This window comes from Hemiscyllium ocellatum, chromosome 3, assembly GCF_020745735.1.
Source record: "Hemiscyllium ocellatum isolate sHemOce1 chromosome 3, sHemOce1.pat.X.cur, whole genome shotgun sequence".
Classification (NCBI taxonomy): Eukaryota; Metazoa; Chordata; class Chondrichthyes; order Orectolobiformes; family Hemiscylliidae; genus Hemiscyllium; species Hemiscyllium ocellatum.
The window spans coordinates 103,067,889-103,182,453 of record NC_083403.1 but is presented as its reverse complement, the minus strand read 5'-3'; the positions used below and the strand labels follow the sequence as shown (position 1 = coordinate 103,182,453).

Below are 114,565 nucleotides of genomic sequence, written 5' to 3'. Positions count from 1 at the left end.
TCCCTGCAACCTGTTTTCCTCACTGACAATTGACAAATGCCGACAAAGTAAATCAAATATATTTACATGATGGACAAGCTTGAGACAATAGCATTTGACCGGTATTAGTTGTCAATCTGGAAATCCTTCCATATGTATTTGGTAGGCAGTAACAGCAGTAGAGTCTTCTGGTCAACCAAACCATGTGGTAGCTGTAGCTCAACAATTACATGTTAGCCATGTTAAAAACACTCGATATGCAGTCTCTTGTCAAAAGCTGTACACTGTGACAAGCATGCTTCACATTTCAAGGAACTGCTGATGTTGACTATTTAACCCTGATTCGGGTTGGAGTGACTCTGAGGAGTCCTGTCATTCTGTAAAATGGCATGCTGCCCATTGGCCATGAAACAGATGATTAACCAGTCTGTCATTACAACCAATACATCTGGGACTTGCTGAATGCATCTGTACATAGCCAATTGACAACAGCTAATGATGTCCCCGTAACTATCTGATTATGCTTCCTAACATATAAAGGCAGGACCAGTAAGTATGCTGCCTTCCCAGCAGGTGAGTGCCAGCTTAAATTCTCTCTACTCTTGCCCATTTCCTTCAACATAAAGAAAATCATAGATAGGAAAATCATTTGAACAGTCTTTTGAACATGTAGTTGAGTGAAGTTAGGAGTATCACTGTAGAGCTTTATCCTGGAGAATGGTAGCAAAATATCAGTCTAGAAAAGAGGGAGAGCAGTCCATCCACACTGTTGTTCCTGGAATCAAATAGCACAAAATCTTTGAGACTTACCCAAGGAGAGAGTTGGTGAAACTGCCAAGATGACTCCAGGAGTATTGTTCCTTCACACCAGCATTGACTACATATATAAAGAGATCAGCTGCTACATGGGATGGGGAATGGGGACAGTTGTGGAAGAAATAGAAATTTTTTTTTCAGAACCATTTGGAGTAAAGTTTTAATTTCAGCAGGCAGTCTGTGATGTGCTTCACCCACTTTCCCTTTACTGATTAGGAACAATAAATAATCAAATAATATTGTCTTCTCATTATCTTTTCACTACAATGGACATATTTTAAAATATTATGATTTTAGAGTTACATCTCTAAAGATAAATAGTCTGCACCTCTCCTGTGCAAAGCATGAGATAGTTATTTCAACATTTACCAGTACAGAGATTAATCCAGTTTAACTTAACAAATTCAATTCAGTTTTTGCTACTCTTGACTGACATACCTACAATCATCTTTATTCATTTATCTAATTACAGAAGGAGTATTCCTTCTTTTGTCTTGGAATTAGCCGGTAAAAGTATTTTTGTATATTTTCCTAATCAACCTGTTTAGAGATATTATTATACACCTCTAGAGTAGGTGAGACTTGAACCCAGACCTCTTAGTTCAGAGGAATGGACACTGCCATTGCATCACAAGAGCCCCTCATAAGTATTTTCATTGTGATCTAAAGTAGCTGAATGGGTTAATGAGGGACTGCAAAAGAGCAAATTGACTTATGCTGCTGTTGAGCATTTTCTCACGGCTGACTGAAAAACACAGTAACCGAACACCTTAGCCTATACCTTTCCCCTCTTGATCCAAGAATGATCAAAGGGACCTTTAGCTAATTAAAAATTCAAGTATTGATATATTTTAGCACCTAAGTTAACGCACTTGTTTCTTTTTCAGTTGAATACGTAAAATATTTACAATGTAGGAAAAGATTTTATGGAAAACAGTATGCAGGAAAACACTTGCAAATCTATATGATGTAAACTAAATGTTGAAGTATGTGAATTTAATAGGTCTGTTTTGTGATCGTGTCTGTTTTGCTAATCTTTTATGCTTTGAAAGGTCAATTGATGGTGGTGGCAGACACACAAAGTGTTTAAAGTGCTGTGGAAGACTGTTGCTTTGCATGTATAGTTGAACGAAATTTGCCAATGTTTCCTTGATTATGCACTTTGGCATTATTTAATTTAGTGATGTTTGAAACTTAGAGAAATGTTCCAGATGACAATTTTAAATTTACATAATTATCAGACCTTCACATAATATTAATAAGTACTGGTAATAGCCAATGACATCACAGCATTATCATTATCAGTCTTATTTCACAATAGGTCTGCAGAGGGGCAGAACCTCACCATCTCCTACAGAAGATCAGCGGAGAACCTGGAGAAAGAGCAAATAGGCAGATGCAAAGGTTGAGGCAGGAGATGTGTGATGTGTGATGTGACTTTGTGATCTTTGTGATGTATACTGCTCCTTGGCCAGCTCCCCCAATAACACACACACACACACACACACACACACACACACACACACACACACACACCCCTTGGAAATTTGACTCCCTGGGAGATGCCTAAGTCTTCGGACTTGATAAGCAGTCAACTGCTTTACCTTTCAAGTATTGTATGTGTTTAGAGGATCCTATACTTGGAGGGATCTTTAAGTATGGGAAATGTCATACCATTGGTGTACAATGCTAATTCTAATCCCAGTGAGGTCAAACAGCAGAATTCTTCTGATATGAGTTGATTGGCTATTTTATTGAAAAATATGGAAATACTGCACTTTATTCTTTGTGATGCCAATGTGGGTGTTAGCATGAATGAGGGTGTTAGCATGCACAATGAGCTACCTCTACAAAGTTGTCAGTTCAATACCAGTGTGAGGGGATAACCCAGGCTGACATTCCAGTCTAACACAGTTGGAGGTGCCATATTTTTGATGAAATTATGACCCCGTAGTAGGGAAGTTCACACGACTCATTCAACGTGAAACCACTAAAAGAACAGAATGACTGGTCAATCATTGATTTCATCGCATTTTTGTGGAATCTTGCTGTGCGAAGTGGCTACTGTTTACCAGTCTTTGTAATTCAATTATAATTAAATGTTATGATTTGGGGATAAGATGTTGTATAAATGCAAATCTTCTTATTCAACAGACTAAAACTGATCCCAAGGAGTAGCCTGAACAGTAAGCACAATGGCATTTCAGATCGAAAGCAGACTATGATTTGTAATGGCACTGAACTTAGTCTTACTGCAAAGCATAACTTATCTTGTTGGAGTCCACTGATATCTTCTTAGGGTATAGAATTGCTTTAAGAATGGCCTCAAGCTCCTGATCTGTATTATTGTTATGTTGTTTTGTTTGATAGGAACAGTCCCTTCTATTGTTCTGCATTAAAGGGGTAGTTTTTCTTATTCAGCCTGAAACACATTATTCTGCTGATCTCCAGGATACTTTGAGGATCGAACAGAAAGATGGATGGTCACTTGGCTCAAGTAGTGGGGGTTCAAGAACATTCTAGAATTGAGTAGGAACTATTTAATCATACTTCTCAGCAAGAAGGATTATTGGGTCAATTTCTGTATTTAGAATCAGCTAGACTTCTGACAGCATAATTATTGAACAGGAGCATTCTGAGATCAGGATTCTCCCCCAGATATTGGTTGTGCTCCAGACATTTCACAAGCCCTCCACTGTTAAGTCCTATAACATGAAATGGGGGAATATCTATACAGTCATATTATTCGCACGAAGTTCCCCTCCCTTCCCAATACTGTTCCCCTCTCTTTCACCTTAAATTATCATTTTAATATATTGTGCTATTACGTTTTCTTCAAATTCACTGGTCACTCACAGTTGGAGCAGATGACTTATGGGTAGGAACACGTACCTCACAAGATGCTCTACAAATGTAGCTGTATGCATTTGGACTGAGCAGGTATGAACCCCTGGGCTGATTTATCCCATTACCTGCAGTCATTCCTCTTTTCCTTAATGGTCTGTAGGGGTAATCTTCTTCAGACAATTGTTTTCATTGTTGAATGGAGGAACATTCCAGTGTTCCAAAATTTCTTAAGTTAATGGTGTATAGTTATTACGTCCTTTCAATTCAGGAGGGGAACAGTGACGCCTTGATGGTGACCATTATAATGTTTTAGAGATATTGTACCTGTAAAATCATTTTTACAGTTCACAATGGCATCCGCAGTATGAGAAAGCCATTCCATTCTACAAAAGCTGGAGGCCAAAGTGGAAGTATATAGCACTTTTCATAACCTGTAAACTTCCTAAAGCACTTCAAGCAATTATTTTTGAATTACTTTCACTGTTGTAATGAAGAAAGTATGGTAGCTAATTTACACACAGCAAGCTCTCACAATCAGCAATGAAATAAATTACCAGATCATCTGTTTTAGGCATGGATTGAAGTATGAATATTTGCCAAGATAAAGTTGAAAAACAGCTTAATGCAGCTGATTACAACATCCTAGTTTTTATAAATAAGGATTGTAGGGTAATAAAAGCAAAGGGTAGTATTAAGCTTATATAAATCACTGCTTTAGGCCACTGCTGGAATATTGCATCCAGTTTTGGTGCCTTTAAAGATTTACCAGGGATGAGAGGTATTGGGTAGGAGGAATGCATGAGATTTTATTTTTATTAGAAGAGGTAAAGTTAAGAGGAGACCTGAGAGAAATTTAGAATTAAGAAAGTTATACTAAAGTTCACAGTAAAAATGATTTCTATGGTCTGAGGAAACCAGAGGCTAAAAAAAATGATTAATTAAACATAGGGAAATTATTGGAGAAATTTCTTATGTAGAAAGTTGTTAGAACAAGGGATGTCCTGTCAGAATTGATGGTGGAAGTAAAAACCAGAAAAATTTTAATGGGAATGGATCAAAATTTAAAAATAACATTTGAAAGGTGATATAAGGGAGAAGGAATTGGCACTGAAATGATGGGAAGAATGGCTATTTCTAAATTTTGTTGTTCTACAATTCCATAATTTGAACAATTAAATTCCCGTAAAGTCCCTAACTCTTTTACACTATTTCTCTGACATGTTGACCACACCTTGGGAATGTATTGAATTTGAGAATATTGTCTACATAAAATTCATAGTGATGAATTGATGTGAAATGAATCAGTTAAACACTAAGGTAATTCTCTCCAGTTGTTGTTTGAATCTTTCCTTTCAAAGATTTTTTTCTTAAGCTTTTTTTATAAAATAAATCTTGTGGCATGGTTAAAATGTGATTTCCAATTGGCTGAAACAAAGTATTAGTTATGAGAACAGTTGTGATGGGCTAGCAATCCAAAGCATTTGATAATGGCTCCTCATGAGGAACTTTACCACTCATAAAACAAATCTCTCTCAGAGAATCTGAATGCAAAATAATGCTGACATCACAAGATGGTAGTTTTAAAATTTCATTCTTCACACAGTGAGTTCATTACCTGTAAACCTATGGTATTTTAATACAATTTTCTGAAAGCAGGGGCGCTAACTGTTTACTGATGAGTACAAAAAATTAGATTTTTAAACAGGTAAAATTGTCAAGTTTTTAATATTGCAAGTTATTTTGTAACAATCTGTTTTGAATGTATTGTTATAAATTTTGAGTGGAGCAATTTATGTATTTACAGACTATTTGTAATCAGTATTGTTTTAACAAACACACTATGCAGCAGAATAAACAACACTAACAGGTACAGTGGCGTTGTTTACAAGCTGAACCACTGCCAGCCTTTATATTGGTGATAAGTACACACTTCTCTGAATATGTTTACTATATAATGTAGTTTGATAAATTCAACTTATAAACATTGTAATACAAACACTTTTTAACAGTGATGCAGTTTTAAACAAATACATCTGGGATCTTCAATTTTTTAAAGTTTTAATTAGTTTGATTCTTTCCAATCACAGTTTTGGCAATGGCTCAACAATGAATAGAAGAGGGTACCTCAACAATTTTATTCAAATACATTCTCATTTGAATGAAATATTAGAAACTATTTTAACAAATTTGATTCTGAACTTTCATCACTTGTGATTTTCCCTTTTTCTTGATGTGCACTTTAATCATTTGATAGTTGGCTGACTAGTTGTTGTTACTTGTTAAAATTTCAGATTTTAGTAAGGAAAATGTTTAATTTAATATTCACATGTATTGATTACTAATGTATGTTTGGTGAGATGTTGCCATTTTTAAACTAGGTTTGATAGCAACCGAATAATGCTTTAGGAAAGTATCTATTCATTCGTAGTTTTAACAGTATTAGATCAGATTGTGGAAATGCTGGCAGTTTGTTTCTCTGGTCATCCTTATTGGCCTTGAGTAAAAGAGAACTACAAGTGTTGAAACTACATTTAGAAATGTTGGTAAAAGAGACCCTCCAAAGCACTGCATTCTGTAAAATAAAATAGGATGCAATGAAGTCCCATTTTAGAATTTCTCCCAAATGAACATGGCAATTTATCTGCTTGATGCAGAACTCCCACAGAGACTTTGCTGAAACTCTGACCATATGGTTCTTTTGGAGTAATTCCAAATGTTCCTCATGAAATAACATATGTAAGAACAAATATATTACCATGTAAATGTGGTGACCTTGAAGATTCTTTAAAAGGTGCAAATCTCACTCCTCTTAAAAGTATTAGATTATGTTTTTAACTCACATGTTTGGTATTCGTTATCTATAATTCCATGCCCTATACAGCACAGCTACTTCATGTCATTTACTTCTCAGAATTACATTTATTTGATGCTTTGAATCTGCCCATTTTGACAAATTTAACACTTTTCTCTCAAATCGGGAGCTGATAAGCACAGTGGCTGTGTGAAATTCATCTACCAGTACAGAACCGTGCTTCTCACAATCAACTGTACGGATATGCTATTTTCACATTTCGTTTATTGAAATGGTCAGTAAGTTAAGCACACTCACATTCAACTTACTTTTAACCCATTTCTGAAGTGGAATGTTTTTTAAATAACATACTCATGAAAACAATTAGTTTTATGCAGATTTAAATTTCAACTCTGTCTTGGAAACCAGAGTTTCAAGTTACAGAATTAATTTGCTGTCGTTGATGAAAAAGCCCTTTGTGCAAATAACACCTGAGCAGAGTACTAAATTCATGAAATACTCCTGCCCTGGCACAAATGGAAATTCCTAAAACTGAGAGCACGACATTTGTTTTATGTTTTAAAAAGAAAAAACTGTTCTGTACTGAGTTTTGTGTTTTATCCTCATTGACTTGGGGATTATCCAGGTCATTTTAAAGTTAAAATCCGAGGAGCTGTCTCCATTAAGGATTCCAACTATGTTAAAATCTCCTTAAATGTCAATCCAGTCATCAGGAACTTCAGCGGCTGGTCCGCTGATTCAATTCTTTGTGACCAATGGATATTTCCTCAGAATGCAAACTTTTTTTAGATGTGTGCTGGATAATTTTGGTAATTTTGTGTTTTATACTTAACATTCTGTTAGTGTCTACTCAAAGCTCTTAAACTTGGTATTGCATAAGTAGTGAATGTCTGTCCTGTATATTTATAAGTTGCATGTTCATAAATTGTGATGTATCAAAAATGATGTGATGTGTGGTCAATGTAAATGTCATTTGAATAAATCTGGTTGTTACAATTCACATTACAAAATTTATTTGAGATTATTTACTGCACTATAATGTCCATTAGTTAGCAGAAAGTGTTTGAAGAAGCAGACTCCAAAACCTCAAACAATCACCTGAAGAAACTATGCCCCCTTATTGGCAAAAGACAAATTTTAAGCTTATAAGGTTCCTGGTGATCTCACTTCAATTGGATGATGTGATTAATTTGTATTGTGAATAGGATTTCCTTAGATAATTGGTTCCTCATTCACCTATATTATAATTCTTTTCAATTTTTATGCTGATTCTAAAAACAAAGCTCATTCATACTAGTCTGGGCTGAAAGAGGCTTGATCATATTTACTAGAGGTGAAACAAAAATGAAAAATCAAAAATGTAGCAACTTTGGTATTTAATCACAAATTCATTGAATAGGTATGCCCTGCAATTAAAGTGCAAGAAAAATACAGACCTGGGGAAAGTCCTGCAAATAAAACTAGAGTTCCAGGTTAAACCCTCAGGGGATCAAATCCCACCACATCTGCAGGTAGGATTTAAATTCAATTAATAAATCTAGAATATGTTACTAATGATCATGTCTGCAGTTAGCATGTTTAATTGCTAATCCAATCAGATGGTGTCTAACTGCTGCTCCAGCTGATCCATGCAATGAAGAATTTACAGGAACTAAGGGATGTGATGGATGGCAGTTATAGGAAGGGAGAAAAACTGCAGATACAGTCAGGTAGATGGGTTACCACTAGGAAAGGTAGGAGAGGGAGGCAGGTAGTGCAGGAGGCTCCTGTGGCTATCTCCATCTCAAACAAGTATGACATTGGCTAGGCCACTTTTTAAATACTGTGTGCAATTCTGGTCTCCCTCCGATAGGAATGATGTTGTGAAACTTGGAAGGGTTCAGTAAACATTTACAAGGATGTTGCCAGGGTTGGAGAGTTTGAGCTCTAGGGAGAAGCAGAATAGGCTCAGACTGTTTTCCCTGGAGCGTCAGAGGCTGAGGGGTGACCTTCTAGAGGTTTATAAAATCATGAGGGGCATGGATAGGATAAATAGACCAGGGCTTTTCCCTGGGGTTGGGGGGGAACGAGAGGGGAGAAGAGAAAGAGAAGGGGAGGAGGGAGTCCAGAACTAGAGGGCATATGTCTGGAGTGAGGGGGAAAAGATTTAGAAGGGACGGAAGAGACAACTTTTTCATGTAAAGGGTGGTGCATAGATGGAATGAGCTGCCAGAGGAAGTGTGCAGACTGGTACAATTACAACATTTAAAAGGCATCTGGATGGGTACACAAATAGGAAGAGTTGAGAGAGATATGGGCCAAGTACTGGAAAACAGAGACTAGACTAATTTAGGATATCTAGGTCAGCATGAACGAGTTGAACCCTAGGGTGTTTCCATGCTGTAAATCTCTATGCCTGTATAAATCATGTTTCAGTAATGTTAATCATACAACTATCAATTATTGTAAAACTCATCTAGTTTACGAACATCCTTTAAAGGAAGAAAATCTGCCATTCCTACCTGGTCTGGCCTACAAGTGACTCCGAGAACCATAGCAATGTGGTTGACATTTAACAGCTCTATGAAATGGCCATGCAAGCCACTATGTTAAAAGGTAATTAGAAATGTAATTAAATTAAGGTAATTAAGTGGCAACTGAAAAATGCGTTGCTGGAAAAGCTCAGCAGGTCAGGCAGCATCGAAGGATCAGGAGAATGGACGTTTCGGGCATAAGCCCTTCTTCAGGAAACATTCCTGAAGAAGGGCTTATGCCCGAAACATCGATTCTCTGTTCCTTGGATGCTGCCTGACCTGCTGTGCTTTTCCAGCAACACATTTTTCAGCTCTGATCTCCAGCATCTGCAGTCCTCACTTTCTCCTAATTAAATGACAACACATGCTAACTTTTCTAATGATGTCCCTAACTCATGGAAGAATAAAAACTGAACACATCTTAATATTGCATTCTTATAAACATTTATTTTATGACAAAAATGTTATAAATTGTAGAGTTTAAACATGTTTTGACTTGGCTTCATTTTTGATTCTCTTGATGTCACGGTCACTGAGGATCAGTGCTCCATTTTTAAATCTTCCCACCTGCCCAGTCGGGACTATTTCAGACTTCTTGTTCCTCCTGTAGAAATGAAATCTTGGTTAATTCTGGAGGGGTTAATGTCTTAACACAAAATGATACTTAGATCTAGCCAAGATTACTGATAAATTGTCCCATGGTTGATTATATTGAATTAATAGCAACATTCATTTATAAAGTAACAACGTTTAAAAGCATCCTAAGACACTTCACAAAAGTGCAAGGAAAAACAAAATAGGCACAGAGCCAAAAAGGAGTGATTAGTTTGGTCAACATGCTGGATTTTTTTTTGAGGACAAAGAGATGGAGATACTGAGTTTTAGGAACAAAATAGGAAGCTGAAGCACTGTTACCAGTGGTCAAGAACAGAGGTTTTATTGGGTACAGGTAGTTCTTCTATAACACGATGGTTAGAAAAATTGCACTTTTGAAACGGTATCCCCAACTTGAGTTAGTAGAACACGCATTATAACAAAAGAACCTGTATAGCAATGAAGCATACTTCAAAGAATGAGGAAGGGCAGATAGAAGGAAGATCCCAGGAACCAACGTAAGTCAATAAGAACAAAAGGTAATGAGTGAACAAGTCTGAGCACAGAAGAGCTATGGATGAGCTTATGTTTATAGAATAGGAGGCCGGTCAAAACACCAACAGATTAGTGATCAGTTAAAGTTTCAAACAGGCTGAGCAGAAGCATTAGCAAAATATAAATAGGCATTCAAAGTTATTAATAACTTGTACTTCTTGTGCCTTTTCATGACTTCAGGACACCTCAAAAGTGTTTACAATCATTAACTGTAATCACTGTGGGTAGGATGTGCACCAGTCAATTTTTACATAGGAGGATCCAACTAACCACATGTAGATGAACAGCCAGCACAGACACATTTCCACTATCCATTGACATCTGAGACAGTGGTACAGTGATGTTACTGTACGAATTAATGCCACTGCTCCAAAGGCCTGGACTACTACTCCAGCAACCTAAGTTCAAATCCTACCTTGGAAACTGGGAATTAAATTCAATTAATTAATAAATCTGAAATAAAAAGCCAATTTAAGTAATGACTGTAAAATCCCATCTAGCTCACAATTGCCCTGAACCAGTTAGGCCACATGTGACTCCATCCCACAGCAATGTGGTTGACTCTTAATTGCTCTCCAAAAATGCTAAGAAAAGCACTTGGTTCTATCAACGCAATGTTGAAAAAGTTAAAGAAGTTCAAATATATGGATCAGCCACATGGGAAGTGACAAAGTCACACCTTGCAAAGTCTCCTTTACTAACATTCGGAGACCTGTACTAAAATTGGAAGAACAGTCTCACAGACTTGTTAACAACAGACTTAAGGCTATACTTACTGGATCAAACCTATTAGGTGTCCTGAAGTCATGAAAAGGCACAATATAAGTACAAGTTATTAATAACTTTGAATGCCTATTTATATTTTGCTAATGCTTCTGCTCCCATAGAGGTGTACAGTCTACTGTACACAGCTGAGATGAAGTGACTGTTACAGAGTTCCATGGACTCTGAACCTCTCAGAATTTCATGGTATCATATTGAACATGAGCAAGAGGCCTCTAGCTGATTACTACTTACCCCTGACCCTCAGCTAATGAAACTGTAGTCCATGTTGAAAGCAACTACATGAGGCACTGAAGTTAGTGGACACAGTATATAGTCTGGGTGTGACTTCAATGTCCACCGAGAGGCTTATCAGCATCACTACTAGTTGAGTTCACGGAGTCCTGAAGGACTTATGCTGCTAAATTGCGCATTCTGGATCAGTGGTGCTGGAAGGGCACAGCAGTTCAGGCAACATCAAACGAGCAGCGAAATTGACGTTTCGGGCAAAAGCCCTTCATCAGGAATAAAGGCAGTGAGCCTGAAGCATGGAGAGATAAGCTAGGGGAGGGTGGGGGTGGGGAAAGAGTAGCATATAGTACAATGGGTGAGTGGGGGAGGGGATGAAGGTGATAGGTCAGAGAGGAGAGGGTGGAGTGGATAGGTGGAAAAGGAGCTAAGCAGGTCGGACAAGTCCGGACAAGTCATGGGGACAGTGCTGAGCTGGAAGTTTGGAACTCGAGTGAGATGGGGGAAAAGGGAAATGAGGAAGCTGTTGAAGTCCACATTGATGCCCTGGGGTTGAAGTGTTCGGAGGCGGAAGATGAGGTGTTCTTCTTCCAGGCCCCTCTTTCCACCATATCTCTTGCAAAAATGCCATCCCGTATTCCCAATTCCTCCGCCTCTGCCGTATCTGCTCCCAGGAGGACCAGTTCCACCATATGACCAGATGGCCTCCTTCTGTAGAGACCACAATTTCCCTTCCCACATGGTTAAAGATGCCCTTCAACGCATCTCGTCCACATCCCGCACCTCCGCCCTCAGACCCCACCCCTCCAACCATAACAAGGACAGAACGTCCCTGGTGCTCACCTTCCACCCTACAAACCTTCGCATAAACCAAATCATCTGCCGACATTTCTGCCACCTCCAAAAAGACCCCACCACCAGGGATATATTTCCCTCCCCACCCCTTTCTGCCTTCCGCAAAGACCATTCCCTCCGTGACTACCTGGTCAGGTCCATGCACCCCTACAACCCACCCTCCCATCCTGGCACTTTCCCCTGCCACCACAGAAACTGTAAAATCTGCACCCACACCTCCTCCCTCATCTCTATCCAAGGCCCTAAAGGAGTCTTCCACATCCATCAAAGTTTTACCTGCACATCCACTAATATAATTTATTGTATCCGTTGCTCCCGATGCGGTCTCCTCTACATTGGGGAGACTGGGCGCCTCCTAGCAGAGCGCTTTAGGGAACATCTCCGAGACACCTGCACCAATCAACCACACCGCCCCGTGGCCCAACATTTCAACTCCCCCTCCCACTCTGCCGAGGACATGGAGGTCCTGGGCCTCCTTCACCGCCGCTCCCTCACCACCAGACGCCTGGAAGAACAACGCCTCATCTTCCGCCTCGGAACACTTCAACCCCAGGGCATCAATGTGGACTTCAACAGCTTCCTCATTTCCCCTTCCCCCATCTCACTAGAGTTCCAAACTTCCAGCTCAGCACTGTCCCCATGACTTGTCTGACCTGCCTAGCTCCTTTTCCACCTATCCACTCCACCCTCTCCTCTCTGACCTATCACCCATTGTACTATATGCTACTCTCTCCCCACCCCCACCCTCCCCCTCCCCTAGCTTATCTCTCCACGCTTCAGGCTCACAGCCTTTATTCCTGATGAAGGGTTTTTGCCCGAAATGTCGATTTCGCTGCTCGTTGGATGCTGCCTGAACTGCTGTGCTCTTCCAGCACCACTGATCCAGAATCTGGTTTCCAGCATCTGCCGTCATTGTTTTTACCTTGCTAAATTGCGCATGAAGGGGACAAAAGAACCAATGAATGGTAAACTTTCCAACATCCTTACCAACTCTCCTGTTAATGTTGGATCTGTCCATAGTAGCATTGGTAGCAATGACTACCGCAGTCCTCATGGAGAGGAAGTTCCATCTTAAATACGGAGGACGAGTCCATTGTTTTGTGCGCCACTGTCATGTGCCAAATGGAATACATTTGGAACAAATTTAACAACTCAAAACTGGGTAACGTGAGGCAATGTAGGTCCACAAATATCTAACTTCAATGATGTGGAATCTAGCACATAACGGCAAAAGGACTCTGCCTCAGCTTTCCTCAGCATTAAGTTCCAAGGACACAACCTTATGAGCAGATATTCCTCCTCATTCAAGTCTTAAATTGGCACCTCAACTCTGAAACTATGCCCTCTAGTCCTAGACTTTCACATGAGTGGAAACATCCTCACAGCATTTATCATGTCAAGTCCCTTAAGAATCCTATATGCCTCAAATGAGATCACCTCTCATTTTTATAAATTTCACTGAGTCCCAAACTGTTTAACCTTTGCTCATAAGACAATCCCTCCATACCATGGATCATACAAGTGAATCTTCTCTTAACTGCTTCTATTGAAATTATAGATTTTCTTAAATAAGAGGACAAAAATAATCCTCCAGATGTGGTCTCACTAAAACTTTGTACAGTTACAGTAAGATATGACAAGCCAGGAAATGGGAATCCTGTGCCTTCTCCCAAACTTACAGTAAGACTTCCTGACTCATATTCCAAACCACTTGAAATAAGGGCCCTCCTTATGACCTGTTGCACCAGTGAGCTAGCTTTCTGTGTTTGTACAAAAGTACTCTTGTCCCTTGAGGGCAAAGCGAGCTGCTTGATCAGCTCCCCAGCCTGAACAGTGCACCAGTTCAGGAGGGGTTCATTGACAGTAGTGCTTTCCAGCAATTTGCAAGACTCCTTCCGCAGTACCTTCCAGATTTGTGTCATCACCTGGAAAAAGGGCAACAGATGCAAGGGAGCACCACTACCTGCAGGTTCCCCTCCAAATTACAAACCATCCTGACTTGAAACTATATCACCATTTCTTCACTATCATGGAGTCAAAATCCTGGTATTGCCTTCCTAATAAAATGGTGGGCATACCATGGACCGCAGCAGCTAAATCCATCTTCTTCATGGCATTTATGGATGGGAAACAAATGCAGGATTTGTCAGTGATGCTCAAATCCCACAAACAAATTTTAAAAAGACACAGGGGTTATAGGATTGAAATGAAGATAAGGGTAACCTGGATGCTAAGATTGCAAATGATCTGGTTCGGCCACTGACTATGATTGGGAAGTGGGGATGGTGGTTGTCGTCAATCTTACAATGCTTTTGATCATCTAAATATTTAGCTGGTTTATCAAAATAAGTCAATTAATAGTATCATCATTTAGCATTAGGGTAAAGGAGAGAAGTTGAGTTATCAGTAATTTAGTCAGAATTGAAGGAACAAGAAAGGAATCTCTTGGATAAAATCAGGAGGACTTTAAGAGGATGTGGGTCAATGTGGGAGAGAATGGGAGAGACAGAGGGACACTGACAAGCATTATATTTTGGAAGAAAACCATGCAACCAAAGTAACCGTATTAAACAACAGAATTAAAATTTCACCCTCCAGTACCCACAAAACACAGCTAGCTCACCTTTCTTCTTTCTTTCTCCTTGAAAATATAGATTTTGCATTCTAAAGTGGAAAAGGAAAGATTTAGAAACACTAATGAATAAATATGTTACTAGATGCTTCTTAACCAAGTCATGCAAATCAAATAATGCTTACTTTTTTTTTAAATTTAGTGTCACAAGCTAAATGACAGTATCTGACCCATGATTAGCATCAAGACACTCAGCTGAAAACATGTCCTTAGTTAAAACAGCACGAAGCATTACCATATTTTTTGCTGTGGCTTTATCTTTCATCATTTCCTGGTATTTTTTGTAATTTATATATTCACGTTTTGGGGGCTGAAAGAGAAGCAAAACTGTTAAAAGGTTGTAAACTGGAGGCTATGATTTTCAAATTCAAACAATTACAATATTTATAAAGTATACATTTGCATGTGTAGAATTTACATGGTGCTGTGAAAGAAATTTTGACATGGGGGAATTATGTGAATCTTCTATACCGGAATAAAAGTGAATTTATTATACCTAGGTCTCAATTACAGCACACCTGAGAAAATTTACTTCCTTCAAATTGCCGTTACTATGTGATACTACTGTTTAGTTTGTAATTCATCTGCCAAAGGGGCTACAGCTTTTTCTGAACAGGTCCCCGGTGAGGAAAAAGCCCCGAGGAGGAAATTAGGTCAAGTAGCCTCAGAAATAGGCAGGAACATCAGATTAAAAGGCACACATTAGTTCTTTCCTGCTTTGATTAAAATCATAAAAACCCAAAAAGCAGATAAATAGATTAAATACAAAAACCAAGAACTCCAAGGCAGTGACTGCATATTGAGGGAAAGAAACATAGAAAATAGTTGCAGGACTAGGCCATTTAGCATTTCATGCCTGCACCACCATTCAATATCATGGTTGATCATGCAATTTCAATATCCTATTCGTGCTTTCCCTCCAAACCTCTTGATTCCTTTCGCCGCAAAGGCAATGTCCAGTTCCCTCTTGAATATATTTAGCGAATTGGCCTCAACAGTTTTCTGAGTGACAGAATTCCGCAGGTGCACAACTCTAAAGAAATTCTGAATGAAGCAAGTGTCAATATTTAAAACTCCAGATCACTGAAAGAAAAATCCATTCACACAGTATAAGCGACGTAACATACTCGAGCACCTAGCATAATAGCTCGTTCTCGTTCAAGCATTCTTTGCTCTTCTTTTCTGTAACCTGTGATACCAAATCTGTGCACTTCTAGCCGGGCCTGTGAAGCAAAAGACATCAAAATTAAATTAAGTGTGGTCCTTCCTACTGAAAGTCAGCGACTCGTACTAATGTACTGCTATGCTGTATGATCAGGGTGGGTGCATATTCAAATTTACCCTTTTACTGCCCACAAACATTCTACAGAGGTAGGCTAATTGCAGCAACTCTCTATGGTTAAGATCAGTAAATCTATCACAGGACTGGAACCGAACCGGCAACTTTGAATCACCTATAAGGGAGACTTTACAAAGCCAGCTTTCAGCCTTTCATCTCTCTTTTACTCAACAGAAAAGAAGTACGCCATTAATCCTTTAAGACAGGCTTGTGTCAGTCCAAGGGCTACCCACTTAGTTCCACACCCCTGTTCTTTCCCCACGGCCCTGCAATAAAATTCCCTTTTAAAGTTATTATTGAATCTGCTTACACTTTCTTTTCAGGCAGTGAATTCTAGACAACAACTCATTGTGTAAGTGTAAATTCCCTTCATTTCACTTTTGTTGCTTTTGCCAATTATTTACAATACCATGGTCAGAACACAGAGCTCATGATGGCAGACAATTCATTTATACCACTCAGCCTACCCAAAGGTTAGCAATATTGGTGTTGCCATCCAATATCTGTGAACAATCTGTGACATACAAAAATTGGGGTACATAAGAGAGGTTTCACTGGACTTCTGAAGAGAAGATGAGTCATAGACGTGTACAGTATGGAAACAAACAACTCGCCCATGCTGACCAGATATCCTATCCTAACCTAATCTAACCATTTGCCAGCACTTGACCCCTATCCCTCCAAATTCTTCCTATTCATCTACCCATCCAGATGCCTCTTAAGTGCTGCAGTTGTACCAGCCTCCACCACTTCCTCTGGTAGCTCATTCCATACATGCACCACCCTCTGCGTGAAAAAGTTGCCCTTTAGGTCCCTTTTACAGCTTTCCCCTCACCCTAAATCTATGCCCTCTAGTTCTGGATTCCCCCATCCCAGGGAAAAGATTTTGTCCATTTATCCTATCCATGACCCTCATGATTTTATAAGCCTCTATAAGGTCACCCCTCAGCCTCTGATGCTCCAGTGACATCAGCCCCAGCCTATTTAGCCTCCACCTTTGGCTCAAATCCTCCAACCCTGGCAACATCCTTGTAAGTCTTCTCTGAACCCTTTGAAGTTTCACAACATCCTTCCAATAGGAAGGAGACCAGAATTGCACGCAATATTCCAAAAGTGGCCTATTCCAATGTCCTGTACAGCTGTAACATGACCTCCCACCTCCTGTACTCAATACTCTGGTATGCTCTCCTTTATTGGTCAAATGCCTCCTTCACTATCCTATCTACCTGCGACTGTACTTTCAAGGAACTACAAATCTGCACTCCAAGGTCTCTTTGTTCAGCAACACTCCCTAGGACCTTACCATTAAGTGCATATATACACACAAGTGATGCAAGACTTACTCTCTCTAAATTAAATGCTTGTTTCGTGTTGCTCTGCTCATCAGCCTCCTCCATCTGAAAATTTAAAACAAAAAATTTAAAGTGCACTGAAACAGAACTGTGTAATAGTAGTCAAAACAAAAACTTAAAGTGGCAGAGATAGGAAGCAAAGGAAAATGTGAGGATGATGAGGACAGGGGATGAGGGGTGAGTGAGTGAAAGTGGGAGAGCACATTAGCAGAGGTATTTAGTGGGCCCAGAAATTTAGTCAGTCAATCTCAACTATTCTAGTCTTGAGGGGAACTACCATCCAACATGGTTGGATAAGTAATTAAAGATGACTAAGTTAGAGAAGAGGCAAACATGGTCCATGTAACCACTGCTTTGCTAATGGAAGAGACGGCCAGTAGGTGATAAATTTATTTTCCCTCATTTTTAATCAGTTGGGAAACCTTAAACATTTAAAACACAAGGAATTTTATTGGATTGGTCTGAAATAATGCATAACTGGCTGCAATACAAGGTTTGTACCTGGATACAGGTTTAGTTGTCTCAGTGCATGGTGCCAAGTGGCCAGGGTGCAGATCATGCTACAATCAGGAACTCAACCTGAAAATGAAAAACTCAAGAATACTGTGTCTAAGTTCTCAGGTTGACACGCCAGCTTGCTCAGAAGATATGTAAAAAATCTTACATTCCTTCAGATCCATCCTACAAACCAGGAGCGAAGGCAAAGGAACCTCTTTTGTACTGGTGTAGATCTACCATTTAAAGCAGATAGAAATAGGACCAGGGCAGACATGAAACAACCAGCTTGAGAAAGAAAATAATCATACAGGAACAGATTAACAACACACACTTTTGAAACTTGATTATCAAAGCTTAAAATGAAATTAAGTTAGATCAGAAATGGAGAGGTTCGCCGTGTATGGGACATGTTATCAGAATTAAACAGATTCAGAAGCTTACTTTGTCATTCTTCATAACTGGTGGAACCTTCTTCCTCTTGTGAGGGCCAGTAAAAGTTATAACTTCTACTGGCCTCTTTTCACCAGTAGTGAGAATGCCACTGTTGGGGATCTTTTCTTCCTTTGTTTCTTCCTTCATCTCACAGTTACTTACAGAATTGAGAAGCTCTGCATGCAACTTGATGAGACACTTTGGAGTCCTGCAGAGTGAGCTTGCTGCTTTCTTTGCAAGTGAGTCACTAGTTTTAGGTACTGTGGTGCTGCAAGGCACAGATTGATCCCCTGAGCAAAGCGTTTGCTCTTTCATCTTATTTTGCATACATTTTCTTCCTTTTAGTGCCACTTTTCCTCTTTTGTTCTTTATTTCATTCTCCGCAGCTTCTCCTATAGTTAATTTAAAACATACAGTCACATACTAGAAACAAAACAGCTGCGTGATTTCTTGCATACACAGTGACTAAGTTTCACAAGTCATGAAGTACTGACAATGACATACTTTAGTAATTGGCTGTAGAACAACGGTAGAGTACACACACACACAAAAGGTGAAATTCTCCACCAGAGACTTGATTACATAATCCAGATGACAACACTGGTATTGACAGAATGCTGCACCATCAGGGTGCCAATTTTCACAGTAGATGCTAAACTGAGGTCCCTTCTGTTGTCACCAGTGGATGTACAGGACTCCTTGCCAATTCAGTTGATGGGAGGGGCAGGCACAACTATGGAGTTTTCAGTCACCACAGCACATTTGACCATTTGAGTTCAATCCATACCACCTCTCTTTAAAGCAATGCAATCGATTCCATTATCCTGTCATATCATCTACAGCCCTGCAAGCTTATTTCTCTCAATTTCAAAAGCATCAACTCTTCCTTACCTTCATCAGCAGTTCCAGGTTATTAACATAGAATAAATAGGCCAAGTCTTTTCCCTGGGGTCGGGGAGTCCAGAACTAGACGGCATATGTTGAGGTGAGAGGGGAAATATATAAAAGAGACCTAAGGGACAAGTTTTTCACAGAGGGTGGTATATGTATGGAATGAGCTGCCAGAGGAAGTGGTGGAGGCTGGTACAATTGCAACATTTAAGAGGCATTTGGAGGAGTATATGAATAGGAAGGGTTGAGGGATGTGGGCCGGGTGCTGGCAGGTGGGACTAGATTGGGTTGAGATATCTGGTCGGCATGGACGGGTTGGACCGAAGGGTCTGTTTCCAAGCTGTACATCTCCATGACATCATCCATTCCTTCCACAATCAACAAATCAAAGCACTTCCTTTTCTCCATGATCAAAAGCTGTCAATTTCTTGTACAAACCCATAACACAAGTTTAAAGTTTGGGCTTATTCTTCATTTCTTTCCCACGTTTTGGTTTATTCTTCATTTCTTTCCCACGTTTATTCCTTAGTCTTAACTTTCCTTGACAGGGAGGTGAAGAGCCTTATTTTACTGCCAAGGAGGTTTGATACATTTCAAAAGAGCATTTCAGAGTCAGCCACATTGTTGTGGATCTGGAGTCACATGTGGGCTGGACCAGGTGAGGACAGCCGAGCTTTTTATGACAATGGTACACAGTCACCATTATCGAGACCAGAACTTTATTCCAATTTTAATGAATTTAATTTAAATTCCACCAGCTATCCTGTTGGGATTTGAAAGTGTTCCCTTGAGAAGTTGCAGGAACTCAGAATTACGAGTGATATTACCATTACGCAACACAAATTGAGCTTCACCAACCTAACGTTTGGTTAAAATCCCTCACTCTGGGGCCATTCGAGGGAAACTCCCCTTGACCACATTTTTCCTGAAGTGGAGCAGGGAGAGGAAGTGGGGGGGGAGGTGGGGCGAATAAGTTGTCCTCTCCTTTACCTCCTCTGCTTTCTATCGTACACCGCGAAAGTGTACAATGACTTACCACATTGGTAAAGCTGGCTCAGATAATCATCCAGCAACAGACTCTCAGTCATGGCCATAGCAACGTCCCATCACCCCTCCGCCCGGAAGTGACGCTCGCCCGGAAAGCAATGCCACGTCCAACACCGTTACGTCAGGAGTCGTAGATGTTTCGCGTGAATGGGGACCCGGTTTGTATGGGGTGAGGGGCGGGGCCAGCATATGGGGCGGGGCCGGAGTACGATGAGGGGACGGAGCTGATGTGAGGGGTGGAACTGCCGTTTGCTAAAGGGGGTGGTGCCGGAGTGGAATGAGGGGGCGGAGCTAATGTGAAGGGATGGGACTGTCGTTGGCCAAGGGGGCGGTGCCGGAGTGGAATGAGGGGGCGGAGCTGCTGTGAGGGGGTGGGACTGCCTTGGCCGAGTGGGCGGTGCCGGAGTGGAATTAGGGGGCGGAGCTGATGTGAATGGGGGGGACTGCTGTTGGCCGAGTGGGCGGTGCCGGAGTGGGTTGAGGGGGCGGAGCTGATGTGAGGGGTGGGACTGCCGTTGGCCGAGGGGGCGGTGCCGTATTGGGATAAGGGGGCGGAGCTGATGTGAGGGGGTGGGACTGCCGTTAGCCGAGGGGGCGGTACCGTATTGGTGTAAGGGGCGGAGCTGATGTGAGGGGTGGGACTCCCGTTGGCCGAGGGGGCGGTGCCGTATTGGGATAAGGGGGCGGAGGCAATGGGAGGGGTGGGACTGCCGTTGGCCGAGGGGGCGGTACCGTATTGGTGTAAGGGGCGGAGCTGATGTGAGGGGTGGGACTCCCGTTGGCCGAGGGGGCGGTGCCGTATTGGGATAAGGGGGCGGAGGCAATGGGAGGGGTGGGACTGCCGTTGGCCGAGGGGGCGGTACCATATTGGTGTAAGGGGCGGAGCTGATGTGAGGGGTGGGACTGCCGTCGGTCGAGGGGGCGGTGCTGGGCGCAATGAGCGGGTGGGTGGTGCGGTGGCAAAGGGCGGGGCGAGGGCTGGGGCTGGGCGCGGTGTGGGGGCGGGGCTGGATTGGAGCCCGGCTGTTGGCTGAGGGGCCGGGCTGTGTGCTGCGCGCGCTGACACGGTTGGGTTGTGTCGTGTCGGTTTGGTTCGTGCCGGGGCCTGGCATCGCATGGCGCTGCGGAATGGTCTGGGGCCTTGGCAGGGTGCCTGCTATCCCCTCAGCCTTGCTTCCTAATTGGGAAGGCAGGCGGGTGCGAGTGGTATTATGAGAGGCAGATGTCTCACTTGGTCACAGTCAGCATGGCGAGTCCGGCTGTGGAGTCTCTGTACCCGGTGAGTGGGTGCGGGTGTGGGTGGTTTTCACGACCGTCATGGCCAGGGTTCTGACGTTGACTGAGTTATTGCTATAAATCGCTGGGCGGTGTGAGGCCCGCTCGCTGCACCGTGTGAAGGAAGGATTGGCCCAAGATATGCGGGTAAAGCATCAGCCTCTGGGCCTTGACTTCTGGAAGATCGAGGTTAGGAAGCTGTCTTCCCATAACCTTTGATTCCATTAGCCACATCGACTATATCTACCTCCTTGAAAATATACAATTTTTTTTGGCCTCGACCACTTTCTGTAGTATTGAATTCCACTGGCTCACCACACTCTAGGTGAAGAACTTTCTATTCATCTTGGTCCTAAATGATTTACCCTTTAACCTAAAACTATAACGTCTGGTTCTGGACTCCCCTTCCATTGGGAACAACTTTTCTGCATTTAACCTGTTTAGTCTTAGTAGAATTTATAGGTTTCTATGGGATAACCCCTTTATTATTCTGAACTCCAGTGAATACAATCCTAACTGACTCAGTTACTCCTCATATGTCAGTCATGGACAAAATCTTAACTCTGCTTTCACTCCACAGATACTGTCAGACTTGCTGAGTTACTCCAACAATTTCTGTTTCTGATTTCCAGCATCTATAGTTTTGTTTTCATAATATTCCAGTTATGGTATAATTGCATCCTTCTTCCTGTACTCAAATCCTCTGACTGAGGGTCAACATTCAGTTTGCTCCTTTACTGTCTGCTGCACCTGAATGCTTACTTTCAGTGGCTAGTGTATGAGTTCACCCTGCTCTCGTTGAATGTTCCCTTCACTTAATTTACAGGCATTTAAATAACAATCTGCCTTCCTACTTTTGCTACTAAAGTGGATAATCGCACATTTATCCACATTATACTCATTTGTAATGCATTTGCCCACTCACTCAGCCTGTCCAAATGTCACTGCAACACCTCTACATCCTCTTCGCAGCTCACCCTTCCACCTGGTTTCATTATTTAGAACACTGCTGTGCAGTAATTATGGAATGTTTGTTTTATGAAAATGTAATCTCTTAAGAATTTGATTCTCGTGATTGGATGTACATATATTAATTGAAAATCATATTTTTGCATTATAGAAGAAGGACATGATACTGAATAAAAGAGATGGATTTGAAGACTTGATGGAAGAACGCAGACACAGCAGTGACCTCCGATATGCCATGCGATGCTACACTCCAGTAGTTTACAAGGATCTTGTGCCCCGTACCCCTAGTGCTCTCAGGAGCATTGTATTGAAGTCTGACCAAGTGCAATATGTTATCAGACAGGTAAGGTTCACCACATTTAAAATTGTCAAATATTAATTAAGGTTGCAATAGCATATGTGATAGGATCTTTCAAAATCCAGCTGAGATTTTGATTTATATTAAGTTGATCTGTGTTGATAATTCATGGCTTAGGTTCTGGACTTCTTTGAGAATGGTGAGAAAAGCAGTGTTGCTTTCATAAGAGACATGTAGAGAAAAATAAACAGTGACCCAAATGATTTTACACATAAAATCTTACAGAACTGAAGGAGGCCGTTTAGCCCATTATCGAGAGTGTAGGGTTGATAAAGCACAGCAGATTAGGCAGCATCCAAGGAGTAGGAGAATCGACACTTCGGGCATAAGCCCTTCGTCAGGCTTGATTCCTGAAATGCCGATTCTCCTGCTCCTCGGATGCTGCCGGACCTGCTGTGCTTTTCCAGCACTACACTCTTGACTCTGATCTCCAGCATCTGTAGTCCTCACTTTCTCCCCGTTCGGCCCATTAGGCCTTTCTCAATTCCATATAAGAGTTATCCAATTAGAACCAGCACCACCAGATCAGAACATAAAGGAAGTTTCCCAACAGTTTGCTGACCTCTGTTAATATTTGTGGAGTCTGTCTCGAACCTGCTGCAGTGCTCCAGCAATGCTCACAGCAAGGTAGAAGAACCGAATCTCATCTTTTGCTTGGAAACCTTGCAGCCTTTATTACTCAGTATTGAGTTCAGTAATTTTAGGGCCTGAACACCACCTCCCATGTCATTTACCTACCTCCTCACCAGGACGATTAGCTGTTTCAGCACATCCAGTCCATTTTCAATTACTCGTTAACCTTTTATCAGCTTCTCTCCTTCCCTGCCTTACTATCAGCCATCCCTTTGTCCGCCTGACTGTCTTTCTGTCTCTCTGGGCTCCATCTCCACCTATCAATTCACTCCTTTTCTTGCACCACCCCCACCCCCCCATCATTATCAGAATTAATACCTTTTCTTAAGCACTGTCAGTTCTGAAGAATGGTCCCTGGACTTAAAACATTAAGTCTGCTTTCTCTCCACAAATGCTGCCAGACCTGCTGAGTTTCTTCAGCAATTTGTTTTTATTTCCTTACTTCAGCAAGCACAGTTCATTCTTTTATTTATTTGAGGAAATATTTACCTCCCATTTTCATATGTTTTAAGATTTCCAGTACTACATCTTTTGCTGCAGTATAAACATAATATCAACAGACATGGTCCTGGTTTCTATTCTCTCTTTTTATGCTTTTCAATCTCGTTTCTCACATGATATTTGAAATAGAGTGCATTTTTACACGTTTCAAATTGGTGTGAATCAGGGCACAATTCCTTTTGAGAACTCTCTTGATTGCAATTTTTTCTTTCTCAGTAGCTCCTTAGTTAGGTGACGCAGTCACGTAGTAACATTACCGACTATATTTATGTTGACATTTAGGATACTTGGATTCACGCAGAAGCAGAATAATAAAAAGTCATTAATATACTCGATAATTCAACCCCATTAAACTTGAACCACAACTCAAGGCAAATATTAATTTTCTCAAAACCACAGTATTTAAATTGGGACAAGCCACAGGCATCAAATTAACATAATCTCTTTTCAATAAAACTGACACATGCTTCTACAAAAAAAAGGCCATCACCTTAAACACACCTTCAACAAAGTGATGAGGTCACTTTGTCTTTAATTATACATTTGTTATATTTTATCAGTTATCAAAAGAAACTGGTGAATCTCTGGATATCATTAGCGATGAAGCAGCTGACATTTTGGAGAAGATGGGCCATGATCTTCGGCTAAGTGTAGTCCGGTTCTTTGCATTTACCCTGAGCAAAATATTTAAAGCCCTATTCCAGAAAGTGCGTGTGAACGAAGAAGGAATCCAGAAGGTTAGTTTCCATCAATGTTCTTTAGCAATGATATTTATTAGTGTGCACAAAAAGGTTAACTCACAGTATGAACAAGTGCAGGGAGAGAAGCTGATTGGTGAGCAGGATTGGCGAGTATTTCTAGTCTTTAAAGTAAAAATAAGGTATTCAGTTTATGTTTAGGTCTCCACTGAGTTCCCTTCTCTCTTCAAAAATAGTTGCTTAAGTATAACATTGATATTGGCAATAGATTTTGTTTCTATAACATAAAAATTAAATATGGTAAACTGTAAAAAGCAAGGAATCTAGAGTAATTTAATTTATAAATGATATAAAATACAATAGTGATTGCAGGATGGGCAGTGTGTTGCTGTTGGAACATGTAGAAGCTGCTAAACACCTGTGTTTTCAAAGCAAATACATCTGCAGTAAGTGTTTGCAACTCGAGAAACTTCAGATCTGGCTTGAAAAGCTGTAAACTGACCTGAAGACATTGCGTCACACCAGAAAAGGGGGAAGTTACCTGGGCATTTTGCTCCAGAGGACAGTAACACCCCTCAAACTAGGTAATTCAAAATTAGTCTATGAACAGTGACAGGAAGGTGTGACTGCAGGTGAGGCTGCTATGAGGACCCAGGAATTGGAACTGAGGAACCTCGACCCTTGCAGTTGTCCAACAGTATCGAGGTTCTTGCAAACTGTTCAGATGAGTATGGGTACTGCAAGGAGAGAATGAGTGAACTGACCACTGCACTGTGGTACAGGGATCCAGTCAAGTTGGAGAGGAAAATAGGAATGCTATGGTGATACGTAACAGTATAATTTGAAGGAAAGAGACTGTTATTTGCAGCGGTAAGGGGGAGTCCTATTGACAATGAAAGGACTAGAGAGCGCATTGTGCTGAAAGATTTTGAACAGTGAGGAGCTAACTTTTAAAAAAAAACAGAACTTTTAAGGTAATAATAAGGTAATCTTTGGATTACTGTCTGAGTCATGGGTGAATTTGCATTGGGTAAATAAAATCAAAGTTAAATGTGTGGCTCAAAAATTGGTGTGGGTTGGAATAGGTTTAAGTTTGTGGGGCACTGGCACCTGTACTGGGGTAGAAAGGAACTGCTCTGGTGGACAAGCTTCATGTAAACCATGTTGGAACCAGTATCCTAGCGAGTCAAATCACCAGGACTGTAGAGAGGGCATTAAGCTTTTTTTTGAGAGGGGTAATGGGAGAAGAGAAACAAAGCTTAGAACACAGGAGGATATTTCAGGACAGGTGTTTCGCTAACTGCACTCGGAAACAGGAAAGGACAGAGTCAATAACATTAAAAAAAAACAGGAAAAATGGTGAAAGGGGAAAGAAATGGTAAAAAGGCAAAATTAATATTACATGAATTCACATCGCACGTAGACCAAATTAAATGCTTTAACAGCACAACTACAAATTATTGTTACGATCTTTCACCATTTCAGAATCATGGTTACAATAAGATCAAAGCTGGGAGCTAAATATTCATGGGTTTGAGACATTTTGAAAGGAAAGGACATTGTTCGTACAGGCTGAAATAAATACAAAAGCAAGAAATGATCTTGGGTTGGAAGATGTAGAATCCAGTTGCGCAAATGGACTTCAGTAAGGCGTTCGACAAGGTTCCCCATGGGAGACTGATTAGCATGGTTAGATCTCATGGAATGCAGGGAGAACTAGCCATTTGGATACAGAACTGGCTCAAAGGTAGAAGACAGAGGGTGGTGGTGGAGGGTTGTTTGTCAGACTGGAGGCCTGTGACCAGTGGAGTGCCACAAGGATCGGTGCTGGGTCCTCTACTTTTTGTCATTTACATAAATGATTTGGATGCGAGCATAAGAGGTACAGTTAGTAAGTTTGCAGATGACACCAAAATTGGAGGTGTTGTGGACAGTGAAGAGGGTTATCTCAGATTACAACAGGATCTGGACCAGATGGGCCAATGGGCTGAGAATGGCAAATGGAGTTTAATTAGATAAATGAGAGGTGCTGCATTTTGAGAAAGCAAATCTTAGCAGGACTTATACACTTAATGGTAAGGTCCTAGGGAGTGTTGCTGAACAAAGAGATCTTGGAGTGCAGGTTGATAGCTCCTTGAAGGTGGAGTCGCAGGTAGATAGGATAGTGAGGAAGGCGTTTGGTATGCTTTTCTTTATTGGTCAGAGTATTGAGTACAGGAGTTGGGAGGTCATGTTGCAGCTGTATATGACATTGGTTAGGCCACTGTTGGAATATTGTGTGCAATTCTGGTCTCCTTCCTATCGGAAAGATGTTGTGAAACTTGAAAGGGTTCAGAAAAGATTTACAAGGATATTGCCAGGATTGGAGAATCTGAGCTATAGGGAGAGGCTGAACAGGCTGGGGCTGTTTTCCCTGGAGCGTCGGAAGCTGAGGTTTACAAAATTATGGAGGGGGATGGAAAGGATAAATAGGCAAAGTCTTTTCCCTGGGGTCGGGGAGTCCAGAACTAGAGGGCATAGGTTTAGGGTGAGAGGGAAAAGATATAAAAGAGACCTAAGGGGCAACTTTTTCAAACAAAGGGTGGTACATGTATGGAATGAACTGCCAGTGGAAGTTGGTACAATTTCAACATTTAAGAGGCATTTGGATGGGTATATGAATAGGAAGGGTTTGGAGGGATATGGGCCGGGTGCTGGCAGGTGGGACTAGATTGGGTTGGGATATTTGGTCGGCATGGACAAGTTGGACCAAAGAGTCTGTTTCCACGCTGTACATCTGACTTTAAATAAAAGGATGACAACAGTGTGACTAGTCTATATACCCCCTAACAATAGCTGTACAATGGATAGAGAATAAATCAAATGGCAATGCTATGTAAAAAGGCCACTACATTAATTGTGGCTACACCTTAATCTTCATAGATTGGAATAGTCAGATTGGCAAAGGTTGCCACAAGAAAAATTTCACAATGTATTTGTGACAGTTTCTTAAAATAATATGTTGTGAATCCAAGCCGGGATCCAGCTATTTTGGACCTAGTGATTTGTAATGAGGCAATTTACTAAATTATGTCAGAGTAAAAGATTCCCCCATGAAACAGTTCAATTTGAGAAGGGCGAATATGGGTCAGGAACAACTGGGAAATTAGTTTAGCAACAAAGATGGTTGAGAAACACCATTTGAGAAACAGGATATTTATGAAAATAGTTCATGACTCACAGCAAAGATATATCCCAGTGAGAAAGAAGGATTCATAGAACCATTAAATTGTACATTACAGAAGAGGCCCTCCAGCCCATCAGTCTAATGATAAAAAATACACTTCAGCTTACAGTAGCCCCACTTTTTTGCACTAGGCCCATAGCCTTAAATGTATGACACTTTAGTTGTTCATCCAAGTATTTCTTAGAGGTTGAGATTTCCCACAGCAACTACCTGCTCAAGCAATGCATGCGAGAACCTCATTGCCCTCTGGGTGAAAAAGATTTTACTCAAATCCTCTGTAAACATCCTGCCTTTCACTTTAAATGTGTGTCTCCTTATCCTTGACCTTTGACTAAGGGGGAACAGCTGCTTTCTGTTCGCCTTGCCTGTGGCCTTCATAATTTTATACACATCTGTCAGGTTCCCATCCAAACTTTTCTGCTCCAAAGGAAACAACCCAAGTTAATCCAGCTTCTATTATAGAGAGATACAGCATGGAAACAGAGCCTGCAGTCCAACCAATCCATGCCAACCGTAATCCCAAACTAAACTAGTCCCACCTGCCTATGCTTGGCCCATATCCCTCAAATTTCTTATTCATTAATTTATCCAAATATCTTTAAACGTTTTGAAAGTATCTGCATCCACCACTTAGTCAGGAAATACATTCCATATAGGTACTCCTGTGTTTTTTTAAAAAAAGTTGTCCCTCATGTCTTTTTTAAATCTTTCTGCTCGTTTTAAAAATATGCTGCCTGGTCATGAAATCCCCCATTGTAGGGAAAAGACAACTGCCATTCTACATAAATACCTTATTTAGAACAAAGAAAATTTACAGCCCAGGAACAGGCCCTTCGGCCCTCCAAGCCTGAGCCAATCCAAATGTTCTGTCTAAACCTGTCGGTCAATTCCTAGCATCTGTATCCCTCTACTCCCCACATACTCATGTATTTATCCAGACACATCTTAAATGAATCTAACGTGCCTGCCTCTACCACCTCTGCTGGCAACATGTTCCAAATGCCCACCACCCTCTGTGTGAAGTACTTGCTGTGCGTATACACCTTAAACTTTTCACCTCTCACCTTTAAAGCGTGACCTTGCATTATTGAATCCTTCACCCTGGGAAAAAGCTTGTCTCTATCCACCCTGACTATACCCTTCATGATTTTATAAACCTCAATCAAGTCCTTTCTCAATATCCTTTTTCTAATGAAAATAAACCTAACCTACTCAACCTTTCTTCATAGCTAGCACCTTCCATACCAGGCAACATCCTCGTAAACCTTCTCTGCACCTTCTCCAAAGCATCCACATTCTTTTGGTAATGTGGCGACCAGAACTGTACACAGTACTCTAAATGTGGCCGAACCAATGTCTTGTACAATGTTAACATGACTTGCTAGCTCTTATACTCAATACCCCGTCCAATGAAGGCAAGCATACTATATGCCTTCTTGACCACTCTATCCACCTGTGCAGCAACCTTCTGGGTATAATGGACCTGAACTCCCAGATCTCTCTGCCCATCAACTTTTCCCAAGGCTCTTCCATTCATTGTATAATTCGCTCTAGAATTAGTCTTGCATCACCTCACATTTGTCTTGATTGGAAACCATCTGCCACTTTTCCGCCCAACTTTCCAGTCTATCTATATCTTCCTGTATTCTCTGACAGTCCCTTATGCTTTCTGCTACTCCACCAATCTTCGTGTCATCTGCAAACTTGCTGATCATACCAACAGTGCCTTTTTCCAGATCATTTATGTATTTTACAAACAACAGTGGCCCCAACACTGACCCCTGTGGAACACCATTGGTCACCTTACTCCATTTCAAGAAACTCCTTTCAACTACTACTCTCTGCCCCCTGTTGCTCAACCAGTTCTTTATCCACCTAGTTGGAACACCCTGCACACCATATGACTTCACTTTCTCTATTAGTCTACCATGGGGAACCTTCTCAAACACCTTACTAAAGTCCAGGTATATGACATCAACAGCCCTTCCTTCATCTATCGACTTGGTCACTTCCTCGAAGAACTCTATTAAGTTGGTAAGGCACAATCTCCCACACACAAAACCATGTTGCCTATCACTGATAAGCCCATTCTTTTCTAAATATAAATAGATCCTATCTTCTCCAACAACTTTCCCACCATCGACACCAGGCTCACTGGTCTGTAGTTACCCAGAATATCCCTACTACCCTTCTTGTACAGGGGATCAACATGAGCAACCCTCCAGTTCTCCGGCACCTCACCTGTATTTAAGCTTGCCACAAAGATATCTGTCAGGGCTCCAGCTATTTCCTTTCGCCTCCCTCAGCAACCTGGGATAGATCCCATCCGGTCCTGAGGATTTGTCCACTTAATAACCTCTAGCCGACCCAACACATCTTCCCTACTTATGCCAACGTGATCCAGAGTAATCAAACTTCTATCTCTTATCTCAACATTCATTATGTTCCTCTCCTCAGTGAACACTGATGCAAAGCAACCATTCAGGATCTCACCCATTCTCTCCGGTTTGACACAACCTTCCTTCATTATCCTTTAGTAGACCAATCCTTTCTCTAGTTTAGTACTCTTCCCTTAGGACCACTCTCTTCTTTATCTACGAGTATTCTACAACTTACGGAATTGTGGTCATTGTTCCCAAAGAAATCCCCCACCACAACTTCTACCACCTGTCCGGGCTTGTTCACCAGTACCAGATCCAATATGGCTCCTTCCCTTGTCGGACTATTGACATACTGCTCTAGAAAACTCTCCTGGATGCTTCTTACAAATTCTACCCCATCCAGACCTCTGACATTAAATGTATCCCAGTCAATGTTGGGAAAATTAAAATCTCCCATCACCACTACCCTATTGCCTCTACATCTTACCACAATCTGTTTACCTATTTGTTCTTCTACTCAGGCACACTGTTGGGAGGCCTGTAATACAGCCTCAACAGTGTGACTGCATCCTTCTTATTTCTCAGCTCCACCCATAATGCCTCACTACCCAAGACCTCCGTAGTGTGCTCCTTTAGCACAGCCACGATATTGTCCTTGACCAGCAATGCAACTCGATCCTCCCCTTTTACTTCCCTCTCTGTCTGTTTTGAAACGTCTATATCCTGGAACATTTAATTGCCAATCGTCATGCCCTGCCTTCAACCAAGTCTCATACTCCCAGGCACCAATCCAAGTCCTAAGTTCATCTGCCTTACACACTATACTCCTTGTAGTAAAGTAGATGCATTTCATGCCACCAGTTTTTTTGCGCTCATCTGCTCTCTGCCTACTCTTCCCTTTATTAATGCTATCTTCATAATTCTTACAGTCTCAAGTCTCCACCTCACTGCCTACTTGTTTTCTCTGCTGGTTCCCAGCCCCCTGCCACATTAGTTTAAAACCTCCCCAACAGCAGTAGCTAAAACTCCCCCAAGGAAATTGGTTCTGGTCTGGTTCAGATGTAGACTATCCATTTTGTAATAGTCCCACCTTCCCCAGAACCAGTCCCAATGTCTAACAAATCTGAACCCCTCCCTCCTACACCGTCTCTCAAGCCACGTGTTCATCCTGCCTATTTTTTCATTTCAACGCTGGCTAGCACGTGGCACTGGTAGTAATCCCGAGATCACTACCTTTGAGGTCCTTCTCTTTAATTTCTCTCCTAGCTCCCTGAATTCTTCTTTCAGGACCTCATGATTTATATCTGTCATGATTTTATAAACTTCTATAATGTCACCCCTCAACCTCCTGCGCTCCAGTGTAAAAATGTCCCAGCCTATCTAGCCTCTCCTTATAACTCAACCCCTCCATTCTGGGTAAATCTCTTCTGAACCCTCTCCAGCTTAATAATATACTTCCTATAACAGGGCAACCAGAACTTGATACAGTAAATATAGTAAAATAAACTAATAAATAATAACAAACAAAATACAGTACTCCATACTGTTCATTGAAGAAATGCTGCATCTCAGGTAACATGCTGGTAAATCTCCTCTGCAGTCACATCCTTCCTAAAGTGTGGTGATGAGAACTGCAATCAGTACTCCACCTGAGTCCTAACCAAAGTTCTACAGCTGCAACATAACCTCCCTGCTCCTACAATCTGTGCATTGACTGATAAATGCAAGCATTCTATATATTGTCTTAACTACCCTATTAACTTGTCTAGCCATCTTCAGAAATCTGTTGTTAGGCACCCAAGAGCTGTTTGTTCCTCTGAGCTTCTAGTGTTTTGCCATTCTTTGAGTACTCCTTGTTCTTCCTCAGTACACTACCTCACATTTGAGGGTTAATTTCCATCTGCCACTGATCTACCAATCTGACCAGCCTGCCTGTATCTCCCTGTAACATCAGATCACCCTCCTCACTGTCAATCACCTGGCCAATCTTTGTGTCATCCAGAACCTAAATATCCTCTCATTAACACCCCCTCCTTCTCATCTACATCATTTTTGAATACCACAAACAATAAAGGATGCCTGTTGTAGCTACTGAAAGTTCCAGAGGATTACAAACCAGCCAATGCAACAACTTTTATTTAGAAAGGAAAAGAGACAAAATAACAAGTAACTATAGGTCAGTTATCTTAATATCTGCTATTGGGAAAATGTTAGAGACTATTATAAAGGATATAATAACAGCATTTGAAATACATAGTATGGTCAAGCAGTGTTAGTAGGGCTTCATAAAGGGGAGATCATGTCAGACAAATATATTGTTGTTTGAGAAGGTAACAAGCAGGATAGTTGAAGGGGAAGCAGTTGATGTAATATGTTTGAAAGTTGAGAAGGTGCTGGATATGTTAGGCTACTTAAAAAGATAAGAGTCCATGGTAGTCTATTTGCATGGATATGGCTTGACTAACTCAGAAGACAGAGTTTGGATAAAGGGGGCATTCTCAGGATGACAACCTGTAACTAGAGGAGTGCCATAGTGAATAGTGTTGGGGCCACAGTTATTTACAACATGTATAAATAACTTGGATGAGGAAAGTGAGCTATCTAAGGCCAACTTTGGGGACAACACAAAATAGGTCAGAAGAGAAGTGGTGAGGCTGATTCAAAGAACCTGCAGAGGGAGAAAGACAGGTAAACAAGTGGACAAAACTTGGCAGATGGAATACAATGTAGGAAAATGTGAGATTATCCACTTTGGCAGGAAGAATAAAGGTGCTGAATTTTATTTAAGTGGAGAATGACTGTAGAGGGATACAGTATAGAGGGATTTGAGGGTCCTCATACACAAATCACAAAAAGCCAGCATAAAAGTTCAACAGGTAATAGGAATGGCAAGTGGAATATCAAAGGAAATAGTGTATAAAAATAGGGAAATCTTGCTGAAACGATACAAGGTACTAGGCAAAAGTTCCTGATGAAGGGCTTTTGCCTGAAATGTCAATTTTCCTGCTCCTCGGATGCTGCTTGACCTGCTGTGCTTTTCCAGCACCACTCTAATATAAGGTACGAGTCAGTCTACAGCTAGATTACAGGAACATTTTATGCTCCTCCTCTAAGGAAAGCTATACTGACAATGGAGGTAGTCGAGAGAAGGTTCACTAGACTAATCGTATGTATGGAGGGACTGTTTTATGAGAAGAAGTTGGGTAAATGGGAATGCAATCTTTGGAGTTTTGAAGAATGAGGAAAAATATGAGATTCGTAAGAGACTTGACAAGGTGGAAAGGTTGTTTCCTGTTGTCAAAGAGTCTAGACCAGGGGATGTAATCACAGAGTAACTGGTCATCCCATTTAAAACAGGGTTGAGGAGGAATTTCTTCTGAGGCTAGTGAATCTGTGGAATTCTTTACTGCAGAATGCTTTAGAGGCAGGGTTGTTAAGTCTATTCAAGATTGAAATAGATTTGTAATCAGGAACAAAATCAGGGCTATAGGGCAAAGGCAGGAAAGTGGAGTTGAGGATCATTGAATCTCATTGAATGGTAGAGCAGCCTGTCTAGGCAAATTGGCTTACTCCTACTATTATGTCTTATTATAGACTAAATTGTTGTTGCACTTTGGAGCTTTATTTTAAAATTTCTCTGAATGCCTGATGTTTCTTTTCCTGTCTAGTTTCCTGCTTAAGGTGGTTGCTTGAGTTAGGTATATTTTTATTAGTGCTGTGTTACTTATGTGGATTTTCACCCAACATTGGGAACTGTGATCCTCCTGCTGATCATCTAGAATTCACTCCCTAACGTTGTCTCTCTTGTTGTTGTCTAAATGTCACCTTTCACGGAACAATTGGTCATCCCTTGTTTAGTTTTCTTTGTTTGTCTTTGTTCCATATTTTTTCTATAAAGAAGGACTGTGGCTATATTGATGAAAATCATCATCTCTCTCCTGCACTCTAAATGTTGCCTCCTGTCTCTGGCTTCCTGCTCAAGTGAGCCCTGTCTTTCCGATCCTGAAGTAAGGGTCAACTCCCCACTATTGCTATATAGATAAACCCTCTGACCTGAGGACCAACCTTCCTTTACTATGTTGCTAGTGCATGTGGTCCACAACTTCAATAGTGAATGCTATAGAGTGGCAGTATAAACAGCACTTGCTTACAAAGTTTGTCATGCTAGTTACCTTCCATTGAGTGATGTACAGCTTGCTTTGCTTACTTTTGTATGAACAAACATTTATCTTTAAAATTAAATTCACCTATATTAAATAAACCTGTAAATGCGTTCTTTTATTTCAGCTACATCAGGCTATACAAGAATATCCAGTCGTTCTTCTGCCAAGCCATCGCAGCTACATAGACTTCCTCATGTTGTCGTATATCATGTACAGTTATGACCTCTGCTTGCCAGTCATTGCTGCTGGAATGGGTAACTAACAGTTTTAATTCAGAAGCTAGGCATAATTAATTTAATTCCTGTTTACATAGTGGAATATAATTCGACTTAAAATCTACTTTTATTCTGATCTTAACTTTTACTTGAGCAATAATTTTGCTTCTTCCACAGATTTTATGGGAATGAAAATAGTTGGAGAGATGCTGCGAATGTCAGGTGCCTTTTTCATTCGCCGGTCATTTGGAGGAGACAAATTGTACTGGGCAGTTTTTTCTGAATATGTGAAAACTATTTTGCGGGTCAGTATTCTGTATATCGGTGCATTAAATGGATGAATTGGTATTCTGTTAGATGTGTTGACATTGTTAACATCTTGGCAAAAGTGAGGACTGCAGATGCTGGAAACCAGAGTTTAGATCAGAGTGGTGCTGGAAAAACACAGCAGGTCAGGTAGCATTCGAAGAGCGGGTCTTGTTGAAACGGTTTTGAAGTTTATACCTAACTAACAACATTGCTGCTGAAGACTATTCAGTGATCATATCCTCCTGTATTAACTTAAAACACTCATTAAAATGCAATAGAAGGCCACCTGGCCCAATTTGTGTGTGCTAGAGCAATCTGAAATGATTTCCACTGCCCGCTGTCCACATTTCATTGCAACTTGATTTCACATTTTAACCACTTTTGCCATAAAAGAAACAATGGCTTCTGCTTCATGTACGCTCTGTGGCTAAACAGTTTATGCTACAATATCCTTCTATGCAAATAGATTTTCCAAACAGTTTAGAAACATTTTAAATTGATTATTTCTCTTGAATGAGTCGTTCCTGACCAAGTAATCTTCTTAGTAATCACATCAAAAACATTTAGAATTAAAAAAACCTATTATTTCTTAATTTCAATTGAACAACCTAAATATAATCATAAACAGTGCAGTAGTCTTCTTACTGTGCAGAATGAACAGAGCATTGTATTGTGTTATGTACTTTTGCTATGCATCAGTGACTGAAATAACTGGAAATTCATAAACACTAACCTGAAATAATCATTGAGAAAATTACTTTACTCACAGCTTGTATTACATTTAGATATCTTTGGTTCTTTACCTATTATAGATTAAAAAGAAAAGGAAGAGGGACAGTGGGATCAAATCATGGTTGACAAGAAGAATCTTGAGTGTTTTGATGGCAGTGAGGCAAATGGCAAGGTGAAGAGGGGCTGGAGCTACAGTCCGTGAGGAAACCACTGGGAAGGTCAGCATTAAAAGAGTTAGTGAAGTGTAGTCAGGAGATGTAAAGGTATATATTAAGATTATTGCTGCTGTCCAATGGGGTGTTGCTTACAGTGTCCTGGTGCTGTATGCAGGCCAAAAACCTGATTGTAATCTTTCATACACGAAGTAGCGCGGATGTAAATGAAGGAATTATGCATACCAGGATTCAGGAAGATAAGGAATATTGAAGTTAGTGAATAGTTGGAAACGGTATTTGAGGAGGACCTGGTAGCAGTTTTCCAATTTACAGTGGTAATGTTAATGAATAGAAACAAGTAGCTGATGTCAGTGATCAGAGCACAGCAAAGGGAGACATTGATTGATCAGGAGCTGGAGTTTGGTGGGTTCAGGGGGAGGTGGGATAAGAACCATGGTACAGAGGAGATTGAGTGCCTGAAGAAAGCAGAGGCAGTTTAAATGTTAGGTTTCTTATATTTAACATCTGAGCAGAAGATGGAGGGTGCCTTTGGAAGGATTCAGAGGAGACTGTTTCTCATGGTGAAGGGAGTTTAGAGTTTTTCATTTTCTGCAAAGTTGTCCCTGAGCCATACAAGGACCTGGGTACAGAAATGAATGATTTATGAATAACAGATGACTAAATTATTATCAGTTATATCATTCCAATAAATGTTAAAACCCAACTTTTCTACTCATGTGTATTCAACAGAAGAGGAGGCATTGTCTAAAAAATAGGCCCAGAATATTTAGGACAGTTATTAAGAAGCACTTCAACACTCAAAAAGGTTGTAAAGGTTTGGAACTCTCTTCTGCAAACAGCAGTTGATGTTAGATCAGTTGTTAGTTTTAAATCAGAGATAGATTTCCTGTTATTATGGTCTTGTAGGTATGGTGCCATCTTACTGTTCTGAAAAGCTCATGCTTCAGGGTAAAGGAACATTTTAACTGCTTCTAAAAAGTAGTTTATTGTGAGGTGGATAATTAAGCTGAATGAATAACGTGCATGTTTCTCACTATCACTAGAAAATTCTTCAATTTGCATGTATCCAATATAACACATGTTGTTTATTTAGCTCTGCCATTTAAAGCAAGCTCATTAATAGAACTGATGCAACTTGGCAATTTAACCAAGTAAGCCTTCACTCAGCAATCTGAATTACCATTATAAAACCTCGCTGAATGAGAGCACTAGTCTTAGAATCATCACAAGACTGTTTGTGAAAGTGCAGAATTGCTGAAATAGTCCTGCAGTGTTCATTGCCTAGTTTATAGTGTGAAAATTCTAGGTGTTACAAACATCTGGTCCGTATTGCCTTGTTAACCTCTGCTTAATGTGTTAGAGAGGAAAGGTCTGTGAAGTCTTTTTTCCCCATCAGCAATGTTAGTTGATAAGTGATCATTATTTTTATATACCAGTGAAAGCTTGTGTGTTAACTAAAAACTCATTTTACAGAATGGTGACGCTCCAGTTGAATTTTTTGTGGAAGGGACCAGAAGCCGTACTGGAAAATCTCTGACTCCCAAATTAGGTGAGCTTGAGAGTATGTTTTTGAGGGGTTCAGAAGCTCCTTTGTCACTAAAATTCTCTGATCATGAAATCCTAAACCATTCAAGTCCAAAATGTTGTGTGTATAGTTTAGTTCTTTTTAACATCTGTTGTCTTTGTGTAGCTAACAGGAAAGGCCTATGACCACCTGCAACCATCTTCCACTTCAAGGTCTCTGGTACCATGTGCGCCTGCTGTAATTCACAGTCCAAAATCACAGATGGCTAGTCATCCACAACACAAAATCTATAAATTAATGTGAATCAAGACCATAAATGTGAATTCCACTTTGTCGATGGCCATAGTGGACTTTGAATTCATGACCTTTGCGTTACAAGTCCCAATCTAGCACCATTATGTTAATGTATCCTTATAAAAACAAAGGGATGTAACACAAACATTGCTTGCTAACAGACCCTCAGACACAACACAAAGTTGCCCAGGAATAAAGCAAAACTCACCAAACTATGGTTAACAGACACTTTCTGTTATATGATCATCCGATGAGATTCTCGTTTCACACAACACATCAGCCAGTCACAGTCCTGGCTGCATAGGCTTTTATCCCCTGAGACCTGGAAATCATGTTACATCATTACAACAACATTGGAAATTAGCAAGTTTTGAGAAGATTTGTAGCTCAGGTTGAGGTTTTAGATGTAGGTTTGCTCGCTGAGCTGGAAGGTTCTTTTCAAGACTTTTCGTCATCCTACTAGGTAACATCTTCAGTGGGCCCCAGGTGATGCACTGCTGAAAATTCCTACTTTCTCTTTATATGTTTGGGTTTCTTTGGGTTGGTGATGTTATTCCCTGTGGTGAAGTCACTTCCTGTTCCTTTTCTCAGGGGGTGGTAGATGGGGTCTAACTCAATGTGTTTGTTGACAGAATGCCATGCTTCTAGGAATTCTCATGCCTGTCTTTGTTTGGCTTGTCCTAGGATGGCTGTATTGTCCTAGTCGAAGTGGTGTCCTTCCTCATCCGTATGTGAGGATATTAGTGAGAGAGGGTCATTTTTTTTGTGGCTAGTTGGTGTTGTTGTATCCTGGTGGCTAGTTTTCTGCCTGTTTGTCCAGTGTAGCGTTTGTTACAGTCCTTGCACGGTATTTTGTAAATGACATTAGTTTTGCTTGTTGTCTGTATAGGGTTTTCAAGTTCATTAGTTGCTGTAGTCCCACCAACACACTAAAACAGGAAATTGTTCTGTATATCAGACACAATCGGGTGCACCTTACACAACTTTCATAATTAGCTTTTGGACTCTCTGTAGACTATGAATCAGTACACTTGGAGTAGTTTCATCTGAGAAGTAAGAGGAAGTTATGAAACTTTCAGTAAAGCATCACCACCTCACATATTCCTGCCACAATTCAACAGGAGGAGAGGTAGACAGATACGATGAGGGGAAAAAAGGAAAGTGAGATTGCTGTTGGAATAGAAAGAGAAGCAAAATGTAATGTATATTTGTCACTTAAAACTCAGTGTTCATGTTATAGCACAGAATCTTGCCAGAGACCAAACCAGTGCAGAAGTCTTAGACTGCAAGCATATGGCATAGACTTTTCACCTTTTGTAGCTAGAGCAAGATAAAAGAATTGAAACAAGAACTATTATGTAAAATAATTTCTTACTATCTTAAGCATATTATTGCCAACTACCAGAAATGTCACCTGAAACATTAATTGTCAAACTGTGCTGCAAACAGGTAAATCTGTAATCACATCATCCAAATATAGGAAGAGTTGGTAAACTCCCATCTAGTACATAAGTATGTTTGCACCACTGCACAGGTCGCACTTGGGTTCCAGCCTTGTATAGCTTTATTTAAACTACTGTCGCCTGTCCGGATTGAATTGTCTTGTCCAATTATTTTGAAGAGGCTGGTTGATAAAACTAAGTATTAGGATAACCGGGATGAAACACGAAATGCAGAAAATTAATGATCTCTAGTTATATGAAGTAATTTGACCAATAGAATTAGAAACTCTGCACTGAGGTATCCAAACTACAACCTGTGTACCCACAAACCAAGTCTAATCTGTCAAGCTCTGAGGCTTATTTTCTTAGTTTGTGTCCTAGGCCCATTGATTGAAGCTGCCCACATTCCTTTGGCTCCAGAAATGTCATTAATTTCTCAGTTAAAAATCACATGACACAAGGTTATAGTCCAACAGGTTTATTTGGAAGCACTAGTTTTCGAGGTGCTTGCTGCCTTTTCATCAGTTGAGAAATTTTAATTTCTCAGATATGGTCAAGAGGTCAACAATTTCTACTGCAATTTCTTACAAACCTCCCAGTACTCAGTGATATGTAGCCAAGTGAACTGACCAAAACAAGTGTTTAGATATTCATGCTGAGTGGCTTATGGAACTGACTAAGGTAGAAATGGCTCCTAATTTTCTGCATGACACAAATACTGTTGCAATGATGGTAATGGAATGTTTTCTTTGTGTTCTATAGAATCACTCCTCATACTGAGAGATTTGGTTTTGGATCAATATTTATCACAACTAACTCCCCGAACCTAAGAAAATGAATCGATGTACCTATTAAATCAAACTGAAAAAGATAATGTTCTCTGAGCATGATCTTGCAATCTCCCAAATAAGAAACTGTGATCATATAGCATCTTGCACAGTTTCAGAATGTCCCAAAACAGTTGGAGTGTGATAATTGCTAGGAAACATGATTGTCAGTTCATGCACTGCAAGATTCTGGAAACAGCACAGAGATGATGACTAGATCATCTGGTTTAGAGATGTTGGTTATGAGGTAAATGTTAGTCAGGACACCAGGGATGAACTCCCCTATTCCTCTATAAAGATCTGTGGGAACTGTTGTCTAGCTTTTGAGGCCAGACAGAATCTCGTCTTAGTATCTTGTGAAAAAAGGACAGCACCTCACTGCAGTATTTCCTCTATGTGCAACCTGTGATCTGTGTCCAAATCTCTGGATTATTACTCGAATTTAGCACCTCCTGACTCAGGTGCTGAGAGTGCTTCCACTGGTGACACTTGCATGAAGGATTTTAAAATATTCTAAATACTTCCCAAAGTAAAGAACCAGTTTGTTTGAAACAAATTTTCAATACTATTGGTAATGCAATTGTGATTTCCTCAAAACTACGCCAGCTACACTGCAATTAAATCCAGCAGTTTTCAATCTGCAATGATGCTGCCAATCTGAGTGATCTTGATTTTTTAGCAATCAGTTTAGAATTCTGTGGATATCACAAACTGCAGTTTTAGTACAACCACTGCAGGGTTATCTTTTAAAATGTCTGTTCTTCAACAGTAAAAGTTCACCATCGTGATGCTGAAACATGGAATTCTGTACATTGCAAACAGCCAATGTTTCTGGTTTCGTCCTGATTCTTTAATACCACAGCTTTATGAAACAACGGCATTGTTTTATGACACACCCTATTGCAGAAGATAAATTGTCCATATATATGCAAATACTTTATGCTTTGGTTAATATTGCTGTCTTGTTTATATAGATTTGTAAAATGTTCTTTTTCATAGGACTTCTGAACATTGCTATTGAACCTTTTCTGATGGGGGAAGTTTTCGACATGTACTTAGTTCCCATAAGTATAAGTTATGAGCGAATCCTGGAGGAATCCCTGTATGCACACGAGCTTCTAGGAGTACCAAAGCCAAAGGAATCGACTTCTGTGTGTATTGGTTTCTTGTTGTATTGTCGCATTTTTAAATTATTCTAATAACAACGAGATTACAAATAAGTGATCAAATTGGTTTTCTGTTTTAGGGTTTGTTGAAAGCCAGGAAGATTCTGAATGAAAACTTTGGAAGCATACATGTTTACTTTGGGCAGCCTGTGTCGGTGAGATCACTAGCAACTGGGACAGTTAAGAGATCTCAGTACAACTTGGTCCCTAGGTCAGTCACTAATACTTAGTAGGAGAAGAATAGTTAAAATGATGCCTTGTGATTTGTCCTTGTAGAATAAATAACTTATTTGTTGATAAATGTGAGCCAGACTGGAGATGAGCCTAAAAATTATGGAACAGTTGGCCTAATGTATAGTGGAGAAAAGACTGCAAAATGTTAAAAGGATAATTAGACAGCATAGATTATAAGTAATTAGAATTAACTATGATAACATAAGGACAGAGCAAGAGTAGGCAATTCAGCTACTTGAACCTGCTCTACCATTTACTACAATCATAGCTGATCTCATTTTGGTCTCAACTCCACTTTCCAGTCCACTCCCCATAACCCTTTAACCCATTACTACTAAAAACGAATCTGTCTATCTCTTCAAATTTACTCCATGTACTGGCATCTATCATACTCTGGGGTAGTGAATTCCACAGATTCACAACCTTTGAGAGAAATAGTTCCACCTCATCTGTTTTAAATTTGCCACTCGTAGGATCATACAGCACAGAAACAGACCTTTCAATCCAATCAGTCCATGCTAACCATAATCTCAAACTAAATTAGTTCCACTTGCCTGCGCTTGACCCATACCCCAAAACATTTATTATTCATTTATTTATCTAAATTATTTTAAAAGTTGTAACTGTATCTGCATCCACCACTTTCTCTGGAAGTTAGTTCCTCACATGAACCACTCCTTAGCCTAAAACTGTGACCCATGACTCTCTCTGTTAGAGTAAGCAGCTGCCTTATGTCTACTTTGTCAATCCCCTTCAACATCTGAATACCTAAAACAGATCTCCTCTCATTCTTATAAACACTAGCAAGAATGAAACGAAGGTAACAATTCCCTCTTTGTTCCTACTCCACCCCAAAAAGTAAAGCCCAGGTGTAGTATGGGTAATGGGATCCCTGCTGGTTTAACACTGGAAAAAAGTCAGAGTAAATAGGATCTATTTGTTTAATATAATTAATGATAGAACATGGTAAATAACATATTCAGTGAAATTTATAACCTCTCAGCATTTGTGTGAACATAGCACATGTGTGCACTCATTTCTTTAGAGAATGTTTGTCTACTAAGTGTTTCTGTTTGATTCTTTTTTTTTGTAGACTCTGGTTAATTAGTGTTAGAGAAAAGAAATGGGAACTTGTATGAGAAAAGTGAATTAGTGTCATGTTGTGGCTGGACAGGGCATTGGTGAGACCACTTTTAGAATACTGCATACAATTCTGTTTGCCCTTCTATAGGAAGGACATTGTTAAATTTGGGAGGGTGCCGAAAACAAGGATGTTGCCAAGTCTGGAGGGTTTGAGTTATAGGAAGATGCTGAATAGGCTGGGGTTTTTTTCTCTGTAGCGTCAGAGGCTGAGGGGTGACTTTATAAGGGCTAATAAAATCATGAAGGGCACAGATAGGGTGAACAGACAAAGTCTTTTGCCTAGGTTGGGGGAATCCAAAACTAGAGGATAAAGATTTAAGGGGGGAGTGGGAGATTTACAAAGGACCTGAGGGGTACCTTTTTCACGCAGAGATTTGTGCATGTATGGAATGAGCTGTCAGAGGAGGTATTGGAGATGAGTACAACTTCAATACTTAAAAGACATCTGGATGGATATATGAATAAGAAGGGTTTAGAGGGATATGGACCATATGCTGGCAAATGGGACTAGGTCATATTGGAATGTCTGGTCGCCACTAATGAGTTGGACCAAAGTGTTGGTTTCTATCCTGAATGACTCTGACTGTATGAGAAGTTCAGTAACAAAAGGCTGTTTGACACTAGCAAGTAAAACCTTTGACTGTGTGGTAATTTTGAAATTTATACAGGCATATACCTCGAAAACCATCTGGAGATGTACATAGGTTTCTCGATGCTGTAGGCCACAGAATGGTGATATTGCAGCAGAAAAACATGGTCATCAGTTCCTGGGCACTAATGGCTACAGTGATCATTCAAAACCTGCCCAGCATTGCTCTGTCAGACCTTACCAGACAGACACTGTGGCTCAAAGCAATTGCAGAAACATTTGGTGCATTTGTTGATTGGCCTGGTAAGTAATAAAAATTTATTTTAGAACTATCTATTCTTAAGATACCATAAAGGTCTATCCATTTCTAACCTCTGCCTGATTCACCAAGTGGTTTGCAACAACTTTCAAATGCTTGTAAAAGAATCACTTTGCAAATACATTTCCAAAAAAAATTAGTAACTTTTGATTTGGGTTTTAGATGTGCAACTTCACCCCTTTATTCCTTCAATGCAATGACTGCAGCCTTCTAATACTTCACCCAAACAACGATCTGTAGAGTCTGGAAAATAGCTATTCAGTCATGTTATATTATGACCAAACCCTGGTCACGTCTTCACAAAAATCCACATTTACACTTTCCAAATGAACTGCTAACGGTGATAAAGGAGCAGAAGAAATCATTGACCACATCTGCAAACCCCTCCTGCCAGGCACCACACTTACTCTCCTTTCTTTGAATTTCCTTGGGGTGTTTCCCTAGTTTGGAAATACTGTGAAAGTGGGAGAAAGTGAGGACTGCAGATGCTAGAGATCAGAGCTGAAAATGTGTTGCTGGAAAAGCACAGCAGCCAAGGAGCAGGAGAATCGACGTTTCGGGCATGAGCCCTTCCTCAGGATACTGTGAAAGTGCCTATTATTGTTAGCTCTGTTGGCTGGATGGTTAGTTTGTGATCAGAGTGACGCCGATGGCACAGGTTCAATTTCTGTATCAGCTGAGATTACCATGAAGGTCCTGCCTTCTCAACCTTACCCCTTGCCTGAGGCAGTGACCCCAAGGTTAAGGTCACCACCAGTTATGTCTCTCTAATGAGAGAGCAGCCGTATGATCCTTTGGGACTATGGAAACTTTACTTTTACTTCAATATATTAGTTGGGTAATATATTGGCTTGTAGAAAGTGAGGACTGCAGATGCTGGAGATCAGAGTCTTGAAACGTCAATTCTCCTGCTCCTCAAATGCTGCCTGATCTGCTGTGTTTTTCCAGCACCACACACTCGAATATATTGACTTGCACAAGGCAATGGATTACCAACTAAATTATTTAGCTATATCCATCACAAATAAAATTATCGAAGTAATTTTAACACAGTACAAATTCTTTGGTTTTACAAATCCTCAGCACCTTTAGTTGCTCCTTAGTTCAAGAATGATATCTGCTTACGGTAATGGGTTTCTGCTTTGGGCCTTCAGGTAATTGATCAGGCTGATTCCAGACCTACAGATCATTGGGCAGATAAGTCAAGACTTTCCTAAGGTCATTAGTACAATCTGGAGCCCAGGATTTGGCTCTATTTATTTCTGTCATTGCTATCCCTTATCATAAAGATGTTTGAGACTTGAAGCATGAAGTTGATCAATATGTTGTCATTTTGAATGTTGGTCACAGGCTCATCCCAGCCATTAATGTTAGTGCTGCTACACTTCAAGGAGAGAGTCAGCATATCCTTGTAGCATCTTTGCCCTTCCCTGAGAAGCTGGCCGCTTGAGAGTTGAGAAAACAGGACCTGGCAAGGGAGAGATGCTTTTCTGCCATCCTGCCACAATGTCCAGTCCACTGCAGTTGATTTTGCAGGAATTTTCCCTGAGTGATTATACAGTTGACTTCAAATAGAACACTGGTTTGTTCAATCATTCTCTCTCTGAATCTGGAGAAAGTAGTGGAGAATCTGTTGCTGAAATTTCTCTAGTGCTATTATTTGATGCTGATACACAGTCTAGTATCATTGCCTCAGATTAAAATTAACAACTAATCAAGCATCAATTGTTTATGGACGTGAGTTCTAAATCTCTACCACCCTTTGTGTGTAGAAATACTTTCTAACATTTCTTAACTGTATGGCCCTAAATTTTTAGACTATGCCCTGTAATTCTAGAATGCCCAACCCGTGGAAATAGTTTCTTTATCTACCCTATTTTACTGTATTAATATCTCAAAGGTTTCTATCATAGAAATGTAGAACATGGCAACAGGCGTAGGTCATTCGACCTCTTAAGCCTGCTCTGCCATTCAATATGACCATGGTTGACCATGGAGCTCAATACCCTAATCCTGCCTTCCCCCATCCCTTGATTCCTTCAGCTACAAGAGCTATACCTACCTCCTCCTTGAAAACACACAATGTTTTGGTTTCAATCACTTCTTGTGATAGTTAATTCCGCAGGCTCTCCACTCTTTTTAGATGAAGAGATTCCACCTTGTCTCAGTCCTAAAAGGTTTACCTCCTTACCATGAACGAATTTTTAAAAAACCTTGGTTCTGGACTCCCTTGCCATGGGAAACATCCTTCCTGCATCTAACCTATTTAGTCCTATTAGAATGTTATAAATATCTATGAGATCCCCTCATTCTTCTAAACTGCAGTGAATACAATCCTAAACGACTTAATCTTTCCTCATACCTCAGCCTTACCATCCCAGGAATCAATTTGATAAGCCTTCACTGCACGGCTTCTAAAGCAAGAGCATCCTTCCTCAGATAAGGAGACTAAAATTGCATACAATATTCCAGGTGGACTCACCAGCACCCTGTATAATTACAGCAAGACATCCTGTTCCTTGAATCATCTCGCCGAGAAGGTCAACATTTAGTTTGCTGCCTTTCTGCCTGCTGGCACCTGCATGTTTACTTTCAGTGACTGGTGCACAAGGATACCCTAGCCTCATTGACCATTCCCCTCTCAATTTTCAGGCATTCAAATAATCTGCCTTCCTATTTTTGCTACCAAAGTGGATAAACACATTATACTGCATCTGCCATGCATTTTTCAACTCACTCAGCTTGTCCAAATCACACTGCAACATCTCTGCATCCTCCTCACAGCACACCCTTCCACCAGCTTTGTGTCATCTGCAAATTGAGAGATTACATTTAGTTCCCTCATCTAAATTATTAACATATGTTGTGAATAGCTGGGGTCCTAGTACTGATCCGTATAGTACCTATTAGTCACTGCCTGTCATTCAAAAAAAGGTCTGTGTATTCCTGCTCTTTCCTGTCTGCTAACCAGTTGTCTATCCATTTCAATACTGTACTCTTAATTCCACATACTTGAATTTAACACGTTAATCTCTAAAGAGAGACTTTGTCAAAAGATCACCCCTTAATTTCTAAACTCTACACAAAATAGGTCTAATTTCTAATATCTCACCTCATAACTCAACCCCTCAAGTCTAGGTCCATTATTGTAAACCCATGTTGTATTCCTTTTAAGGCCAGTATATCCTTCCTAAGATGTATACACATCTGCTCACAGTACTCCAAATGGGATTTAACAGAGATTTTGTGTAGCTCCAGTGGAGTTTGCGCATTCTCCATGTGTCTATATGGGTTTCCTCTTGGTGCTCTGGTTTCCTCCCACAGTCCAAAGATGTGCAAGTCAGATGAGTTAGCCACGCTAAACAGCCTATAGTGTTAGGTGCATTAGTCAGAGGGAAATGGGTCTGGGTGAGTTACTCTTCAGAGGGTCGGAAGGGCCGAAGGGCCTGTTTCCACACTGTAGAGCATCTAATCTAATCATTTATGCACCTGAATTCCAGCCCTCTTTGGACACCCACTATATTTAACTCCACATTGTCTAGAAAATATGCTGACTTGAACAATGACAATCTAGAGGGTGCTTTGATCTGAGATGCTTCCACTTGGTTTTGTATTTGTACTTCTGGAAGACATTGTTTGTTATAATGAAACCATGCTGAGCACATTTGTCAGCAGAAGGTCTCGGGCAACTGTCTCTGTGTGGAGTTTGCACGTTCTGCGTATGTCCGCGTGGTTTCCTGTGGGTGCTCCGGTTTCCTCCCACAGTCCAAAGATGTGCAGGTTAGGTGAATTGGCTATGCTAAATTTCCTATAGTGCTCAGGAATGTGTAGGTTAGGTGTATTAATCAGGGGTAAATATAAGGTAGGGGGCGTGGGTCTGAGTGGGTTACTTGGAGTGTCGGTATGGCCTTGTTGGGCTGAAGGGCCTGCTTCCACACTGTAGGGATTTTCTTAAAGAAAGAATGCTATTTGTATTGATTTTTCTCATACTGTTTTACCCAACCAGCTCCTCCAGACAGAGAAACAGTTAACCCTGCTCTTAAAGAACAATGATCTTTTCATTTTTTTAGGATGCAGTAAAGATTTCATCAGGGTTAGAATAGAACCCTGCAGATCATAGCTCACTAACAACATTACAGAAATAACATTTACATCATGGTCATATTTGACTTTTAACTCTTGATTGTCTGATTGACAAAAGTAGCCTTGTTCAGTTTAAACAGCAACGTGATCAGTAGAATTATATATTTTCTGATCATATTTAGTAGTTGCCTTTCGTATAAAGATATACAACCTTGCATCAAGGATAGGCTTAACTGCTGTATTTTTTGCCAGTTCCGTGCTGGTTCCTCCAGGTGTATCTTCAGGAAGTTATCAGCAGTCATCTTCCTTGATCTTTGTTTATTTATGCTTAATTATACTAATATGCTGTAGATAGCTTGACATTGTATATGCTCAAGCTATAAACCATGTGAAAGCCAGCACGGTCTGAATCAGCTGATAGGTGTCTTTTTAAAAAGTGTTTTTATGGGGGATTCGGCAAGATGGCGGCGATTCTGTAGAACTGCTGTGGATAGCTCTGCCTAACAGCCAAGGCACACTGGTGTTTTTTTCCAACTTACGTGGTGGAATTATTAGGTTAAAACCTTACAGAACACATATTTTGTTAATATTTGGGAATGGGAAGGATGCCAAAGAGAAAAGGAGCGAGCAAACAGCAGCAGGAACACCTACCACACCAGAGACTGCAGCAAGAGCAGCCTCTCCTGTCAGACTCTCAGGAATTGGCTGCAGCGATGGAGAGACTGACCTTGAAAGTTGGGGCTGCAATTGAGGAGATCCGTGGGGAGATTCGTGCTCAGGTTCAACCTATTGCATCCATGCTGCAGAAGCATGAGCAGGAGATCCAGGGCCTCGGGGAGCAGCTGCAAGAGGTGGAGGGTCAAACTAAGGCCTTGGAAGCTGTGATGGAGTCCTAATCCAGTCGGATCCAGGTACGGGCCTTGCGAGACCATATCGATGACCTCAGAAATCGAGGTCGGAGGATAAATCTCCGAATTGTCGGGCTCCCTGAACATGAGGAAGGTGAGCAGCCAGTCAGCTTCTTTGAAGTTTTTGGGCCTTCACATCGAGTCCAGCAGGCTGCAGATTGAAAGGGCTTATCACGTGACAGTGCACAGGTCAGGGCCGGTGCAGCGCCCCCGTCCAGTCCTAGTGCACTTCCACTCATATAAGGACAAGGAAAAAGTCACAAAAGCTTCCAGATCCCTGGGAAAAGATCTGCGGGCACTGCTGTTCAAGGGGTCAAAAATCATGTTTTTCCAGGATTTCTCTGCAGCTTTAATTCGAAAGAGGAACTCCTTCGATGAAGTTAAAAAGAGGTTGAGGAACCTGGACATCCAGTACTCCATGAGATACCCCGCAGTGCTTCGTTTCAGCCACAAGGACTCAGTTTATATATTTGACTCGGCGGATAAAGCTAAAAACTTTGTAGACACTTTAAAATAGACAGATTGGCCTGAAGAATACGATTAGTGTTTGTTCTTTTTTCCTTCTTTCCCACGTTTTCTGTTCCTTTTTTTATTGCTTTCATTCTCCCTAGTAATTTCTTTTTTTTTGGAAAGGGGGGGAAACGCCTTGGAATAAGATGTTCCTTTTTTTTAATAACTGGATTTTCTAATGGGAAATTTTGTGGGTGTTCTCTGTTGTGTCTTTTTTTTGTTTATTCTGTTTCTCTTTTAGTCACAAGTAGGGGTGACATGAAGCCAGGGATGGGTGGAGTTCTCATCCTGTCTCTTTTCTTTTGATTTAAGGATCATCTCCTTGCTCTTTTTTTCTGGCCTAAGGTTGGGGCACAGACCAGGTTTGAAGGAGCTGTGAAGGAGGGGATGGGTAGGGTGAGTGTCTCCTATGGGCAGGGGGAAGATATTCAAGGTTTTATAGTTGGTTTTCTTTGTTGTTTTTGATAGTAATAGTTGTTAATAGTTATGATAGAGTAGTTTTTGTACATATAGTTCTTTAACTCTGAGTCTTAATTTACTTGTGCTCGGCGCTTTGTAAGCAGGGATCCCCCTCCAGGGGGTTCAAGTGTCTCTGAAATGGGATATAGCTAAATGTCTTATTAACTGGTGCACCTGGAATATTAAGGGAAATCATTCGCCTGTTAAAAAGAAAAAAGTGCTTTCTAGTCTTAAGAGGGAAAGGGTTAATATCACTTTGTTGCAGGATACCCATCTTGATGATGGGGAACACTTGAAATTACAACAGGGGAGTTATGACTGGGTATTCTTTTCATCCTTTACTACTAAAAGTAGGGGAGTGGCAGTACTTATTCAGAAAAATCTTCCGTTCACATTATTAGAGCAGGTGAAAGGTGAGCAGGGACGGTTTGTGATACTTAAAGCCCTGATACATGGGGAGGAATACGGCATTTTAAATGTCTACTGTCTTCCGTTGCATCCCCTCAAATTTTTGATTAGTGCTTTCTCCAAGTCGAGTGCTTTTGGAACACAGCACATTATTATAGGGGGGGATTTTAATTGTCTTTTGGATCTGACAGTGGATAGGATGCCTTATGGGCCCCCGACTATTTCTTCACAGGTCAAGCAGGTGGTTGACTTATGTGAGAGGTTGGGATTGGTGGATATTTGGAGATGTCTTCACCCTACCGGCAGGGACTTCACCTCTTTTTCAAACCCACATAAATGTCACACGTGGATTGACCTCTTTCTGGCTCCCTCGGCCCTCCTGGATCCAGTTATGGGTTGTAGAATTGGGAATATAGCTGTTTCCAATCACGCGGCGGTATATTTGGAGGTTAAGGCCAAGAGTGAAGGGCTAGGTTTGCGGCACTGGCATTTGGACCCTTTTCTTCTTAAGGATTCCAAATTTGTGGAATACTTTTTGAAGGAGTTTCAGGAATTCTTGACTATCAACTCAGGTATGGCTAGTAGTCCGCCCATGCTATGGGAGACTGCTAAGGCCTTTGCTAGGGGATTAGCTATTTCCTTTTCAGCTAGCCAGAAATGACAGAAGGAGGAACAGCAGCGTCTACTTGAGATGCGGTTGAAAGCCGCCAAGGCGGCACATTTTGCATGGCCTTTGGTGACTAAGCTACTGCGGATCACGGCCCTCCAGGCTGCCTTGAATTCAATACTGACACAAAACGCAAAGAAAGAACTTGCCATTGGTAGACAAAGGCTGTTCGAATATGGGGATAGGCCAGGGAAGTATTTAGCGTACCTGACCAGGAAAAAGCAGTTCCTCAATCCGTTACTGCAATCAGAGACAGCGCCGGGGTCCTTACATACGATGCTAAAAAGATTAATGAGGCTTTTTGGAGCTTTTACTCTAAATTGTATCGGTCTGCAGATTGCAAGGACAGAAGGGCTAAAATGGAGACCTCTTTAAGAATTTTGGACACCCCAGGGGTAACCATGGAACAGGCCTCTCTCCTTAATACCCCCTTGAAGTTCAGGAAATACAGGAGGCAGCTAGGCAACTTCAGAGTGGTAAAAACAATGACTGCAGATGCTGGAAACCAGATTCTGGATTAGTGGTGCTGGAAGAGCACAGCAGTTCAGGCAGCATCCGAGGAGCAGTAAAATCAACGTTTTGGGCAAAAGCCCTTCATCAGGAATAAAGGCAGAGAGCCTGAAGCGTGGAGAGATGAGCTAGAGGAGGCCGGGGGTGGGGAGAAAGTAGCATAGAGTACAATAGGTGAGTGGGGGAGGGGATGAAGGTGGTAGGTCAGGGAGGAAGGTGGAGTGGATAGGTGGAAAAGAAGATAGGCAGGTAGGACAAGTCATGGGGACAGTGCTGAGCTGGAAGTTTGGAGCTAGAGTGAGGTGGGGAAAGGGAAATGAGGAAACTGTTGAAGTCCACATTGATGCCCTGGGGTTGAAGTGTTCCGAGGCGGAAGATGAGGCGTTCTTCCTCCAGGCGTCAGGTGATGAGAGAGCGGCGGTGAAGGAGGCCCAGGACCTCCATGTCCTCGGCAGAGTGGGGTGGGGAGTTGAAATGTTGGGCCACAGAGCGGTGTGGTTGATTGGTGCGGGTGTCCCGGAGATCTCCTTAAAACGCTCTGCTAGGAGGCATCCAGTCTCCCCAATGTCGAGGAGACCGCATCGGGAGCAACAGATACAATAAATGATATTAGTGGATGTGCAGGTAAAACTTTGATGGATGTGGAAGGCTCCTTTAGGGCCTTGGATGGAGGTGAGGGAGGTGGTGTGGGCGCAGGTTTTACAATTCCTGCGGTGGCAGGGGAAGGTGCCAGGGTGGGAGGATGGGTTGTAGGGGGGCGTGGATCTGACCAGGTAGTCACTGAGGGAACGGTCTTTGCGGAAAGGGGTGGGGAGGGAAATATATCCCTGGTGGTGGGGTCTTTTTGGAGGTGGCAGAAATGTCAGCGGATGATTTGGTTTATGCGAAGGTTGGTAGGGTGGAAGGTGAGCTCCAGGGACGTTCTGTCCTTGTTACGGTTGGTGGGGTGGAGTCTGAGGGCGGAGGTGCGGGATGTGGACGAGATGCGTTGGAGGGCATCTTTAACCACGTGGGAAGGGAAATTGCCGTCTCTAAAGAAGGAGGCCATCTGGTGTGTCCTCCTGGGAGCAGATACGGCAGAGGCGGAGAAATTGGGAATACGGAATGGCATTGGGAAAGCGCCTGGCCCTGATGGTCTCCCGGGTGAGTTTTATAAAGAGTTTATAGGGATTCTATCAGGGCCGATGTTGGAGATGTCCAATCACTCCTATATATGAATACCTACCACCATCTTTGAGAGGAGCTAATATTTCCTTAATTTTCCTGAGGATTGTGCCTCATACTGGCCCATCTCTGTATTAAGTTCAGATTTCAAGATTCTATCTAAGATCCTGGCACTGAGATTGGAAAAGGTGTTGCCCCATATTATTAAAGAGGACCAGGCAGGCTTTATAAGGAGCCATGGGTCCTCTAATAATATTAGAAGGTGGCTGAATATGGTCCAGGTCTGTCAGCAAAGATGGATTCAGGGGTTGGTGATTTCCTTAGATGCAGAGAAAGCATTTGACTGGGTGGAATGGCCATATCTTTTTTATGGGAGAAAGTGAGGGCTGGAGATCAGAGCTGAAAATGTGTTGCTGGAAAAGCGCAGCAGATCAGGCAGCATCCAAGGAGCAAGAGAATCGATGTTTCGGGCATGAGCCCTGAAATGTCGATTCTCCTGCTCCTTGGATGCTACCTGACCTACTGCGCTTTTCTAGCAACACATATCTATTTTATGTCTGAGAACAGTTTTGGTTGGGCGTGGTCTTTGCGAGGTGGGTGGAGGATTTATATCGCCACCCTCTGGGCGCGTTCATCGCCAATGGGGTGAAATCTGGGAATTTTAGGATTGGTCGGGGTAGTCGGCAAGGCTACCCCTTCTCACCGTTGTTGTTTACGGTAGTGATAGAGCCGCTGGCAGTGGCCATTCATCAGAACGTCCACATAACCGCTCTGGAACTGGGATCGAGGGCACACAAGATTACACCGTCTGCGAATAATGTCCTTCTGTTTTTATCGAACCCAATGGCCTCCGTACCCCGTTTTACATAATGTATCAATTCATTTGGGGCTATTTCAGGATATAAGGTTAACTTTGCAAAATCGGAGGCTATGCCTTTGGGGTACCTTAAGGATGTGCCAGAAGTTGAAGGTGGCCCAAGTTCCCTTTTAAGTGGTCACGGGCAGGGTTCCGATACCAAGGCATTTTTATTACCCCAAGTTTGATCTGTTATTTCAGACTAACTTTGCTCACTTGCTCGACAATATTAGGCGAGATCTCCAGAGATAGTAGGCTCTTCCAATTTCATGTCTGGGCCAAATATCTCTCATTAAGATGAATGTTCTTCCTCGTTTGCTTTATCCCATGCGTATGCTCCCTATAACGTTTCCCAGGTCAACGCTGTGGAAGCTTATGGGATGGTTCCTTTGTCAGGCATCATGGGCAGCCCCTCATCAAACTTACTAAATTGCAGTTGCCTCAAGGAGGGGGAGGAGTTGATTTCCCAGACATCTGGAGGTGTCAACTGAGTTCCCTGCTGTCCTTTGTCTATGATTAGGTAGGCAACGATCCAAATTCAATACGACCGGATATTGAGGCCTCCCAGGTAAAGTGCCCTCTTATTAACCTGTTGTTCATGGATAAGATGACAGTTATGGACCACTGCCGGAACCCCATTGTCATTAGTACAGTCAATGCATGGAGGGCGATGTGTCAGAGTGAGGGTTGTTTATCCAAGACTTCGCCACTTACTTCTATAGTTGGCATACCAGGGTTCCGACTAGGGATGATGGACTCAGGGTTCAAACTGTGGGCAGCGAGAGGAGTTTCTAGTTTGGGTAACTTGTTTGATGGGGAGGTTATGATGTCTTTTGAGGAACTGAGTCGCAAATACGGGTTGCCCAGCAGAGATCTTTTCCATTTTTTTCAGGTTAGGGATTTCATCCAGAAGAAGACTACTCTTCTCACTAAGCCCTATAAGCCCCATACAGAGAGGATATTGCTACGTTCCACAAGCACCCTTTCGGTTAGTGCCATCAATCGCCTGCTGGACAGCAGGGTCTGGCTGGATATTAACTGGTTATGTAAGGTCTAGGGGCAAGAGCTAGAAATGGAGATCTCTTCTGAGACATGGGAGAACATATGGGAGAATGCTCAAAAGATCTCAATCTGTAATAGGACATGAACTACGCAGTTAAAAGTCTGCACAGGGGTCGTCTGGCACCAGACCGTCTGGTGAAGTTTAAAAAAGGGTCATCTTCAGTGTGCCTCAAATGTAAAAAAAAAAGTGTAGGTACACTTACCCATTGCTTCTGGACATGCCACAGGCTCCGTGTTTATTGGAGCACTGTGGCGGGAGAGATAGGGAGTGTATTGAGGACTGAAGTTAAAGTAGACTGCATATCCCACCTCTTAAGTCTACCGAATTTACCATCTGTAGACGCGCATGGGAAGAAACTATTTAATATTCTTGCATACTGTGCACATGTTCTGGTGTCTGAGAACCTGCCGGCCTTGCTGGGATGGCAGAAATTAATTATGGTGCACATTCCCTTAGACTTTTTTACAAACATGATGCACCACACAACAGACCATTTTTGTAAGACATGGCAGCCCTACTTGAGTTATTTGGATATAGATTTGCCAGTTATCTTGACTAGGGTATTTGTTTAACCAGGATGGTTAAGTTTGTCAAGTCCTGGGCCCTGGAGGGGGTCTCCTGAGTTAATACGGGTACATGTAGAATGCTCCAGTTCCTTTGTTTGGGAGCTCTTCTGTTCTGTATTTTGTGGGGGTTTTTTTTGCTTTTCTTTCTTTTTTTGATCTGTTAGTTATTTACTTATTTATTGGTGTTGCTTTGCACAGTGTTAGGGTTTGTTTTGTATTATAGGGTAGGTTAGTAGTTAGCAGACAGTAGTTGTATTGTAATTTGTTTTTTTTCTTTTTATTATACTGATATTTGTTATTGATTGTATTTTTCAATAATTTTATATGTTTGTAAAGTTAAAAAAATTCCTAATAAATATCTTTACAAAAAAAAGTGTTTATATTTGAAATAATAATCCTTACTGGCTTTTCGAGGCCACTGCTTCAATGCACCTGAGTAAATTTAACACTTTGGTATATCAAGACTTAGTGTTTGCATTCTGCAATTCAGTTTTGCTGTGACAATTGGATACCTTGTGGTCTAAGGTGAGATGTGAAAATAGAACATAGAACAGTATATTGCAATATATGCCCTTCGGCCCACAATGTTGTGCCGGACATTTTATCTTAATCTAAGATCAACCTAACCTACACACCCTTCAATTTACTGCCATCCATGTGCCTGTCCAATAGTCACTTAAATTTCCCTAATGTCTCTGACTCGACTACCACTGTTGGCAGTGCATTCCACGCATCCACCACTCTGTGTAAAGAACCTACCTCTGACATATACCCTATACCTTCTTCCAATTATCTTAAAAGTATGACCCCTCTTGACAGCCATTTCTGCCCTGGGGAAAAGTCTCTGACTAGCTACTTTACCGATGCCTCTCATTACCTTGAACACCTCTATCAAGTCACCTCTCTTCCTTCTTCTCTCCAGTGTGAAAAGCCATAGCTCACTCAACCTCTCTTCATAAGACAAGCCCTCCAGTTCAGGCAACATCCTGGTAAATCTCTTCTGCACACACTCTCTAAAGCATCTACATCCTTCCTATAATGATGCGACTAAAACTGGACACAATATTCCAAGTGTTTTATAGAGTTGCAGCAAAACCTCACAGCTCTTAAACTCAATGCCCCTGTTAATGAAAGCCAAAACACTATATGCCTTCTCAACAACCCAATCAACTTGGGTGGCAACTTTGAGGGATCTATATAAGTGGACCCCAAGATCCCACTGTTGCTCCACACTGCCAAGAATCCTGTCTTTAACTCTGTATTCAGCATTCAAATTCGACCTTTCAAAATGAATCACTTCGCATTTATTCAGATTGAACTCCATCTGCCACTTCTCAGCCCAGCTGCGCAACCTGACAATGTTTTGTTGTAGCCCACAAAAGCCCTCAACGCTATCCACAATACTACCAACCTTTGTGTCATTGGCAAACTTACTAACCTACTCTTCCACTTCTTCATTCAAGTCATCTATAAAAACTACGAAGAGCAGAGGCCCAAGAGCAAATCCCACTACGGGACACCACTGATAACCGACTGCCAGACAAAATGCTTTCCATCCTCTACCACTTGCTGTCTTGTTTTGGCTAGCCACTTCTGTATCCAGACAGCCAAATTTCCCCATATCCCATACCTCCTAACTTTCTGAATGAATTTACTGTGGGGAACCTTATCTAACGTCTTACTGAAATCTATATATGCAACATCCACTGCTCAGTCTTTGTCAACTTCTCTCTTCACATCCTCAAAGAACTCAAGGTTTGTGAGGCATGACCTGCCCCCTCAAAGCTATGCTGACGATCTTTAATCAAACTGTTTTTTTCCAAATAGTCATAAATCATATCTCTCAGAATCCTTTTCAGTACCTTGCTTACTACAAACGTAACGCTGACCGGTCTGTAATTCCCACGACTTTCCCTATTCCCTTACTTGAACAGAAGAACAACATTCACCTCCCAATCATCTAGTACTTCTCTCAGGGAGAGTGAGGATGCAAAGATCATTGCCAGCGGCATAGCAATCTCATTCCTTGCTCCCCGTAGTAACCTTGGATATATGTTGTTTGCCCCTGAGGACTTATCTATCTTGATGATTTCCAGAATTTCCAGCACATCCACTCTCTTAATATCAATCTCTTCAAGTTTATTAATCTGGTCCACGGTGTTCTCACTATCAACAGGTCCCTCTCTAGTGAACACTGAAGCAAAAAAAACTCATTTAGGGCCTCCCCTACCTCTTCAGACTCCAGACATAAGTTCCCTCCACTATCCCTGATCAGTCCTACCTTCTCTCTGATCATTCTCTTATGCCACATGTAAGTGTGGGTACAGATATTTACGTAGGAAACTAATGGGATCAGAACTTCTAATAACTACACCTCCATATGTACCACTAATCTTCAATTGTGGAGAATGAGTGAAATCTGAAACGCACTTATTTCTTTTTAGGTGAAAAATTAAAACATTAAACTTTTCAGTCTTTATAGTTTAAAGTTCCCTGTTCAAAACTATGTATAATGTGTTTCCCAGCAGATCTACAGTATCTGCATTTGCGAAATGAATACTATATTGATATTCATTTGTTATTTTCATATATTGGATACCATTTCATCATGAATCCAAATTTTTAAAAAATCTACATTTGCAGTGTGCAAAATTTCACTGATCTCTATGTTGTGTTCCAGGGAATGTAACATCTGACAAAGTGATTCGCTCAAGTCTTGCCCTACGCCACAACATTGTGAAGACAGTCAAAGACCAGGTTGTGCTCTGTCAAGAAGGGACACCAACTAAATTCACAGTAGAAAATATTTTCAAGTACACCATTTCCGTGCTGATGTGCGCATCCTATAGAAATCAGATACTACATGTTTTTGTGCGTCCTGCCTTGGTAGCAATTGCATTTCAAAATGCACAAAGTTGCAGGAAAGGTAAATACTTTTCAAAAATATTCATTATATGATATCTCAAATTGAATGGCACATTGTTATCCTTACATCTTTGGAATCAGGATTTAAGATCCATATTGAGCAGATGGAATGAAGGCCCCATGTAACTGTTGGTTGTGAAGATTTAATGCAAAATAAACTTAATCTAAATTTCTTTTGTGGGTACACAGCACAAATGTCATCATTGTGACAGTGATTCCCAAGATGGGTTGTGAGGGATTTGGGAAATCCAACACAATGGTAGGAAGGTTGGTAAGGTCACATTTGTTGGGGCAGGGTATGATAGTAGGAATAGTGCTGGGGGAAAAAATACATTATTTTTATTTAACTAGTGTCAAAAGTAGTTGATGCTGAGAGGTTCAATACTTTTACTTATTTTGCTGAAGGAAAAATAGTTTACAGAATGAAACTGATTGAAAAAGTAGATTAATGCTTGTATTAGTATGCTCTGACATTATGCTGCTTTTCAAAGTTCTAAATGTCTCCTGTTTGTGCCTTCCCATTGCAGATTTGAATATCCTTCCTTTCCCTTGATTGGCTTTGTTCTATCACCTGACCTCACATAGTAGTTCCTCATCATTTTCTAGTTCACCAGTTTTTTTAATGTAGATATTTTTATTGAAAATTTAACATTTTTAAACGTTTACAAAAGAAAACTAAAAAAAACCCAAGTATAAACATTGATATACAGTTAAATCTTAAATAAATGATAACCAAAATCTATCAAACAAGAAAAAAGAAATACCAAGAGAGAAAAAAAACAAACTCAACTAACTACTCATCTAGCTTACATCTAACCAGAGTGTATGATTAAAATTCTTACATTATTCAAGAGAAAAAAACCCAATGGATAACACATAAATTGAGCAGTGATATACATGCTCGGAATGTGTTAACATCAGATCACAACAAAACCCGTATTCTTGCGGGATTCTTCTCCCAAGGGACCCCGGACCAGCCAGGTTCACCCTCTCAATTAAATAAAGGTCCTTGTAGGATGACCGGGATATTTGTATTTGTGTAATTCAAGAGGGGCTGCCATATTTTATGGAGTAATTTGGTTTTCCTCCTGGTGCACCATATTTGTAAGGAAGTGAGGGGAGTATATTCCATAATTATTCTGTGCCAACTTGAAAGTCCATGAGGGCCCTCAGCCACCCAGTTTACCAAAGTGTTTTCCTTTCATAGAAAGAGACAATGGAAAATAATCTCTTCCCTGTCGTAATTTCAGGTGTCCTTTATCCAATAAATGTGTCTCCTATAGGAGAGCTATATCGATCCTTTCTTTCTTGAGATTTGATAATATTCTCCTCCTTTTGATTGGTGAATTATTCCCCATGACATTCCAGGTGCTTCATTTAATTGACCGATCATCCATAATCACCGGGCAAATCCGAAACCCCCCGGGAGAAGAAACCCTATCCAAAACATCCCAAGCATAGAGCATATAAAATTCACAAAAATAAAAGCTCTTTAGTACCTTCAGATCAATATAATAAAAAACTATTTCTAAATTTAAAAAAAAGTATATAAACTGAGATCTTCCCCCTTATTCCCAGGGGGCATCACTTCCTTTCCAAAAAACCCATCATATCCTCTCCCAACCAGTGCCCCACCCTTGACCCAGGCACCCCATGGTAGGATAAAGAAAATTCAACTATACTACCGAACTAGAACTAACAGTGAGTACCCTATCCTTATCCCCCCCCCACCCACACCAACACCTGGATATATTTGGTAATGTTAATACCATATATGAACATATATGACTATAAAATTACAGTCTCGGCAAATAATAATTAAATATAGTATTACAAAATAACAGGGGAAAACAACCCCGCTCCCAAGGACAAAGATAAAATAGGATAAGATAGCCACCTTCCCCCCATCTACATTAACTAGACCCCTGGTCTATGTGTATAAAAAAGGGGAAAGAAAATCGCTAAGTAAAGAATGAATAAATAAACCCTTCTTCCCACCCCCCCGGCGATAATATTAAACAGTAAGGTAATGAAAGGAAAAAAGAGAAAGGTAAACTGGGGTGGGGGTAGGGCAAAGCAGCATCAATTAACTCTTCTAATTTATCTAAGAGAGTCCAAAAGTTCCCTGGTCTTCTCCGGTGATCCGAAGTTATACATGGACCCTTCATGGCTGAAGCGTAGTATAGCTGGGAAGTGCAAGGAGTATTGAATGTTTAAATTCCTTAAACACTTTTTCGCTTCATCAAACACCTTCTTCTTTCAGACCAGAGCTAGGGAAAAGTCCTGAAATAACATACTCTTGGATCCTTTATAAGTCATGACTTGGGGATCTTTCCCAAGATTTCTGGAGGCTTTCAAGAGCATCTGCCTCCCCTTATAGCTCTGCAGCCGGAACAGGGCCGGGCGGGGGCGCTGGTTCGAGCCGGGCCCAGGCCCGTGTATTGCAACCCGGTAGGCCCATTCCACCCTTGCCTGGCCTGATCCAGCCTCCGGATTTAAAAGCCTTCTTTCCGTTCGGAAAGGACCAGCAAACAACTATTTTTTTGACGACCTCGATTCTCGAGGTCGTCAATGTGACTCTCTAAGGTCCAGACTTGCTGCTCGAGAGTCCAGATCCAATCCACGGCCGCTTCTGCAATGGCCTCGGAGGTCGCAGCCTTTAGCTCCGCCCCTCCAACTCGGGTCTCAATTTCTTCAGTGTCTCGGCCATGCTTTTGTAGCGTGGCCGGGAGTGAATTCCATCAACTTCGGGACTCTTCAATGCATCGAGTTTGGAGATTATTTCCGCGAGGCTCACCACCGTAGGTAAGTCCCCCGAGCGGCTGCAGGCGCCTCTGCTGCAGCTCAGGAGGGTGGGGGAGGCGCTCCTGCCTGCTGAGAGCTGCGGGCTCCTTTCCACCTAGTCATTTTTACTGGAGATTGAACTGTTTAAATTTAGTACTAAACCACTAATTACATTAAGTAAAACTATTTTAAATGATTTGGTGAGTGTGGTGGAAGTGGGTGGCTCACTTTGCTTAGGTCTTGGGAGGAGCACTATAGACTCAGACTTGCTGAGTCGCCGCCATCTTGGATCTCCATGAGTTCACCAGTTTTAACATTGGCAGTGAACTTTGTTGGCACGTTAGTTGAAATAACTCCACAGAGATCAGTATCCCGTCATTAAGCCACCCTTTATTTACGTGTGAAGAGTCCTTGACACTGATCCAGGTCCCTCAGTGCCAGCTCTCAGAATGAACAGAACCTCTGACACTCTTGTTTACATCTGTCAGCCAGTGCTCCTTGATTGGGGCTATTAATCTGGCCCAAACAGGGAACTCATTCTATGAGGTCCATCTGGTTGACCTCGTTACAGTCACTACAGCCGTTCCCTATCAGTCAAGGACATTGGCCAGTTCTTTTTTTCTGTAGCTCTTCCTGGGGTGTTTTAGCACCAGGGCATGTTCTTCTAACTCTGTCTCTGAGATAGGCGATGTGCAATGCACTGTAGTTCACCTCTTGTACCTGGAGCGTCTTGGAAGAAATTCACTCCCCTCTTCGGGTGGCAATGGTGTCAAAGCCATGACATCCACCATGTCCATCTGAGATTCTGAGGAATCTTCAATGTGTGATGAAGAGGGAGAACCCATGGGTTTCAGTCAGAAAGGCAGTTGAGGAGCTGGGCTCATTGTGTTCCCGCACTGTTTGAGAGTTTGCAGCTTTCATGTGGTATACCTGCTTGTTCAGGACCATAACATCTATCTGAACTTTAAATGGACCTGACCTTGCATTGGCCATGCCTGGCTTAGTGAAGTCTTTCATCCATCATTGGCATTCCTGATGCTGTTTCACCCTCACCCCCTCAGGTCTGGGAGGATCAGATTTTACCTGGTGTGGAGTCTTCTCCCCATTAGCAACTCTGCTGGAGCTATCCCTGTAGTTACGTGAGGAACATAGAACATAGAAAAATACAGCGCAGTACAGGCCCTTTGGCCCTCGATGTTGCGCCGATCCAAGCCCACCTAACCTACACTAGCCCACTATCCTCCATATGTCTGTCCAATGCCTGTTTAAATGCCCATAAAGAGGGAGAGTCCACCACTGCTACTGGCAGTGATCCAATAATCAAATAGGAACTGGGACAGTTTGGTATCAAATGAAGCTGTAGGCTGTTTCTTTAATTCTGCCTTCAATGTTTGGACTGGTCTTTTTGCCAGACCATTGGACAATGCATAGTATCGAGCTGTCCTTATATGACAAATACAATTTAACTTTAGAAAGTGTCCAAATTCCCTACTGGTAAACAGTGTCTTGTTATCTGTGACCGACATTTCTGGGGGTCTGTGTATTGTAAATGAAGTAGTTTTTCTACTGTTGTCCCTTTGTTTGACGAATGAACTCAATGCACCTCCAGCCATTTTGAATTGCCAAATAAAACCAATGGCATCTCAGAGTTAGAGGAGACTTAGGGACAGAATATTCCTTAACTAAGTCCATACATTCTTGAAAGATTTTAGTCCCTTGGGAAATGGGCTTCTAATAAGTGAACAAGTTGCGGGTCCACAAGTAGTCAGAAGAATTACTCGCTGCTTTTCATCTGCCCCAGTGTAATTTGAGTGGAAAAAAAGTAACATATTCTTTCCACATACTGGACCCAGTCTTTTACGGCAAGATCAAATGAGTGAAGCTTCCCAAATAATGGCATGATGCCAGAAATGCTTACTCTGACTCAAAGATGACTGTTGCGAGCAAATTTCTTCAAAAGAGTGCTTTTCTCTCATCACCACTGAATAACCCCTTGGAGGCCAGTATCCCTTCACCAAGTCATCCTTTATTTACATGCGAGTCCTTGACTCTGAGTCAGCTCTCAGAGTGAGAAAGCAGAACCTCTGACACTCCTGTTTTTTTTTGCATTCCACTTTTTATTTTATTCAACAATACAGTTTACAAACACAAACTTAACATTAACTAGGCAAAAATGAGGACTACAGGTGCTGGAGATTAGAGTCGAGAGTGTAATGCTGGAAAAGCACAGCAGGTCAGGCAGCATCCGAGGAGCAGGCAAGGGAGAGGAGCAGCAAAGCCAGACTCAAAAACCCACCAGTTTTCAGGGAAATGAGGACAAATCCCAACACTCCTGTTTATATCTGTCAGCCAGTGCTCCCTGATTAGATCAGATTAATAGCTCCAATGAGATCCACCTGTTTTACCAATGACTACATTGGGCTTGATTTGTGCTTTCAAAGTAGTTACTGATTGTTCAGCTCCAGTCAGCCCCTTACTATCCAATTCTTATCCATGTCCACAGAATCATATAGTACAGAGAAGGTGCTTTGGCCCATCTAGTCTGCAGTCCCAAAAGATTATTCTATATCTACACTAGTCCCCCTTTTTCGCACTTGGTCCATTGACTTGAATATTATGACATTTCAAGTGCTCATCCAAGTATGGATTAAAAGATTTGAGTTTCCCCACCCAACTACTCTCCCAACCAGAGGATTCTAGATTCCCACCACCCTCCACTTCAGCTGAATTTCAGTGACATTGAGCAGCATAGATGTGAGGGCACAGGCTGATTAGTCTAAGCAAGCACCATGCTGTCAAGGAGGATATAAAAACCTGTGAAGCAGGCACAGAAGTACATCATTCAGTCCCTTGAGCCTGCTGTGTCGTTCAATAGATTTCTAACCCCTCACAATCCACTCCACCCCATTACTCTTGTCTCTGTTACTCTCAGTTTCTCTTTTACTCTCGTCTGTGTTGCTCTCTCTCTCTCGTTTACTCTTTTGTCTCTCTGTTTATCTCTCTCAATATTACTCTTGTCTCTTAGTGATAGTATGAGAAAAGCTAATGAAATTAGAGGTGGATAAATCCTCTGGCGCAAATGGCTTGAATCCTACGATTCTAAAAGAGGTAATAGCTGAGATAGCAGATACATTGGTTGTAATTTTCCAAAAATCCTTTGATGCTGGAGAAATAACAGAGAAATGGAAGCCTGTTAAGTTGATAAGCCTATTCAAAAAGGGAAGGAGGCAAAAAGCAGGTAATTATAGGCCAATTAGCCTAACATTTAATGTTGGAAAATGTGTTGGAATGAATTACTAAGGAACTAATAGCAAAACATTGGAAAATCATAACCTAATCTAGCAGAATCAACATGGCTTTGTGAAAAGGGAAATCATGCCTGACTCATTTAGTTTTTCAAGGAAGTCTTAACCAGAGTGATAGAGTGAAAGCGGGGACAACAAGTGTCATAGAGTCATGGAGTTATAGAGATGTACAGCATGGAAACAGACTCTTTGGTCCAAACCGTCCATGCCGACCAGATATCCCAACCCAATCTAGTCCCACCTGCCAGCACCTGGCCCATACCCCTCCAAACCCTTCCTATTCATATACCCATCCAAATGCCTTTTAAATGTTGCAATTGAACCAGCCTCCACCACTTCCTTTGGCACGTAGCACCCTCTGCATGAAAATGTTGCCCCTTTGGTCTCTTTTATATCTTTCCCCTCTCACCCTAAACTTATGCCCTCTAGTTCTGGACTCCTCCACCCCAGGGAAAAGACTTTGTCTGTTTATCCTATCCATGCCCCCCATGATTTTATAAACCTCTGTAAGGTCACCCCTCAGCCTCCGATGCTCCAGGGAAAACAGCTCCAACCTGTTCAGCCTCTCCCTGTAGCTCAGATCCTCCAATCCTGGCAACATCCTTGTAAATCTTTTCTGAACCCTTTCAAGTTTCACAACATCTTTTCTGATAGGAAGGAGACCAGAATTGCACACAATATTCCAACAGTGGCCTAACCAATGACCTCCAAAAATGCATTACCTCACTCTTCCAGATAGAATTTCATTTGTCATTTTTCTGTCTACCTGACCAGTCTATTAATATCTATGATGGTCTAACTATTCCTTCCTCACTGTTAACCACGTGACCAATGCTTGTGTTATCTAAAGACACTCTAATCGTACCCTCTGCAGTTGTATCGAAAGAATTAGATTAGTACATTGGTGAGACAGGATCTTTGATCAGAAATCAAGATGTAGAATCAGTTTGGGTGGAGCTAGAAATCAATTAAAGGCAGCAAGCATTTGAAAAAGTTGCTTATATGTCAGAAAAGCAATGGTGGGAATATGTAATATGGTGTAAATCAGAACAGCGTGATACAGTAATAGTGGAGGACTTCAATCTACATATAGACTGGGTAATTCTAATAATGTAGAGGTCAACATGCTGGAATCTATTCAAGATGGATTTTTAACAATAGTAGGTTGATGAACCAACCAAAGTATGGGACATTTTAGATTTAGTGTTGTGCTAATGGGCCAGTGTACAGAATTTCACATCAAGTTTGGAAGTGGTGTAGTTCACTTAGTCCTGAAACTAAGAACTTCAATTTAAACAAACAAAACCACAAACATGTGAGGGACAAGTGGCTATGATAGATTGAGAAACAACATTAAAGGGTCTGATAGTAATCAGGAAATAGCATTTTAAAAATTAATATATGATATGCAACAAAGTGTACATTTTACTTGAAACAAAAATACCTATCTTGAAAGGTGATCCATCCATAGCTAACAAGATGGTTAGAATTGTATTCGATCAGAGGAAGAGGCTTATTCAGTTTTTTAAAAATTAAGCCGAAGAATGGGAACATTTTAGAATTTAACAAGGGTAGACCAAGAAACTGATGAAAGAGAAAGCAGAATATGGAAGTAAACTACTGAGAAACATAAATCTGGAATGTTAGAGTTTTGATAGTTCTGTGAAAAGGGGATTAGGAAAGGCAAACAAGGGCCTATTATGGGCAGAGAGCAGAGAATTTAATATGCATAATTAGCAAATGACAGAAACTAAATAATTACTCCTTCATAGAGAAGGGCAGAGAAAATTCTCAGAAAATTCCCTAGAGTCAAGGGATGACTGAGAATGAGGGACTGAAAGAAAGTTGTATTTGTTAAAAGGAATTAGAGTCATAGAGATGTACAGCATGGAAACAGACCCATCGGTCCAACCCATCCATGCCGACCAGATATCCCAACCCAATCTAGTCCCACCTGCCAGCACCCAGCCCATTGGAGGAATTAGTAGAATTGAAACTAGATAGATCCCAATGTGATAATCTACATTCCAGAATGTTGAAAATATGACTAAAAATAGTGGTTGCACTGATTTTAAAATTATTTAAATTCTGGGATGGTTCTATAGATTTTAAGATAGCAAGTGTAAAAACCCTGCTATTTAAGAAGGAGAGGGAATGAAAATGGGAAACTATAGATTGTTATCCTGACATCAGCAATGAAGAATATGTTGGAATCTATTTTAAAGGATGGATAATTAGACAATTATGGTAAGATTAAGCAGATTAGCATGGATTTATAAAAGGGAAATCATGTTTGACAAACCTTTTGAGTTTTTTGAAGATGTAATAGATGAGAGGGAACCAATGGATCCAGTATATATAGGTTTCTGAAAGGCTTTCAGTCAGTTCCTTCACAGGAATTATAGGAGATGATATTGTGGAGTAGTATACTGGGAGAGGTTGAGAATTGGTTATAAGATGGAAAGCACAGATGTGGAAGAAACCAGTCATTCTCAGGTTGCCAGGTTGTGACTTAATGGAGTACCGCAAGGATCTGTATTAGGGTTCTCAGTTATTTACAATCTATAACAATGATTTAGATATGGCGAACAAATTATATATCCAAGTTTACTGATGACACAGAACTAAATGGAAATGAGGGTTGTGGGGATGATGCAAAGAAGCTTCAAGAAGATTTAGACATGCCCCTGCAAAAACGCCATCCCATATTCCCAATTCCTTCGTCTCCGCCGCATCTGCTCCCAGGAGGACCAATTCCAACACCGCACAGCCCAGATGGCCTCCTTCTTCAAGGACCGCAGATTCCCCCCAGACGTGATCGACGATGCCCTCCACCGCATCTCCTCCACTTCCCGCTCCTCCGCCCTTGAGCCCCGCTCCTCCAACCGCCACCAAGACAGAACCCCACTGGTTCTCACCTACCACCCCACCAACCTGCGCATACAACGTATTATCCGCCGCCATTTCCGCCACCTCCAAACGGACCCCACCACCAAGGATATATTTCCCTCCCCTCCCCTATCAGCGTTCCGCAAGGACCACTCCCTTCGTGACTCCCTTGTCAGATCCACACCCCCCACCAACCCAACCTCCACCCCCGGCACCTTCCCCTGCAACCGCAGGAAATGTAAAACTTGCGCCCACACCTCCACACTCACTTCCCTCCAAGGCCCCAAGGGATCCTTCCATATCCGCCACAAGTTCACCTGTACCTCCACACACATCATCTATTGCATCCGCTGCACCCGATGTGGCCTCCTCTATATTGGTGAGACAGGCCGCTTACTTGCGGAACGCCTCAGAGAACACCTCTGGGCCGCCCGAACCAACCAACCCAATCACCCCGTGGCTCAACACTTTAACTCCCCCTCCCACTCCACCGAGGACATGCAGGTCCTTGGACTCCTCCACCGGCAGAACACAACTACACGACGGCTGGAGGAGGAGCGCCTCATCTTCCGCCTGGGAACCCTCCAACCACAAGGTATGAATTCAGATTTCTCCAGCTTCCTCATTTCCCCTCCCCCCACCTTGTCTCAGTCGGTTCCCTCAACTCAGCACCGCCCTCCTAACCTGCAATCCTCTTCCTGACCTCTCCGCCCCCACCCCACTCCGGCCTATCACCCTCACCTTGACCTCCTTCCACCTATCCCACCTCCATCGCCCCTCCCCCTAGTCCCTCCTCCCTACCTTTTATCTCAGCCTGCTTGGCTCTCTCTCTTATTCCTGATGAAGGGCTTATGCTCGAAACGTCGAACTCTCTATTCCTGAGATGCTGCCTAACCTGCTGTGCTTTGACCAGCAACACATTTGCAGCATGCTAAATAAGTTGGCAAGAATGTGGCAAATAGAATACGATGTGGAAAGCAATGAAGTTATTTGTTTTGGTAGACAAAACTGAAATGCAGAGTACTTATTTAGAGAGATTGGGCAGTATTGCTGTGCAAAGAGACTTGGATGTCCTTGTTCGTAACTCTTTGAAAGCTACATGCATGTGCCATAAGCAATTAGAAAGGAAGATTGCAGTTGTCCTTTATTACAACATGATTTAATTACAGGTGTAAGAAAAGTCTTGCTGCAATTGTTTTGAACCTTGGCAAGATTGGAACTGGAGCATTGAGTGCAGGGAATGCTGGGGAAACTCAACAAGTCTGGCAACATTTGTGGAGAGAGTAGCTCTGCTTCTCCTCCACAGATGTTGTCCAAGTTGCTGAGTTTCTCCAGCATTTTTTATGCTTGATTCAGATTTCCAGTAACTGCAATCATTGTGTTATTTAATGCGTAAGGTTTTTTAATCCTTGCATGTGGAATGATATACTGGTTTTAGAGGAAGTATAACAGATTGATTCTGGGATGGTGGTGCTGTCTAAAGAGGAAAGATTTGAGGAGTCTAGTCTAGTATCCTTTAGAGTTTTGATGAATGATAGATAATTTTGTGGAAGTATATAAAATTTTTATAGTACTTGCCAGAGTAAATACAGGGAGCCAAGTCCTCTTGCTGAGATGTCAAAATGAGGGAACACTGTCTTAGAGTAAGAGGTGTGCCCTTTAGGACTGAGTTGAGGATTTTTTGTTGCTCAGAGAATGGTGAATCTAGAATTCTCCAGAGTGCTGCAGACGCTCTGTCTTTGAGTATATTTGACACTGAAATCAAATTGATTTCTAGTTTTTAAAGCTGTTAAAGGATATGGGGATCGTATGGGAGAATTACATTGAGGTAAAGAATTAGCCATGATCCAGTTGAATGGCTGAGCAGGTTGAAATACCTAATGACCTACTGCTTCTATTTCTTAGTGGTCCTATAAAGTACATACCTGGCAGGGTGATTTGCCTCTATTTTTGTTTTTCATCTCAACTTATTGGTCTAATTGATATTCTAATATGTCATCCCTCCTCATAGTTGTGATTAGTTCATTTCACCAATATTGGAAGCCCCTTTTTAAAAAAAAACCTCAGTTGCCTAAAAGCTATATGATCAGAGAAGTAGACCTAGCATTCCTGTCTTTCTTTAATTTATGTTTTACCAGTAGTGGTGATACCATACTCCCTGATCTTCTGCTTTATTCTCTAGATTCTGTATTGAGATATATACCATAAAGTACTGTCAATGTAGTATAAAGTACTACAATGTATCATAACGTATATTCCAAAGCGTGTTTTTTATCTCCATAGCATAATTAAACTTTGCTTGCATCAGCTCAGCTGCTGCTGAGGTCTTCCTTTATTTCTTTCTTACCCTTCAGTTCTCTTTATAAATGTTTCTACTCCTCTACCTTGCCACCAAGAGCTTGCCACCACCTAATCAACAACATTTAAGGAAGGGCTGTGCATTCTGACCTTACCAGGGACACCATATCTCAAGAATAAATAAATTAAATAAAACCTTGCCTTATTGATTATTGGTCCTAGTATCTACTTATATGATTTGGTGTCAAATTTTGTGTGATAACACTCGTATGAAGGAATATTTTTCTATGTTACAGGCATAATATCAGTACAAGTTGCTGTATGCTGCTGGCCCATGTTTTGCCTCTGAATTGTAAAGAGAGCCTTAAACTTGAATTCAGATGTTTCTTGAGAGCAGTGTTACTTGAGAAATATGAAATTACATGTTTCTTTTGAGTTGTGATTCAGTTGTTTTGAACAAATAAAAATCTATTGATCCTGTAATTTAAATCAGCTGATATTCACCTGGTCATTTGCCAATGAGTATTGAAAATGACAAGAAACAATTATTGCAATTGAATTCCTTACTGAGGATAGTAACGTTTTCTATTTGGCAGAATCTGTAGCCCAGTCACCTATTTAAAAAGTTCACATGGGGAGACAATGGTGTAATGTTCATGTCTCAAAATTCAGAGGTTCAGGCTCATGCTCTGGGGACATGGGTTCAAATCCCACCATAGAAGCTGGTGGAAGTTAAACTCAATTAATGTATGTCTCACTGGTCTTAGTGACGATGAATAATTATCATAGGGTTTTTTTTAAAAACAACAACCAATCTAATTCATTAAATCTGCCATTCTTATCCTGTCAGCTCCAGACCTACATCATTGTGATTGACTCTTAGCTGCCTGCCGAAATTGCCTAGCAAATCAAAGTCAATGAGGGTTGACCAACAATTGTTGGTCTTGCTCATAATATTCACATGCCATGAAAGAATTTAAAAAGTGCCATTCTTAACAAAGAGCATTATGCAAGAGTTGCAAGAAATAAGTAGACACTGTATGGGTGCTTCCTCTTGGGAACATTGGGAATGTGATTGTGAAAAGAGCCTATTGGCCTATCTGCTGCTCCTCTCCTCCACTCCCAACCTCCTGCAGCTCTAGTGTGCTTTCCGATGTGTGTTTCCACAAGACATATAGGCCAGGGACTTCCAAGATGCAGTACAAAATGTGGCAAGAGTGTAAAGTGTGTACTGTATATTATGTGATTAAAATAACTAATACATTTAAAATTCCTTTCTGCATAAAATTAATCTAAGATAGATCATGTCTAGCTTCAGATTTCTGATAAAGGTTTCAAGTGTTCTGATGGAGAGTCACTGGACTTAAAATGTTAATTCTGCTTTCTTCCCACAGATGCTGCTAGACATGCTAAGTTTCTTGAGCAATTTATGTTTTTGCTTTTGAAGGTTATAAGTAATACTGTTTGTTTTTTCAGAGGATGTCTACAGCTGCTTCAGCTACCTGCATCAAGTATTGTCTGACGAGTTTATTTTTTTGCCAGGAGATCTCGTCAAGGTAATGTGAAATGCAGTGTAAGATACATAAATACATGCCAATAATAACTTTGTATCTGGCACTTTGCTTCCTAATACATTTCCCACACATTCTTGCACCAAGAGAGAGGTCAGAAATAGATGGTGTCAATTTTCATAATGTGCTCCAATGGAATGCTGAGATGTATTGTTACTAAGGTTGCAATACACTTCATAAAGTCACTTATAATAACTATTAAGGCCATGCAGTGAAAATATATTGTTTGTTGAATTATGGAGCACAATAAATACTCTTTCAAAGCACCTCGAATATTACAAAGTATTTGTAAAACCAACAATACTCGAAATGCTAAAAAAGTAACTAAGAAATTGCCAAATTTGTAAATCTCTAAAATGGCCTGTCCTCTTGTTATGATCAGTTTTGATCCAGATTCTATCTCATGTTTTTCATGTTATATTTAGTACTGTGACTGTTTTCTTTCACTACAGGACTTTGATGAAGGGCTGTACTTGGTCACGAAGAGTGGTGCCATTCAGGGCTCCCACACAGACCTCTACATTTCTGAGAAGGGCAGTGATACCATTTCCTTTTTATCAGAAATGTTCAGACCTTTTCTGGAAGGTTATCAGGTAAGTCAATGGATTTTCTGCTGAAATATTTAATCAGCTTTTGTTTTTTGTTCGTACTTTTAGAATTTTCCTTTAGTTATGCTGCTAATAATTTAATTGTTTTAGAATTCCTTTACATTTCTGTGTTTACATTTAAATGTCTATTGTAAAGCAGTTCCATTCCAAATCTGGTCAGGTTGCACTAGTTTCCCTTTATCCTTTGAACAGTTATAAGATAGTCAGCGGGTTAGATAAGATGGACAGTGAGAGACACCTTGGATGGTGATGGCGAGCACGAGGGACATAGCTTTAAATTGAAGGGTGATAGATATAGGATAGATAGCAGAGGTAGTTTCTTAACTTAAAGAGTAGTAAGGGCATGGAACGCCGTCTTGCAACAATAGTAGACTCGCCAACTTTAAGGGCATTTAAATGGTCATTGGATAAACATGGATAAAAATACTGTGGGTTAGATGGGCTTCAGATTGGTTCCACAGGTTGGTGCAACATCAAGGGTATGTACTGCACTGTAACTTTCTATGTTTTTGGGTATTATGCAATAATTGCGTAAGTGCTTTGCTGTTCAGTTACAACTTGTAGTGTCCTTCTTCTAATATTTAGAGATTAGCATTAAGAAAAACAAGCCAAGCAGAGTTTTTTCACTGAAAGAATTGCAGTGAGTAACCAGGGAAAACTTTTCTCGTTCATGACATTTAAAGTAAATGTTCAAACATAAGGAAAGAAAGACTTGAACTTTTGCAGCATCTTTCACAACTTGAGGAACCCACCAAAGTGCTGAATAATTCAGTAAACATCTTTTGAAATTCATTCACAATTGTTGTTTGGAAATGTGGCAGCGGAGTTTGCACAAAATCAAGCTGACACAACCAGTACTGTAACAATGAGCAGATAATTTGACAAAGTGATGTTAACTGATGAATAAAAATTAACCAGGATACTGACTGAGTCACAACTTTATCATGTAAGAGTAGAAGTTAATACAGTGTGGCAATCACATTTGCACTGAGGTAAGTTCACGTGAGTCCATTGTTTATAAACTGGGCTTTTCCAATATATAACATAAATTAGGAGGTTTTATAGTGAGTCATGTTCTGCATGTTAGGTCTTATTTAAAAAGATATTGAGTAAAGAAGTAAAAAGAGAATATGTCATGTAAATTAATAATTAGGACAACAGGCAATTATTAAAACATTCGTAAAGATAGATTAGCATTCATCCAATTTGTGTTTAAACAAGTCTGTTCCAATCAATAATCTGGAATTAAGACATCACGAACTCTTAAGTTTAACAGCTTTTATGGCCTTAATAGTCAAATGGATATGTCAGCGGGATTACATCACATTGTTCTTGCATATTTATAGTAGCAATTCACCTGAAATTATATCAAAAAAAGAAGTGCCTAGCCATAAGCCTTAAGCTTGTTGATCTGACAAATGACACATGGTTATATAAAATAATTGAACTTCAAGCTAAGAGAAAGAAAATATTCCAGTGCTGAAATCTGAAAACAAAAGCAGAAAGTGCAATCTGGCAGCATCTGGAGATAGAAAAAGAAGCAAAGTTTATGTCTTTAATACTCAAGAATTACTTTTCTATGTATGCGTCTTTGCAAAATATGTGAATGCTCATGTTCGCAAGTAATGTTTATCCAATATGTGCCTCGATATGGATTTTTTCGATTGGAAGATGTTGACATCGCTGCTTAAGCCAGGATTTATTACTCATTCCTAATGCCTTTTGAGAAGTTGGTGGTGAGATGTCTTCTTGAACTGCAGCAGTCTTTGGGGTGTTTTGAAAATAACTTGCAGGAAGTTTAATAATTTGAGTTGTCTTCAGTCATTGTCATCTATTTTTCAATGTAAGACCTCCAAGATTAAATGTTTCATGTCTCCACTTCTCCAGATCAGTGCTTTTGTTTCACAAATAAACCTGCTTTGATAGCAAATCTCTTTAATGTATAGACTTGCTTGGAGAGTTGCTCAGTCTCTGTATGCTGCACATCAAATAGTTTTAATTTTCACAATTGGCCTCAGTCACATGATAATTAGTCTTTGATCTATTTATGTGTATCTCCTCAGCTTGAATTTTGTCCAATTTTTCACACTGTATGCAGTTTATTTCTATAGCTGTTAAATATTATTTGTCCTGTTCCTTCAGCTCACAGCACTCGCTGCCCCAAATAGAACTTAATAATTGGTACTGAGAAGTCACTTGTCTGATTAATTAAACACTCACAAAAGCAACCGCAAATCATCTTTTTGATACGAGCCTGTCTTTGCCATTATTTTTATTTCTGTAACAGAGTTCTATGTTAGTCTTATTATTTAGGCAAGGTTACAGAATCACAGAACTGTTAAAGCACAGAAGGAGGCCATTTGGTCTGACATGTCTTTGCAAATTCTCCAAAGGGACAACTCATTTAATGCAAATCCAAATCTCTATTTGTCCATAACCATGTACATTCTGTTTTTTCCAACCTTCTTCTCTCTTGACTGCTACAATTGACCAAACTAGCACTACACACTCTGGTAGTAATCTGCGTTCCAGATTTTAACCACTCAGTGTTTCTCCTCATGTCACCATTGCTGTTTTACCAATTAAAGCATACTTAAATCTGTGTGCTTTTGTTCTTGCTCCTTCCACCAATGAGAACAGTTTTGCTGTACCCACTCTCTTCCAGCCATTTTTGATTTTGAATAATTCTAATAAATCTGTTTTTAGTCTTCTATTATTGTCAACAGCAAAATTTGGTCTCTGTTAGTTTGTTTCAAGAAGTAGTTGTTTCTGACACTGCTCATTATGTACCTCTAATTACCCCGATGGTGTGCTGCTTTCTTGTATTGATGGAGGTGTTGGTCATTCTCACATACTACTTGTACATCCTGCTCACCTTCTGAGTATTTAAAATAAATCCCTAATGGTAATGGAACACACACAACTTGCTGATGTCATGATTAATTTATAGGGCTGTAAACAGGTTTTTCAAGTATTAAAATATGGAAAGATGTTTTTAATTTTAGCATTTGCACTTCTTGCTATATTTTGAAGTTTGATTTAGAGCTTAAAATATTAACTTTTTTTAAGAATGTGGAATTCAGTTTTTAGCATTAGATCATTTGTACAAAATTCAGTTTACATTACAAATAAGCTCTGTTTGAAAAAACTTCAAATTAAAAACTACTCTGTGTCTTCATGAAAACAAATATTTGTATCTGTAGGTTATTTGCAAATATCTGTTGAGCACAGAATTCACTGACCATTTTACTGAGAAGAGATTTATCACTGAAATCCGAAGCTATGCTGCAGAACTTATTTTAACAGGTATTTCATCTAAATTTTATTCATTTCAACCACAATTTCCTCAGAACCTGGCCCTGAATTGTTCATATTTCCCCTCTAAGTGAAATAGAAGTTCTGAGGTTTTTTTTAAAGCTATCATTTATAAATGCCTGTCTTAACCTGAAGTTTACTGTGCTGGGGGTGGCAGACAATATTGTTGGGCAAAGAAAGACATGTTAACTTTTACTGAAGTGTTCTTATCAAGCACATTCAGGGACTCATAGCCCAAATGCCCAAAATGCCTCTCAGTGTGCATTGTGCGCCATACTGTTGAAATCTTTAAGATCTAATTCGCAGATTCCAGGAGGTGATGAGAAATTGCAGTAATCCCCAAGTGCCAAACATGACTTGGAATGGCATCCTTATGGTGTCCATGTCTGTGTCTCTCATAACTACAATTAGTGTAAGGGTGTATTTCACTGTTGATTGAACCTTGATATGAGCTTGTGAATTATTACAGCACTGGTCCGATTGTCTTGTTCAGGTTAAAGAAATGAATCATATCATCCTGAGGATAATAAGCACATTATTGTAGAATTCCACCATATTCTGACTCTCATCATCTGTTCTAAATATAGGTGCCATAAAATATAATGAGGTCCTCTCAGTGGATATGCAGAAAAATGCATTGGCTGCTTTAACTCGGCTTGGTGCTATGGAGAAAATGAAGATGTACGTATCAAAAAACACGTGGTGCGTTCTCGGACTTCTCAGTCAAAACGTACTTCTCAAAAGTAGTTTGGTCACTCCTGTGTCTATTGTGAGAAACTGATTTGATACGATTGATTTTATCTTTTATAGAGCTAATGGGAATGTCTATAAGGTGAACAAGCAGAGTGTCACAAGGGTAGCAAACATGTTGGGTAAGGATGTCCATTCCTTTCTTTGCACACCAGAGGACTTTGTGATTTCAATCTCAATTTGTATAACAGTAATGTTTTAACTTAGAATTTCATGTGTTTCCAGGTGTACTTGTAGCAATATATACATGGGAGCAGGCATTTGCTATTTAGCCTCTCAAATCAGTTTTTCCATTCAGCGAGATCATACTTAATCTGAATGATCCAATTCCATGGGCTACTTTCATCTCAAACTCCATGAAACCCTCAGATAACTAAAATCTGCCTGTCTCTCAGTTAAATTAACAATTAATCCAGTATCAGTTAACTTGCAGTAAAGAATTCCAAACATCTCTAATTTTTGAGTGGAGAAGTACTTCCTAATTTATTTTCTGATTTGTAGACTGTCACCTAGTCTTAATCTCCTCAACCAGTTACTATCTAACTTAGCATTGGAATCTTGAAATCTTTGATTGAATCATCCTTTAATATTTTTAATTCCAAAGGAATAAATTTATATAATATTTCCTTGTACCTTATGTTGAAGCCCAGGTAAAATTTTGCAAAATATGCGTTACTCTCCATCATAAGCCAATACATCTTCTCCAAGGTATGGTGAAAACTGTGTCCACTACTCTAGACGTAGTCAAACCACAACTTTGCAAAGCTGAAGCACATGAAGTAGAACTTAGTCTTAAAGATGTACAGCAAGTAAACAGACCTGTCGGTCCAACTTATCCATGCCGACCAGATATCCTAAATTAATCTTGTCCCATTTGCCGGAACTTGGCAGTCTTTTAAATATTGTAATTGTTCCACCAGTTCCTCTGGCAGCTCATTCCATACACGCACCTCCCTTTGCACGAAGAAGTTGCCTCTTAGATCCCTTTTAAATTTTTCCCCTCTTACCTTAAACCAATGCCTGCTGTCCCACCCCAGGAAAAAGACCTTGCCTATTTCCCCTATCCATCCCCTCATGATTTTATGAACCACTGTAAGATCACCCCTCAGCCTCCAATGCTCCAGGGAAAACAGCCCCAGCCTACTCAGCCTTTCCAATAGCTCAAACCCTCCAACCCTGGCAACATGCTTGTAAATCTTTTCTAAATCCTTTCATGTTTCACAATATCCTTCCTATAGAAGGGAAATCAGAATTACATGTAGTGTTCCAAAAGTGACCTAACAATGTCTGATACAGCCATAACATGACCTTCCAACTCCTGCTCTGAGTAATAAAGGAAAGCATACCAAACACCTTCACTGTCCTATTTACCTGCGATTCCACTTTCAAGGAACTATGAACCTGCACTCCAAGGTCTCTTTGTTTAGCAACACTCCCCAGGACCTTACCATTAAGTGTATAAGTCCTGCCCTGATTGCCTTTCCAAAATGCAGCACCTCACATTTATCTAAATTAAACTCATTTGCCACTCAGTCCATTGGCCCATCTGATCAAGATCACTTTGTATGCTGAGGTAACCTTCTTCGCTGTCTATTACATCTCCAATTTTGGTGTCATCTACAAACTTATTAACTATACCTCCTATGTTCACATCCAAATCATTTATATAAATGATGATCCAGTACCAATCCTTGTGGCACACCACTGGTCACAGGTGTCCAGTCTGAAAAGCAACCTTCCACTACCATCCTCTGACTTCTACCATTGAGTCAGTTCTGTATCTAAATGGCTACTTCTCCCTGTATTCCATGCACTCTAACCTTGCTAACCAGTGTACCATGAGGAACCTTGTTGAACACAATACTGATGTCCATACAGATCACATCCACTGCTCTGCCCTCATCAATCCTCTTTGTTACTTCTTCAAAAATCTCAGTCAAGTGTGTGAGATATGATTTCCCAAGCACAAAGCCACGTTAACTATCCCTAATTAGTTCTTGCTTTTCCAAATACGTATAAATCCTGTCCTTCAGGAGTCCCTCCATTAACTTGCCCACCACCAATGTCAGACTCACTGGTCTATAGATCCCTAACCACCTTTCTTGAATAGTGGCATCATGTTAGCCAACCTGTAGTCTTCCAGCACCTCACCTCTGACTATTGATGATACAAATATCTCTGCAAGGGGTCCAGCAACACTTCCCTAGCTTCCCACAGAGTTCTATGGTATACCTGATCAGGCCCTGGGGATTTATACACGTTTATGCATTTTAATACATCCAGCACCACCACCACCTGTAATATGGGCATTTTTCAAGATGTCATCATCTATTTCCTCACATTCCACATCTCCGTAGTAAACACTGATGCAAAGTACTCATTTACTATCTCCCTCATCTCCTGCAGTTCCACACATAGGCTGCCTTGCTGATCTTTGAGGGACCCTGTTCTCATCCTAGTTACCCTTTTGTCCTTAATGTATTTATAAAATCCCTTCTTAACCTATTTGCCAAAGCTATCTCATGTCCCCTTTTTACCGTCCTGATTTCCCTCTTGAGTACACTTCGGTTATCCGAACATCAATTATCCAAATTTCAGATTATCTGAACAAGACCTCAAGATCCCATAAAAATGTTATTAAATTTAAATAAAAGCACAGCGAGACCAGGCAGCTTGGGCTGGCGGCGGGAGCAGAAATGCAATCGCCACACGGGAACCCTGTTCCTGCTATTGTGGTCGCCACAGGAACTCTGATCAGTTATCCAAACAAAATACTCCCCACCAGTCTTTGGATAATCAAGGTTGTACTGTATATTCTTACTGCCTTCATACTCTCCTAATGATTCTCTTGATCACCGTCTATACCTGAAATATGCTTCCTTCTTTTTCTTAACCAAAACCTCAATTTCTTTAATCATGCAGCACTCCCTGCACCTCCCAGTCTTGCCTTTCACCCTAACAGGAACATACTATTTCTGGACTTCCGTTATCTCATTTTGGAAGGCTTCCCATTTTCCAGCCATCCATTTACCTGCAAACATCTGCCCCAATTAACTTTCGAAAGTTTCATTAGAATCATCGAAGCCCTACAATATGGAAACAGGCCTTTTAGCCCAACAAGTCTACACCAAACCTCCAAACAGTAACCCACCCATTCATCTGCCCTATTACTCTACATTTTCCCTCACAAATGCACCTTACCTACATATCCTATGGGCAATTTACCGTTGCCAATTCACCTAAACTCCATATCGTTGGACTGTGGGAGGAAATTGGAGCACCTGGAGGAAACCCATGCAGACACGGGGAGAATGTGCAAAAAACAGAACCTGGGTCCCTGGTGCTGAGAGGCAGCAGTGCTAACCACTGAGCCCCCTTACCACCTTATTCTTGCTTAATACTGTCAAATTTGCCTTCCTCCAATTTAGAATGTTAACTTGTAAATCTGGTCTATCCTTTTCCATCACTATTTTAAAACTAGTAGAATTGTGGTCGCTGGCCCCAAGGTGCTCCCCCACTGACACTTCAGTCATTTGTTCTGCCTTATTTCACAAGAGTAGGTCAAGATTTACACTTTCTGTAGTAGATATGTCCATAGACTGAATCAGAAAAGTTTCTTGTATACACTTAACAAATTCCTCTTCATCTCAACCCTTAACACTATGGTAGTCCCAGTCTATGTTTGGAAAGTTAAAATCCCCTACCATTGCCACCCAATGATTCTTACAGATAACTAAAATCACCTTCCAAATTTGTTTATCAATTTCCCGCTGACTATTTTCAACATTTGATGGAATGTTCATTGGACTATAAGCTGTTTTAGCCTTTTTCAGAGTTTTTGAGCAGAAGCCAGTCATGTAATGTTTATATTATCCTGTTAAGTGTAATATTTAGCACACCTTAACTCTTCCCCAAATTCTAACAAGCTATAGGCTTCATATTATACATGGGTTTAAAATCTGGTTACAGTGCAATCTCTAATAACATGTATGGGGGAATAGTTCCATGATCCATCTCCCTAAATATTGTCAGCGCAGAGTTCCATTAAACATGGGCATTCACCCTTATTCATTACTTCAATCCATGAACATTTTGTAGTTTCTAATTTGAAAATAAGTTGGCTAGTGCAGGCACAGTGAGCTTTCTATGATTCTAAATGGTCTCCTGTGCTGAATGATTTTGAAGTTATTTGGAACACCTTCTAACTATGTGGTTTTATTTGCAGTGCCCATGGCTCCAATAAAACATGCTACTGTGGCCAGGCTTTGAGTCCAGATATCTTGCAGTTCCTGAGGAAGCTATACCTACATTCTGCTAGTGGCAGATGGAATTTGTTTTTATATTTTGAATATGTGAAACCCAGGTACTGAGCTGATTGGAAAGAAATGGGACAGGAAATGGAGCAGGTCCAGGGTTAGGAAATGCTAATCTGTTTCGAACAGCTAAAAATCTCTAACAATGAATTCTTAGTGCTTATGTTTTGAATTGCTTTCACCTAAGGTGTCTTCTTTGGTTGTTTTTAAAAAAACAAGTATGCAAGTGGAGATTTTGTTACATGTAAATATTAATGTAGCCATACCAGGACTGAAATTTGTTCTTACCTGAAATGTTCAGTTCAAAGTCCAAACAAGCCTGAATGAAAGAGTTTAGAGGTCAGTTTCTCAAGACTAATCAGATAGTACTGTTTCTATTTAAGGTTCTTTGAACATCTATGGGGCCATTGCTGGAGATATCTTTGAGATGTAGTTACGGTTGTGGGCAAAAATGTTCCTAATGGCACTTCCTGAAAACAGCCAAAATAAAATGATAAATCCTGCTCTCAACAGAGAATTTCTGAGCAAAGTTGCCTCAGAACCACAGTTCACTATATTCCAGTTCAGATTTGCTCCATAAAATTACACTAATGATGATTTGTTTGATACAGCAGATGCTGCAGTTTTCACATTGGTTGCATTATGAAAAGTCCATTGGAAATTAGAACATCAGAGTAAAATTCTCTTTTGTACTCCATACAGGAGACAACAGAAACTTTTGTGATGTACAAACAGATAAGGCTAGCTAGTTTAATCTAAGATTGCATCAGTAATGGAAACTACTGTTGCATTGAGAATGTAACTACTCTTGGGACCCCATCTGTAAACATCTTCATGTGGCAAATATCAGTCAAGGTACAAAAGGATTTTATTGTCAGCCACAGTTCCACTGCAGATAATAAGATTCTTTGTAGTTTGTAAAAGAGCATTTTAATGTATGTGATATATGTTGAGACATCCTGTGGATGGCATGTTTAATCAATTTACATCCAGGAAATTACTGCAGTAATGGAGTCCTGAAGTCAGGAATGTTGTGGAGACTGAGCAACTGTATGGTCACTCCAGAAGTTAGGAGTATGGTAATGTGGTCATTGACAATTTGCTTGCTCCAGAAATACAGCTGAATGGTTGTTCCATAAGTGGAAGGAATCATGTATTCACTCCAATAATTGGATCACTCCTGAAAAAAACACCATACGATCACTCCAGAACTGAGTACAATTACTTCAGCAATTAGATCAATCCTGATAAAGGGACATGTGATCACTCCGCAAGTGAGAGTCATGTTGGTTTTTATTTAGCTTGATTAAACATGTTGACATACCTCTGTGGCAGGCTGGTCTTGAAACTGAACCTTTTGGCCCAGAGGTAAGTTCAGATTACTCCAACATAGAATCACTCCTTCTATAGAGTCATATGATCACTGCAGATGAGAGATTATATATTCATTTTAGGAACACTCCGAAACAGCGTCATGTCGTGAATCCACTGTGTTTGGGCAGAGACTAATGTTTGGATGGAGGCCATGTGATCCATGTGCTTTGCAGGTATCTTTCATGTAATAGAACTAAACCATCTGAGTGAGGAAAAGGCCATCTTTGTGGAAACCAATTTGTTAAAGGAACATTTTAAATATAGTTTTTGGGTACTTAAATTCTCTTAATAAATTAATAACTATATCAAACACTTGTGTTTTATAGATACTACAGTAACCTTGTGAATTTTATTTCCCTTGGTTCAGGCCATTGTGCCTAAACATAGGAACAGCTTATAGATTTTGAGGTTTGGTATTTGTAGTTACACCTTAATTTTTGAGGCATTTTAGATTCTTTAGCTCTTGAGTAACACCAATTCATAGTTTTGAAATAAAATACAGTTTAACAATAGTGCTCATCAAGATCCAACAGGTCTGTGGTCTTCCAGCTTGGCCATTCCATAGTCTCATTGTCCACAGCTGATTTCACAGATAACTTGAACAGAAGCTCCAGATTTAGATCACCTGGAATGTTAATGCAGAGAAGGCTAACTGGACAAACATGCCACTTGCTAGCTTGAAAATAGGGTTTGCTTTTTAAGTAACAAGGATAATGTATATAAACATATTTTGGATAACATGAATGGTCTTTATTCTACTTTTTCCCTTTTAAGAAAGAAAAGGAACGGTTTCAAAAAGTGGTATACTGTAATTTTTTTTAAAGTCCAAGTATAAATAAAGATCTTTGCACTGATCAAAATAAGTTTATTAGAATACTAGAAATGGAGTATCTGCATTGAAAAGATAGTTTTAAGTTACTACTTGACTTCATTTATGTGTACTTCTCATATTTCGTCTTTTTGATTTAATTTTGTACCTGGTGTCAATATTTTGCTTCACAGGATACTGAAACGGCACTGTCTTGTAATTTCAGCAAGTACACAGTAACTGACAACTTAGATTTAATTAGTTCATTTTATCACCAATTTTTCGTACATTTGCCTGTCTTGCACAATTTTCTTTTTAAACTATTAATCCTCAACAAATATGTGCAACCCAAGAAATCTGACTTGGCTGTGTTAGGCTAGGCTAGGCACTGAAACCCATGTTGTAGTATAATAGAAATTGGCGAATGTCATTCCGCTGTGATCTCATTAAATTAATCACAATGTAACTGATTGCCACAGACTTGAATCTTTGGCTGCATAACCTTTTGTAAAATTGCTATAAATAAAATTAACAATTAAAAACACTTATGGTTTTTCCTCACATATCCTAATCACAGTATCAAAATATCAGTTTGCTTAAACCCAGTACAGACCTTGTACAAAATGAAATGTGGCCACCACGGTGGCACAGTGGTTAGCACTGCTGCCTCACAGCGCCTGAGACCCGGGTTCAATTCCCGACTCAGGCGACTGACTGTGTGGAGTTTGCACGTTCTCCCCGTGTCTGCGTGGGTTTCCTCTGGGTGCTCTGGTTTCTTCCCACAGTCCAAAGATGTGCGGGTCAGGTGAATTAGCCATTCTAAATTGCCCGTAGTGTTAGGTAAGGGGTAAATGTAGGGGTATGGGTGGGTTGCGCTTCGGCGGGTCGGTGTGGACTTGTTGGGCCGAAGGGCCTGTTTCCACACTGTAAGTAATCTAATCTAATCTAATTATATTTTATTTTAAATGTGTTAGTCTTTCACTGAAACATGAGCTCACAAGGCTGTGGATTTTGGTTTTATAATAAAACATAAGTTTCTTTCTTGAGAAATAAAAATAAAATAGAACTAAACTTCTACATAACACAATTTGAAATATTTCAAAACATATAAAACAAAATCAGAACCATCATATTAAAGTCGCTCAAAAATCTGGAGAAATTCTTTCCCTCTCCAATCTGTAGGTTTGACTTCACTGTTTCTCCTGAGAGCTTTAAAGCCTTTTCCTTTACCACTCACAACTGAGACTCCAGATATTCTCAGTCTCAACTTGCAGAATACTAACTAAACTCTCCTGATCTGGAAGTCTCACATATTAAATTCTCACTGCAGTAACGTATTTCTTAACTGTATGAATCAATAACTGCTCTGAACAAGCTCCTTTTTCTTAGACTACTTGATTCTGACCCCAGTCAGATCTCTTTGAATTGCCCAAAATCCTTTGAATTAAATCAAAAATTAACTTGCTCATCCTAAATTCTAAGCTAAATGACGACGTTTTCTGACTCCAATTGTAAATCCCTACAGTGTGACAAACTTCATTAACACTCCAAGAGGCACATACTGGTTTAAAATCATGACTCCAGAAAGACCAACCCCTTCACAAAAAGTAGTCCAACATTCATATACCATGAGTTTAAAATCCAAACTCTTAAATTAAAAGTATACAATTTATAAATGTTTCAGCATAACTAACATAGTCAAACACAAAGTGAAATGTACTTGCATATATCAACCCATCCAAAGTGCTTTCTCCAAACCCATCACCACCAAAATGGCAATGCCCAATCTAGATGCAGGTGAAGTTTAAGATTAAAGCAAAACTGAAGTGAATCCTATCTCTAAACTTAATATAAGTATGGTATTTTAGTACAAAGTCACTTGCCACTACAGACTTGTTGAAATAATTTGCTGAAATGAAAGATGTGAAAGCTTTCCACCTTACACATGCCAATACATGCGTAAACATGCCAAATTTCAAATGATTACAATATTGAGCAAAATCTTTGATATGTGTTGGATGACACTGTAGGGTGAAATCTGGAGCCTGCTTTGACTCCATAAGGATGAGTAAAATGCTATAAGTTACTGAAAATCTGAAATTAAAACAAAAAACTGCTGCAAGTATTCAGCAGGTGAGCTCAGATCATCAACCTGAAATGTTAACTATTTTGTTCTATACTGATGCTGCCTGATTTGAGTACTACAGCATTTTCTGTTTATTCACTCCATAAAATTTATCATACCTGTTTCTGTATAACAACCTGTTGCTAGTCTTCTAAAAATATTACATGATTCTTCGGTTGAAACTTGAGACTTCTTATTCATGGTATATTCAGAAGGAAAGCTTCTCATTTGTACAGTGGCATTTAAGAAATTATTTAAACTAAGACAAAATGTGACACCAAACAATCATAGGTCAGTAGAGAACCAGGCCATTCATCCCATCGAGTCAGCATCAGTTTTGTTGAAGAGCAGTCCAGTTAATAGCATATCCTAACTCTTTCATTGTATCCCAGCAAGTATGTTCCAAATATTGTTATTTTTGAGTTTTATGTATTAATTTAATTCTGGACAGTCAAGTATTTCTGAATTTCATTGCTCAGCAACTAGGCAACTTTTGTTGTCTAGGCCCTAAGTTCTGGAATTCCCTCCTTACACCTTTGTGCTTCAATAGCTTATTTTGCTCCCTTAACATAGTCCTTAAAACCTACTTCTTTGTCCAAGCTTTTGGTCATCTGACCCAATTTCTTATGTGGAGATTGGATGAGGGGAAAGAAAGAGCTCGTTCATTTGAAAATCTGTACAGCATACTTATACCAAGTGTTATAAATACAAAACCTAACTGTCAACTTCTGGTTCAGATCCAGCTGCACATCACAAGGCCAAGTGCTCTCACATTTGGAGCAAATACTCCACCTCTCCCAATTTTGAGGTACTGGCAATGATTAGTAAGGCAAATGAAATGTTGGCCAGTATTGATTCAAGAAGAAAAGTTATGGGCAGTCTTGGTATATTTCTGGATTAGAATCTAGAGCCCCAGGTTAATAGAATCATAGAACATTACAGTACAGAAGGAAACCATTTGACCCATTATGTCTGTACTGGTTTCTGAAGGAGCTAGCCACCTAGTCCCATTCTCTTACCCTATATCCGTAGCCCTCTAAATTCATAATTTTCAATGTGCATCTAGCGTTCTCTGGAAACCTCTTATGAAATATGCCTCCACCACTCTACCAGGCAATGCATTCTAAAACCTAGCAACTGAGTAAAAATGTTTCTCATCTCTCTCCTAGCTCTCTTGCTGCCAATCTTGAAATTGTGACCCCCCCCCCGCCCCAGTTACTGAATAACCAGCTAATGGAAACAGAATATCCTCTGCCCTGTCAAAGTTGTTGATAATTTTTGAACACTTCAATAATGTCACCTCTTTATCATCCCTGCTCCAACCAGAATAAGTCTAATTTCTCTAATCTTCCTTGTATGTAAAATCCTCATTCCTGATATCATTCTAGTAAATCTTCTTTCGTGGGTTTTAACATTCTTCCTTTTATAAGGTGTCCAGAGCTAAACACAATACACCAGATGTGGTCTGACCAATGATTTGCGAGGTGTAGTATCGCTTCCTTGCTTTTGTACTCTGTATCTAATTATAAATCAAGAATAATAAAATCCATGCCTAACATAATCTCAAACAAAACTAGTCCCAACTGCTTACTCCTGACCCATATCCATCTAAAACTTTCCTATTCATGAACTTATGCAAATGTCTTTTAAATGTCGTAATTGTATCCACATCCACCACTTTATTCACTTGAAGCCTGAGGTGTCTCTGCTCCTGTACTCCTCTCAAAGTTTGTTGAATGTCAGAAAAACCCATGTAGTTCTGCCATCCTCACCTAGTCTGGTCTACGTATGATTCCAGTCCCTCAGCAATATGGTTGCCTCTCAAGTGCCCTCTGAAATGGCTGAGTACGCCACTCCATTATATCAATCACTCTGAAGTCTCAACAAAGAAATGAAACTGAATGGACAACCTGGCATTGACCTAGGCACCAGAAAAAACAACAGATGAAACAGCACTGTTGACTTTGCAAAGTCTTCCTGAGTAACATCTGTTGCCAAAGCTGGGAAAGCTGTCTTACAATCTAGTCAAGCAACTGCCTGACATCATACTCAAAAAACCATTTCACAATGTCCTAGACTCCATCTTCACCATCTTGTCCCACTAGTAGGTCAGCCTCAGCACGGTGGTATACAATCAAGAGGGAGTTTCTGGACTGCAGGAAGTCTCATGGCGTCAGTTAAACATGGACAAGGAAACCTCCAGTTATGACATCCCTTGTCTGATGAATCAGTACTCTTTCACATTGAACAACACTTGGAGGAACCACTGAGGGTGGCAAGGACATTGAAGTCTCCCACCAGAGTAATTTTATGTCTACCACTAAGAGTGGCTTGGCAGCAGTACTATTGATTGAGCTGCTAGATTGGATGTCCAGCAGGTGATAAGGGAACCAACAAGAATGAAAAAATGTTCTTGATTCCAGCCTTAAGAATATGGCAACTGCAAGTGCATCTGTCCATGACAGTATCAGTAAGAGTGACCACTGCACACTCCTTGTGGAGATGAAGTTCCATTTTCATGTTGAAAATACACTCCATCATGTATAGCACTGTCACTGCACTAAATGGGACAGACTTTGAATAGATTGAGCAACTCAAGATTGGGAATCCACAAGGTGCGATGGGTCATCAATAGCAGCAAAATTGTATTCAAACATAATCTGCAATCTCATGGCCTGGCATATCCCCCACTCAATCATTACTGTCAAACCACAGGATCAACCCTGGAGAGTGCAGGAGGGCACACCAGGAGCATCACAAGGCATTCCTAAAAATGAATTGTCAACCTGTTGAAACTACCAAAAATGTCTACTTGCATGCCAAACATCACGAGTGATAGACAAAGCAAATATTAGACAAGAGCTAAGTGATCCCATGGCCAATGGACCAGATCTAAGCTCTACAGTACTGTGAATCCAGTACACAAAAAGCCAGACAAATCCAATCCAACCAACTACTGTTTCATCGGTCTAATCTCAATTATCAGTAAAGTGATGGAATATATCAACCGTGCTATCAAGCAGCACCTGTTCAGCAATAATTTGCTCAGTTATGCCCAGTTTGGGTTCTGCCAGGACCACTCAGCTCTTGACCTCTTTACAACCTTGGTTCAAACATGGACTAAAGAGCTGAATGCCAAGGATGAGGGAAGAGTGACAGTCCTTGATATGAAGGCCGTATTCAAGAGTGAAGCATCAAGGAATCTGAGCAAAACTGGAATCAATAGGTATCGGGGACAAACTCTTCACTGATTGGAGTAATACCAGACACACAGGAAGATGTTGTTTGAGGTCAGTCTTCTTAGTTCCAGGACATCTCTGCAGGAGTTCCTCAGGGTAGCAATCTAGGCCCAACCATCTTCACCTGCTTCATCAATAACCTTCCCTTCACCACAAGTTCAGAAGTGCAAATATTTGCTGATGATTGTGCAATGTTCAGCACCCTGACTCCTCTGATACTGAAGCAGTCCACATTTAAATGCCACAGATCTGGACAATATACAGGCTTGGGCTTAGAAGTGACAGGTATCATTTGCCCTACACAAGTGCCAGGCAATAACCATCTCCGATAAGAGATGATCTAACCACTATTCTTTGACATTCAATGGATGACTATCAATATCCTTAGGGTTAACATTGACCATAAACTCGTCCACGCCCTTTATCACCGATGATCTACAAGATGCACTGCAGAAATTCACCAAAAATCCTCATACAGCACTTTCCCAACTCTCAACCACTTCCATATAGCCTGACAACTTCTCTAGCTGGAGTGTTGCCAGCCTTTTTAGGACTTAATCTAATATTATACTGCTGAGTAACTCAGCACCCACATTTTCAACTGGACCAGTTTCTAATTTGGTAATGCCAGAAGTAATAATTTAGTATCTCTACCATAACCTTTGCTTCTGTGAGCAGTTTATCTCACATGTTCCTTATGGGCCTCACTTTATCCTTCAGTAATCTTATGAATAATATGTTTGAAGAACATTTTACTATTTGTTTCAGTACAGTCTGTCATCATTTCCTCATGGTTCTCTTAGCCTTCCTTATTCCAGCCTTTGCCTCTCTCCTGCACTTAAGATACTCTTCCTGATCTCTACTATCGTTATTCCAGCACAAGAGAGGTGGAGTTGCTTCAGAGAAAAAAAAAGGTTCAATTGACTAATTCCTGGGATGAAGGGGTTGTGTATTGAGAGTTTGAGTCCATTCTCATGGAGTTAACGGAAGATGAGCAGTTATCCTGTGTACAGAGATAGTGGGTCTCAACAAAAGGTAAATGCCAAAATGACAAGTCCTTGGGAGGGATGGGAGAGAGAGATAAAGAGGTGGTGAAAGGGAATCCAGAACTAAGATGAACAGAGGAGATTAGTCTTGGGAATTCATTTCCAGAGACTAGGATATTAATATTTAAAAAGGTGGAATTAGATTCTTCAATTACAAGTTATTAATTACAGGAGATGTGTTTTTTGTTTGAATGACTATTTACAAGGAGCACAGGGAGCTTGGGAACTGAGAAACTCAAAACTAGTTTGGCAGCATAAGTAATTTCTAGGAGAAAGAAGCATTTCAAAAATACCAAATACAATCCAACTCCTCAGTGTACCAATCTAGATTAGATTAGATTAGACTTACAGTGTGGAAACAGGCCCTTCGGCCCAACAAGTCCACACCGACCCGCCGAAGCGAAACCCACCCATACCCCTACATTACCCCTTACCTAACACTACGGGCAATTTAGCATGGCCAATTCACCTGACCCGCACATCTTTGGACTGTGGGAGGAAACCGGAGCACCCGGAGGAAACCCACGCAGACACGGGGAGAACGTGCAAACTCCACACAGTCAGTCGCCTGAGTCGGGAATTGAACCCGGGTCTTCAGGCGCTGTGAGGCAGCAGTGCTAACCACTGTGCCACCCACTATTCAACTTATCAGGTTTAGTTTCCAGAAAAGATTGTAATCATGAAGTTGTCATATGACAAAAGAATTAACTGAGGGAATTTCAGCTTTTTAATTCTCATTCCTTAACAAGAGAGGCAAGCAGCAGCATGTCATTCAACCCCTTGCTATCACCTCCACCATTTGATTAGATTAAGTCTACTGTTCCAATTAAATGGCTTAGAGTGGAGCAGGGTCAAACCCCCAACCCCAACAGCAGATCTCAGGAAAATGGTTCTCTTTCTGCTTCCTGCTCTACTAGAGCTGGCTATCCCAGAAACAAGAATATCTTCAGGGGCAAAAAAGCAAAAGGGTCAGAGCTGGTCCCATTCTGGGGGAGACCTCTAATGGTGGTGTTCTATAATGCTGGACAGTGAACTAGAATAATCAAAGGCATTAACCCACAAAGATCCTATATAAAAAAAAAGTTGTGGGTATCACAATCATAGGGAACAGGCAGGCAGGCAGAGAACATTTAGTTTCATCATGATCATTTGATTCCTCAGAGGAAGTGCAAATATTCTGGATCAAGTTTGGTCATGGTATGATAGCTAGGACTGGAACCTGGACCTTTGTGCACAGAGACAGTGACACTACAAGAGCCCTTACCAAAGAACTATACATTAAATTGAGCAAGTGTTAATTGAGTTTTAAAAAAAAAAGAGCAATGACAAGCCATTTATGTAGCTGTCCTCAAAAATCTAAGTATTATTTCAAATATAAAACACAATCAGGTCAATTAAACTTTATTGGCATGGTACATAATTTAGTTTCCAAAGATAAAAAAGGTTACACAATCTACATAAAAATAGAACATGTTACTTCATAGTGAAGGGTAAAAGGAAACAGTTTACATTATACATTAGGTTGCATGAACAACATCTTTGAAATACACTGTACAGAATATCATTCTTTAAAACCAAGAGTTGAAGGAAAAAAAAAGAGTTTAACTCTCCAAATGGAGGTTTCCACAGACTTCGACAACATTAAAAAACCCACGATCCATAGCTTCATATACAAAACTGTAGTGTACTCACTCACTCTCCCCCTCCCTGGTTACTGGAGGCAGGAATCCAAGTGTTGGTTAATTTCAGATGACAAGACAGAAGAGTGACAGACTGGACAGTTAACAGGCACAGTGTCAGGACTGCCCATCTGTGATGCTGGTGCAACCATTTCATTTTGGGTCTGCCAGTCACTGGGGTCTGCCTCAACAGATCCACTTGCTTTTGCAGACTGTCTCTGTGCCGGTGACCTCTCAAATGCCTGAGCGATAGACTCTCCAGGGAAGGACAGCCCAACAAAAGTCTTTTTTCTGGCACTCTTACTTACGGGCGACTGATCCAGTGGTCGAGGAATTTTGTGTAGTTCAGTGACAGACCGTTTTCGGCTACTTTTAAAGACAGAGTCTTTTGCAGAGTTGATTGGCTTCGTCCTACCAATCCTAACAGGTGACCCATTGACATTGACAAAAGCCCGATTATTGCTGACGGATCTTTTAGGAGTCTTTGGGCTTAATTGGTCACTGGGGTTTTTCAGCAGCCACCCTGTGAGGACAGAGGGTGAGCCAGCACTTGGTGGGACAGGGTCAGACAAACGTGTAGCCTGTGGAGTAGATCTCTGCTCATTGGATTTAACATTCCAGGACCTAGATCCTGATTCATGCCCCAAGGAAACAAACTGGGAGGGTGGGCTGAGCAACCTGCTGCTCTCAGGAATCTTCCCCAAGGGTGTCCGTTGAGAAGCTGATTCTGTGCTCCTACCTCCAAGGACATGGCCTTTTCCATTGAATGGAACAACAGAATGACAATCCATGCCTGGGGATTTACCTGAACAGGGAAGAGATAAACATTTATTTAACAGGTCCAGTCAGCCAAAGTTTAATTACAGATTTGAGACAGCCTAGCGAAACTCTTGTGGACTCATCTGTAAAGCCTCCCTTGGTTCATCCCAGAGATCATACTCTGTGGAAGTCTGAAACAAAGACAGTTTAGTTTAATTTTAGTCATCCCCTTTATTCACTAATAGCATCACTGTTACCTATAATGTTAAACTAACTAGGTTTTAATAACCTAGGAGAGAGTAGTTTACCAGCTCCTGAAGTGCCCCAGCAGGCTACTCCGATATACTGATACAAAGTGGCTTCCTTTATACAAAAGTTTGCATGTTCTTAGACATCAGTGAAAGACAATAATTCGTAAGGAAGTTAGTTGACAGATCTACGTACACTTGACTGATCACTCCTACAGGCTTTGAGCTATCCATCAGGTGGGAACAAAAAAAACACTGCTCACCAAATTAGACACCTGCTAGCAAGATAAACTCCTATTAAAGAGGTTCAGTCTGAGCTAATTGGAGTGTTCATAAAGGAACCTTGGACAGCTCACATGTCTTATACAATTGTTTTACAAAATGGCTTCTTAGCAAGGAGGGCAAACTTTTGACCATACAATGGCTTCCCGACAGATTGTGTCAGGATCTCTTCAATGTTAGATTTAGAATAATTAAGTTGGGAGCAGACTCCTGCTTTTTATCTTAAGCACAGAATCGTTCTGTACCCGAGGCTGAAATGTTACTGCAAGGTTGTATTTAAAATGATTAGTCTCGAATTAAACATGTCTTCTTTTCAAGTTTGTGATTCAAGTTCAAATAAGACAGAAGATCTGGTTAGTTAGAATTGACAATGGAACAGTCTGTAAGATGTGTAGAGTGGTTTGCAAGAACAGCAAGTTAAAGCTTCAAGATTACCTTTTACAGAATTTGTATTTAATAACTGGTAATGGCTACTCAAAAATCAAAAAGTCTTAAAATGCAGTTAAATTCAATCCATAGCAGATAAGCACCAAGAGTTAAATTTCTACTGAATTCAACAGCCTTAGCACTAAAATGGTCTCTCTCTAGTATCATTTTGAACTCAAGTCAGGGTTTTGTAACAGCAAAGATTTCTTCTGTGGATTGCCCCACTTGCAAGGGGTAATAAGAATCCATTATAATTGGCAGCATCTAACTATTAATTAGGAAATTTTTGATAGTAGAGTTTTGTTTCAGGGTCAGAGTTAGAAATGTACAGCATGGAGACAGACCCTTCGGTCCAACCCGTCCATGCCAGCCAGATATCCCAACCCAATCTCGTTCCACCTGCCAGCATCCGGCCCATATCCATCCAAACCTTTCCTATTCATATACCCATCCAAATGCCTCTTAAAATGTTGCAATTGTACTATCCTCTAGCACACCCTCTGGCATCTCATCCCATACACGTACCACCCTCTGCTTGAAAAAGTTGCCCCTTCGGTCTCTTTTATAACTTTCCCCTCTTACCCTACCTAAACCTATGCCCTCTAGTTCTGCACTCCCCTATCCCAGGGAAAAGACTTGGCCTGTTTATCCTATCCATGCCCCTCATGATTTTATAAACCTCTGAGGTCACCCCTCAGCCTCCAATGCTCCAGGGAAAAACAGCCCGAGCCTGTTCAGCCTCTCTATAGCTCAAATCCTCCAACCCTGGCAGAATCAAACATTAATTTCACAAGGAACAGCTGTGAATATCACCACTTGGTGTCCTGTTCACACAGATTCACCAATGCTAAGGCAAAATGTTCTTAATTGCCTTACAGCATTCTGTTAACATTTAGTGAGCCCAGGTGTCCCTATGTTTTGCATTCCTTGAGATTCCCCCCTTTTTTGGCCTTCCTGCCTGTCTATTTCCTAGTGCAGTAAATGGGTTCTATAATTCAGCATTACATTTTAGTCTAAAGGTTTAAAGACAAGTTTTCAGGCTATAGCCTCTCAAACAGTTATCTTCAGAAAGTTACATGATTGTTCACACTGTACATCTTCATTGGAAGAATTGATGCTATGTATAATTAGGTGAAGGAGAGATCTTTGGTGCAGTGTCTTGACCGGAGACAGATTCAAGTCCCACCTGCTCCAAAAAAGGTATAATACATCTGATTAAGTGGATTAGAAAATCTGTAAAGTTGAAGAACTTTGATTTGGTTGTTAATTGAGAACAATTAAGGGTATTATGGTGCAGTGGTAGTGTCCATATCTCTGGACTGCAAGGACCAAGTTGAAGTCCCCATTGCAGGATTGGATGGCTGTGTATATGTATAAACAGATTCATATAAAAAAAAAGTGTCACTGACAGGTGTCTCATGAGAGAAGGTCTCTTAATATGTTTCGTTTCACCAAATTAAAAATAATTCAAAATAAAGAGCAAGTCTGGTTTAGTCATTTAGCAACTGGCCAGAATAGAGACACGAAGCAGAGAACAGCAGTTTAAAGATGATGTTTTGATCCCAAGGTTTATTTTTCCTCTCCCAGAAAAGATTATAAAGTTGTGGCCACAGTGGAAGATGACCAAAAAAACAAGTGTAATGGTCGGAATATAACTAACCCCAGATGTTGAACGATATGACCAGTTTAAGAATGAATTAGACATGAAGGAAAGTTGTGCATCTGAGGAATAAAACAAAAACATGGCCACTTGAGAAGATCAGAAACAAAGTTTGAGAGTTAACTGCCTGCCAGTTGGACGTTTTTGGTTTGGCTCTGTTAAAGATCATGAATAGAATTTATAAAGATGGTCTATTGACAACATATTAAGACTAACTGCCTTTTAAGAAAAAGACAGAAGATCACTATATAGGAATTAGATCATTGACTTTAACAAAAAGTTTGTAACTGGAGTTTGGTTCTCAGACTTTCAATTGACTCAGATGTATCCAAGCTTAAAAAAGGTGAAGCAGCAGACATTTCTGGCAGTCACAATGGAGCCAGTAGCACAGTGAACTTAAGAATAGCGACCTTCAGGACTGACTGCTGCATTGAAAGCAGCCAGAAACTGGACCAAGGCATCAGTAAAAGGAAGAGAAATTACCCACATTTTGAAAATGTGAAGAAGAATGAAAGCTGAAGGACAGTAATCTGAAGGAATTTTACTGGACCCAAAACTTTAGTCCAACATGCACAGTGATCAGATTTATTTAACAGAGCTGTTTCACAGTGCTTACACCTCAACATTACACAAATTGGACTGTATCATGTGGTACAATCAAGTAAGGGTAAACAGTGCAAAAACATCTAATGTATTTGTTTGGAGATGACAATACTGAGCTGGCGAGTCCATGCTAGACACTTGAGTAAGCCACTCAGGTCAGCAGACAGCAGATTGGACAATCAGGGCAATGTTCAAGACCAGAAAAGTATCTAGTGCTTATAATTAGTGGTAGGAAATTAATAATATCAGGTAATAGTCAGAAAAAGCTCACTCAACATCAACAAGTTGTCAAAGATTTAAAAGCCTTATAAAAAATGCAATTGAGATGGAAGAATATAAAAGAGTTCAGATTTTGTACTTTGTATTAATCTAAGGAACTACAATTATGCACATATTAAACAAATTGTGAATCCTTCACATGCAGGAACAGCGGCTTTCACCAAGGCTGGTGCTTTGGAAGCCCTGGTGCATCATGCGAAGTTCATCTGAAATAGGATTTAATTCAGATTTGTTGTATAGCAAAAGTTAAGGCTATGGACATAGGAAGTCTCTAACAAGGTACGAGATAGTTAGTGGTAAGAATGGTTATCCAAAAATAGCAGCCAAACCTCAGTTAGCCAAGATTGATTAGAATCTCAGTCTGAGCAGGCAACAAGCCAGTGTCTAATATTTTCATTGATGAGATCAGAGTGGAAGAATAGAATATCATCCACCCCATATCTATTGCACTGAGTGATTGACAGCACTATTATTTCCAAAGGATAACTGCCTGAATAGGCAGTGTGGTAGCATACATCGTAGAGAAGTCTCATGAATGAAGGAAGCAATAATTGAGTCATACAAGAAAAGTGGTTAGACATTCTGGACAATGGCCAAGTATTGAAGGCCCTTAGATTGACAATGGAATAGAAGAAAATGCAGTTAGAGTTCTGAAAGCAGACTGAGTGACTCTTAAAGAGAATAAATCACAATAGAGAATATTGCTTAGTGTCAGTTCAGTAGCAGCAGAGTTCCTCCAACTCTGACCTTCATACACATGACTGCAACAGTTCAAGAAGGTTGCTCCCCACCACTTTAGAAGGAAGTAAATGCAGGTCTGACGAATACCACCCACATCTCATGAAGGAATTTAAAAACACACTATGGTCAATCTCAAAATGTGCCATGAAGTCAGTCAGACCTTTGGAGGGAAAAAAAAAACCAACTTGTAGGTAGAAGAATTTGCACTAGTAATATGGAACATCCTGCATGGTGGACAGGGCCCCAACTTAGTGCATGCTATTTCCAGATAGCATCAAGGACAGGGTCAGAGGGTCAAGGAGATGTACAGTACAGCCCAGAAACAGACCCTTTGCCCAACTCGTTCAGGCCGGCCAGTTAATCTAAAAACTGATCAAGTCCTATTTGCCAAGCACTTGGCCCATACCTCTCCAAACCCTTCCTATTCATATACCCATCCAGATGCCTTTGAAGTGTTGTAATTGTACCAGCCTCTACTATTTCCTCTGGCAGCTCATTCCATACACACACCACCCTGTGTGAAAATGTTGCCCCATAGGACCCATTTAAATACCACCACCCCACCCCTCCCCCAACCCTAAACCCATGCCCTCTAGTTCTGGACTCTCCCAACCCAGAGAAAAGATCTTGTGTTTTTACCCTACCCATCCCACTCATTTTATAGACTTCTACAGTCAGCCCCCAATGCTCCAGGGAAAACAGCCCCAGCCTATTTCAGCCTCTCCCAAAATTAAGAACTTTAACAAAAAAAAGTAAAGCAAGTGAAACAATAACAAAAGGCAAAACACTTGACAAACTCTAGTGTTACTTCTGTCTTTTCATGGTGCACCACTGAAGGTGGTTCAGTAATTACTAGTGATCCATTCGGATTTCAATCCAAATTCACAATTTATAAACTAACTGTTTTGCAAATTCAGCTGTTAAACAAGGTATTAAATAAAATGGAGCATCCTCTGAACTGTAGTCAAAACATGGTGGCCATTTGAGAAGAGCAGACACTTTTAATGAAGGTGTAACTTCATTCACTCAAACTCAATTTAAATTCAAATGAAGCAACCAGAGGGAAAAAAATAATTTCACTAATTATTACAGAATAATGGTTCAACTTCATTAGCCTTTAGTTTACTGGATATTACTCCTCTGGTGGTTTGAGACCACATCAGCCACCTATAAGAAAAGGGGGTGACATTGCCACACTTACACACACACTTACCCAAAGTCCCATTTCCTTCCTTTGGTGAATTGGACAGTTTCCCCAGCTTTTCTCCACATTTTCCTAGCTTCCCCTTGTAGTTCTCAGGCTCCTTGACTTTGCTATAGCTTCCACCACAGGTCTGCTGATGCTCTGCCCACCAGGGGTCTCTAGCCGATGGTGCTCTGTTCATCGCCCGCTTCACATATCCAAAGTAAGGCTGTCTGTTTCGACAGGGCCCATCACAACGCCACCAGTGCTGCCGGTATTCATCCACCTCATTGTGGAAGTTGTGATAAATCTGGAAGAGATCTAGATTTTGTAATAAACTGCACATTTATTGGCTAATCTGTAACTTCCTATACTTATTTGTCAATGAGGAATAAAGATGTTTTTCAATAATTCAGTCACTATCTTGCAAAATATTACAAACCAACTTCACCTTAACACCCTAAACAAACATCATATCCAGACTCAACAGAATACACTAGAATTTTATATGAAAAAGCCCCCTAATTGAATAATGCACTAACTATTGGAAGCCTTGGATTGGTTTCCTAAGCCTTCATGGAATAATGTGAGGGTGGTGGTTTTAGACAAGAGAAAGATTTATAGCCTATCCCTAACTGCCATTGAGAGGTTGGTGAGTGTCTTTTTGGCCCACTGCTTACCCCTGTGGATTGCAGTGTACACACAGCTATTTGATCCATCAGTAAAAAAAAATACATATAATTCCAGGTCAGAATGATAGGGGCTTGGAGAGGAACTTGACAATAGCAATTAGACATTGCCAGAGAGAAGCATCTGTGTAAAGGATAGATGTTTGAAAGGTACTGTAAAAGAACTCCAAATTGTTGTAGCACAACTTGTATAGTGTACACTGTTTATGATAGAGATTAGTAAAGGGGTGAATGGGGTGCCAGTTAAGCAGGCTGCTTTATCCTAGATGGTGCCAAGTCAGAGTGCTTTTGCAGCTGCACACATCCAGACAAGTGGGGATTATTTCACCGTACTCTTAACTTCTGCCTGGTGGATGGCAGACAGGCATCTTTGCCCTGCTCCTGCAACTATGCCATCTGAGACTGGTCCAGTCCATTTTTGGTCAATGCTAATCTTCTGGATGTTAGAGGGAAAATGCAATAGTAGTAATACCATTGAGTGTCAAGGGCCAACATTGAGATCTCCTCTGCTGGATAGAGATTGCCTGGGGGGGGGTTATTTGCCACTTAACCCGCACTTGAACACTGCTCAAGCCTAGCCGCATTTGGACCAGAGATGCTTCAGTATCAGAGTAGATGCAAATGATGAACATTGCATAATCAAACATTCCCACTCCTGACCTCATGGAGAGAAAGCCATTAATGAAACAGCTGAAAGTTATTCAGACAAGGATAACACTGGAGATCCTACATTGTAGGAATTCCTCACCATCATCACTGCTGTCTTGTTTTTGCCAGGTATAATTCATTCCCCCATTCCAATTCCTTCTGCCTCCTTTTGCAGAAGCTTCTTAATGCCACAGTCTCAAATCCTGCCTTAACGTCAGGACAGTCACTCATTTCTGCTCCAGAGTTCAGCTTTTCTGTCTTTGTTTGAACCCAAGGCTGTCATTCACAGGTTATAAAATCAGGCTTAAACTTCATGAAGCAACTTGGGAAGCTTTTAAAAGCAGACAGCAAAGCAACAGGGAGTGTCACAATTAGATATTAGTAAACGTAACCAAAATCTTGGTCAAAAGAATCTCAGGAATGTCTCAAAGGAGGGATAAATTGAAGAAAGGCAAAAGGAGTTTAAGTTCAGATTTAAGGTCAAGGATCTGAAGGCACCTTTCCCAATGGAAAGCATGGATGCAGGATCATAGGACTGTAACAGGTTACACAATAATTTACATAGTCACAGCTCCCAGCTGAAAAGGATGGGCCAGAATAAACAATGAGATTCAAAGCCTTCACACATGCAATTACATTTGAGATAAACAGGCAATGTTCAGGAGGTGAACACTGAAGTCGTCGGCACGGTGGCAGTGTTTAGCACTGCTGCCTCACAGCGCCAGAGACCTGGGTTCAATTCCCGCCTCAGGCAACTGACTTGTGTGGAGTTTGCACGTTCTCCATGTCTGCGTGGGTTTCCTCTGGGTGCAGGTCAGGTGAATTGGCCATGCTAAATTGCCCGTAGTGTTGGGTAAGGGACAAATGTATGGGTATGGATGGGTTGCGCTTCGGCAGGTCGGTGTGGATTTGTTGGGCCGAAGGCCTGTTTCCACGCTAAGTAATCTAATCGTCCTCCTCTAATCATGAATAGAAAACAAATTCTTCAAAATCCACTCCCACCTGACCCAAGCCCGCAAGGTCAGTTCAGCAAAGTTAAGTCCTCCTTACATAGGATCACTAGTTAAGGAGAGAAAAAGGGGCGAGACCATGTGTTTGAAAAAAAAGAATGTTACATGTGATAGATTGGTCCTGCAGGGCCTGACATCATTCTCACGTGTAATCCTGCCTCTGATACTTACCGTCACATTGGCTCCACTCATCTTGTTAATCCTCCACATGTGTTTGCGGAACTCAGGGCCGTGAGAATCATGGTCTTTGTCATTATTTGTGACAAACAGCAAGGCATGGATCATTTCATGTAATAGTGTCTATTAGGAAAGCAAAAGGCTGTAATTACTTTAATTGGTCACCCTGCTCAGCAGGTTTTCACAAAGTGCAAATACATTAAGTGTCTTATTTAACTGACACTTATGGGACCTGGAGTGCACCAGTTGTTCAAATCTTCTAGTTGATCAAGTTGTTCATGTTCTCAACATAATACAATATTATACCTTTACAACATAAATCACAGTGTAACTGTGCCTTAAATTAAAAAAAACTTACCGCCAGGCAGCGATCTCACTCGCAACCTCAACCAACAAGTCAGACATTGCTGAGATCGTGATAATGCAGTAAATCTACAGTATTTAAAGGCAATGATTTTTGCTGGTTTAAATTAAGTTAAGATTTTTTTGTATTAAAAAAAATGGGCAGAAAGGCTCCAAAGAAACTTGGACTTCCTGACTGATAGTTATTTGGCCTGGAGCAAGCTGGAAAGAAGCCAATACTGCTGCAAACTGCCTTTTACTGTGTCAATTCACAATCTGAGCTTTTTAAAATGGTGTAACCTATAAAGTACTTCTTAGGTTTAAAGATGATCATGGAAATAGAGATGCCCCACCTCATGCGGTTAAAAATCTTACTACTGACCCATAAATAAACAATTTTTCTAGAAGTTTAAAAATTAGTCAAGGCCAAATTTCCCAGATTTGCCTCACTCCATTACTAAGAGTTTTGATGCAACTTTTGGAAATCTCCCAGAGATTACACAGGGAATACTACATGATATTTGAAACAGAAACTTGCAGCTGAATTCACCAAATTTATTTTATTACCTTTCAAATTGTAACCACTTTTTCCCCCAGTTTTTGGTTTTAAAATCCTGTACCAGTATCCTCTTTGCTATTGAAGCTGTTTTCATCAAGGCACGATTCAATTGTAAGCGATTGCTAGTGTTTGATGCAAGATTTTTCATTACTTCCTGTTAAGACTGATTTGATTGCTTCTGCGATTCCAGTTATCTGATGCACCTTTGTCTTCCCAGAGAAGATAAACAGCATGACTGAGGGACTGTAGAAAGTATATCAGTATACAGTACATGGGCTCTCGCTACAAGTGGTGATAAATTACTAAAAGGAAACTTATCAAGTTAACAAGATATTATTGATCTTCACTTAGGGGAAGTATCATTACATCTCTAAACTTCAATAAAAATAAAAGAACCACAGAAATATGAAATAGACTGGTTTTCAATAATAAAAAAAGTCAGAAACTGCTGAAGGAACACCGGTTCGGCAGAATGTACGGAGAAAGCAGAATCAAAGTTTATGGTCCAGTGACTATCAAAATTACCAGACCTGCTGAGTTTCTTCACAATTTGTGGTTCATTATTGGAAACAAGAGCCTGTTTCAGCTTTCCAGCATCTGTCTTTTGGTTTATTTCCAATCAATAAACAGTTTGCTTTGTCATTAAACTTTTTGACACTTTGTTACAGGCCGCAAATCCAAATAAACTAGACATCTTTCAGTAAAACAGCACAAAACTTCATGGCAAAAACTTCTGCTTGGTCCAAAGGTTATCTTCAAGATAAAGTGTTAATTTATAGGATATATTGAGGTGTAGGACAAGCAGACAGGAATGGAAGTAATTTTGCATTTGTATTGTACTTACAAATCTCTCAAAAAAATGTCCATCTGCCTCAGTGAACCAAATTATCTATCTGAAGTAGGAACATAAACATCAGTTGCAATATGGAAGTCTGTCACCTTAGAAAACATGTTACAGCCACTACCTCACATGATTTTTGAAATAATGATAAATTGAGACCCATTTCCTTAGTCAGAATGGAATTTCAGAACCATTGTAACTTTCAAGGCTAAGAGTGGCCTTGAATTTGTTAAAGGTGGTTCATATACTCTCCAGCTTCCATCATTAGCACCATCTTCAGGAGAGGATGGTGTTCCTTACAAGCATGTTTACAGAAGGAAATCCTAACTTGCAGGATACAGTGCCATTAGACAACAATTTCTAAGTGTTGTTAGGAGAACAGTCACAGTCTCACTGAATGATAGAACATTCTAAAGAGGCTGAACCACCTACTTGTACTTCTCAGAGAATTCAGTTGCTCAGATACATTTAATGCCAGAACAAAGATTGCAGACAAACAATGTGTGAAGTTAGGACGGAGGTGAGATCACAATCTTATCAGATGTATCAGCCTGCTTCCCGGGGGAAGGAAATATTGGCATTCTGCACGTACCTCAACCAAGTCTCTCCTGGGTCGCAATTTCAGCAAAGGCTCACTGATGCGGATGGAACACAATCCTCCTCTGCCTTCATAGCTGCACACACCTGCACAACTGCAACAGACCCACAGTGGGCAAGCTCAATTCATTCAGCATGGCAGGTAGCGCAAAACAGTGAATACCAATAAAGATTTAAGGCAGATCTGTCAAAATTACATTGTCAAGTCTATCCAAATTTGCAGTAAGTGATTTTTTTGTAAAGTGAAAGCAAAACAGAGATTCAAAATCCCCTACTTCAAAAATCTATAAAACTAAAGTCAGCTTTTTCACCACACAAAAGTTAAAAAACCACAAACGCCAGCTTATAGTCCAACAGGTTTATTTGGAAGCACTAGCTTTCAGAGTGCTGCACCATCATCAGGTGGTTGTGGACCTAATGAAGTAGCCTCCGAAAGCTGGTGCTTCCAAATAAACCTGTTGGACTATAGCCTGGTATGCTATTTTAAAACTTTGTACACCCCAGTCCAACACCGGCATCTCCAGATCAAGAAAAGGTACAGCTGCCTTACTCGAACACTCCAATTTCCAAGCTGTAAGACTCGATGAAAATCAAGGACGACTATATTACAAATCCTGTGCAATACCGAGCAACCGATACGTTATTTGCGCTGCGATCTTTTAGATGAGACATTAAGTTTTATCGCACCGCATCAACAAGACGCCAGGGGAGTGGGACAGGGCTACTAACTCCCTTTGCCAGTTTGAAAAGCCCGCGGTGAGCTCGGGGCCTACCCACAACTCACAGGGTCATCCGCGGGCTCCAGCGAACCTCCACTCCAGCCAAGCGGCCCCAGAAATACAACTCATTAAACTGCAGGAACAGGCCGTGCAGGTCGGGGTTCGGGTCGATCAGCTCCCACTCCTGGTCTACCACGGAGGCGGGCGCCGTAGGCTGCGGGACCGTACTCAGACTCGAGCGAACATCGCCATCTTCTTCCCCCCAGGCCGCCTGGAGCTGAAGCGCCATCAACAAGTCACCCTCCATGATGGCGTCCTGCACCGCCACCTCCCCGTCCACAAACCCACTGACGTATGGAGCAGGAGGAGGTACCTTTCCCTTTACCGGGCGAATCACATGATGGAGCCACTAACATATCAGCCAATGGTAGCGCCGCATGATGTCACGGAACGAACAATGGCAATGGAACATACCCACCAATCGGCGAGCAGCCAACCTTATCCAATGCAATTTGGAGATGCCGGTGTTGGACTGGGGTGTATAAAGTTAAAAATCACACAACACCAGGTTATAGTCCAACAGGTTTAATTGGAAGTGCACTAGCTTTAGGAGCATCGCTTCATTATCAGGTGATTGTGGAGGGCTCGATCATAACACAGAATTTATAGCAAAAATTTGCACTGATTTAACTGAAATTATACATTGAAAAATTGATTGTCTGTTAAGCCATTCATCTGCTAGAATACAGTGATAGTTTCACTTCTTTCATGTGTAAATCACAAAACCTTTTTTTAAAAGTTGCATTCTTGGGTTAGCTGTTAACAATGGTGATAGCTAGACAATATGTTGAAGGTGTTAGCCCCCTGTGTTCTCTGTCTATGACCTGATGTTTAGGTTGACAGACACTGCAACTGACAGGGTACGCTTTGCTGTTCAGTACTTCCCAGGGGCTGAAAAATAAGCCACGTTCTTCATGACCTGCAACACATTATCAATGAGGATGAGCACCTCACCAAGACCTTCCCTGCAACTCCACTACTTGCCTTTAAACAACCGCCAAACCTCAAACAGATCATTGTTCGTAGCAAACTGCCCAGCTCTCAGGACAACTCCATACAACCTTGTCACGGTGGACACTGCAAGACGTGTCAAATTGTGGATATAGATACCACTATTACATGTGGGAACACCTCCCACCTTGTCATGTGACTCAGCCAACGGTGCCTATCTTATACGTCGCAGGCAAGGATGCCCGGAGGCATGGTACATTGGGGAAACCAAGCAAAGGCTACGACAATGGATGAATGGGCACTGCACAACAATCAACAGATAGGAGGGTTCCCTCCCAGTTGGGGAACACTTCAGTGGTCCAGGATATTCAGCCTCAGACCTTCGGGTGACCATCCTCCAAGGTCGACTTCGGGACAGGCAGCAGAGGAAAGTGGCTGAGCAGAGGGTGATAGCTAAGTTCGGTACCCATAGGGAGGGCCTCAAACAGGACCTTGGGTCCATGTCACATTACAGGTGATCACCATTGCACTACACACACATACACACACATATTCCTACATTCACACACTCTCACATTCACACGGACACAGGTACACACAGACACCCATACAGACACCAACACACATCCTTATAGACACACACACTCCCACACATGCACCCCCTCACAGACTTAAGACACTCTGCACTCACTACACACACACACACACACACACACACTTTCTCACACTCACAATCCCCACCCCAGACAGACAGACACACACAGACAGACAAAGACCCACATGCACACATATATTTTGTGGGGTGAATTTGTACTTGCAGGGTTACATTGCACTTTGCTCAAAAACTGCATACATTCATGTAGAACCCTGAGCTCAAAAACTGCATGAATTTATGTAAAACTCTGTTATGTCACTTTTTAGATTAGAATCAATCTAAACATCAGGTCATAGACAGAGAACACAGGGGGCTAACACCTTCAACATATTGTCTAGCTATCACCATTGTTAACAGCTAACCTGAGAATGCAACTTTTAAAAAAAGGTTTTGTGATTTACACATGAAAGAAGTGAAACTATCACTGTATTCTAACAGATGAAAGACTTAACAGACAATCAATTTTTCAATGTATAATTTCAGTTAAATCACACTGCAAATTGTTGCTATAAATTCTGTGTTACAATCGAGCCCTCCACAATCACCTGATGAAGGAGCGTCACTCCGAAAGCAAGTGTGCTTCCAATTAAACCTGTTGGAATGAGCTGCCAGAGGAAGTGGTGGAGGCTGGTACAATTGCAACATTTAAGAGGCATCTGGATGGGTATAAGAATAGGAAGGGTTTGGAGGGATATGAGCTGGGTGCTGGCAGGTGGGACTAGATTGGGTTGGGATATCTGGTCGGCATGGACAGGTTGGACTGAAGCGTCTGTTTCCATGCTGTACATCTCTATGACTCTATAACCTGGTGTTGTGTGATGTTTAAAATTCTGGAATAGGATGCACATAATTTGAGCCAATCGTGATCTCGAGGGCCGTTCACAGCGACAAATGAAACTGCGGGTCACTGGGCGCGGCCAACCAATCGTACGCGGGGACTGGCTCGGTGTGACCAATGGGACAACGGGTTACTGTTCATGGTCAGCCAATCGTACGCGGGGACTGGCTCGGTGTGACCAATGGGACAACGGGTTACTGTTCATGGTCAGCCAATCGTACGCGGGGACCGGCTCGGTGTGACCAATGAGACAACGGGTTACTGTTCATGGTCAGCCAATCGTACGCGGGGACTGGCTCGGTGTGACCAATGGGACAACGGGTTACTGTTCATGGTCAGCCAATCGTCGTGTGATGACTGGGAGTGCGGTGGGTCTGAGGTTGGGTTGTCGGCCGCCTGGAGGAGTGAGTGGAGCCGGAAGGCAAGACAAGGCCTCCCCTTCGGCGCTGAGCGTGGGCCGGAGCCCGGTAGGTTGTCAGTCAGGTTCCCGTCGGCGGTAAGATGGCGGCGGACGTGGCCTCCAGGCTCCGGCGGCAGCTGGAAGCCCCCCGCTTCGAGCCGGCCCAGTACGTGAAGCAGCTGTCGCAGCAGTCGGACGGTGACCGCGACCTGCAGGAGCACCGGCACAAGATCCAGAGCCTGGCCGACGAGACGGCGCAGAACCTGAAGAAGAACGTCTACAAGAACTACCGGCAGTTCATCGAGACGGCCCGGGAGATCTCCTACCTGGAGAGTGAGATGTACCAGCTCAGTCACATCCTCACCGAGCAGAAGGGGATCATGGATGGCCTCACCCAGATGCTGTTAACCGCTGACCGGGAGCAGCAGCAGCAGGGCTCCCGCCAGCTGCAACCCCCCGTGGGCACCGGCGGCGGGACCTCGGCGTCCTCCCTGGGCTCCTCCAGCAGCACCGCCACCACCACCACCAGCTCCTCCGAGGCCTTCCTCATCCTGCCCCGGGAGGCCGAGGAGCACAAGCAGCGCACCCTGACCACCCTGCTGGAGAAGGTGGAGGGCTGCCAGGACATCCTGCAGACCCCGGGCCGCTACCTGGTCTACAACGGCGACCTGCTCGAATGCGATGCTGAGAGCGCCGCCCAGATCCAGAGGGTGCACGCCTTCCTCATGAACGACTGTCTGCTGGTGGCCGCCTGGCTGCCCAGCCGCCGTGGGGCCGTTCGCTACCGCTACGACGCCCTGTATCCACTGGATAGCTTCGCAGTGGTTAATGTCAAGGACAACGGGCCCATGCGGGACATGTTCAAGATCCTCAGGTTCCCCGACACGCGAGTCTTCCAGGCCGAGAACGCCAAGGTCAAGAAGGAGTGGCTGGAGATCCTGGACCAAACCAAGAAGAACAAGGCCCTGACTGAGCGCCTGGAGGTGGAGAAAGAGGAAGCCAAGGCCCGGTTGATGGTGGCTGAGGAAGAGAAGCAACAAAGGCCTCTGTCACCAAAAACTAACCCATTTGAGGATGAATCTGATCCAGCCATGGAGTTGGTGGACCTGAGCCTGGAATGGATTCAAGAGCTGCCTGAGGACCTAGATGTCTGTATTGCTCAGCGGGACTTTGAAGGGGCTGTTGACCTGCTGGACAAATTGACTGAGTACCTGAGTGGAGCAACCAGCCAGCCTGGGGTGCGCCAGCTGAGGAGTCGCATAGATCAGAGGGTCCGCCGCCTGACTGATGTGCTGATGTATGAGTTGTCTCCAGGCCGCTCGCTTCGAGGTGGTCCACGGGCAACCCGCCGTGCTGTTTCTCAACTGATCCGGCTGGGTCAGTCCACCAAAGCCTGTGAACTCTTCCTGAAGAACCGGGCGGCTGCTGTGCAGACAGCAATCCGGCAGCTGCGCATTGAGGGTGCCACCCTGCTGTATATCCACAAACTCTGCAACATTTTCTTTACTGGTCTGCTGGATACAGCCAAGGAGTTTGAGATGGACTTTGCTGGTGACAGTGGCTGTTACTCAGCCTTTGTGGTGTGGTCGCGCTCAGCCACTCGGCTGTTTGTGGACGCCTTCAGCAAGCAGGTATTTGACAGCAAGGAGAGCCTGTCGACCACGGCCGAGTGTGTGGAAGTGGCCAAAGAACACTGCAGCAAGCTCAGTGAGATCGGCCTGGACCTCACCTTCACTCTTCAGGCGCTGCTGGTCAAAGATATCAAGGCAGCCTTACACAGCTACAAGGGCATTATCATGGAGGCCACCAAGCACCGGAATTCAGAAGAGATGTGGCGAAGAATGAATCTGATGACGCCTGAAGCCTTGGCAAAATTGAAGGAGGAGATGAAAGCCAGTGGCATCACCAATTTTGATCAATACACTGGTGACGACTGCTGGGTCAATCTCAGCTACACCATTGTGGCCTTCACAAAGCAACTGATGGCCTTCTTGGAGGAAGGGCTGAAGCTGTACTTCCCTGAGCTGCACATGGTCCTTTTGGAAAGCCTGCGTGAGATCATCCTGGTGGCTGTGCAACATGTCGACTACAGCCTGCGCTGTGAGCAGGACCCAGAAAAGAAAGTCTTCATTCGCGAGAATGTTTCATTCCTGTATGAGACTGTGCTCCCCGTGGTGGAGAAACGTTTTGAGGAAGGAGTTGGAACACCAGCCAAGCAGCTCCAGGAGCTCCGCAATGGATCTCGAATCATTCGTGTCAATCCAGAAAGCACTAATTCATTTGTGTAAATACTCCTGCGGTTTACAGATGAATCAATGATTGCAGACATTCCCTGCACAGCCATACAATTTTTATTAATTGCTTTAACACTAATGCCGCATAAACTGTTTATGGGACTTATCATGAACTTGCTACCTTAATGAATATACAGCATGAAGATCAACGTTTTCCAGTAGATGTGAGCTGCCAATTTCATTTTCACTTGTCCTGTATTTTGTGACTTGTTGTATTCCACTAGTAAAAGCACTTGTGACAGTATTGGTATTTGTTTTAATCCAAACACCTCTATGCAAGAACAATTGAATTTGATGAGAGAGTCTTTGCTGTTCAGTTGATTGTTTTGAATTCTATCTTCCTTTGCTGAATTCTAAATGCAAAAACAGGTCTTTTCTTTTTAAATCTCTCAGAATTATGGTACACTTAAAAGGCTGAAACTCTTCTTTTTAAATCCCAGGGAAGTAAACATGTTTCAGGAAAGGCTAAAACATGTTGAGGCCATCGTTTCATAAGGTCATGGCACATTGAGCATAGAAACAGACCATTATATCTTCTAAAGCTGCATTGATGTTACTCTAGCATAGTGTCCACAGCCCTGACCAAGTCAGTTTTCAAGCAACCTCTCTTCTAGTTCAATTTATGGCAAAGAATTGTAGGTTCTAACTATTCCCAATGTGAATGTTTGTTTTTTTCCTAACATCTAATTTTAGTTTCATTTTGTTTCTGAATATGTGGTTTGCAGTTGGATGTCAACTTGCAGCTCATTGAACAAGCACCATTTCATTGTTAGATAGGATGACCTGAAAGAATTGAGTTTGCCATTTTTTTTGCATGTGCCAACTATAGAAATATAATTTTATGAATTCAGTGCCTGTGGTGCTGTTGTGTGCACTCAGTGCATTGATGTGGATTCAGAGACCATGATCTTTCATTTGTGGAATATTTACAGTCATTGTGTAAATCCAGAGTAATAATTAGAAAGGTGTTAATTAAATCCTGCCCCTCAACCAAGTTTTGATCACCTCTCAATATGTCCTTATGAAGCGTACTGTCAAATTTTATATTCCAATGTGTTAAGAAGCCCCTTGGTAACATTTCACAATAAATTGCTTATATAAATCTTATTATGGACACTTATCAAACCACCTAAAATCAATGTCAATGACTGAGTTGGTAATTAATGTTCTAAACAAATGAAAATATAATGCTTATTCACTTTTTTTAAGTATGACCAATAATCCCAAGCCACATATATTTACAGCATGCTTTCTGCAGAATTGCAGTCTTTTCAGGAAACAGTGCCCAACTTTCAATGTGTTCCCATTTCACTGAGTTGTAACATGCAGTAACTGTCCCAAATCCCCTCTCCCCTCTCTTTGTCCTCTTGAGAATTTCCAAACCAACTTTCAGCACTAAGGGTGGAAAGTGTAAGGCTGGAAAAGCACAGCAGGTCAGGCAGCATTTGAGAAGCAGGGGAATCAATGTTTTGGGCATAAGCCTTTCATCAGGAATTGAATGAATTGCCTGAAACGTCAATTCTCCTTCTCTTTGGATGCTGTCTGACACGCTGGGCTTTTCCAGCACCGCACTCTTGACTCTGATATCCAGCATCTGCAGTCGTCACTTTCTCCTTTCAGTATCAAGGCCCAAGTTTCATTTCTCCTCCAGCCTCAAAGGGATGTCTTTAGTGTCCTACTCATCACTGTGGGTTTCTTTTCTTTGACCTCGGTCAAACTGTTACCATGATTTAGTCTATTAACTAACAGAGAGGACTCTTTTTGTCTGCGGACAGCAACAAGTGCTGCCTTATTTCATTCCCTCCCCCTCGTCAGTCTTTCTGAGACAAGGTTTGAAATAAGAAGCATGTTTTGCTTCTGCCTTTATCTAAAATTGTTAAGCCTAGCCCTTGCTTTTCAACAGTGTACAACCTGGATCCCTAGTCTCTGTGGTACCCAAGCCGCATGACTTCGGAGGCAGAATTCATAGATTACATGACTCTTTACTTTTTTTTCCTAAAGTTGATTATATTTTGATGTGGAAATGCTGGTGTTGGACTAGGGTGGGCAAAATTTAAAAATCACACAACACCAGGTTTATTTGGAAATACGAGGTTTTGGGAGTACAATCACCTGAAACCTGCATCCTCATTCTAAGTGATTAAAGTCTTAACAGCAATCTAGGTTTGTTCAATACTTCACATCGCTTGTATGACACTTTGATTTTGCACTAAAAATTCTCTGTCCTCTGATTCTAACGAAGAAGCAACCCCTTGAAAGCTTGTACTTCCAAAAAATCTGTTGACTATAACCTGGTGTTATGTGATTATACTTTTGGATCCTTTCCAAGAGTTAGGATTTGTGATAGTGGTACAACTTATTCTTATCAGATGTATCACATATACTGAATATATTTGTTTAATTACAATACATTTTTACATTATACACAGTGAAATATAGCAGAGAAATCTCATTACTTTTGATAAGTTTGTAAAACAGTTTGGAGAAATGAAAATAATAAATGAAAAATATAATGAAAAGAAAACTAATTTGCAACAACTCACATCCAAAGCATTTGGGAGTATTTTTGAAGTGTAACCGTTGTTATGGGAAATGTGGCAGTTAAATTGCACACTGCAAAGTTCCAAAGAGTCTCAAGAGGGTTGGAATATAAAAGCACCGTTGTGCTACTGAGAATTTATAAAGCTCTGGTAAGGCCCCATTTGGAGTACTGTGTCCAGTTTTGGTCCCCACACCTTAGGAAGGACATACTGGCACTGGAACGCGTCCAGTGGAGATTCACACGGATGATCCCTGGAATGGTAGGTCTAACATATGAGGAACGGCTGAGAATCCTGGGATTGTATTCATTGGAGTTTAGAAGATTAAGGGGAGACTTAATAGAGACATACAAGATAATACATGGCTTGGAAAGGGTGGAAGGTAGGAGATTGTTTCCATTAGGCGAGGAGACTAGGACCTGTGGACACAGCCTTAGAATTAGAGGGGGTCAATTCAGAACAGAAAGGCGGAGACATTTCTTCAGCCAGAGAGTGGTGGGCCTGTGGAATTCATTGCCACAGGGTGCAGTGGAGACCGGGACGCTAAATGTCTTCAAGGCAGAGATTGATAGATTCTTGTTGTCTCGAGGAATTAAGGGCTACGGGGAGAACGCTGGTAAGTGGAGTTGAAATGCCCATCAGCCATGATTGAATGGTGGAGTGGACTCAATGGGCCGAATGGCCTTACTTCCACTCCTATGTCTTATGGTCTTAAAAGTTGTGATGATATAATGGTAAACATGATATTGATCGTGTTTGGCAATGGTTGTAGGATATGTTTGTTGGCAAATATATTGGAAAGAGCTCCCATGCCCTTTGAATGGTACCTTTGCCATCCACCTGAGACATGAATGGGTGGTTAGTATGACCTCTCATTTGAGCATTTGCAATAACACTAATTTTTCAGTAGTACATTAACTTTGTTCACTTAGAACGTGTGCTCAAGTGTAATGTGTACCTGCTATTTGCTGGGCACTGAGCCAAGGCTGATACTTTAGTGATGTGGTTTAACCTACAGTTGATCCTGTTATGGAATTTTGTCCTTCTAATTATCCTTTTCTTCAGCGGTACTCTGGTTCAGTGCTATCAAGTGTCGAGTTATAGGCATGATGCTGATAATCTGTTCAGTTAATCAGAAGATTATTCAGAAAAGCTTTTATAAATTTGTTAATTACAAGAATCATAGTTCTTTAAATAGTACTGTTGTAAACTGCAATCCGTTTGAAATTGGTTATTTTGAACAAACTACTTTGAGGATAGAAGAAGTGCAATAAATTGACCATATTTAAAGTTGCACCTTCTGTAATTCAAAGTAAATATCTGGACGTTTATTGCTATTCCTGTTTTCAGAAGTGGCACAGGAAGCCATTACCATATTCTTGGACGTGATAGATCACCCATTTTAAGATCTACTAAGATTGTAATGTATAAGTGGAAAATTTAAGTCAATAGTGTCTGTCATTGTTTGATCGTAGTTGATTTGTTTCTCAACCCTGTTCTCATAGAATCCCTACTGTACAGAAAGAGGCAATTTGTACCATCGAACCTCCAAAGAGCATCTCACTCAGACCCAAAATCCCACCCTACCCCCATAACCCTGTATTTACCAAGGCTACTCCACCTATCCTGCACCTCATTGGACTGTGGTAGGAAACTAGAGCATCCAGTGGAAACCTATGTAGACAGTTAGAATGTGTCTGTGGCACTGTGAGGCTGTCAATCTCTATCTTAAATACACTCAATGATTTAGTCTCCACAGCCTTCTGTGATAATGTATAAGTTTTTAGAATTTTTTTTATAGATCAATCAAGTAAATGTTTCACTTTCCAAAGAATGTAGTAAACTTTGTTTTAAAGTATGAAGGTGGCTTATTTCTCCATTGAAACAGATTTTTGCCACTCTACTGGACTGAATGTGGTATACCTGATCTGCGTGACTTCTCTCTGCTCAGAAAAATCCCATTGAGGAATTTGAACTACCTCTTTGACGCACCTGCATAAACTATTTTGCTTTACTGGTGAATTATATGCCTGTTATTGTATATGCTGAGTTAATTTACAGCTAATGCTAAACAATTCCTGTCACGTTTCAATACAAAACCTGGTCTGATGATTTATTGTAGTACAGATCCAGGGAATGCTACATGGTAGGAGATGCCATATTTTAGATATGATGTTAAACCAAGTAGCAGCCTGCATATGCAGATAGGCACTAAACTATCCATGGCACTCCCAAAATATTATTCTAGTGTTTCTTACAATATTCTGCCCTAAGTTAAAACCTTTGTGTGAGGAGCTCATGGTCATCTTTGCTCAGGTTGAGACAGTTCATCAGCTGCCTCTCCCACACCCTTCTCTTTCCTTTAGCCAAACTTGCTTTCAAATACCGTCTGTCACATTCATGAGCTCACATCCTTTTCCAGTTTCTGTCCAATTCATCATCCTCTCAGGTCCCACAGACAAGGTGAGCACAATCTCCTACTCTCCCAACCTAATTCCCATTAAACTGCTAACAACCGACTTCCCCTCCAGGCCCTCCACTGTTAGAAAAACTATTAATGGTTCTCTATCCCTAGATGTTGTCTTTATCATCTTTAAATCTGCTATTATCTCCCCTCCTCAAAAACATCTCTTGACCTTATCATAGGTACAATCATATCCTCTCAAACCTCACTTTCCTTGCCAAGTCCTTATTCTTGCGGAAGTCACAAATGACATCCTATGTAAATGACGACAGTGTAAATTACAGTCCCCATCCCCCTTATCAACCTGACATGTTGATCACATCATCCTTCTCTAATCTTCTCTATAGCTGGTGAGCTGGGTGAGAGTGCTTCCACCTGATTTCATTCTGAACTATCAAATCATAACCAGACTTACAGTTGCAATGACATCTCTTTCTGCTTCTGCATAATCTGTCCAATTTTTCATCTACTCTCTTTTCATCTGAAAGCATGGTGTTAGTTTTCACATGCATGCTGATGATACCCTGGTCCATCTCACTTTCAAGTCCTGTACCATTGCTCAATTACTAATCTACTTAAGGAAACTCAAGCTCAATGGCTGACAACAGGTGGAGGGAAGGTCTTTCAGGAAGGGAACTTGTATTTCTTTAAGTAAATGTGAGGAAAGCAACTGGAAACCACTTTGGGTATCCTTTTCTTCAGTCATATTGCTCATTTAGGTTGAAAATGGGAGTCTCTTACAAGCAATTGAAAAGGAATATGCAGTGGTATAATAAGTTGAGGAATGAGCAGATGGCCTACATTTAATTAGGTCACTACCTCAAGCAGTTGTCTGAAATCAAATGCTGAATGAGCAGAAGATTCTTCTGGTTTAAATATTGGGAGGAATGAAGCCATTGTTTTTGGTCCTAACTTCAAAGTTTGCTGCTTCAACTATATACTCCCAGTAATAGCTTGAAATTGAAGTAGGTTGTTTGCAAACTTGGTGTCACTTATGACCCTGAGTGAGCTTCATGAAATATATGTTTACAGCACACCTTGAGACCATTCAGCCTTTCATGTTTGGGCCAGTTCTCTGAAGGGATAATTTACCTTTTCCTACCCAGTCTTTCCCCTTGGTCCTGCACATACTTTTCAAATAACAATCCAATGCCCTCTGAAATGCTTTATATCTCATTCTTATTCTGCTGTTTGCAGTCTAAGTTTGTCCCAATTTAAGAGAAAAAACCCTCATACTCCCCAATGGTTACCAGTGTTCACATTAATTCCGCTAGACTCTGGGTCTGCAATTTCACAGTAACCCATTTTCCCCTCTCAGACTGCTCCTTGTTTTTTAAAATATCAAACCTATGCATCTTCCCTCACTGTGCCGCATTCTCTCATTGACCAGTTCTCTATATTCTGAAGATTATAAGTTTTCTGTTGATTGATGGGACTTCATGATAATTACTTCTAACCACACATCCACTATGACCACATTTTCACATATTTAGTGTCACCTGACATAATTTCTATCTCAAGCTTATCTGCTTCTTTAACCCACATTCATGTCTGAAGGCTTATTCTTGAATTTTCTACTTGAAGGCAGGTCCAATTCCCAGGACAATGACCTCCACCTTATATAGAACAAGGAGGCTGGTTCCAAATCATCCACAGTCAGAAAAGAGAACAACCCTATGCTGTTGGTACCAAACAAGCCTACCCTGATCCAGCCAGCTTTCCAGCCCTCTGAGCATATAGCTCCTATCCTTCCCTGAAGGAACGTATATTTTTATGTGCATGTTGCTTTGGAGAGTGATGGTAGAAGCACAGAATTACTGACCAAGGCATTCTGCCACTGTTACCAAATGCTATTAATTTGTAAGTTGGTACGTAACCTGTTTTGAACATGTCTTCTTTGGCCATCAAGTCCTGGAGTGGGATTATGAACATGGTACTTCTGGCCTAGAAGCAGACTATTCACCACTGTTGTGCTACAGGACTTCCATTCATTTTCTCATTACTTTTAAACTATTCCAGCACACACCTTGCTGATCTTCCATGTTCTCGCTCCATACCTTTGAGATTAACTGCTCTTCTGCCTGTGTTTTAGAGAAAGTCAGAGAGAGCTATAGGTTATTTTTATTAACTCACTCATCAGCTCGCTATATTCATTAATATCAGGTTCCTGTTCATTCATTCATAATCCTTTACTAACCTGTTATTTACTATAACATGGTTTCATTCATTCATAAAACTGTGGTTCTGTGGTGTATTTTACTATCATAAGATAGACTAAATCAAAACATCCCTTTCTAATTAAAACAACCTTTTCAACCATTACTGATTTTTCACACTTTCAATTCTTAACAGCCTTTGCTACAAGCAGTGTTTAGGCCTAGCTACCTCTGATTAGGTGTCAATATTGTAAGCAATACCATCCCTATCATGTCTCCATGATACATTATAATATTAACCAGCCCTTGCCAACTGTCTTTCAAACCTGAAACACAACACTGTTTCCCCAGTTAGTATGTACTTATTGAATATCTTTTAACAGGGCCACTATCCCTTAACTGACAAAATTATGCTTCCATGAAATTGCATGAATGAATGAAACTCACACCGGCAAATAGTAAATAAATCTCACAACCCAGCTGCATTAATCAGTTTAATATCCTTTATTCTCTTACTAAGTACAGGTACAATTCCTAATGTATTTCGAGCATTTCAGCCTGATATTTTCACTAACATTTACTAACTTAAAAGCAAAAAGGACTAATACCTCTTAATTATACAAACACACTTAATCCCATCAGAAGTAGCAGCCAGCACTTAGTTTTAACCCATCTCCTGTCAACAGGACAGACGCCCCTCATACCTTTGTGTACTATAGATGAAACAGTGTAACATCATAGTAATGGATTTTTAATACCTGTAGGAATGGTGTACAGAGGCCACTGTAAGAACTGTATTTCAGGATTCTATTGCTAGCTGGAACTTGTGCTGTTGCAGTTGCTGAATAAAACAGGCTATTTTTGCCACTCGAT

The 114,565-nt window shown here is 41.0% G+C and overlaps 4 protein-coding genes across 4 annotated transcripts; 2 read left to right on the top strand and 2 right to left on the bottom strand.

Moving 5' to 3' along the window:
* Positions 1-9,388: 9,388 nt before the first annotated feature.
* Positions 9,389-20,251, bottom strand: c3h1orf131 (chromosome 3 C1orf131 homolog). Its single transcript, XM_060821438.1, has 7 exons — positions 20,163-20,251; positions 18,245-18,627; positions 17,297-17,350; positions 15,742-15,837; positions 14,850-14,924; positions 14,606-14,646; positions 9,389-9,571 (listed from the first exon to the last, which is right to left on the bottom strand). The coding sequence occupies exons 1-7, from the start codon at positions 20,218-20,220 to the stop codon at positions 9,448-9,450; spliced, it is 831 nt and encodes a 276-aa protein (XP_060677421.1). The 5' UTR covers positions 20,221-20,251; the 3' UTR covers positions 9,389-9,447.
* Positions 20,252-21,203: 952 nt separating this feature from the next.
* Positions 21,204-82,026, top strand: gnpat (glyceronephosphate O-acyltransferase). The gene is made up of 16 exons (XM_060852351.1): positions 21,204-21,452; positions 22,569-22,760; positions 24,470-24,646; positions 34,502-34,631; positions 34,770-34,897; positions 37,283-37,358; positions 40,897-41,048; positions 41,144-41,274; positions 43,109-43,332; positions 57,223-57,468; positions 70,220-70,299; positions 70,767-70,907; positions 74,126-74,228; positions 74,825-74,918; positions 75,048-75,109; positions 79,213-82,026. Exons 1-16 carry the CDS (start codon positions 21,396-21,398, stop codon positions 79,254-79,256), a joined length of 2,037 nt encoding a protein of 678 aa, XP_060708334.1. The 5' UTR covers positions 21,204-21,395; the 3' UTR covers positions 79,257-82,026.
* Positions 82,027-89,277: 7,251 nt separating this feature from the next.
* On the bottom strand, positions 89,278-101,668 carry sprtn (SprT-like N-terminal domain). Its single transcript, XM_060821425.1, has 5 exons — positions 101,400-101,668; positions 100,611-100,710; positions 98,271-98,399; positions 95,783-96,062; positions 89,278-90,376 (listed from the first exon to the last, which is right to left on the bottom strand). Exons 1-5 carry the CDS (start codon positions 101,639-101,641, stop codon positions 89,604-89,606), a joined length of 1,524 nt encoding a protein of 507 aa, XP_060677408.1. The 5' UTR covers positions 101,642-101,668; the 3' UTR covers positions 89,278-89,603.
* A 2,490-nt stretch (positions 101,669-104,158) lies between these two features.
* Positions 104,159-106,793, top strand: exoc8 (exocyst complex component 8). The gene has a single exon (XM_060852338.1). The coding sequence runs from the start codon at positions 104,340-104,342 to the stop codon at positions 106,524-106,526; it is 2,187 nt and encodes a 728-aa protein (XP_060708321.1). The 5' UTR covers positions 104,159-104,339; the 3' UTR covers positions 106,527-106,793.
* The last annotated feature ends 7,772 nt before the right edge of the window (positions 106,794-114,565 follow it).

Coding starts and splice junctions, on each gene's coding strand:
- c3h1orf131 (XM_060821438.1), bottom strand. CDS start 20,220: ATGGCCATGACTGAGAGTCTGTTGCTGGATGATTATCTGAGCCAGCTT. Junction 14,925..15,741: donor CTATTATGCTAGGTGCTCGA/GTATGTTACGTC, acceptor CTTCTCTTTCAG/CCCCCAAAACGTGAATATAT. Junction 14,647..14,849: donor AAGCCACAGCAAAAAATATG/GTAATGCTTCGT, acceptor TTTCCACTTTAG/AATGCAAAATCTATATTTTC.
- sprtn (XM_060821425.1), bottom strand. CDS start 101,641: ATGGAGGGTGACTTGTTGATGGCGCTTCAGCTCCAGGCGGCCTGGGGG. Junction 100,711..101,399: donor TGGAGCCCGCGGATGACCCT/GTGAGTTGTGGG, acceptor GGTCTGTTGCAG/TTGTGCAGGTGTGTGCAGCT. Junction 98,400..100,610: donor CCAGGAGAGACTTGGTTGAG/GTACGTGCAGAA, acceptor CTTTCCTAATAG/ACACTATTACATGAAATGAT.
- gnpat (XM_060852351.1), top strand. CDS start 21,396: ATGTCTCACTTGGTCACAGTCAGCATGGCGAGTCCGGCTGTGGAGTCT. Junction 41,049..41,143: donor AGCCAAAGGAATCGACTTCT/GTGTGTATTGGT, acceptor TTTCTGTTTTAG/GGTTTGTTGAAAGCCAGGAA. Junction 41,275..43,108: donor CAGTACAACTTGGTCCCTAG/GTCAGTCACTAA, acceptor AAATTTATACAG/GCATATACCTCGAAAACCAT.
- exoc8 (XM_060852338.1), top strand. CDS start 104,340: ATGGCGGCGGACGTGGCCTCCAGGCTCCGGCGGCAGCTGGAAGCCCCC.